Raw genomic sequence first — 144179 nt, 5'->3', positions numbered from 1 at the left:
TAAAATAAATAAAAAAGAAATGCAAAAAAAAAAAAGAACCAGCTAAATAGAAGTGAACTGTATGGAGACAAACACCAATGTTACAGTACTCAACTCTCCACTGCTCCAATGAACAAAGAAGACAAATAAGAGGGATATAGGCCTCCCCTTTTTTGTTATCCTTCCCTTGGTTCCAACTAGCATGGGCTTCCAGAAAATGTACAGGGAATCCATTCTCTTCTGTGGTCAATACATGATCTCAGAATTTCCCTTATTCATTTGCCTAACAGATTTTGATTATGTTACTCTAGGTAAAGGGAAGGCAACAGAACTGCCCTTTCCCCCCAATTTTAAAATCTGTTATTTATTTGAAAGGCAGAGTTACAGAGAAGGGGTAGGGACAGATCTTCCATCTGCTGGTTCACTTCCCAAATTGGCCTCAGCTGAGCCAAGCTAAAGCCAGGCGCTTCTTCCAGGCCTCCCATATGAATGTAGTGGTTCAAGCACTTGGGCCACCTTCTGACGCTTTCCCTGGCACATTAGCAGGGAGATAGATTGGAAGTGGAGCAGCTGGGACTTGAATCAGCACCCATATGGGATGCTGGCACAGCAGGCCATGGCTTTACCCACTGTGTTGGTACCGTGTGTGTGTGTGTGTGTGTGTATGTATGTATTTTTATTTCAAAGACTCATTTATTTATTTGAAAGGCAAGGTTAGATAGGGAGAGACATAAGAAGAGAGATCTTTCAACCTCTGGTTCACTCCCCAAATGTCCACAACAGCAGAGGCTGGGCCAAGCCAAATCCTGGAGCCTGAACAGTGGATAATCTTTAGTTAATTTAAAATGAATAGGCTGTAGCTGGTGCTGTGGCATATAAGGTAAAGCCACCACCTGCAGTGCTGGCATACCTTATGGGCACTGGTTCATGTCCCAGCTGCTCTGCTTCTAATCTAGTTACCTGCTAATGTGCCTGGGAAAGCAGCAGGAGATGGCCCAAATACTTGGGCCCCTGAATCCATGTGGGAGACCTGGAAGAAGCACCTGGCTTTGGATTAGCCCAGCTCCAGCTGCTTGCAGCCACTTGGGGAGTAAATCAGCAGACAGACATCTCTGTCTATTTATGTGTCTCTCTCTATAATTCTGTCTTTCAAATACATAAATAAATCTTTAAAAAAGGTTTATTAACGTATGCTATAATCCAATCCAGTAAAAGTAAGAGAAGCATTAAATATTGCTACCTATATTTTTATTTATTTTTTATTTTTTTAATTTTTAAAACTTTATTTAGTAAATATAATTTTCAAAAGTACAGTTTATGGATTACAAAGGCTTCCCCCCATAACTTTCCTCCCACCCACACCCCTCCCATCTCCCACTCCCTCTCCCATTCCATTCACATCAAGATTCATTTTCAATTATCTTTATACACAGAAGATCGATTTAGTATATATTAAGTAAAGATTTCATCAGTTTGCACCACACAGAACATAAAGTGTAAAATACTGTTTGAGTACTAGTTATAGCATTACTTCACATTGGACAACACATTAAGGACAGAGATCCCACAAAAGGAGCAAGCACACAGTGATTCCTGTTGTTGACTTAACAATTTGACACTCTTGTTTATGGCATCAGTAATCTCCTTAGGCTCTAGTCATGAGTTCCCAAGGCTATGGAAGCCTCTTGAGTTCACTGACTTCGATCTTATTTAGACAAGGTCATAGTCAAAGTAGAAGTTCGCTCCTCCCTTCAGAAAAAGGTACCTCCTTCTTTGATGGCCCATTCTTTCTACTGGGATCTCACTCACAGAGATCTTTTATTTAGGTCCTTTTTTTTCTTTTTTGCCAGAGTGGCTTTCCATGCCTAAAATACTCTCATGGGCTCTTCAGCCAGATCCAAGTGCCTTAAGGGCTGATTGTGAGGCCAGAGTGCTGTTTAGGACATCTGCCATTCTACGAGACTGCTGTGTATCCCACTTCCCATGCTACCTATATTTTATATAGTCTAAGTATTGTATAAACTAAAATATACAACACTAGGAGTATGCTATCAGTAATTACACTACCAATCTCAGTGACTATAAATAAGAATTTTAGTAACTATACTGATTCTGAACAATGATTCAATGATTCTGTTTTTAAATTTAAAAATGCCCATGAACTTAAATGTTTCTGTGTAGCTCCTAATAGAACTACAAGCCTTAGAAGTTCTATGCTGTTTAACATTTCATCTTCAATGTCAACTTGATTATTACACTGCCAGTTTATAAAACACTTCACAGTCATGTGAACCTTACCATAAGATAGGACTGTGTAGAATAAATCCTTTAACTATAAAGACAATCTTATCTCACAAGGGAGGAAGATCCAGAGGGGTCAAATGACTTGCTAATGTCACTTAGTTCTGTCGGCACAGAAACAAGGAAAGCTCTCAGCTTCCTGCCACCTCCCCTTACACCACCTGCCTCAACTCGATGAGCCTGTAATTTTAAGGACACTCAGGCCCCATGAGTTTAAAGGAATTTTTCAAGGTTACATGACAAGTACCAAAGCCAGAAGTAAAAATTATTGCTTCCATCTTTCTCTTCCTTATCCACTATGGAAGTCTGATTTACAGTCATGCATTATTCAAATATCATTTACAACCAAGAAGCATTATTTTTCCCCAAATTTAACAATGAAACTACTTTTTTCCAATGAGGAAGCTATTTTAATGGATGATACAAATATACTTGTTTTGTTTTTTTAATTTGAGATGCAAAGAAATGAACAAGTAGACAGAGAAGTGGTATTCACCTTCTAGTTCACTGCTGAAATGTCCACAGTGGCCAGGGCTTGCCCAGGAGCAGGGAACCCAATCATCTGAGCCATCACTTGCTAGCTCCCAGGGTCTGCATGATCAGGAAGTTGGAGGCAGGGGCTGGAACCGGGAATCAAGCCCAGAAACTCCAATGTGGCATCTGAACCACAAGGCTACACCCTGGCTTCCAGACTTGTTTTGTTCACCAGTCCTCTGAAAATGAAAGTTAATTACAACCTGAAATCCAAGACTCTGGAGTCCTCAGGTGTGTGTGTCTATGCAAGTTTATGCATGAGAGTTAGGTTGCCCAAGAGTCTGCAGTTTAGAGAGAACAGAAGAGTGAAACATGTGTCAGAGGATGTCAGCATTGGAGAGGTGGCTGTGCTCTAGTCAGAGGCTGAGGAGGACAAGTCCACAGAGAGCAGCAGCACCAAGGGAGAATGCTATACTAGCAAGTAAGGAGAAAAAATGTTGAAAAATAAATATTTTAAAAAGATCCAGGACCAGCGCTGTGGCACAGTGGGTTAAAGTTCCAGCTTGCAGTGCCAGCATCCCATATGGGCACTTGGCTCCTGGCTTTGGATCAGCCATTCTCACTGTCTAACTCTGCCTGTCAAAAAAACAAACAGGCAGAGCCAAGATGGCGGAATAGTGAGGGCACGCACTGATAGTCCAGGAAAAGACAGTTTAATAAAAGTGGAGTTACTGTAGCCACAGGAAAGGGCTCAGGGAAAAATTGCAGAGGAAACTCTCCCGGATCTAGTGGAGGTGACACGGAGGACCTACGAGGAGAGCAAGGTCACCCACCACATGGAAGCTGAGCCACGGGAGCTGTGCCGCCACAGAAGCAGAAGCTGAAACCGAGACCAAGAAGCTGCACCGCTGCAGAAGCCACACCGCAGAGTCTGCGCGCTAGCGCTGGAAGGGGAGGTGAGATAAAAACCTCAGTAACCCAAGACATTTCGGGGAAAGGCAGAAAAAGCCTACAGGGAACGAAAGCCCCACTGGGGAAAGCTCACCAGGCAGACTGGAGGAGAGAAAAAACAAGCAAATAAGGGGAACCGGCACGGACATTAACTTCTCTCTCCACTCACCTTACAAAGCCGAGCAAGACAAAGAGTTGGCACCATTTTACATATGGAAAGAGGCGCTGGCCATTAACCAAGCAGAAAAACCTGACTCTAGTGGGGAGAAATAACAGGAGGTTAAGACCTAGTTAGTGAAAGTGAGGAGCTAACGAACTGAGACTGAAAATCTGAGGGGAGGGCGAGAGAACTCACCAAGTACACAAACTCGGTAACTTGGGCAAACTGTGGAGAGACTATTGAGAAATTTGAGACCACACTGAGGGCTGCATAAACTCTTTGTGTGGTCCCAGGGGTAACCAGACAAATACCCACAGGTGCCAGATTTCATACATCAACTACCCCCAATTCCACTCAGCTGTGTGGAATTACTTCCCAACTGAGTCAGAAAAAAAAAGAGAGAGAGAGAATGAGAGAGAGTGAGCAAGTGAGAGAACAATCTGGGTGAGTCACCTTTGGCACACCCGTATCCCTAAAGAACCAAACAGAACTCTCTGGCCACACCCATCACAGCCTCTAAGGATCCATCAAAAGCAGACAGTCCACTTAATCTAGAGTCACAGGATAACGAGAAGAAACCAAATATCTCCAATATGCCAAACAACAAACGCAGAAACTGAGGTAATAAGAACAAGGAAGACACTATGACACCCCCAAATGAAATAGACACCCCAATTCAAGATTATGAAGATGATGAGATAGAAGAAATGCAAGAAGCGAATCTCAAAAAATTGATAACAACATTAAGAAGTTCTCAAAAACAAATTCTTGAACTACAGAAATCCTTAATGGACAAGATAGAAAATCTCTCTCGCCAAAATGAAATATTAAGGAGGAATCAAAATGAAATGAAACAACTAGTAGAACAGTAAACTGCAAAAGTGATGAGAAATCATAATGAAATGAAGAATTCAATTGATCAAATGACAAACACATTAGAGAGCCTTAAAAACCGAATGGGTGAAGCGAAGAGAGAATATTGGACTTAGAAGACAGAGCACAGGAAAATATACAGTCAGACCAAAGAAAAGAAGAGGAAATTAGAAATCTAAAAAAATATTGTTGGGAATCTTCAAGATACTATTAAAAAACCAAAAATTCGAGTTCTAGGAGTTCCTAAAGACATGGAGAGGGAGAAAGGATTAGAAGGCCTTTTTAGTGAGATACTAGCAGAAAATTTCCCAGGTTTGGAGAAGGACAGAGACATCCTAGTACAGGAAGCTAATAGAACTCACCACAGTGAAACATAAAGAAAAGATCCGAAAATGTGCAAGAGAGAAATGTCAGATTACTCTCCGAGGATCTCCAATCAGACTCACAGCTGATTCTCATCAGAAACCCTACAAGCTAGGAGGGAATGGCGAGATATAGCCCAGGTACTAAGAGAGAACAACTGCCAGCCCAGAATATTATATCCTGCTAAGCTATCATTTGTGAATGAAGGTGAAATAAAGACCTTTCATAGCAAACAGAAATTGAAAGAATTTGTTGCCACTCGTCCAGCCCTGCAAAAGATGCTTAAAGATGCGTTACACACAGAAACACACAAACACGGTCATCAATATGAAAGAAGGTAAAGGAAGGAAACCTCACAGCAAAAGATCACAGGAAGTTCAAAACATATATTAGAAAATATCTTTGGCAAATGGCAGGGCAAAGTTACTACTTAGCAATAGTCACATTGAACGTTAATGGCCTGAAGTGTCCAGTTAAAAGACACCGATTGGCTGACTGGGTAAAGGAACAAAACCCATCTATTTGCTGCTTACAAGAAACACATCTTTCCAGCAAAGATGCATACAGACTGAAAGTGAAAGGCTGGAAAAAGATATACCGTGCCAACAGAAATGAAAAAAGAGTGGATGTAGCCATCTTAATATCAGAGAACGTGAACTTTACCACCAAAACTGTTAAGAGAGACAAAGAGGGGCACTATATAATGATCAAGGGATCAATTCAACAGGAAGATACAATGATTATCAACATATATGCACCTAACTACTGGGCACAGGTTTATTTAAAAGATTTGTTAAGGGACTTAAAGGGAGATTTAGACCCCATTACAATAGTACTGGGGGACTTCAATACTCCACTCTCAGAAATAGACAGATCAACAGGACAGAAGATCAACAAGGAGACAGTAGGTTTAAACGACACTATAGCCCAAATGGATCTAACAGATATCTACAGAACTTTTCATCCTACACAGAAAGCATTTACATTCTCCTCAGCAGTACATGGAACCTTCTCTAGGATTGACCACATACTAGGCCATAAAGCAAGTCTTAGCAAATTCAAAAGAATTAGAATCATACCATGCAGTTTCTCAGACCATAAAGGAATGAAGTTTGGAAATTAGCAACTCAGGAATACCTAGAACGTATGCAAACACAGGGAGATTGAACAACATGCTCCTGAATGAACAATGGGTCATAGAAGAAATTAAAAGAGAAATCAAAAATTTTCTGAAAGTAAATGAGGATAACAGCACAACATACCAAAACTTATGGGATGCAGCAAAAGCAGGGTTAAGAGGAAAGTTTATATCAATAGGTGCCTACATCAAGAAATTGGAAAGTTACCAAATAGATGAGCATTCAGTGCATCTCATGGACCTAGAAAATCTGCAGCAAACCAGACCCAAATCTAGTAGGAGAAGAGAAATAATTAAATTCAGAGAAGAAATTAACAGTATTGAATCCCAAAAAAAATTACAAAAAATCAGCCAAACGAGGAGCTGGTTTTTTGAAAAAATAAACAAAATTTACACCCAATTGGCCCAACTAACTAAAAAAAAAGAAGAGAAAAGACCCAAATCAATGAAATCAGAGATGAAAAAGGAAATGTAACAACAGACATCACAGAAATAAAAGGAATCATCAGAAATTACTACAACGACCTGTATGCCAGCAACAGGGAAACCTATCAGAAATGGATAGATTCCTGGACTCATGCAACCTGCCTAAATTGAACCATGAAGACATAGAAAACCTAAACAGACCCATAACTGAGACAGAAATTGAAACAGTAATAAAGGCCCTCCCAACAAAGAAAAGCCCAGGACCAGACGGATTCACTGCTGAATTCTACCAGACATTTAAAGAAGAACTGACTCTAATTCTTCTCAAACATTCAGAACAATCAAAAAAGAGGGAGTCCTCCCAAATTCTTTCTATGAAGCCAGCATCACCTTAATTCCTAACCCGGAAAAAGATGCAGCATTGAAAGAGAATTACAGACCAATATCCCTGATGAACATAGATGCAAAAATCCTCAATAAAATTCTGGTCAATAGAATGCAACAACACATCAGAAAGATCATCCACCCAGACCATGTGGGATTTATCCCTGGCATGCAGGGATGGTTCAATGTGCGTAAAACAATCAATGTGATACACCACATTAACAGACTACAGAAGAAAAACAATGTGATTATTTCAATAGATGCCAAGAAGGCATATGATAAAATACAACACCCTTTCATGATGAAAACTGTAAGCAAACTGGGTATGGAAGGAACATTCCTCAATACAATCAAAGCAATTTATGAAAAACCCACGGCCAACATCCTATTGAATGGGGAAAAGTTGGAAGCATTTTCACTGAGATCTGGTACCAGACAGGGATGCCCACTCTCACCACTGCTATTCAATATAGTTCTGGAGGTTCTAGCCAGAGCTATTAGGCAAGAAAAAGAAATTAAAGGGATACAAATTGGGAAGGAAGAACTCAAACTATCCCTCTTTGCAGATGATATGATTCTTTACTTAGGGGACCCAAGGAACTCTACTAAGAGACTATTGGAACTCATAGAGGAGTTTGGCAAAGTAGCAGGATATAAAATCAATGCACAAAAATCAACAGCCTATATATACACAGGCAATGACACGGCTGAGAAAGAACTTCCAAGATCAATCCCGTTCACAATAGCTACAAAAACAATCAAATACCTTGGAATAAATTTAACCAAGGATGTTAAGGATCTCTACGATGAAAATTACAAAACCTTAAAGAAAGATACGGAAGAGGATACCAAAAAATGGAAAAATCTTCCATGCTCATGGATTAGAAGAATCAACATCATGAAAATGTCCATTCTCCCAAAAGCAATTTATACATTCAATGCAATACCAATCAAGATACCAAAGACATTCTTCTCAGATCTGGAAAAAATGATGCTGAAATGCATATGGAGACACAGGAGACCTCGAATAGCTAAAGCAATCTTGTACAACAAAAAAAAAAAGCTGGAGGCATCACAATACCAGATGTCAGGACATACCACAGGGCAGTTGTTATCAAAAGAGCATGGTACTGATACAGAAACAGATGGATAGACCAATGGAACAGAATTGAAACACCAGAAATCAATCAACATCCACAGCCAACTTATATTTGATCAAGGATCCAAAACCAATCCCTGGAGTAAGGACAGTCTATTCAATAAATGGTGCTGTGAAAATTGGATTTCCACAGGTAGAAGCATGAAGCAAGACCCCTACCTTTCACCTTACACAAAAATCCACTCAACATGGATTAAAGACTTAAATCTATGACCTGACACCATCAAATTATTAGAAAGCATTGGCGAAACCCTGCAAGATATAGGTACTGGCAAAGACTTCTTGGAAAATACCCCAGAAGCACAGGCAGTCAAAGCCAAAATTAACATTTGGGATTGCATCAAATTGAGAAGTTTTTGTACTTCAAAAAAATAGTCAGGAGAGTGAAGAGGCAACCGACAGAATGGGAAAAATATTTGCAAACTATGCAACACATAAAGGGTTGATAACCAGAATCAACAATGAGATCAAGAAACGCCACAACATCAAAACAAACAACCAACTTAAGAGATGGGCCCAGGACCTCAATAGACATTTTTCAAAGAGAAATCCAAATGGCCAACAGGCACATGAAAAAATGTTCAAGATCACTAGCAATCAGGGAAATGCAAATCAAAACCACAATGAGGTTTCACCTTACCCCGGTTAGCATGGTTCACATTCAGAAATCTACCAACAAAAGATTCTGGAGAGGATGTGAGTAAAAAGGGACACTAACCCACTGTTGGTGGCAATGCAAACTGGTGAAGCCACTATGGAAGTCAGTCTGGAGATTCCTCAGAAACCTGAAGATAACCCTACTGTTCAACCCAGCCATCCCACTCCTTGGAATTTACCCAAAGGAAATGAGATTGGCAAACAAACAAGCTGTCTGCACATTAATGTTTATTGCAGCTCAATCAATTCACAATAGCTAAGACCTGGAACCAACACAAATGCCCATCAAAAGTAGAATGGATAAAGAAATTATGGGGCATGTACTCTATAGAATACTATCCAGCAGTCAAAAACAATGAAACCCGGTCTTTTGCAACAAGATGGAGGAGTCTGGAAAACATTATGCTGAGTGAACTAAGCCAGGCCCAAAGGGACAAATATTATATGGTCTCCCTGATTGGTGACAACTAACTGAACACCAAAGGGGAAACCTGTTGAAGTAAAATGGACACGATGAGAAACAGTGACTTGATCAGCTGTTGTCCTGTCTTTTGATGTACAATGTAATACTTGTAATACTTTATCCATGTTAGTATTTTTCTGTTCTAGTACAATTGGTTGAACTCTGTAATTAACACACAATTATTCTTAGGTGTTTGAATTTCAACTGAATAGTGATCCCTGTTAGGAATTTCGAAAACATTATGCAGAGTAAAATAAGCCAGTCGCAAAGGGACAAATATCATATGTTCTCCCTGATCGGTGACAACTAACTGAGCACCAAAAAGGAAACCTGTTAAAGTGAAATGAACACTATGAGAAACGGTGACTTGATCAGCGCTTACCCTGACTGTTGATGAACAACGTACTACGTTATCCTTCTTAGTAATTTTTTGTTTCTTCTACTTAATACTTTTGGTTGAATACTGTAATCAATACACAGTTATTCTTTTTTTTTTTTGGTTTTTATTTTTTATTGCGTATTTGTCCACAACATCATGTCAGAAATGATCACAGCCACTCTGAATGAACGCAGGCTATGCACTGCTCCATTAATCATCCATGACACCGTCACACTGTACACCTCCTTACATTCACTGACTGACTGAAAACTGTTTCTTGAACACTGCCTCAGTGATCTACTTATGAAGGTGTCGACTGACTTTTCTTAAGATGCAGTAAGGGCATTAGTGAAAGCATATTCTTTAGAATATTATTCTAATCTAAATTAGAAGCAATGACAATTTTCTGAAAACAATACTCAGTAAAGACTTCTGGAGTGTTAAATCTAGTCTGAACTTATTTTAGTCGAGTAAAGTAAGTCCTCAGAGTGATAATTTGAGCAACTAATAAAATAGAAAACAATTTTCTTGATTGGACTAGACTGGGGCAGTAGATTCGATATAAAAGATCTTATCACACATACAAACATCATCTGTTTTCTTGAAAAAATATTAAAGATTATGAACTTGCCAAACTTACTAAGGTTTTTTTTTTTTTGTTTTGTTTTGTTTTTTTTTTTTTGCTTTCTACAAAATGCCTTCAAATTTGTGTCCCCTTCTCAGGATTACATTATTCGCATTTTGGGCAACAGAAAACCGTTTAAACTGCCTAAAACACTAACCTTTGTTGTATCTTAAAAGTGCATCTGTGAAATGTTATTTTGATGAAAACCTCATAATTTAAAACATTTAAATTATGTAGGTTAGCATTTTCAATACTACCTAAGTATATCAATCAAATATAGAAAGTTAAATCAATGTTAAGAAATGAAGATTCACAGTTTACTTTCCAAAGCTTGTGATTAGTGCTTCATATTTATGCTTTTAACTTTGATTTGACTGCTTCATAGATGAATTTATATCTAAACATAATTCCACTATAGCATAATACTAATTAGGCAGTTTCCCCAAGCATGAGAACATCATATTCATCTAGTTGTAAAGTTTTAAGGCTTGAAATTTAAACTCATGAAAACATCATGGAATCCATAGCTCAGGGCTGTAGGGTTCAGAGTTTTCATTGTTGTTGCTGTAATAATCCTCCTTAAATCAACAACAACAAAAAAAAACCCAACTTATCAGACATCTGTGAAATATTACTATTAAAAGTGAACTAACTGTTCAGGTTAAATTTCATAATCATAGATATGTTAAATGTTAATTTAATTTTGAATGGAAAAAGGTAAATCATTATTACTAGTTAAGAAATTTAAATGGCAAGAATATATATCCAGTGACCCCAAGTTTATCTTTTATGCATGTAACTACTTTCCCAGAATTCCAAATATTATAGTAACTACAGTGTTGAGATGCCCTTGCAGTTTCCAGACACCCAACATCAAGACTGATTGGCTGTATCTTCTTTTTCTTCAAATACACTATCAAAGTTCATACTGATTTTGCTTATAAGCTAACATTCTCAAATTAGTCCAAATATCCAAAAGTTTGGTCCTATTGTCCTACTCAGCTAGTGTATCTTTAAATGAGCCAGAGCTTAGGTCTTCAGAGAGCAAGATGATGTTCAATAAGAAAATATGATTTTAATGCTACTTTTAAAACTTGGGTTGTTGAGGACATACTTTTTTTATGCTGATTAATGAAATGACTAACATACATATCAGAGGTTAGATAATTCCTTACCCTTAGGGTTCTGTATATACTAAGTGTCTTCAAATATTAGCTGAACAAATCAGTGTAGAAACTTCCCCTTTGCTATTGCAACTCCATTTTGTTTACTTTGAAAAGAAATGATATTTTAATTCTTCCATTGTAAAAGAAAATTATAGCACTGATAATTTCTTTTATGGAGAATAACAATGATCCAAATTCATGAATTAAGGAACCATTTCAGGAATTGTTGGAAGGTGAGCTATTCTGTAGTAACTATGCTTCAATTGCCGTGCAGTACGCCCAGACACAATCCATTTCAACTTCTGAACATTCGGTTTTGAACACTTGTTTGATGAATACTCAGTTAAACACTTTGATACAAGCTCTTGCCAGAAGGTCAAATCTCTGCCATTTATCTTGGAATGTTTCTGAAGACATTCTATTCCTTCTGTTAACTCCACACTGCTGTGCTTGGATCTCCAAGGCAATGATAGAGAAAGCCAACACAGAAGGCTTTGCTTTAGAAAATATGATCCTGCAGTGACATGCCTTAAGTTGAGCTTCCAGTCTTTCAAAATTAAGGTTATTTCTCCTTTCAAATGGCAAGTTCTCTTGAATGAGTGAATAATAGAGTTGCAGAAACTGAAAGGCAGTAGTAGCTTTGACTTTCCAACACACCTTCTCCAATACAATCTTTTCCATTCTCATCAAGTCTGAAACCGTGAACATATACTGACTTATCCGGATCAAGTCAGTTGCCAGTGGCACATTCCTTTCCTCTTCTATTGATTTTACAGCCAAATAAAAACAGCTCAGACCAACAGATCCAAGGTGCTTGGGCTGTACCTTCATTTTAGACAGAAATCTGTCCAGTAAATTCACAGCTAGAGAAAATGTCTCCGTGTCAAAGCCAAAAAACTGAGTGAGACTAAGAAGATCTTTCACTTCAAAGTCCCTCAGCCGTGCAGTCATTCTGAGGCCATTATCGTGTGCAGACTCAATTAGTCTCAAGCTGCAGACCTTTGGCTGACATCTAGACTCCTGTTCCAACAAAGTGTTCAGCTGGTGTAGCAGTTTCTGAGAGTCAGTTGTTGTCAGTACTTCTATCATCTTGATAGCGGCTGCAGCTCCTCAGTGGTAACCTCCCTCCTCCCCGGGCCTGCTCTCACCTCACCCCCACGATATCAGATTCCAGCGGTCTACGAGATGAGGGGTCTCACGAGGAGAGGGGAGAGGCCCGGGGAGGGGGAGCCATCCTGGGTGGAGGTCTTCGCAGCGCCGCCCAGATGACACTGCCCTCCGGAGGGTCAGCTCAGAGCCGAAGGGCAATACACAGTTATTCTTAAGTGTTGAAAATTAACTGAAAAGTGATTGCTGTTAAATATAAGAGTGGGAATAAGAGAGGGAAGAGATGTGCAATTTGGGACATGCTCAAGCTGAATTGCCCCAAATGGTAGAGTTAGAAACATACCAGGTTATTCCAATTCAATCCCATCAAGGTGGCATGTACCAATGCCATCTCACTAGTCCAAGTGATCAACTTCAGTTCACAATTGATCATAATGATAGGACTAAGAGCCCAAGGGATCACAGAAACAAGACTAGTGTCTGCAAATACTAGCTGATAAAATAAAAAAGGGAGAGAACAATCAAACATGGGAGCGAGACACACAGTGTGTACAGTGATGCACAGTGTGGTTTAATGCTATAACTAGTATTCAAACAGTATTTTTCACTTTGTGTTTCTGTGTGGGTGCAAACTGTTGAAATCTTTACTTAATATATGCTAAACTGACCTTCTGTATATAAAGAGAATTGAAAATGAATCTTAATGTGAATGGAAGGGGAGAGGGAGCAGGAAAGGGGAGGATTGTGCGTGGGAGGGAAGTCATTGAGGGGGAAGTCATTGTACTCCATAAGCTGAACTTTGGATTTTATATATATTTAATAAAAGTTAAAAAAAGACTAATGTCTGCTAATACTAACTGATAGAATAAAAAAGGGAGAGAATGATGCAATATGGGAAGCGGGATACACAACAGACTCATAGAATGGCAGATGTCCTAAACAGCACTCTGGCCTCACAATCAGCCCATAAGGCATTTGGATCTGGCTGAAGAGCCCATGAGAGTATTTTAGGCATGGAAAGCCAAGACACTCTAGCAAAAAAAAAAAAAAGGACCAAAATGAAAGATCTCCTCTAGTGAGATCCCAGTAGAAAGAACAGGCCATCAAAGAAGAGGTACCTTTCTCTTAAGGTAGGAGTGAACTTCCACTTTGACTATGACCTTGTCTAAATAAGATCGGAGTTGAAGAACTCAAAACACTTCCATAGCCTTGGCAGCTCATGACAAGAGCCTAAGGAGATTACTGACGCCATAAACAAGAGTGTCAATTTGTTAAGTCAACAACAGGAATCACTGTGTACTTACTCCCCATGTAGGATCTCTGTCCTTAATGTGCTGTACATTGTGATTTAATGCTATAACTAGTACTCAAACAGTAGTTTTCACTTTGTGTTTCTATGTGGGTGCAAACTGTTGAAATCTTTACTTAATATATGCAAAATTGATCTCCTATATAAAGAGAATTGAAAATGAATCTTGATGTGAATGGAATGGAGGGAGCGGGAGATGGGAGAGTTGCATGTGGGAGGGAAGTTATGGGGGGAAGCCACTGTAATCCATAAGCTGTACTTTTTTACTAAATAAAAGTTTAAACAAACAAACAAACAAAAAAAACAAAAAGAAGTGGAACAGCCAGGTCTCAAACCAGCACCCATTTGAGATGCCAGCACTTCAGGCCAGGGCATTAACCCACTGTGCCACAGTGCTGGCCCCAACTTTTTACTAGTTCAGTGTATATAACTATGTTGGTACTAAACCACCTCTACTATATAATTGATAAGACCAATAAATACAAATTCAGACTTTATGTTTTACAAAAATTTAGGAGATTCTATGTTCCAATTTGAATAACATGATAAACATGTTACTGTTATAGCAGCACAGAGACTAGAAACAAATTTGATATCAGGCTTGATATTTCTAATGCTTTATAATCATAATTTTATGTTGTCAAATATTTATTTCACAATTTTAATAATATACACTCATAAATCTGCTATATCACAATATAATGCAAACAAAAATAAACAACTTACTGGTGGTGTGTTCATTTTCTTTGGCCTGGGAAGACCACCTATTCTTAGGTGTTTAAATTTTAACTGAAAAGTGATCCCTCTTAGGAATTTGGAAAACATTATGTTGAGTGAAATAAGCCAATCCCAAAGGGACAAATACCACTTGTTCTCCTTGATAGGTGACAACTAACTGAGCACCAAAAAGGAAACCTGTTAAAGTGAAATGAACACTATGAAAAATGGTGACTTGATCAGCCCTCACCCTGACTGTTGATGAGCAGCTTAATATGTTATCCCTCTTAGTATTTTTTTGTTTATTCTACTTAATACTTCTGGTTGAATACTGTAATCAATACACAATTGTTCTTAAGTGCTGAAACTTAACTGAAAAGTGATCGCTGTTAAATATAAGAGTGGGAATAAGAGAGGGAAGAGATGTGCAATTCGGGACATGCTCAAGCTGACTTACCTCAAATGGTAGAGTTAGAAACATACCAGGGGATTTGAATTCAATCCCATCGAGGTGGCATGTACCAATGCCATCTCACTAGTCCCAGTGATCAATTTCTGTTCACAATTTATCGTAATGATAGGACTAAGAACCAAAGGGATCACAGAAACAAGACTAGTGTCTGCAAATACTAGCTGATAGAATCAAAAAGGGAGAGAATGATCCAACATGGGAAGTGAGATACACAGCAGACCCATAGAATGGCAGATGTCCTAAACAGCACTCTGGCCTCACAATCAGCCCTTAAGGCATGCGGATCCGGCTGAAATGCCCATGAGAGTATTTCAGGCATGGAAAGCCAAGACACTCTGTGGGAAAAAAAAAAAACTAAATGAAAGATCTCCGTGAGTGAGATCCCAGTGGAAAGAATGGGTCATCAAAGAAGGAGGTACCTTTCTCAGAAGGGAGGAGAGAACTTCCACTTTGACCATGGCCTTGTCTAAATAGGATCAGAGTCAGTGAACTCAAAACGCTTCCATAGCCTTGGCAGCTCATGACAAGAGCCTAGGGTGATTACTGAGGCCATAAACAAGAGTGTCAATTTGTTAAGTCAACAACAGGAGTCACTGTGCACTTACTCCTCATGTAGGATCTTTGTCCTTAGTGTGCTGTACATTGAGATTTAATACTATAACTAGTACTCAAACAGTATTTTTCACTTTATGTTTCTGTGTGGGAGCAAACTGTTGAAATCTTTACTTAATGTATGCTAAGCTGATCTTCTGTATATAAAGAGAATTGAAAATGAATCTTGATGTGAATGGAAGGGGAGAGGGAGTGGGAAAGGGGAGGGTTGCAGGTGGGAGGGACGTTATGGGGGGGAAGCCATTGTAATCCATATTCTGTACTTTGTAAATTTATATTCATTAAATAAAAGTTAAAAAAAAGAAAAAGAAAAAAAAACAACATTGAGTTAATCATGTGTTTTTTTTGTTTAATAAATGTGAATTTACAAAGTGCAACTTTTGTATTGTTTTGGCTTCCCCCCCATCCTCCCTCCCTCCTGTGACCCTTCCCTCTCCCACTCGCTCTCCCATCCTGCTCTTCATCGAGTTTCATTTTCAATTACCTTCATATACAGAAATCAACTTAGTATATACTAAGCAAGGATTTCAACAGGCTGCCTTTACACAACCGCACAAGGTATAGGGTATTGTTCAACTAGTAATGTTGTCTTTAAGTTTCATAGTAAAGCACATTAAGGACAGAGATCCTACATGGGGAGTATGTACCCAGTGGCTCCCATTGTTGATTAAACAATTGGCACTCTTATTTATGATGTCAGCAATCACCTGAGGCTCTTGTCATGAGCTGTCTAGGCTATGGGAGCCCCTTGAGTTCACCAACTCTGAACTTGTTTAGTCAATGCCGTATCACAGTGGAGGGTTATAAAGTCAATTGAAAATAAATCTCATTAAGCATAATGTTTGGAATAACACAGGAAGGAGGAATTTTGTAACTGTGAAGCTCTATTGTCCTGCATACTTTCCTACAGATTACATCTAAAGGTACAGTTTAAAATCTTGGTATGGGACCTCAAATCCCATCAAACTGGATAGTAAAAATTTTTAAAGTGAACATATTAAGTGGTAAATTGATAATATAGGTAAGATTACATGTTAAATGGATCATATAAATAATATGAAATGTCTGGTCAAAATAAACAGAATTAAAAAGGAGAGAATATTCCAACATGGGAAGCAGTACACAGAGAAGAAACATAGAATGAGAATCACATTAAAAAACACTCTGTCCTCAGAATCAGCCCATAAGGCATTCTGGTCAGGTTAAAGTTGCATGAGAGCAATTCAAGCATCAAAAGCCAAGACAATGTGGTAAAAAAATGTTCTACATAAAGGATCTTTGTGAGAGAGACCCCAGTGGAAATAAGTGGCCATAAAAGAAGGATGTACTTTTGTCTGACAGGTGGAGAGTACTTCAACTTTGCTTGTGGACTTGTCTAGATACTGACACAGATTTTGGATACAAAGGCTACTATAACCTTTGTAGCTTCTATAACCTAGGCAGCTCATGACAAGAGTTTCGGGTGATCACTGATATCATACATAAGAGTGTTATTTGTTAAATTAACAACAGGAGTCACTGTGCACATACTCTTCATAAAAGACTTCTGTCCGCAATGAATTGTATTATGAGAATTAACTGTAAAACTGGTTCTCGGTTTGTGTGTGTGTTTGTCAGTGTGTGTTTGTTCGTGTGTGTAAATTGTTGAAATCTACTTTGTAAAAGTTGGTCTTCTATGTATAAAGTTAAATAAAATGTATCTTAAAGGATAATGGAACTTGGAATGAGCAAGGGAAGAGGAGTGGGGTGAGAGTGGAGGAGGGAGGGCAGCATAGTGAGAAGAATCACTATATTCCTAAAGTTGTACTGATGAGATTGGTGCTCATTAAATAAAATGTTTCTTTGAGATATAAAAAGAAACAAGAGGAATGATTTGTATGTTTCCCGAGTAATCGCTTGACTCACAAGACAAAATGCATGATGCAAAAGAATTCATCTTCAACCACACACTAACGAAGTGGAACTCTAGTGGTTAAATTTTAGGGTTTCAAACTCATATTTGAAAGGCATGTGTTAAAAATAGATGAATTCTTATTTCAGCTCAATTCACAATAGCTAGAACCTGGAATCAACCCAAATGCCCATCAACAGTAGACTGGATAAAGAAATTATGGGGCATGTACTCCATAGAATACTATACGGCAGTAAAAAACAACTAAATCTTGTCATTTGCAACAAAATGGAGGAATCTGGAAAACATCATGCTCAGTGAATTAAGCAAGTCCCAAAGGGACAAATATCACATGTTCTCCCTGATTGGTGACAACTAACCAAGCACCAAAAGGGAAACATGGTGAAGTGAAATGGATACTATAAGAAACAGTGACTTGATCAGCCCTTGTCTTACTGTTGATGTACAATGTAATACTTTATCCATTTTAGTATTTTTTCATTCTACTTAGAACTATTGGTTGAACTCTTTAATTAACACACAATTATTCTTAGGTATTTAAATTCAACTGAAAAGTGATCTCTGTTAAATGTAAGAGTGGGAATAAGAGAGGGAGGAGATGTACAATCTGGGACATGCTCAATCGGACTTGCCCCAAATGGTGGAATTAGAAACGTGCCACAGGATTCCAATTCAATTCCATCAAGGTGGCAAGTACCAATGCCATCTCACTAGTCCAAGTGATCAACTTCAGTTTACAATTGATCATGCTGATAGGCCTACGAGTCAAAGGGATCACAGAAACAAGACTAGTGTCTGCTAATACTAACTGATAGAATTAAAAAGGCAGAGAATGATCCAACGTGGGAAGCAGGATACACAGCAGACTCATAGAATGGCAGATGTCCTAAACAGCACCCTGGCCTCACAATCAGCCCTTAAGGCATTCGGGCCTGGCTGAACAGCCCATGCGAGGATTTAAGGCATGGAAAGCCAAGACACTCTGGCAAAAAAAAAAAAAAAAACCTAAAGGAAAGATCTCTGTGAGTGAGAACCCAGTGGAAAGAACGGGGCCATCAAAGAAGGAGGTACATTTCTCTGAAGGGAGGAGAGAACTTCCACTTTGACTATGTATTGTTGACATAAGATCGAAGTCAGTGAACTCACAATGCTTCCATAGCCTTGGCAACTCATGACTAGAGCCTAGGGTGATTACTGATGCCTTAAACAAGAGTGTCAATTTGTTAAGTTAACAACAGGAGTCACTGTGTACATACTCCTCATGTAGATCTCTGTCCTTTATGTGTTGTTCAATGTGAATTAATGCTATAATTAGTACTCAAACAGTATTTTACACTTAATTGGTTTGTGTGGGTGCAAACTGTTGAAATTTTTTTAACATAGACTAAATTGATCTGTACATAAAGATAATTGAAAATGAATCTTGATGTGAATGGAATGGGAGAGGCAGCAGGAGATGGGAGGGTTGTGGGTGGGAGGGAATTTATGGGGGGGGAAGCCATTGTAATCCATAAACTGTACTTTAGAAATTTATATTTAGTAAATAAAAGTTAAAAATGGATAAATTCAAATGTGGGAACAGGTTTTATGATGATTTTTATTTGCTTTCCCTTTGTTTTCAATTCTGATAATCATACTGTATTTCTAAACACACATCTGCTTGTCACAGATACATGTATAAAATATGGAAAACATCATGCTATTCTACTTTAAGATACTTAAACATGAAGCTACTATTCCTATGGCAACTTATATCTAATCCATGAAGTTATTTGCTGTGACCTAATCAAATAATTAGTGTGTTATTCATGGGTAATATTCAAGAATTCAGAAAACTACTACAGTACATTTACTAGAATAAAATAATGAGTCTTACTGTGGGTGCATTTAAATTCATTGCACAAAGCAAAAGTTCCAGTCTCTGGGAATTAATTCAAAACTCTTGAAATCCATTTCTCTATACATTCATCTGATGATCTATCAAATCTTTATTTATAGCCCTGAGAGTCAGATCTTAACTTTCTCTGTTCGCTAGTTTCTTCTATAACTCATGCAAGATATCAACACAAGAATTACATAGAGCCTCTACTGCCACTGTTGTTCTTGTCTAACAGGGAATGGCCATGGCTAATGTGAACTTCAGTGGGAGTAAGACAGTGTACTGGTTTTAGTCCCACAACATCTCCCTGGTTTCCTTTATTGCAGATATGATTTTCCCTGTTCAAATTCCTGTGTTTTCTCTATACTACCATTGTCCTAAGTGATATTCTACAAATGTGGGAACCTTAAACTTGAGCTTCCAAGCCTAGGTTCCCTCATCTCAGAGCTCAGAAACTAGTACATGATGAAAAAATAGGTCTCAATTTCATATTGCTTGAGATAAAAATGAAATTTCAGGGATTAATGAGCTAGCTCAGCACCATGGACTTTGTGAGTTTCTATGTCCTTTCCTGGAATTTGCTCTCTTTGTTCATCACACACCTCTGCCAACAGGAGTTGTTCCTTCTGGGAATGGAGATATAGCTTCCAAGGGAAACTCCAATATGAGAAAAATTGTGAACATCATACTCACCAAAAATTGGCTAATCATAAGCCACTCCTTTGACTCTTCTGAGTTAATAAGGAAGCTATAGTGATAAATTTGTCCTGAATACAGAAGATTATACAGTCCAAGTGGCATAAATGAAGGGAGTGATGAACAAAGAGTGAGTCTAGCTAATTAAAATAACCTCAAGGGTTATTTTTTTAAAATATTTAATTATTTGAAAGGCAGAGAAATGAAAGACAAAAACAGAGACACAGACACATGAAGCATCTTTTTCTTGGCTCACTTCCCAAGATGCTAAAATAAACAGGTTTTGGCGAGGACAGAGCCAGGAGCAAGTAATTTTATTTACATCTGCTATATGGGCACATTCCAAAGCATTTGGGTCATGTTCCATTGCCTTCCCAGGTTCATTAATAGAATATACACAAAGTAACACTACAATATAGGAGGCCAGCATTGTAAGCAGTGGCCAATCCCATTGCAAAATAATGTGTGCCACAAACACTAGTCATTTCAGATCCATCATTAAAAACATTTAGTCATATATCTCTGTTGCCTAATCATGTATTTTTCTATTAATTCAGTTCATAATTTTATTGTTTAAAAAGACAAACAATATACACCTTGAAGTTTTAGACATACCCATTTGATAAGAAGAGGAAATCAAAGGGATACAAATTAAAAAGTGGGAATTCAGATTATTCCTATTTGAAAATGACATGGTTCTCAATATAGGGAAGCCAAAAGAGTCCACTAGTAGATGATTAGAATTCATAAAAAACTTTGTTAAAGTAGCAGAATACAATAATAACACACGAAAGTTAATAGCCTTTCTATACACAGACATTGCCATGGCCAAACATCTAAACAGAAAGATTTCCAATCAACAACCTAAGTATCCATCTCAAGAGTCCTAGAAAACAAGAATAAACCAAATACAAGATGAAATTAATAGCATAGGTCATAAATGGAATGTTAACATTAAAGATAAGCAAAATAAAGATTTTATTTTTAATAGAAGAAACAATCCTTTCACTAGGTTATAAAAACTAGGTTCAAGTAAATAAAATCAAAGAAGGGGAAACTACAATGCATATCACAGGTATAATAGGCATCACTAATTTATATTAACAAGGATAAATAAAAAATGTAAAAAAATGTTTATTTGTGGATACATATAACCTACCAAAACTGAGCCAAGTAGATATAACATATCTGAGAATCCAGGTCTCCCACGGGGTTGCGGCTTTGGGTGATGATCATTGTGAATGTTGTTCTTTAGCTGCAGCCAACATGCTCTCCTGCTCTCCATGCAGGATGTTGGTTGGTCATAGAGGAAGCCACCTGCTAGCAGGAGGTAGGAAGTACACAGTGACCTTACTTTCTGCTTGCTGTCACTGCCAATCTACAAATGCCCTTTAGAAGAAGCCTATTGGCAAGCCAGTGGTGGTTACAAGATAGCAGAATAGGGAGGGAGCTTACTTCTCTAGCCCAGGGGAAAATAGTTTTAAATAAGTGGTAGTCTTGGGGAAGAGTTATGAAAAAAAGGCAAAGGAAACTCTACTACATGGAGGGCATGGGCACCCATGGCTCAGGACTCCAATATCCAAGAGCCTATGCACCATTGCTGCAAAGTGAGGTGAGAGAAGATGGCAGGAGCCTGAGACTCTGGTGAAAAAGCAGAAGGAAGACCCTACAGGAAGTGAGGTTTGAAGCCATTTGAGGGAAAGTGCACCAGCCTAACTAGAGGAGAGAAAAAAAGAGGGTATGAACACATTTCTCTCTGATCACCTTACAAAGCCATACAAGCCAATAGAGCAGGTGCCAATTTGGACATACATAACAGCTGTGCCAGCTCATTTCTGTGCCTGGCAATCAGCTGAATGGAGATTCCTGACTCCAGTGGGGAGAAATAACAGAAGGTTAGGAGCTTGTGAATGTGTGAAGCTTCAGAACCAGGACTGTGGGGAAAAAATGAGTGTGTGTGGAAGAACTCATGGTGTGGATGAGACTTTGAGCAGTCTCAGTGGGATACCACAAGCTCCAGAAGTCCTGGACACCTGGTGATAGACATTGCTGGAAAATCTTAACTTATACTGAGAATTGCACAGATCCTTTGTGCGGTCCTTGGGACAGAGCGGAGGAATATTATATCCACTTTGGCTAGTGCTCATGCACTGGACTCCATCAAGGAGAAGAGCTCAGCTGAGCAGAAATAATTCCTTTCTGATTAAAAAAAGAGAGTGAAGATTTACCATGTCAAACCAGAGAGTATCAACTTAGGCATGCCCTTAACTCTAGAGAACTGAACAGAGATCTCTGGCTACATCCACTACAAGCCTCTAGACATTCACTGAAAGCAGACATTCCACTCATCTATAGAGTCATAGTACAATGATAAAAGCTGCCAAAGTGGGGGAAAAAAAGAAGAAACCAACGAGTACCTCCACAAATGCTGAACAACAAATGCAACAACCCAAGAGACAAGAATAAGGAAGACAACATCATGCTCCCAGAAGAACAGAACACTTCAATACAAGATTATGAAGATGATGAGACAGAAGAAATGCAAGAAATAGAATTCCAAAAATTGATGATAAGATTATACAGAAGTAATCAAAAGCAAAAGCATGGACTGTGGGGAGCAACTCAGACTAGACTAAGTTACTGGAATTAAGACTTATTCTATGCATCTGCTCTCCCACAATATGGCGCTGGGAGAGGAGAAAACAGCTTCTACACAGCTGCCTCCAGTTCAGCCAATAAACTGTAGGACTTGCTCCTGATTGGAGGAGAGCAGCGTACTCGGCATGTGGGCAGCCGAGTTGGGATTGGCAGAGGAGGACTATAAAGGAGGAGAGAGACAGCATGCACCAGGAACATCTAAGGGGAACATCTATCTGAAGGAACACCTGTGCAGCCCCCGAGAGAGCCGGCCGGCGGTGTGCCGCTCCCCCGCGGAAGTGGGGAATGTGGCAGGGGGAACCGCCCTTCGACGGAGGTGGAAGGGTCGGTAGCCAACCCGGGAAGAACCAGCAGCAAACCCGGGGAGGGCCGAGCAGACAAAAGAACAGCGCAGGGTCCTGTGTCGTTCCTCCGTGAAGAGGGGGAGTGACATGGACTACTAAAATCCATGGAGAACATGAAAGAAAATCTCTCATGAAATTAAAATCCTTTTTTAATTTTTTTTATTTAGTAAATATAAATTACCAAAGTACAGATTATGGATTACATAGGCTCCCCCCATAACTTCCCTCCCACTCGCACTCCTCCCATCTCCTGCTCCCTCTCCTATTCCTTTTTTTTTTTTTTTTTAATTTTTGACAGGCAGAGTGGACAGTGAGAGAGAGACAGAGAGAGAGAAAGGTCTTCCTTTGCCGTTGGTTCACCCTCCAATGGCCGCCGCTGCAGCCGGCGCACCGCGCTGATCCGATGGCAGGAGCCAGGAGCCAGGTGCTTTTCCTGGTCTCCCATGGGGTGCAGGGCCCAAGCACCTGGGTCATCCTCCACTGCACTCCCTGGCCATAGCAGAGAGCTGGCCTGGAAGAGGGGCAACCGGGACAGAATCCGGCGCCCCGACCGGGACTAGAACCCGGTGTGCCGGCGCCGCAAGGTGGAGGATTAGCCTAGTGAGCCGCGGCGCCGGCCATCCCTCTCCTATTCCATTCACATGAAAATTCATTTTCAATTCTCTTTATATACAGAAGATCGATTCAGTATATATTAAGTAAAGATTTCATCAGTTTACACCCACACAGAAACACAAAGTGTAAAAATACAGTTTCAGTACTAGTTATAGCATTACTTCACATTGGACAACACACTAAGGACAGAGCCCACATGAGAAGTAAGTACACAGTGATTCCTGTTGTTGACTTAACAATTTGACACTCTTGTTTATGGCGTCAGTAATCTCCCTAGGCTCTAGTCATGAGTTGCCAAGGCTATAGAAGCATTTTGGGTTCCCTGACTTCGATCTTATTCTGACAGGGTCATAGTCAAAGTGGAAGTTCTCTCCTCCCTTCAGAGAAAGGTACCTCCTGCTTTGATGGCCCCAATCTTTCCACTGGGATCTCACTCGAGAAGATCTTTCATTTAGGTTTTCTTTTTTTCCCAAAGTGTCTTGGCTTTCCATGCCTAAAATACTCTCATGGGCTCTTCAGCCAGGTCCGAATGCCTTAAGGGCTGATTTTGAGGCCAGAGTGCTATTTAGGACATCTGCCATTCTATGAGTCTACTGTGTATCCTGCTTCCCGCGTTGGATCGTTCTCTCCCTTTTTGATTCTGTCAGCTAGTATTTGCAGACACTACTCTTGTTTTGTGATCCCTTTGACTCTTAGACCTATCAGTGTGATCAATTGTGAACTGAAGTTCATCACTGGGACTAGTGAGATGGCATTGGTACTTGCCACCTTGATGGAATTGAATTGGAATCCTGTGGCACGTTTCTAACTCCACCATTTGGGGCAAGTCCGATTGAGCATGTCCCAAATTGCACATCTCCTCCCTCTCTTATTCCCACTCTTATATTTAAGAGAGATCCCTTTTCAGTTAAAATTTAAACACCTAAGAATAGTTGTGTGTTAATTAAAGAGTTCATCTAGTAGTACTAGAACAAAAAAATACTAAAATGGATAAAGTATTACATTGTACATCAACAGTCAGGTCGAGAGCTGATCAAGTCACTGTTTCTCATAGTGTCCACTTCACTTCAACAGGTTTCCCCTTTGGTGCTCAGTTAGTTGTCGCCTATCAGGGAGAACATATGATATTTGTCCCTTTGGGCCTGGCTTAATTCACCCAGCATAATATTTTCCAGATTCCTCCATTTTTGTTGCAAATGACCGGATTTCATTGTTTTTGACTGCTGGATAGTATTCTATAGAGTACATGTCCCATAATTTCTTTATCCCGTCTACTGTTGATGGGCATTTGGGTTGGTTCCAGGTCTTAGCTATTGTGAATTGAGCTGCAATAAACATTAATGTGCAGACAGCTTTTTTGTTTGCCTATTTAATTTATAAGGAGGAATAAAAATGAAATGAAAAAACTCAATAGAACATGACATCGAGATATTGAAGAGAAAACAAAATGAAAATGAAGAATTCAACAGAACAAATAAAAAATGCATTTGAGAACCTTAAAATCCAAATCAGGCAGAAGAGAGAATATCAGACTTAGAAGACAGAGCACAGAAAAGTATACAGTCTAGCTAAAGTCTGCAAGAGAAAATTAGAAATCTAAGACATAGTGTTGAGAATCTATAGGATACAATATATAAAAAACAAGATTTTGGGTTCTTGTAGGTTCTGAAGTTATGGAGAAAGAGAAAGTGTTAGAATGCCTTTTTTAAGCAAAATACTAGCGAACTTCCAACAGACATGACCAGAAAAGATCATCAACACAACACATTGTAATCTAACTCACCACAGCAAAGCATAGGAAAAAGATTCTAAAATGTGCAAAAGATAAATGCCTGATTACTTTCAAGGATCTCCAATTAGATTCACATCAGACTTCTAATCAGAAACCCTGCAAGCTGGGAGAGAATGGTGAGATATAGCCCAAGACTTAGAGAAAATACAGTCATCCTATTATATTATACCCTGCAAAGGTCTCATTTGGGAATAAAGATGAAATAAAAGCCTTTCATAACAAACAGAATGAATTTGTCACCACTCATCCATCCCTGCAAAGGATGCTGAAGATGTTTTACAAACAGAAACACAGAAACACAGTCATCAACAGAAAGGTGGTAAAGGAAGAATTCCTTGCAGTAAGGGATCACAGGAAGTTCAAACTATATATTAGAAATATCTTTGGGAACACGGCAGGGCAAAGTCACTTCTTATCAGTAGCTGCACTGAAAGTAAATGGCCTCAACTCTCTAGAGATCCCAGTGGAAAGAACAGGTCATCAGGTACCTTTCTCTGAAGGGAGGAGAGAACTTCCACTTTGACCATGGCCTTGTCTAAATATGATCAGAGTCGGAAAACTGAAAAGGCCTCCATAGCCTTGCCAACTCATGACAAGAGCCTAGGGTGATTACTAATGCCATGAACAACAATTGCAATTTGTTAAGTCAACAACAGAAGTCACTGTGCACTTACTCGTCATGTAGGATCTCTGTCCTAAATGTGCTGTACATTTTGACTTAATGCTATAACTAGTGCTCAAACAGTATTTTACACATTGTATTTCTGTGTGGGTGTAAACTGTTGAAATCTTTACTTAATATACGCTAAATTGATCTGCATATAAAGATAATTGAAAATCATGATGTGAATGGAAGGGGAGAGGGAGTGGGAGAGAGGAGGGTTGCAGGTGGGAGGAAAGTTATGGCGGGGAACCATTGTAATCCATAGCTGTACTTCAGAAATTTATATTCATTAAATAAAAGTTTAAAATAAAAGACACAGCCTGGCTGAATGGATTAAAAAACAAAACCCATTTATTTGCTGCTTTCAAGAAACACATCTTTCCAACAAAGATGCATGCAGACTGAAAGTGAAAGGTTGGAAAAAGATATTCCATGCCAAAAGAAACCAAACAAAGAGCTGATGTAGCCACCTTAATATCAGAAAAAATTGACTTTAACACAAAAAAAATGTTAAGAGAGACAAAGAAAGGCACTATATAATGATTAAGGTATCAATTCAACAGGAAGATGTAACTATTATAAATATATATGCACCTAATTACAGGGCACCAGTTTATTTAAAAGATATGTTAAGGAACTTAAAGGGAGACTTAGACTCCAGTACAATAATATTGGGGGGCTTCAATGCTCCACTTTTAGCAATGGACAGATCAACCAGACAGAAATCAACAAGGAAACAGTAGATTTACTTGACACTAGAGAACAAACAGATCTAAGAGATATGTACAGAAATATTCATCCTAATGTTACAGAATACACATTCTTCTCACTAGTGCATGGGACTTTCTCTAGGATAGACCACATATTAGGCCATAAAGCAAGTCTCAGCAAATTTAAAACAAATCAAAATCATACCATACATCTCAGACCACAATGGAATGAAGCTGGAAATCAGCAACTCAGGATTCTCTAGAGCATAAGTAAACACATGGAGAATGTCAGCATGCTCCTGAATGAACACTGGGTCATAGAAGAAATCAAAAGAGAAATCAAAAACTCTCAGGAAACAAATGAAGATAACAACACACCATATCAAAACGTATGGGATACAGCAAAAGCAGTGTTAAGAGGAAAGTTTATAGCAATAGGTGCCTACATCAAGAAATTGGAAAGGCACCAAATAAATGAACTATCAATGCATCTCAAAGATCTAGAAAAGCTACAGCAAACCAGACCCAAATCTAGTAGGAGAAGAGAAATAATTATCAGAGAAGAAAATCAACAAAATTGAATCCAAAAAAAAAATACAAAAGAGAAGCAAAATTTTGAAAGGATTTTTTGAAAAAGAAAAATAAACAAAATTGACTCACCATTGGCACAACTAACCAAATAAAGAAGAGAGAAGACACAAATCAATAAAATTAGACATGAAAAGGAAATGTAACAACAGACACCACAGAAATAACAAGAGTCATTATGAATTACTACAAGAGTTGTATGCCAGCAATCAGGGAAATCTGTCAGGAATGGATAGATTCCTGGGCATAGGCGACCTACAAAAATTGAAGCAAGAAACATAGAAAACCAAAAAAAGACCCATAAGAAAGTCAGAAACTGAATCAGTAATAAAGGCCCTCCCAACAGAGAAAAGTCCAGGACAAGAGAGATTCGCTTCTGAATTCTATCAGACATTTACTGAAGAAATAACTCCGATTCCTCTCAAGCTATTCAAAACAATTGAAAGAGAGGGAATCCTCACAAATTCTTTCTACAAAGCCAGTATCACTTAATTCCTAAACCTGAAAAAGATGTAGCAGAGAAAGAGAATTACACACCAATTTCTCTAAAGAACATACAACAAATACACAACAAAATTCAAGCCAAAATAATCCAACAACAAATTAGAAGGATCATCCAACCTGACCAAGTGGGATTTATCCTTGTATGCAGGGATGGTTCAACATTCACAAATCAATCAATGTGATACACCACATTAACAAACTGCAGAAGAAAAATCATATATTATCTCAATAGATGCAGAGAAAGCATTTGATAAATTACAAAACCATTTCGTGATGAAAACTCTAACCAAATTGTGTATAGAAGGAACATTCCTCAACATAATTAAGGCAATTTATGAAAAAACCCGCAGCCAGCAACCTATTGAATGCGGAATAGTTGGAAGCGTTTCCACTGAGACCCAGTTCCAGACAGGGATGCCAAATCTCACCATTGCTATTCAATATAGCACTAGAAGTTCTAGCCAAGCCATTAGTCAAGAAAAAGAAATTACAAGGGGTACAAAAAGGGAAGGAAAATGTCAAACTATACATCTTTGCAGACAACGTGACTCTATTTAAGGTATCCAAAGAACTCCACTAAGAGACTATTGGAACTCATAGACGAATTTGGCAAAGTTGCAGGATATAAAATCAATACATAAAAATCAACAGCCTTTGTATACAGACACTGCCAGAACTGAAAAATAACTTCTAAGGTCAATTCCATTCACAACAGCTACCAGAAAAAAACCAAATAACTTGGAAAAAACTTAACCAAGGATGTCAAATATTTCTATAATGAGAATTACAAAATCTTAAAGAACTAGAAGAGGATACCAAAAAATGGAAAAATATTCCATGCTCACTGATTGGAAGAATTAATATCATCAAAATGTCCATTCCTCCAAAAGCAATTTACAGATTCAATGTGATACCAATGAAAATATCAAACATATTCTTATCAGATCTAGAAAAAATGATGCTGATATTCATATAGAAACATATATTGAGGCACAGGAGACCTCAAATAGATAAAAGAGTCTTATACAACAAAAACAGAGCTGGAGGCATCAGAATACCAGATTTCAAGACATACTACAGGGCCATTATAATCAAAACAGCATGGTACTGTACAGAAACAGATGGATAGGCAATAGAACAGAATAGGAACACCAGAAATCAATCCAAACATCTACAACCAATTTATATTTGATCAAGGAGCTAAAACCAATTTCTGGAGCAAGGAGAGTCTTTTAAACAAATATTGTTGGGAAAACAGGATTTCCACATGCTGAAGTATGAAGCAAGATACCTATGTTACACCTTACACAAAAATCCACTCAGCATGGATTAAAGATCTAAATCTATGACCCAACACCATAAAATTATTACAGAACATTGGAGAAAGTCTGCAAGATACAGGCACAGGGAAGACTTCTTGGAAAAATCTCCAGTGGCATAGGCAGTCAAAGCCAAAATTAACAACAGGGATTACATCAAATTGAAAAGTTTCTTGTCTGCAAAAAAAAAAAAGTCATCAAAGTGAAGAGGTAACTGAAAAAAAAATGGGAGAAAATCCTTGCAAATTATGCAACTGATAAAGGATTAATAACCAAAATCTGGCAGGCACCACAGCTCACTTGGCTAATCTTCAGCCTGTGGAGCTGGCACCCTGGGTTATAGTCCTGGTTGGGGTGCCAGGTACTGTCCCAGTTGCTCCTCTTCCAGTCCAGCTCCCTGCTGTGGCCTGGGAAGGCAGTGAAGGATGTCCCAAGTGGTTAGGCCCTGCACCCACATGGGGGACCAGAGGGAGCATCTGGCTGCTTGCTTCGGATCGGTGCAGTGCACCAGTGTAGCAGCCATTTGTGGGGTGAACCGACGGAAAATGAAGACTTTTCTCTCTGTCTCTCTCTCTCTCACTGTCTAACTCTGCCTGTAAAAAATAACCAGAATCTACAAAGAGATCAAGAAACTTCACAACAGCAAAACAAACAACCCACTTAAAAGATGGGCCAAGAGCCTAAATAGACATTTTTCAAGAGGAAATCCAAATGGCCAGCAGACACATGAAAAAATGTTCAGGATCACTAGCCATCAGGGAAATGCAAAGCAAAACCACAATGAGGTTTCACCTCACTCCAGTTAGTATGGCTTTCATACAGAAATCAACTAACAACAGATGATGGTGAGGTGGTGGGGGCAAAGGCACAATAACCCACTGTTGGTGGGAATGCAGACTGGTAAAGCCACTATGGATACAGTTTGGAGATACCTCATAAATCTGAATGTATCCCTACCACATGACCCAGCAATTCCATTCTTTGGAATTTACCCAAGGAGTATTAAATTGGCAAATAAAAGAGCTGTCTACACCTCAATGTTTATTGCAGTGCAATTCAGAATGGCTAAGACATGGAATCAACCTAAATGCCCATCAACAGAAGACTGGATAAAGAAGTTAAGTGATATGTTATGTATTCTACAGAATACTACACAGTGGTAAAAGAAATGAAATCTGGTCATTTGCAACAAAATGGAGGAATCTGGAAAACATCATACTGAGTGAAATAAGCCAGTGAAACTGACACTATGAGAAGCAGTGACTTGATCAGCCCTTGTGATGACTGTCAAGGAACAGCTTACTATTTTATTCATTTTAGTATTTTCTTTTTCTACTTAATACCATTGGTTGAGCTTTTTACTTAACACAGAATTATTCTTAGGTGTTTAAATCAAATTGAAATAAAAAATAAGAGTTGGAATAAGAGATGGAGGGGATATACAGTTTGGCACATGCTCCCAGGTATTTACCCCTAAGGGTAAAGCTTAAAACTTGCCATGGGACTCGAAATACTAAAAATTGGCATGTGCCAATGCCACCTTACTAATTAAAGTGATCAGTTTAAGTCCATGACTGATCATAAAGAGGATTAAGTGTCAAGGGAGCACACAAATAAGACCAGTGTCTGCTAATAATTGCAGAATTAAAAAGGAGATAACAACCCAGGATGGGAAGCAGGTCACAGAGCAGACTCTTAGAATGACAAATGCCGTAAACAGAACTCTGGCCTCAGAATCACACCTTAAGGCATTTGGATCTGGCTACAAAGCACATGAGAGTAGTTCAGGCATGGAAACACAGGACAAAATGTGGCAAAAATGACCTTAAAGAAAGACCTCTGTGAGTGAGATTCCAGCAGAAAGAAGCAGACATTAAGGAATGAGGTACCTTTCTCTGAAGGGAGGAGAGAACTTCCAGTTTGATTATGACCTTGTATAAATAATGTTGGACTTTGTGAACTCAAGAGGCTTCCATAGCCTTGGCAGCTCATGAAAAGAGCCTCAGAGGATTACTGACATCATAAATGAAAGTCTGAACTGTTAAATCATCAACAGGAGTCACTGTGCACTTGCTCCCTATATTGGGACCTCTGTACTTAATGTTTTTTACTATGAGAATTAACACTATAACTAGTTCTCAAAGCATGCATTATACTTTGTCTTTCTGTGTGGGTGCAACCTGTTGAAATCTTTACTTAGTATAGAGTTGATCTTCTGTATATAAAGATATTTAAAATGAACCTTAATGAAGAATGGGATTGAGAGGGAGTAGGAGATGGGATGGTTTGTGGGTGGAAGGGTGGTTATAGAGCAAAGAATCACTATAATCCAAAGGTTGTACTTTTGAAATTTATATTTATTAAATAAAAGTTTTCTATAATTATAACATATCTGAATAGAGCAATACTGAGTAAGAACATTAAATCAGGAAAAATGTGTTCAAATGAAAGATCAGCAACAAATATCTTCATTAATAAAATCTACAAAATTAAAAAAATAACACCAATCTTTTGAAAAGTTAGAGAGGTAACTTTTCCAAACTCATCATATGAGGCCAGCCGGTAAAGCCATTATGGAAGTCTGTCTGGAGATTCCTCAGAAACCTGAATATAACCCTACCATGCAACCCAGCCATCCCACTCCTTGGAATTTACCCAAAGGAAATTAAGTTGGCAAATAAAAGAGCTGTCTATATCTTAATGTGTATTGCAGCTCAATTCACAATAGCTAAGACCTGGAATCAACCTAAATGCCCATCAACAAAAGACTGGATAAAGAAATTATGGGATATGCACTCTATAGAATACAATACAGCAGTAAAGAAATGAAATCTGTTCATTTGCAACAAAATGGAGGAATCTGGAATACATCATGCTGAGTGAAATAAGCCAGTCCCAAAGGGACAAATATCATATGTTCTTGAGCAGTGACAACTGACTGAGCACCTAAGAGGAAACCTGTTGAAGTGAAGTGTACACTATGAGAAAAAATGACTTGATCAGCCCTTGTCCTGACTGTTGAAGAACAACTTACTATTTTGTTCCTTTTAGTATTTTTTGTTCTACTTAATGCCATTGGTTGAACTCGTTAATTAACATGCAATTACTCTTAGGTGTTTAAATTTAACTGAAAAGTGATCTCTGTTAAATATAAGAGTGGAAATAAGAGAGGGGGGAGATGTACAGTTTGGCCCATGCTCATCAAACATACCCCTAGTGGTAGAGTTAGAAACATGCCAGGGGATTCCAATTCAATCCCATTAAGGTGGCATGTACCAATGCCAGCTCACTAGTCAAAGTGATCACTTTCAATTCATAATTGATCATAACAACAGGATTGAGAGTCAAAGGGATCACCTAAACAAGACTAGTATCTGATAATACTGACTGATAGAATTAAAAAGGAGAGAACAACCTAAGATGGGAAGTGACTCATAGAATGGCAGCTGTCCTAAACAGCACTCTGGCCTCAGAATCAGCCCTTAAGGCACTTGGATCTGGCTGAAGAGCCCATGAGAGTATTTTAGGCATGGAAAGCCAAGACACTCTGTGGGGAAAAAAAAAACTAAATGAAAGATCTCTGTGAGTGAGATCCCAGTGGAAAGAATGGGGCCATCAAAGAAGGAGGTACCTTTCTCTGAAGGGAGGAGAGAACTTCCACTTTCACTATGGCCTTGTCTAAATAAGATCAGAGGTGGTGAACTCAAGAGGCTTCCACAGCCTTGACAGCTCATGACAAGAGCCTCTGGTGATTACTGATGTCATCAATTAGATTGTCAATTGTTAAGTCAACAACAGGAGTCACTGTGCACTTACTCCCCATGTAGACTCTCTGTCCTTAATGTGTTGTACTATGTGAATTAATGGTAAAACTACTACTAAAACAGTACTCTATACTTTGTGTTTCTGTGTATGTGCAAACTGTTGAAATCTTTCCTTAGCATATACTAAATTGATCTCCTGTATATAAAAATAATTGAAAAAATGAATCTTGGTGTGAATGGTATGGGAGAGGGAGTGGGAGATGGGATGGTTGCAGGTGGGAGGGAGGTTATGGGGGGGAAGCCAGTATAATCCAAAAGTTGTACTTTGGACATTTATATTTATGAAATAAAAGTTAAAAATAAATAAATAAACCTAAGTTTAATTAAGGGAATTATAAAAAGTTTTCTATAATAATAATAACATCTCTGAATAGAGCAATACTGAGAACATTAAATGAGGAATAATGTGTTCAAATGAAAGATCAACAACAAATGTCATCATTGCTAAAATCTACAAAATTAAACAAACACCAATTTTTTGAAAAGTATTATACAAATTGTTAGGGAGGTAACTTTTCCAAACTCATATAAGGCCAGTTTTTCCTAAAGTGACCTGATAGATGCAAGATCTCTGTTTATCTCTGATTCTCTTTTTTCAAATAAAAACTTACACAGCAGAGTCCCTGCTGAATATAATGCAACACTGTCATCCTAATAGAATTTATATTAGAATATAGGTGGAAAATTTGATAGTAATTGAATCCAGTTTGGAATCCAAAAAAATAAAATAAAATAAAATAAAATGGTCAGATATCATAATCAAGTCAGATGTAATATAGGAACAGGGAAAATATGAATGTAATTCATAATTCCAATAATTCACATCAATCAAAAATAAACATCAATATAATAAACTAGATGCAGAAAACATTTTGTATAAAATTATACATTCACTTATGAGAAGTAAATTGAGCAGAACACTTACAGATTGTATATAATTCAATTACAAAACCCTTGCATTTGAGGAACCTGAGCCAGATTCTATTGAATGCTAACAAAATGAAAGCATTTACCCTATAATTGGAACCATAAAATGATGCACATTTTTTACTTTTATATTCAATACTGCAATGTAAGGTCTAGGCGAAACAAAAAGAAAAGGGAAGGAAATAAAAGACATAGATATAGAAAAGAAGAAATTGAAATTATTTATTTTTCCAGATGATTTTATGGAAATGCAATGAGTTCAACAACAGGCCACCTGAACTGGTAAATGACTGGTAGATTTGTAGGATACAAAGTAAGCACAAAAAATCAGAATAAGTTTTATATACCTATACTATTGTGAACCCACTGAAAAAATAAATTAAAGAAGAAATTAAATTCACAATAAGAAATAAAATACCCTGGATAAATTTGACTTGTGATGTAAAATGCCTCTACAGCATCAATTCTAAAGCCATGATAAAGAATCTGAGATCAAAAAGACCGCTCATATTCACAGATTGAAATACTTTCTAATATTTCCATATTATCCAAGTTAATTTACAGATACAATATGCTTTCCATCAAAATCAATGGAATTCATCATGTATCTAGAAAAATAAACCTAAACCTCATATCTTCACATATATTAAACAAAGTTCCACATAGAAAAGTAACTCTTGAGAAACAGAACACGTCTGGGGTCACAACAAATGAGTTCAATACATACCATAGATGTATGGTAAACCCTGGCATAAAAACTGATGAATAGACCAGTGTAAGAGGATAGAGGCTCCCAAAAAGAAATACCGATACATACAGACAATGGATCTTTCACAAAGCAAACAAAAATACACTGGAAAAGGTATAGTCTATTCAGTAAATTGTCCAGAGGCAATGGGATATCCATATGGACATGGCTAAACCCAGATGACCACCCCTCTTTTCCTATACAAAGTCAACTGAAAGTGAGTCATGGATGTAAATGTAAGAACTGAAACTTACAAAATATAGAGAAAACTATAAGACATTGACATAAGGAATGGCTTCTTGATAAGATACCCTAAGAACAGGCAATAAAAAACTAATAGAGAAACCTTATATCAAACTAACAAGATAATTCGCAACAAAGAAGACAATCATCAGAGTGAAGATAAAACCCCCCTTAACTCCTATAAAACCAGCATCACTTTAATTCTAAAACCAGGTATATGTACAAAGCAAACTAAGACCAATATATTTGATAAATACAGATGCAAACAATCCTCAAAATACTTGCTAATCAAACATAACAACACATTAGAAATATAATTCACCCAGACCAAGTGGGAATGCACTAGATAAAATATGTCCTTGATAAAAACCTTGAACTGGGAATAGAAGGAATATTCATGAACACATTCAAGGTAGTTTATGACAAACACAGAGCCACCATCAAATTGTGTGGGTAAATTGGAAGCATTTCCACTAAGATCTACAAGGATGCTCACCCCCATAATTGCTATTCAATATAGTTCTAGAAGGCTTACTGAGAGCCACCAGCAAGCAAAATCCAAGCAAAGGGATACAAATTGGAAAGGTTGAAGTCAAATTATTACTGTTGATAGAAGATATGATTTTATATATAGGGAAGCCAAAAGACTCCACCAAGAGACTATTGGAACTCAAGAGAGGTTGGTAAATTTGCAAGATAAAATCAATACACAAAATTCAATAGCATTTGCATAAAAAGACAATGCTATGGCTGAGAAGGACATGCAAGATCAGTTCAATTCACAATAGCCAAACAAATTGGAATAAATTTAAATAAAGAGGTCAAATATCTCTACAATGATAATTACAAAACATTTTTAAAATAAATAGGAGAACATAAAAAGGGAAATATCTGTCATGTTCATGGATTAGAAGAATTAATAGAATCAAAATGTCCATACTACTGAAAGCAATTTACATGTTCAATATGATCCCAATCAAAATAGTAACGACATTCTTCTGAAAAAGAAAGATAGAAAAATTGATGCTAAAATTCATATGGAAGCCCAAGAGATCCTGAATAGCTAGAGCAAACTTAAAGAATAAAACAAAACCAGAGTCATCGCAATATCAGATTTCATGACAACTACAGGTCAGTTAGAATCAAAAAAGCCTAATACTGGCACAAAAATAGACATGTAGACCAATGGACTGGAGTAGAAATTCCAGAACTTAATACACTCGTGTACACCCAACCGATCTTTGACAAAGGAGCCAAAATCAATGCCTGAAAAAAAGGTACTCTTCAACAAATGTTACTGGAAAACTTGGATTCTGCATGTAGAAGTATGAAACAAGACCACCACCTTACAATTTATACAGAAATGAACTATAGATGGATCAATGATATAAAACAATAACCTGATAACATCAAATTACTAGATGAAAATATTGGGAAACTCAGCAAGACATTGGCATACACACGGAATTCTTGTTAAATACCCCAGAATGATAGGCAATCAAAGCAAAAATAAACAAATAGGATTGCATTAAGCTAAGATGCTTATGCACTGCAAAGGAATTGCTCAACATATTGTAGAGGCATCCAAGAGAACAGGAGAAAATATTTGCAAATCTTGCAATGGTTAAAGGTCTGATATCCAGAATCTACAAAGAGTTCAAGTAATCCAGAACAGCAAAAACAACAAAAATCCTGTCAAGCAATGGGCAAAGGACAAAACAGACATTTTTGAAGGATGACATTCAAATGGTCAACAGAAACATTTAAAAATGCTCAGGATCATTAGCCATCAGGAAATGCAAACCAAAAGGATGATGAGGGTGAAACCTCACCCCAATTAGAGTGGCTATCTTTCAAAAATTATAAAACAATACATGTTAGCAAATATATGGGTGATAAAATACTATAATCCACTGCTGGTTAAATTGTAAAAGAGTACAACCATTATGGAACACAGTCTGGTAATTTTTCAGTAATCTGAAAATTGTTCTACCGTATACACAGCCATCCCACTCCTAAATATTTACCCAAAGGGAATGAAATCAGCATAAGGAAGAGTTGTCTGCACCTTATGTTTATTGCAGATCAATAGCTAAGATCTGACATCAACCAAGAGATTCATCAACTGAATAATGGTTAAAGAAAATGTGGTATATATACACTATGCAAAACTACTCAGCTATATAAATTAATAAGATCTTGTCTTTTACAACAAAGTATATGCATATGGAAGCCATTATTCTCAGTCAAATAAACCAGCACAAAATAAACAAATAAACAAAGCACAAAGAAACAAAGCACAAAAATGCAATGTTGAGTTTTGGTTATTGCTTACAATCCTTGTCTGTACTCTTGATAAGCAGTGATTTTTCTACTTGTTCCATTCAATTCTTTATTTGGTGCAGAGTTCAGCTTGTGATTATAAAATAAATTGAAATTATGCAATTATAGATATAAAAATAAAAAATAAGAGAGGAAGGAGGACAGAGGGTCGGAGCATGGGCAAGAGGGAGGTTAGGGTGGGAAATATTATGCTCTTAAGTCTGTGTATATGAAATACATAAAATTTGTTCACCTTATATGAATAAAATTATTTTAATACCCCAGTAGACTGGGATAACGTATTTGCCAATTCTGCATTTCATGAAGAACTGAAATTCAGAATACATATGCAACTGCTGAAATTATGCACAAATATATCCAAGAATTGGGAAAGGATCTGAACAGGCATTTCTGTAAAGAAGAAATACCCATGGTCAACAAAAATGGGAAAAATGCAATATAATTATTATATAGGAAAATGCAAATCAAAACACACTAGGTGTCACCTCACTAACAAATGCTAGCGGGGTATGAAGAAAAGAAAACTTTAATATGTTATTGGAGACTGCACTGTTGTGTAGCAATTAAAGCCACCACCTGCAGTGCCAAAATCCCATATGGGGACTTGAGTCCCAGCTGCTCCACTTCTGATCCAGCTCTCTTCTGTGGCCTGGGAAATCAGTGGAAGGTGGCCCAAGTCTTTAGGCCTCTGCTCCCACATGGGAGACCCAGGAGGAAGCTTCTGGTTCCTGGCTTTGTTTTGGCCCAGCTCTAGCCATTGCAGCCATTTGGGGAGTGAACCAGTGGAGGGAAGATCTCTCGCTTTCTATCTGTAACTATGACTTTCAAATAAATAAATATTTTAAAATATAAGATATTGATGAGAATGCAAGTTAGCCTGAGCATTATGAAGACTTAGTATGGCCATCCCTCAAAAAATGAGAAGGGATAAACCTCTCCAACCATTGTGTATGTATCAGAAGGAAATTCAATCTGCATGCAAAAGAGATTTCCGCTTTCTGTTTTGACTACAGCAGTATTCATAGTAGTAAATATTCGGAACCAACCTAGGAATCTATCAATGTGTTACAGGTTTTCCAGTCCTAATTCAGTGATTAAAAAGGATTGAAATATTATTTGCTTGAAAATGCATGGAACTGGAGATCCTTAAGTGAAGTAAGACTGGCATAGGAAGAAGTAAATTTCACATGTTCTCTGATATATGGGTTTCTAAAAAATGGTGGATATAAATATAAATGTTTTTAATTAGGATGGGAAGATTCATTACTGAAGATACTGGGTGGTACGATAACAGATATAGAAACAGAGTTAGAAAGAACGAACCACTGGCAGTGTTCCATAATACAGTGTTGTGACTTTAGTTCATGATAAGATACACTGTATAAGAAATTGGAATGGAGGAGCTTGTGGGCCTTAAACACAAAATATGCAAGGAAAATCCTCATTTTCTAGATTGATTAAATTATGTTGTGTGCTTACTCAAATGTTGCACTGTATCCTGTGATAACATAAAAGTAGTGTTAATCAAAGACTGAGCAAAATTTTAAAAATCAGAAATGTCTCTATATTCTCTCAATGAACTGTCTGCAATATGTGATTAACCAAACTGCATCATTTACAAAGCATAAGAAAGTAATAAGGCAATAATCTCCAGTCCTGCTAAGGATTATTTAAATAATCTTAAAATCTAAACATCAAGGTTGCCTTTCCCATTGAACTTTCTGCTCATCCCTTGCATGCCTTTCTGATATTCTATGAATGCCATTGTTGCAAAGCTAAACTTGAACCTAAATGGAAGAATAGTTGTAAGGTTTTAATATGTATTTATTTACTTGAAAGGAGGAGGGACAGTAGTGGATAGATCTTCCATCCACTAGTTCACTTGTCAATGTTTGCAAAACCTGGGACTGGTTCCAGTTTAATCTAGGAGCCAGGAACACTTTTTGTATCTCCAATGTAGGCAGAAGGTACATGGGTACTTAAGACATCATCAAATGCCCCTCAGATACATTGTAGCAAGAATCTGGAATGGAAGTGGGGAATGGCCAGGACCTGAATGAGGAGGATAAATATGAGAAGAGGGCATCCCAAGTCGTGGCTTAACTCACTGCTCATGACCCCATCCCTTTATACTGTTTCATTCATTCTTAATACTGTTGTCAAATTACAGGCATGATGTTCAAACTTGGATCCATGTATCTCAGTTTAAAAAAAGGCTTAGGGTAACTGTTAAGTTTAATAAAACTGTATTCCACAATTGAGGACCCGGGTGCATTTCCTGATTCTGATCCTAACTCCAGCTTCCAATTAAAGCAGACCCTGGGAAGTCATGATGATGTCTCAAGACATGTGGTTTGTGCCACCCACATGGAAAACCTGAAGTGAGTTACCTGCTCTCAGGTTTAGATCTGATCCCTCCCTGGAAGATGTGAGCATTTGCAAAGTGAACTTGTGAATAGGAGCTCTTTCTCTCATTCATTGTCTCTTGTTTTCTATCAAGTAAATTAGAAAATAATTCATCAGACATAAAGAGCAACATAGTCTTGGAAGGCATCCAAGTAAAGAAAAGGCTGAAAGCAAATGGAGGTATAGCAAAATATTTGTATTCTTTATTCCAATGTAACCTAACAGATAATATTATCATTTTAATAAAAGCTTAACAATGAACAGTGTTGTTACAGTTTCTGATCATTAAAAATAATGACAGAAATTGTATAAACAATAGGAGTAAAGAGTTGAGAACATTCTTTTATAAGATATCTGAGCTTCCAAAGAAATAGTGTTCCAAACCAATTTTATGTGCTAAATACATTACATTTTTTGTGAACTTAAGATACATATGTACAGATTTCAAAAGTAAAATAGAATGAAGATATAAAAATGATTAAATAGAAAATATGCAGAAACATGGTCCATTATAACACCATTACATTGAAGCCTGGAAAAGCAATATGCACTTCAGGTTAATCAGGATTTGTGTCAGAAAATTTAAAAGGGTTACACAGTGAGATGAGCAGATCATTTTCTATGAGGATAGTACAGTGTTTCATATCAGTGTTCATAGACAGAGCATCAGAATATTTAAGAAAAATGCTTACAAAACTGCAAGGATTGCCCAGTGTTTATCAGAACAAATAAACACCATGGTATAAATACCCAACCAGGGGTAATTAATAGTTATCCATATGTCATTGTGCAGATACATCAGCTAACACTAGATGGAGAAAATAAATAGATAAATAAATAAGGTCACTTCAAGTGTTTAAAAAGCACAAAAATCAGTATATATGGAAGAAAAGATAGACAATCCATTTTAACTATCAATATTTCCTACAGAAGCACAGTCTATACACAATCTATAACATGACAGCATTTTGCCATGATGTAATAAAAAAGGCCAAGAATTAGCAGATGAGCAACAAAAATCAAGAAGGATATTGTCACAAATACCCAACAAAGCTAGCAAAACTCATGGTTTAGAGAAACAGAAAGTAAGCAAACAAAAACATCAAAGAACCAGGACTTTCCTCTTGGGGGCAGAAGTAGAAGAGATTGGGAAAATACCTGAACTGACCAAGGCCCCTATATTTTCCTGAATATTAGTTCTATGGATGTTAACATTCTTATTCAAATGTAGCAGAAAACAAAGATGTCAACAATTGTCTTCTTTTCAGGTTTTATTACTGTATATTAGGGATCTATGCAAGAGTATATATGCCTAACATGAAATCATGGCACATAATTTCTAAACTGGTGTACTAAGTGCAATTGAAAGGAAGCAACCTATTTATCCCACAGTATCAAGGGACACCAAACTCAGGTTCCCAGACTTTGGGGATCACTCTCAGGAGATGCAGACTAAGGGGATTCACTCTCAGGAACTAAGACAAACCTCGGCAGCCAGAACATTGAATTCTGAGAGTTCCACACTTTTTACTTTTCCCTCCCAACAGTTTGCATTGGCTCCCTCCTCCAAGGTCTTAATTCTCACCAGAAATCAAACACTTAAAATCAGTTTAAGTCTGTGACCTGTGCAGTCATTTTCATGATCACTAACACCAAATGTGTGTTGTTTGCTTAATATCAAACAACACATCTATAACACCTGTGACTCACCAACAGTTCAATTCTGCCATTATATAGAGTTAGTAGACATAATGGATTAAGATTTTAGCGTCAACACATCCCAGGCATATACCAATGAAAAGCATGTATTTGATTTTCTGGCTCCAGTCAAAATTATGAAGTTATCCAGAGATCCCCTCTAAAGCTATCTTATTTGCATGAGCTTAGCTATGGCCTGAAATTTGTGTATTAGACAGAATCATAGCCACTCATATTGCCCATGAAATATCTGAGTCTTAAAATCAAAGGTACAGGAATTCAGGAGAAAAGAATTTTTTTTTCTTTTACCAGTCACAAATGAACTCTCAAATTTATAAACCATTTTATAGCCAGCAGAATCTGATATTCTGAGATATTCTCAAATGCTACAAGCTATCATTTGACTAAACCAAATTTGCATGCATAATGAAACTACTGTGTGTTCAACAGTTTATTTGATTTTCAGTTCCCACACCAGTTAGCTTGGGGTTGGGGAGTGAAGAATGATTGGCCTTTACAAAGATTTTACTCTCCACACAAGGGTGTGAAGGCAGTTAATACCTATTAGGAGAGATTAATCATTGGGAACAGGTGGGACCCTAATGAAGCGATTAGGCTAAATCAATTCATGTGATTATTGAGTGACTGCTTATTCCCAGCTGTGTGCTATAGAAACTACTTCATATTTGAACCTCCTGCAATTTCATTATTTGGTCATATGGTCTCTGTGCCACCCAAACCTCTGCCAACAAGATGACCATCAACAGATACTGCCCTCCGACCTTGGACCCAAACCATGAGACAAATACCATTTCTTTCTAAATTACTGAGTCTGTACTATTCTGTTATTAGCATCAAACAAAACCCGACTCAGAACCTAGGAAGAGCTGTGCCGGCAGGACTGAATTGTAAACTAGTGACCTCGTTTCTCAACCAAAGGATATCAGATCACATGTGGAAGTTCATTTCTCCATGTGGATTCTGTAATCACCATCAATTTGGAAAGCTGTGCAGCCCCAGGGTTCACACAAACCCTTTTCCTTTAGACACAGGACAGGACACCAGGGTCCTGGCTACTGGCCCAGCTCACCTCCTGTGACCATAGAATACTGGTTTCTGACACTCACCACTTTCCAGCTTCCAATGAGTCCCAGAATCCTCCTGAGGGCTCCTGAGTGTGGTGAGGGAAGTTCACAGAGCAGCAATGGGTGAAACACCTGAGACCTCTCTCAGGAACAAACCCAGAAAGCCTAACATTGGAATGCCAGAAAAGAAGATGCTGTGCGGTTCAGCAGTGTTGCCTTTGAACACCTGATTGTAAAGTCTGCCCTAACAATGAGCATGCATAACATCAGAGAACACACAGCCAATCCAAACGCTCCTAGCATGAGGGCCGTAGCTTGGGGTTGTGTCAGGTGGGGGCAGAGAGGAACTCTGCTTGGTCTCAGGTCTGAAACTGCCTCATCTTTGCAGCTTGATCCTCCCAACAGCAGGGGCCGCTCTCACCTCCCTGATGATCATGACATCAGAGCACTGTCCCTCCCTCCTTTTTCCAGGACCCTATCAAAATCTTGTGACCCTTGGACTTTCAATAATGGTCTCATGTGTAACGGAATGCTGAATCTTTCCGGTATTCTGGGTCTTTATCAGGGTCTTTATATTATTTATATTCTTGGCTCTTTTTTAAGGTCATTTGACTTTAAAAAAAAAATTGACTCCAGGACTATTTTAAGATACTAAAAAATACATTACATAGATTGACCTCTCTTTCTCGTGTTTCTATTACAGATATTCACTTGTAGTTCTGTATTCTGTAATTTAATATTGTTGTCTGTTTCGTTCTTACTGGCATGTCCTAACACATTGGGTTTATGTATTGATCTTATACACAGTAATCCTGCATAATTCTCTGGTCAGTTTTTATTTGTTTTGAATTTTATGGGATTATCTCCGTATATAATAGTTTAATTAACCTTTATTGATGGTTTTGCTGCTTAAAAGCATATCCTTATACATAAAGTTTTCTGTTTTTTAAATTTCCTAACTGCACATCTAGGACATTGTTGAAGACAGAAAATGAAAGGATAGCGGCTTGTACAGCTGTGTTCTGAGGGAAATAGCTTTCAGTGTTCTATGACAATTATGCTCTATATTACAGGTGCATTGCAGCCCATCTTAGTTATAATAAATAATAACTATTTTTACTGCTTTACTCACAGTTTATTTTTGTGATTAGATGCTTAATTTTATTCAAAACTTTTCATCTTTTAATTGCAGTTACCATGTGATGTTTTTGTGTTTCTCTTCCACATGAATTATTTACATGATTTATTTTGAACTGTTAAACACCTTGGCATCTTTGACTCTATCTTGCTTTTCTATTGATCTCTTGTGATTTCATATTTTGCTCTATATTAACATTTTGCTTAAAATATTTGTACCTTTTTTTAATAAAGATATGTTCTTTAAGTTCCTTTTTAGTTCATGTCTTGATCTGACTGTGGCATCAATGTAATACGGTGTTCAGAAAAGAAATTAAATCATATTCCATATTTATTACCACTTTTTATGAATCTGGGAAATTGAGGAGTGTTTTACTGCCTTGAATATGAGGGAAATTCTACAAATCTAGGCCAGAAATTTTGCTTTTGAATTTGTTCATTGGTTATTTTGATTTTTCAAATACTGAGTCAATTATTTTGTTTCTATAGCAGATTCCTATGTTATTGAAGATTTTTGATAAATTTATTTCATAATGTGGTGGCTCTGGGTTTAAGTTTTTTAAAAATACTTATTTCTATGCATTTCAGAATATTCTTTAACTGTGTTGCTAAACTTTATTAATTTGGTCAAGAACAATGCTGTTTGGATTTCTGTCACTGGTTATCTGTGTTGCATATTTTTACTTTTTTTAAGATTATACTAGTCTTTATTAATTCTACTCATTTTATAAAAAATATTAATTTATTAGAAAGGAAGAGTTACAGAGAAGCAGAGGCAGAGAGAGAGATGTATTCCATCCAAGATTTACTCCCCAAATGGCTGAAATGACCAGAGCTGGGCAAACCTGAAACCAGGAGTCAGCAGACTCTTCTGGCACTCACATGTGGGTGCAGGGGCCCAAGGATGTGGGCCATCTTCTACTGCTTTTCCAGGCCATAGAAGAGAGCTGTATTGGAAGTGGAGCAGTTGGGACTTGAACTGGCACGTATATTGGATGCCAACGCTGCAGACGGCAGTTTTACCTGATACACCACAGTGCCAACCATCTGCTCATATGTTTTCAAAACACTTTTCCTTTATTATTTGTTTCTGTGGTACAGTCTTACTAAAGGCATTATATTGATGGTATTCTCCATTTTCACTATCCTATATTGCTGTATAGTTCATCTTAGATCTTAAGAAGGATGTCACGATGATTAGGTCTCTGTCTTCTCACATAATATCTTGAGCCTATAAATTTATCTGTGCACTGATTTATATGACATCTCCTCTATTTCTTTCTGTGTTTGCCAATCCTCCATCACTGCCAACTATTTGCCTCGTGATGTCTCAAGCCCTATGTGCCTTCCAGCTATGCCAGACTTTATGTATCTCTGATCTTGCTCCTGAAACCATATATTATCAGCAATTTTACCATTTTCTGTGGCTGGGTCTGATGTTCATCCTTGTAATCTTGCATTTAAAAAATCTTTGACATCCAAGCCTGCTCTTAGTAGCCTATCCTTGTGCCTGCAGCAAGGGCTGGCTTCAGGGTCTGCATCCCTTTTGTTTACACCACGTCTTTCCTCAAGTGGCTACTACTGTGCTTGTATCTTATGCCAATCCTCATGAGTCTCCAGCTCCTCTACATGTAGCCATTATCTTCCCCTCACATGCTGACCTCCCTGATTCATACAGCCCATGTCAGGACACCTGTGTCTCCATTCCTTTATACACATTGACTTCACTCCTAATTCCTGGTTATTGCTGCATTCCTCTAAAGAAGGCTAAAATTCCCAATTGGTTTGCAATATTTGTCTCACTGTTGCAAATATATTGAGAATTACTGCCTGGCCTGAAAGTCGGTTGGTGGACAATCAGTTGAGAAATCACACAGATATTCGCTATCAGTACAGCTGCAGTGTCCTTTCAGATTTTTCAAAACAAAATGCTAATGTTACACATAAATGGCATAACCACAAACAATGCCTGCCCTGCAACAAGGAAACAGAAACCACTTATTATTGAATGATACAACTGTGCAGAATAGATATTCAAAATATAACCTATTTAAATACTGGATTTTGAATATAAGTATATATTTGACCCTCAGGTCAAACCAAATCTCCTGGCTCTGATGTCTAACAGCCCCTGAAATTAGGCTCTCACTATCAAAGTGCCCTGGAAAATCCCCAAACACAAGCATCCAAGAAGCGTGCACAGCAGCAGCTTCCTGCCACACTACTGAGTGTACCACCATGTGATGTCCTCCCTGACTTCCCTTTATCCATTATCCACCGGCTGGTACCCAATCTGGCCATCCACAACAAAAGCAGAATACTCTCTACTTGATGCTGTCCTGAAGGGGCTCCTAAGTTGATGGATTTCAGAGAAATCTCATGGGTTCCTCTGGACCTTCCTTGACACTGATGAGGCTCATCCACCCATATAGTCACCAGATAGTCACCAGTGATAGGCCCACTGGCATACTGGGTCTGAAACCCCACAGGCACTCCTCTGGATGACAGTCACCTTTTACTGGCTCATGACATAGATAATTGTGGCCTGATTGGAGACTGAATTATAGGGCATGCTCTCTTCAATTCATATTGCAGTGCATCAGCCCTGCTGGGTCACTGACAGACTTAGGATAATTTCATGGTCAACATTATTAATGCAGGACCCATGTTTTCTCATGAAATCTGGCATTGTTCCTCCCCACCTCTCATTTTCCATTTCTGATCCTTGGCATGCATTGAATTTGTGATAGTCTAATATCAATCTCCAGTATCTGTCTGATTTTAACTATCTAAACTGTTGAATTAAATCTGGATATGTTGGAGTTCACAATCTCTGATTCTTGCCTCATTTATTTTTAAATTTAAAACATAAATCCAGTATCAGTATGCCAACTTTCAAAATTGATAATTTAGTATTATCGAATATTCATTATTTCTGAAATGTAACATAGATTCTGACTTAGGTATAGTTGGAAGGATGATTAGAGGGTTTCATTTGTATCTGCTCTTACATTGTAGGTCACGGAACCAATGTTGTGTCCTTCCCATTACCAAGTATTTTCCCTCCATTTTACAATTTGAGAGCAGAGAAGTTAACCATGTCGGGCTAGGGGAACCAATAGACTCTTTGAAAACTTACCTTGGACTAGAGCACTGTTTTCTACCATAGTCGCTATTATTTTGGAATCTTAATATTCAAGTTGCTATCTGAGTTCCCAGTGTTTATTACATTCCCTACCATGAGGAATGACCCACAGAAAAGATCCACCTCTGTGATTCTCAGCAGTAACAGTGCCCTTCACATCAACACCAATTTTATTGCTTTTGTAAATTGAATGTCTTTGGGCCTCTTGTAGAACATAGTCATTTTATAACTTTTTCAGCTGCATCAGTTTAGCAACTGTAGCATAATTCCTGTGAGATTTTGATTGTTTCTTTCTCTATCGCAGAAATTCAGCTATTTCTACCTCCCTTAGCATGGACTGTTTTTGGTTTAAGTTTTCAAACATCATCGTAGTATTACCATCATCCTTTGGGATCTTTGACAATGGGTTAAAACCTTTGTTGTTGATGAGTGTTCTCACATTGAGAAACCCTCCCTTTTCTAAATTTTTTCCTCCACCCTCAGGACTCAATCTCATGCACACCCTGCCACTCCTGATAATACATATTGGCTAGGCCTTACAACTGTTTCTTTTTAGACACAGCAATTTTTCTCACTTAAAAGATTATACTTCTGTAGCTAGGGTCATTAGCATGAAAAGGTTATTTAGCCTTGAAAGCTACTGTTAGGAAGAGTAGATGCAGTGAAATCCCAAAGTGAAATCTATTTCTGGGTGGCAAACTCCTTTCTTTCTCTAAGGCATATGTGATATGATAAGATTATATTGATGTAAGTTGATTAAGTCAGAGTGGCCACAATTTGAGTGATTTTAGAAAGTCCATTGTCTGGGGACTAGTTTGGCAAGAGAGTATAGTTAAATCTACTAGCCAAAGATCATTTTCCTCAAGAGAAAGGGACATAGCAGGTTATACTATCATCAAGATTATGTAAGTATATTATAAGGCTTCATTGGACTACTATTATAATTTAGACTTTTTTATAGCCTTTCTTGTTTTACCCCCATAACCAACTGTTCAGTTAATATTATCAGCATTAAAATGATAGTTATGTTAAAATGCTTTATAGCCACAGTTATTAATTTTAGATTAATCAGAGATGGAAACTTATTTTCATGGGTGTAAATTATCATAATTTTAGCTAGTTGAATCATTTGGAAGCTTTCTGCACTTTCAGAACAAATTTTTAAAACCAAAAATTAAAGTTTAATATACAGTTTTGTCTTTATTGCATATAGCAATATGTATCAAGTGTTTTATGTCCTAGAATCAGGATGATCATAAAAATGTGCTATATATAGATAGATAGATATAGATTATAGCTGAAAGTGCTTAATATATACCTTAAACTATAAGCCAGTATTCATTGGTGTAGATGTCTATCTGAATTTCAAGATTCTGGGTTATGCTATATAATTCTAGCAATTCATCTCATTCAGAAGAGAACAAGTCCTAGGCTGCTTACATACTCTGCTGGATTTGTGCTAACAGTGTTAAACTTCCTAAGAAACCTCCACTCTAAACTTATTACTTTTTCCCCAAAATACTCTATTTTTAATTGATAGCTGGTGGTAAGTGCTTCTGCTTAAAACAGAAATAATCTTAAGATGATAAAACAAGCTATAATTAACATGTTCCAATCATAAACATCACTAGAATGGAGAACTCAATGCTCTGATAAAGAGTAATGAAGCATCAAGCTATGGATGTATCTCAGTGGATCCCTGGTGGTGGAACATGTTGTGGACAATAAGAGCATTGACAGATTTGAAAGTCTTCAATTAATGACATAAAGTGTATAATAATTCAACTCAATAGACAAGATAGCCAGTTCAAAAACTTCTAATCAAAGTGGAGAAAAATTCCTCTTACATTAGTAAGCACCAAATCACAAGGGTACTTATATCATGCAGGATGCATTTATGAGTAGTAAGCCACTTTTATAATTTAAATCTTACTTTACTAGAAACTATGGACTTTGCATTTGGTTAAACTTAGTTTTTTTAAAAAAGATTTATTCATTTATATGGAAGTCAGAGTTACACAGAGAGAGAAGCAGAGGCAGAGGCGGGGGGTCTTCCATCTGCTGGTTCACTTCCCGATTGGCTGCAACAGCTGGAGCTGTGCTTATCCAAGGCCAGGAGCCAGGAGCTTCTTCCAGGTCTCTCGCATAGATACAGGGGCCCAAGAATTTGGGCTACCCTCTACTGATTTTCCAGGCTATATCCATGAACTGGATTGTAAGTGGAGCAGCTAGGACTCGAACTGGTGCCCATATGGGATGCCAGCACTGCAGGCAGCAGCTTTACCTGCTACACCACAGTGCCACCCCATGCTTAAACTTATAATGAGCAATTTAGAGATGAAATATAAAACATATAAAGAGTGGGGGCTGACATTTTGGTGTAGCGGGTAAAGACATCTCCTGTATTGCTGACATTTCATATGGGTGCCCCATTTGAGTCCCAGTTATTCCATTTCTGATCTGTCCCCCTGATAAGGTGCCTGGGAAAGTTGCAGAGCATTGTCCAAGTGCTTGGGTTGCTGCACCCACATGGGATACCTGGAAGCATCTCTTGGCTTTTGACCAGAAACAGCATCATTTTACCTAGCAGTAGTGCTCAAATAGAATGAAGTACAAGCTATGCATGGATTTCAAAATTTTTGCACCAAAATAAGTCCATCTATTTTTTTCTATGAACTTTTTGAAGCCTCAGTGTATTATAGGACCATATGGACCAAAAATGGCTTTTCCTTTGCTTACATTCATTATTTTAAAGTAAGTTCTAGGGATGGTGCTGTGGTGTAGTGGTTAATGCCAATGCCTGAAGTGCTGGTATACATTATGAGTGCCCATTTGAGACTCAGGTGCTCTACTTCTGACCCAGCTCTTCCTATGGCCTGGGAAAGCAGTAGAAGATGGCCGAAGTGCTTGCAAACATGTACCCATGTGGGAGATCAGCCCAGCTTGAGCTGTTGTGGCCATTTGGGGAGTGAACCAATGGATGGAAGTTCTTTTCCTCTGCCTCTGCCTCTTTGTAAGTCTGCCTTTCAAATAAACAAACCTTTTAAAAAAAAGAATGTTCTGTGGCTGAATAGTGTAGAAATTTCTAGCGCCCCCTCTCTGTCATTGCAATTGGCTCAAGGATAGACATTCCTTGCATGACACAAAGATCCTGGTTCAGGTTGCCAAATGTGACATTTGGAGTTCTAATCATCTCTAGTGCTGGGTGGCAATTCTGTCCTTATTCCCTTAGTTGAACTTCAGGAGGGCCAATGTATTCTGTAACTAAGATGGTTTTAAATTCTGTCTCTTGTCATAATGCCCCAGGCTTCCAGCAGAAGTTCTCCCTTCACAGCAAAGAGATTGTGGCTATATTCTTCCTGGTGCCAGGAAGAAATTGTAGAATTTCCCTCATAGTCAAGGCAGTAAAACACTCCTCAATTTCCCAGATTCATAAAAAGTGGTAATAAATATGGAATATGATTTAATGTCTTTTCTGAACACCGTATTACATTGATGCCCCAGTCAGATCAAGACATGAACTAAAAAGGAACTTAAAGAACATATCTTTATAAAAAAAAGGTACAAATATTTTAAGCAAAATGTTAATATAGAGCAAAATATGAAATCACAAGAGATCAATAAAAAAGCAAGATAGAGTCAAAGATGCCAAGGTGTTTAACAGTTCAAAATAAATCATGTAAATAATTCATGTGGAAGAGAAACACAAAAACATCACATGGTAACTGCAATTAAAAGATGAAAAGTTTTGAATAAAATTAAGCATCTAATCACAAAAATAAACTGTGAGTAAAGCAGTAAAAATAGTTATTACTTATTATAACTAAGATGGGCTGCAATGCACCTATAATATAGAGCATAATTGTCATAGAACACTGAAAGCTATTTCCCTCGGAACACAGCTGTACAAGCCGCTCTCCTTTTATTTTCTGTCTTCAACAATGTCCTAGATGTGCAGTTAGGAAATTTAAAAAACAGAAAACTTTATGTACAAGGATATGCTTTTAAGCAGCAAAACTATCAATAAAGGTTAATTAAACTATTATATACGGAGATAATCCCATAAAATTCAAAACAAATAAAAACTGACCAGAGAATTATGCAGGATTACTGTGTATAAGATCAATATATAAACCCAATGTGTTAGGACATGCCAGTAAGAACGAAACAGACAACAATATTAAATTACAGAATACAGAACTACAAGTGAATATCTGTAACAGAAACACGAGAAAGAGAGGTCAATCTATGTAATGTACTTTTTAGTATCTTAAAATAGTCCTGGAGTCAATTTTTTTAAAGTCAAATGACCTTAAAAAAGAGCCAAGAATATAAATAATATAAAGACCCTGATAAAGACCCAGAATACCGGAAAGATTCAGCATTCTGTTACACATGAGACCATTATTGAAAGTCCAAGGGTCACAAGATTTTGATAGGGTCCTGGAAAAAGGAGGGAGGGACAGTGCTCTGATGTCATGATCATCAGGGAGGTGAGAGCGGCCCCTGCTGTTGGGAGGATCAAGCTGCAAAGATGAGGCAGTTTCAGACCTGAGACCAAGCAGAGTTCCTCTCTGCCCCCACCTGCCACAACCCCAAGCTATGGCCCTCATGCTAGGAGCGTTTGGATTGGCTGTGTGTTCTCTGATGTTATGCATGCTCATTGTTAGGGCAGACTTTACAATCAGGTGTTCAAAGGCAACACTGCTGAACCACACAGCATCTTCTTTTCTGGCATTCCAATGTTAGGCTTTCTGGGTTTGTTCCTGAGAGAGGTCTCAGGTGTTTCACCCATTGCTGCTCTGTGAACTTCCCTCACCACACTCAGGAGCCCTCAGGAGGATTCTGGGACTCATTGGAAGCTGGAAAGTGGTGAGTGTCAGAAACCAGTATTCTATGGTCACAGGAGGTGAGCTGGGCCAGTAGCCAGGACCCTGGTGTCCTGTCCTGTGTCTAAAGGAAAAGGATTTGTGTGAACCCTGGGGCTGCACAGCTTTCCAAACTGATGGTGATTACAGAATCCACATGGAGAAATGAACTTCCACATGTGATCTGATATCCTTTGGTTGAGAAACGAGGTCACTAGTTTACAATTCAGTCCTGCCGGCACAGCTCTTCCTAGGTTCTGAGTCAGGTTTTGTTTGATGCTAATAACAGAATAGTACAGACTCAGTAATTTAGAAAGAAATGGTATTTGTCTCATGGTTTGGGTCCAAGGTCGGAGGGCAGTATCTGTTGATGGTCATCTTGTTGGCAGAGGTTTGGGTGGCACAGAGACCATATGACCAAATAATGAAACTGCAGGAGGTTCAAATATGAAGTAGTTTCTATAGCACACAGCTGGGAATAAGCGGTCACTCAATAATCACATGAATTGATTTAGCCTAATTGCTTCATTAGGGTCCCACCTGTTCCCAATGATTAATCTCTCCTAATAGGTATTAACTGCCTTCACACCCTTGTGTGGAGAGTAAAATCTTTGTAAAGGCCAATCATTCTTCACTCCCCAACCCCAAGCTAACTGGTGTGAGAACTGAAAATCAAATAAACTGTTGAGCACACAGTAGTTTCATTATGCATGCAAATTTGGTTTAGTCAAATGATAGCTTGTAGCATTTGAGAATATCTCAGAATATCAGATTCTGCTGGCTATAAAATGGTTTATAAATTTGAGAGTTCATTTGTGACTGGTAAAAGAAAAAAAAATTCTTTTCTCCTCAATTCCTGTACCTTTGATTTTAAGACTCAGATATTTCATGGGCAATATGAGTGGCTATGATTCTGTCTAATACACAAATTTCAGGCCATAGCTAAGCTCATGCAAATAAGATAGCTTTAGAGGGGATCTCTGGATAACTTCATAATTTTGACTGGAGCCAGAAAATCAAATACATGCTTTTCATTGGTATATGCCTGGGATGTGTTGACGCTAAAATCTTAATCCATTATGTCTACTAACTCTATATAATGGCAGAATTGAACTGTTGGTGAGTCACAGGTGTTATAGATGTGTTGTTTGATATTAAGCAAACAACACACATTTGGTGTTAGTGATCATGAAAATGACTGCACAGGTCACAGACTTAAACTGATTTTAAGTGTTTGATTTCTGGTGAGAATTAAGATCTTGGAGGAGGGAACCAATGCAAACTGTTGGGAGGGAAAAGTAAAAAGTGTGGAACTCTCAGAATTCAATGTTCTGGCTGCTGAGGTTTGTCTTAGTTCCTGAGAGTGAATCCCCTTAGTCTGCATCTCCTGAGAGTGATCCCCAAAGTCTGGGAACCTGAGTTTGGTGTCCCTTGATACTGTGGGATAAATAGGTTGCTTCCTTTCAATTGCACTTAGTACACCAGTTTAGAAATTATGTGCCATGATTTCATGTTAGGCATATATACTCTTGCATAGATCCCTAATATACAGTAATAAAACCTGAAAAGAAGACAATTGTTGACATCTTTGTTTTCTGCTACATTTGAATAAGAATGTTAACATCCATAGAACTAATATTCAGGAAAATATAGGGGCCTTGGTCAGTTCAGGTATTTTCCCAATCTCTTCTACTTCTGCCCCCAAGAGGAAAGTCCTGGTTCTTTGATGTTTTTGTTTGCTTACTTTCTGTTTCTCTAAACCATGAGTTTTGCTAGCTTTGTTGGGTATTTGTGACAATATCCTTCTTGATTTTTGTTGCTCATCTGCTAATTCTTGGCCTTTTTTATTACATCATGGCAAAATGCTGTCATGTTATAGATTGTGTATAGACTGTGCTTCTGTAGGAAATATTGATAGTTAAAATGGATTGTCTATCTTTTCTTCCATATATACTGATTTTTGTGCTTTTTAAACACTTGAAGTGACCTTATTTATTTATCTATTTATTTTCTCCATCTAGTGTTAGCTGATGTATCTGCACAATGACATATGGATAACTATTAATTACCCCTGGTTGGGTATTTATACCATGGTATTTATTTGTTCTGATAAACACTGGGCAATCCTTGCAGTTTTGTAAGCATTTTTCTTAAATATTCTGATGCTCTGTCTATGAACACTGATATGAAACACTGTACTATCCTCATAGAAAATGATCTGCTCATCTCACTGTGTAACCCTTTTAAATTTTCTGACACAAATCCTGATTAACCTGAAGTGCATATTGCTTTTCCAGGCTTCAATGTAATGGTGTTATAATGGACCATGTTTCTGCATATTTTCTATTTAATCATTTTTATATCTTCATTCTATTTTACTTTTGAAATCTGTACATATGTATCTTAAGTTCACAAAAAATGTAATGTATTTAGCACATAAAATTGGTTTGGAACACTATTTCTTTGGAAGCTCAGATATCTTATAAAAGAATGTTCTCAACTCTTTACTCCTATTGTTTATACAATTTCTGTCATTATTTTTAATGATCAGAAACTGTAACAACACTGTTCATTGTTAAGCTTTTATTAAAATGATAATATTATCTGTTAGGTTACATTGGAATAAAGAATACAAATATTTTGCTATACCTCCATTTGCTTTCAGCCTTTTCTTTACTTGGATGACTTCCAAGACTATGTTGCTCTTTATGTCTGATGAATTATTTTCTAATTTACTTGATAGAAAACAAGAGACAATGAATGAGAGAAAGAGCTCCTATTCACAAGTTCACTTTGCAAATGCTCACATCTTCCAGGGAGGGATCAGATCTAAACCTGAGAGCAGGTAACTCACTTCAGGTTTTCCATGTGGGTGGCACAAACCACATGTCTTGAGACATCATCATGACTTCCCAGGGTCTGCTTTAATTGGAAGCTGGAGTTAGGATCAGAATCAGGAAATGCACCCGGGTCCTCAATTGTGGAATACAGTTTTATTAAACTTAACAGTTACCCTAAGCCTTTTTTTAAACTGAGATACATGGATCCAAGTTTGAACATCATGCCTGTAATTTGACAACAGTATTAAGAATGAATGAAACAGTATAAAGGGATGGGGTCATGAGCAGTGAGTTAAGCCACGACTTGGGATGCCCTCTTCTCATATTTATCCTCCTCATTCAGGTCCTGGCCATTCCCCACTTCCATTCCAGATTCTTGCTACAATGTATCTGAGGGGCATTTGATGATGTCTTAAGTACCCATGTACCTTCTGCCTACATTGGAGATACAAAAAGTGTTCCTGGCTCCTAGATTAAACTGGAACCAGTCCCAGGTTTTGCAAACATTGACAAGTGAACTAGTGGATGGAAGATCTATCCACTACTGTCCCTCCTCCTTTCAAGTAAATAAATACATATTAAAACCTTACAACTATTCTTCCATTTAGGTTCAAGTTTAGCTTTGCAACAATGGCATTCATAGAATATCAGAAAGGCATGCAAGGGATGAGCAGAAAGTTCAATGGGAAAGGCAACCTTGATGTTTAGATTTTAAGATTATTTAAATAATCCTTAGCAGGACTGGAGATTATTGCCTTATTACTTTCTTATGCTTTGTAAATGATGCAGTTTGGTTAATCACATATTGCAGACAGTTCATTGAGAGAATATAGAGACATTTCTGATTTTTAAAATTTTGCTCAGTCTTTGATTAACACTACTTTTATGTTATCACAGGATACAGTGCAACATTTGAGTAAGCACACAACATAATTTAATCAATCTAGAAAATGAGGATTTTCCTTGCATATTTTGTGTTTAAGGCCCACAAGCTCCTCCATTCCAATTTCTTATACAGTGTATCTTATCATGAACTAAAGTCACAACACTGTATTATGGAACACTGCCAGTGGTTCGTTCTTTCTAACTCTGTTTCTATATCTGTTATCGTACCACCCAGTATCTTCAGTAATGAATCTTCCCATCCTAATTAAAAACATTTATATTTATATCCACCATTTTTTAGAAACCCATATATCAGAGAACATGTGAAATTTACTTCTTCCTATGCCAGTCTTACTTCACTTAAGGATCTCCAGTTCCATGCATTTTCAAGCAAATAATATTTCAATCCTTTTTAATCACTGAATTAGGACTGGAAAACCTGTAACACATTGATAGATTCCTAGGTTGGTTCCGAATATTTACTACTATGAATACTGCTGTAGTCAAAACAGAAAGCGGAAATCTCTTTTGCATGCAGATTGAATTTCCTTCTGATACATACACAATGGTTGGAGAGGTTTATCCCTTCTCATTTTTTGAGGGATGGCCATACTAAGTCTTCATAATGCTCAGGCTAACTTGCATTCTCATCAATATCTTATATTTTAAAATATTTATTTATTTGAAAGTCATAGTTACAGATAGAAAGCGAGAGATCTTCCCTCCACTGGTTCACTCCCCAAATGGCTGCAATGGCTAGAGCTGGGCCAAAACAAAGCCAGGAACCAGAAGCTTCCTCCTGGGTCTCCCATGTGGGAGCAGAGGCCTAAAGACTTGGGCCACCTTCCACTGATTTCCCAGGCCACAGAAGAGAGCTGGATCAGAAGTGGAGCAGCTGGGACTCAAGTCCCCATATGGGATTTTGGCACTGCAGGTGGTGGCTTTAATTGCTACACAACAGTGCAGTCTCCAATAACATATTAAAGTTTTCTTTTCTTCATACCCCGCTAGCATTTGTTAGTGAGGTGACACCTAGTGTGTTTTGATTTGCATTTTCCTATATAATAATTATATTGCATTTTTCCCATTTTTGTTGACCATGGGTATTTCTTCTTTACAGAAATGCCTGTTCAGATCCTTTCCCAATTCTTGGATATATTTGTGCATAATTTCAGCAGTTGCATATGTATTCTGAATTTCAGTTCTTCATGAAATGCAGAATTGGCAAATACGTTATCCCAGTCTACTGGGGTATTAAAATAATTTTATTCATATAAGGTGAACAAATTTTATGTATTTCATATACACAGACTTAAGAGCATAATATTTCCCACCCTAACCTCCCTCTTGCCCATGCTCCGACCCTCTGTCCTCCTTCCTCTCTTATTTTTTATTTTTATATCTATAATTGCATAATTTCAATTTATTTTATAATCACAAGCTGAACTCTGCACCAAATAAAGAATTGAATGGAACAAGTAGAAAAATCACTGCTTATCAAGAGTACAGACAAGGATTGTAAGCAATAACCAAAACTCAACATTGCATTTTTGTGCTTTGTTTCTTTGTGCTTTGTTTATTTGTTTATTTTGTGCTGGTTTATTTGACTGAGAATAATGGCTTCCATATGCATATACTTTGTTGTAAAAGACAAGATCTTATTAATTTATATAGCTGAGTAGTTTTGCATAGTGTATATATACCACATTTTCTTTAACCATTATTCAGTTGATGAATCTCTTGGTTGATGTCAGATCTTAGCTATTGATCTGCAATAAACATAAGGTGCAGACAACTCTTCCTTATGCTGATTTCATTCCCTTTGGGTAAATATTTAGGAGTGGGATGGCTGTGTATACGGTAGAACAATTTTCAGATTACTGAAAAATTACCAGACTGTGTTCCATAATGGTTGTACTCTTTTACAATTTAACCAGCAGTGGATTATAGTATTTTATCACCCATATATTTGCTAACATGTATTGTTTTATAATTTTTGAAAGATAGCCACTCTAATTGGGGTGAGGTTTCACCCTCATCATCCTTTTGGTTTGCATTTCCTGATGGCTAATGATCCTGAGCATTTTTAAATGTTTCTGTTGACCATTTGAATGTCATCCTTCAAAAATGTCTGTTTTGTCCTTTGCCCATTGCTTGACAGGATTTTTGTTGTTTTTGCTGTTCTGGATTACTTGAACTCTTTGTAGATTCTGGATATCAGACCTTTAACCATTGCAAGATTTGCAAATATTTTCTCCTGTTCTCTTGGATGCCTCTACAATATGTTGAGCAATTCCTTTGCAGTGCATAAGCATCTTAGCTTAATGCAATCCTATTTGTTTATTTTTGCTTTGATTGCCTATCATTCTGGGGTATTTAACAAGAATTCCGTGTGTATGCCAATGTCTTGCTGAGTTTCCCAATATTTTCATCTAGTAATTTGATGTTATCAGGTTATTGTTTTATATCATTGATCCATCTATAGTTCATTTCTGTATAAATTGTAAGGTGGTGGTCTTGTTTCATACTTCTACATGCAGAATCCAAGTTTTCCAGTAACATTTGTTGAAGAGTACCTTTTTTTCAGGCATTGATTTTGGCTCCTTTGTCAAAGATCGGTTGGGTGTACACGAGTGTATTAAGTTCTGGAATTTCTACTCCAGTCCATTGGTCTACATGTCTATTTTTGTGCCAGTATTAGGCTTTTTTGATTCTAACTGACCTGTAGTTGTCATGAAATCTGATATTGCGATGACTCTGGTTTTGTTTTATTCTTTAAGTTTGCTCTAGCTATTCAGGATCTCTTGGGCTTCCATATGAATTTTAGCATCAATTTTTCTATCTTTCTTTTTCAGAAGAATGTCGTTACTATTTTGATTGGGATCATATTGAACATGTAAATTGCTTTCAGTAGTATGGACATTTTGATTCTATTAATTCTTCTAATCCATGAACATGACAGATATTTCCCTTTTTATGTTCTCCTATTTATTTTAAAAATGTTTTGTAATTATCATTGTAGAGATATTTGACCTCTTTATTTAAATTTATTCCAATTTGTTTGGCTATTGTGAATTGAACTGATCTTGCATGTCCTTCTCAGCCATAGCATTGTCTTTTTATGCAAATGCTATTGAATTTTGTGTATTGATTTTATCTTGCAAATTTACCAACCTCTCTTGAGTTCCAATAGTCTCTTGGTGGAGTCTTTTGGCTTCCCTATATATAAAATCATATCTTCTATCAACAGTAATAATTTGACTTCAACCTTTCCAATTTGTATCCCTTTGCTTGGATTTTGCTTGCTGGTGGCTCTCAGTAAGCCTTCTAGAACTATATTGAATAGCAATTATGGGGGTGAGCATCCTTGTAGATCTTAGTGGAAATGCTTCCAATTTACCCACACAATTTGATGGTGGCTCTGTGTTTGTCATAAACTACCTTGAATGTGTTCATGAATATTCCTTCTATTCCCAGTTCAAGGTTTTTATCAAGGACATATTTTATCTAGTGCATTCCCACTTGGTCTGGGTGAATTATATTTCTAATGTGTTGTTATGTTTGATTAGCAAGTATTTTGAGGATTGTTTGCATCTGTATTTATCAAATATATTGGTCTTAGTTTGCTTTGTACATATACCTGGTTTTAGAATTAAAGTGATGCTGGTTTTATAGGAGTTAAGGGGGGTTTTATCTTCACTCTGATGATTGTCTTCTTTGTTGCGAATTATCTTGTTAGTTTGATATAAGGTTTCTCTATTAGTTTTTTATTGCCTGTTCTTAGGGTATCTTATCAAGAAGCCATTCCTTATGTCAATGTCTTATAGTTTTCTCTATATTTTGTAAGTTTCAGTTCTTACATTTACATCCATGACTCACTTTCAGTTGACTTTGTATAGGAAAAGAGGGGTGGTCATCTGGGTTTAGCCATGTCCATATGGATATCCCATTGCCTCTGGACAATTTACTGAATAGACTATACCTTTTCCAGTGTATTTTTGTTTGCTTTGTGAAAGATCCATTGTCTGTATGTATCGGTATTTCTTTTTGGGAGCCTCTATCCTCTTACACTGGTCTATTCATCAGTTTTTATGCCAGGGTTTACCATACATCTATGGTATGTATTGAACTCATTTGTTGTGACCCCAGACGTGTTCTGTTTCTCAAGAGTTACTTTTCTATGTGGAACTTTGTTTAATATATGTGAAGATATGAGGTTTAGGTTTATTTTTCTAGATACATGATGAATTCCATTGATTTTGATGGAAAGCATATTGTATCTGTAAATTAACTTGGATAATATGGAAATATTAGAAAGTATTTCAATCTGTGAATATGAGCGGTCTTTTTGATCTCAGATTCTTTATCATGGCTTTAGAATTGATGCTGTAGAGGCATTTTACATCACAAGTCAAATTTATCCAGGGTATTTTATTTCTTATTGTGAATTTAATTTCTTCTTTAATTTATTTTTTCAGTGGGTTCACAATAGTATAGGTATATAAAACTTATTCTGATTTTTTGTGCTTACTTTGTATCCTACAAATCTACCAGTCATTTACCAGTTCAGGTGGCCTGTTGTTGAACTCATTGCATTTCCATAAAATCATCTGGAAAAATAAATAATTTCAATTTCTTCTTTTCTATATCTATGTCTTTTATTTCCTTCCCTTTTCTTTTTGTTTCGCCTAGACCTTACATTGCAGTATTGAATATAAAAGTAAAAAATGTGCATCATTTTATGGTTCCAATTATAGGGTAAATGCTTTCATTTTGTTAGCATTCAATAGAATCTGGCTCAGGTTCCTCAAATGCAAGGGTTTTGTAATTGAATTATATACAATCTGTAAGTGTTCTGCTCAATTTACTTCTCATAAGTGAATGTATAATTTTATACAAAATGTTTTCTGCATCTAGTTTATTATATTGATGTTTATTTTTGATTGATGTGAATTATTGGAATTATGAATTACATTCATATTTTCCCTGTTCCTATATTACATCTGACTTGATTATGATATCTGACCATTTTATTTTATTTTATTTTATTTTTTTGGATTCCAAACTGGATTCAATTACTATCAAATTTTCCACCTATATTCTAATATAAATTCTATTAGGATGACAGTGTTGCATTATATTCAGCAGGGACTCTGCTGTGTAAGTTTTTATTTGAAAAAAGAGAATCAGAGATAAACAGAGATCTTGCATCTATCAGGTCACTTTAGGAAAAACTGGCCTTATATGAGTTTGGAAAAGTTACCTCCCTAACAATTTGTATAATACTTTTCAAAAAATTGGTGTTTGTTTAATTTTGTAGATTTTAGCAATGATGACATTTGTTGTTGATCTTTCATTTGAACACATTATTCCTCATTTAATGTTCTCAGTATTGCTCTATTCAGAGATGTTATTATTATTATAGAAAACTTTTTATAATTCCCTTAATTAAACTTAGGTTTATTTATTTATTTTTAACTTTTATTTCATAAATATAAATGTCCAAAGTACAACTTTTGGATTATACTGGCTTCCCCCCCATAACCTCCCTCCCACCTGCAACCATCCCATCTCCCACTCCCTCTCCCATACCATTCACACCAAGATTCATTTTTTCAATTATTTTTATATACAGGAGATCAATTTAGTATATGCTAAGGAAAGATTTCAACAGTTTGCACATACACAGAAACACAAAGTATAGAGTACTGTTTTAGTAGTAGTTTTACCATTAATTCACATAGTACAACACATTAAGGACAGAGAGTCTACATGGGGAGTAAGTGCACAGTGACTCCTGTTGTTGACTTAACAATTGACAATCTAATTGATGACATCAGTAATCACCAGAGGCTCTTGTCATGAGCTGTCAAGGCTGTGGAAGCCTCTTGAGTTCACCACCTCTGATCTTATTTAGACAAGGCCATAGTGAAAGTGGAAGTTCTCTCCTCCCTTCAGAGAAAGGTACCTCCTTCTTTGATGGCCCCATTCTTTCCACTGGGATCTCACTCACAGAGATCTTTCATTTAGTTTTTTTTTTCCCCACAGAGTGTCTTGGCTTTCCATGCCTAAAATACTCTCATGGGCTCTTCAGCCAGATCCAAGTGCCTTAAGGGCTGATTCTGAGGCCAGAGTGCTGTTTAGGACAGCTGCCATTCTATGAGTCACTTCCCATCTTAGGTTGTTCTCTCCTTTTTAATTCTATCAGTCAGTATTATCAGATACTAGTCTTGTTTAGGTGATCCCTTTGACTCTCAATCCTGTTGTTATGATCAATTATGAATTGAAAGTGATCACTTTGACTAGTGAGCTGGCATTGGTACATGCCACCTTAATGGGATTGAATTGGAATCCCCTGGCATGTTTCTAACTCTACCACTAGGGGTATGTTTGATGAGCATGGGCCAAACTGTACATCTCCCCCCTCTCTTATTTCCACTCTTATATTTAACAGAGATCACTTTTCAGTTAAATTTAAACACCTAAGAGTAATTGCATGTTAATTAACGAGTTCAACCAATGGCATTAAGTAGAACAAAAAATACTAAAAGGAACAAAATAGTAAGTTGTTCTTCAACAGTCAGGACAAGGGCTGATCAAGTCATTTTTTCTCATAGTGTACACTTCACTTCAACAGGTTTCCTCTTAGGTGCTCAGTCAGTTGTCACTGCTCAAGAACATATGATATTTGTCCCTTTGGGACTGGCTTATTTCACTCAGCATGATGTATTCCAGATTCCTCCATTTTGTTGCAAATGAACAGATTTCATTTCTTTACTGCTGTATTGTATTCTATAGAGTGCATATCCCATAATTTCTTTATCCAGTCTTTTGTTGATGGGCATTTAGGTTGATTCCAGGTCTTAGCTATTGTGAATTGAGCTGCAATACACATTAAGATATAGACAGCTCTTTTATTTGCCAACTTAATTTCCTTTGGGTAAATTCCAAGGAGTGGGATGGCTGGGTTGCATGGTAGGGTTATATTCAGGTTTCTGAGGAATCTCCAGACAGACTTCCATAATGGCTTTACCGGCTGGCCTCATATGATGAGTTTGGAAAAGTTACCTCTCTAACTTTTCAAAAGATTGGTGTTATTTTTTTAATTTTGTAGATTTTATTAATGAAGATATTTGTTGCTGATCTTTCATTTGAACACATTTTTCCTGATTTAATGTTCTTACTCAGTATTGCTCTATTCAGATATGTTATAATTATAGAAAACTTTTATTTAATAAATATAAATTTCAAAAGTACAACCTTTGGATTATAGTGATTCTTTGCTCTATAACCACCCTTCCACCCACAAACCATCCCATCTCCTACTCCCTCTCAATCCCATTCTTCATTAAGGTTCATTTTAAATATCTTTATATACAGAAGATCAACTCTATACTAAGTAAAGATTTCAACAGGTTGCACCCACACAGAAAGACAAAGTATAATGCATGCTTTGAGAACTAGTTATAGTGTTAATTCTCATAGTAAAAAACATTAAGTACAGAGGTCCCAATATAGGGAGCAAGTGCACAGTGACTCCTGTTGATGATTTAACAGTTCAGACTTTCATTTATGATGTCAGTAATCCTCTGAGGCTCTTTTCATGAGCTGCCAAGGCTATGGAAGCCTCTTGAGTTCACAAAGTCCAACATTATTTATACAAGGTCATAATCAAACTGGAAGTTCTCTCCTCCCTTCAGAGAAAGGTACCTCATTCCTTAATGTCTGCTTCTTTCTGCTGGAATCTCACTCACAGAGGTCTTTCTTTAAGGTCATTTTTGCCACATTTTGTCCTGTGTTTCCATGCCTGAACTACTCTCATGTGCTTTGTAGCCAGATCCAAATGCCTTAAGGTGTGATTCTGAGGCCAGAGTTCTGTTTACGGCATTTGTCATTCTAAGAGTCTGCTCTGTGACCTGCTTCCCATCCTGGGTTGTTATCTCCTTTTTAATTCTGCAATTATTAGCAGACACTGGTCTTATTTGTGTGCTCCCTTGACACTTAATCCTCTTTATGATCAGTCATGGACTTAAACTGATCACTTTAATTAGTAAGGTGGCATTGGCACATGCCAATTTTTAGTATTTCGAGTCCCATGGCAAGTTTTAAGCTTTACCCTTAGGGGTAAATACCTGGGAGCATGTGCCAAACTGTATATCCCCTCCATCTCTTATTCCAACTCTTATTTTTTATTTCAATTTGATTTAAACACCTAAGAATAATTCTGTGTTAAGTAAAAAGCTCAACCAATGGTATTAAGTAGAAAAAGAAAATACTAAAATGAATAAAATAGTAAGCTGTTCCTTGACAGTCATCACAAGGGCTGATCAAGTCACTGCTTCTCATAGTGTCAGTTTCACTGGCTTATTTCACTCAGTATGATGTTTTCCAGATTCCTCCATTTTGTTGCAAATGACCAGATTTCATTTCTTTTACCACTGTGTAGTATTCTGTAGAATACATAACATATCACTTAACTTCTTTATCCAGTCTTCTGTTGATGGGCATTTAGGTTGATTCCATGTCTTAGCCATTCTGAATTGCACTGCAATAAACATTGAGGTGTAGACAGCTCTTTTATTTGCCAATTTAATACTCCTTGGGTAAATTCCAAAGAATGGAATTGCTGGGTCATGTGGTAGGGATACATTCAGATTTATGAGGTATCTCCAAACTGTATCCATAGTGGCTTTACCAGTCTGCATTCCCACCAACAGTGGGTTATTGTGCCTTTGCCCCCACCACCTCACCATCATCTGTTGTTAGTTGATTTCTGTATGAAAGCCATACTAACTGGAGTGAGGTGAAACCTCATTGTGGTTTTGCTTTGCATTTCCCTGATGGCTAGTGATCCTGAACATTTTTTCATGTGTCTGCTGGCCATTTGGATTTCCTCTTGAAAAATGTCTATTTAGGCTCTTGGCCCATCTTTTAAGTGGGTTGTTTGTTTTGCTGTTGTGAAGTTTCTTGATCTCTTTGTAGATTCTGGTTATTTTTTACAGGCAGAGTTAGACAGTGAGAGAGAGAGAGACAGAGAGAAAAGTCTTCATTTTCCGTCGGTTCACCCCACAAATGGCTGCTACACTGGTGCACTGCACCGATCCGAAGCAAGCAGCCAGATGCTCCCTCTGGTCCCCCATGTGGGTGCAGGGCCTAACCACTTGGGACATCCTTCACTGCCTTCCCAGGCCACAGCAGGGAGCTGGACTGGAAGAGGAGCAACTGGGACAGTACCTGGCACCCCAACCAGGACTATAACCCAGGGTGCCAGCTCCACAGGCTGAAGATTAGCCAAGTGAGCTGTGGTGCCTGCCAGATTTTGGTTATTAATCCTTTATCAGTTGCATAATTTGCAAGGATTTTCTCCCATTTTTTTTTCAGTTACCTCTTCACTTTGATGACTTTTTTTTTTTTGCAGACAAGAAACTTTTCAATTTGATGTAATCCCTGTTGTTAATTTTGGCTTTGACTGCCTATGCCACTGGAGATTTTTCCAAGAAGTCTTCCCTGTGCCTGTATCTTGCAGACTTTCTCCAATGTTCTGTAATAATTTTATGGTGTTGGGTCATAGATTTAGATCTTTAATCCATGCTGAGTGGATTTTTGTGTAAGGTGTAACATAGGTATCTTGCTTCATACTTCAGCATGTGGAAATCCTGTTTTCCCAACAATATTTGTTTAAAAGACTCTCCTTGCTCCAGAAATTGGTTTTAGCTCCTTGATCAAATATAAATTGGTTGTAGATGTTTGGATTGATTTCTGGTGTTCCTATTCTGTTCTATTGCCTATCCATCTGTTTCTGTACAGTACCATGCTGTTTTGATTATAATGGCCCTGTAGTATGTCTTGAAATCTGGTATTCTGATGCCTCCAGCTCTGTTTTTGTTGTATAAGACTCTTTTATCTATTTGAGGTCTCCTGTGCCTCAATATATGTTTCTATATGAATATCAGCATCATTTTTTCTAGATCTGATAAGAATATGTTTGATATTTTCATTGGTATCACATTGAATCTGTAAATTGCTTTTGGAGGAATGGACATTTTGATGATATTAATTCTTCCAATCAGTGAGCATGGAATATTTTTCCATTTTTTGGTATCCTCTTCTAGTTCTTTAAGATTTTGTAATTCTCATTATAGAAATATTTGACATCCTTGGTTAAGTTTTTTCCAAGTTATTTGGTTTTTTTCTGGTAGCTGTTGTGAATGGAATTGACCTTAGAAGTTATTTTTCAGTTCTGGCAGTGTCTGTATACAAAGGCTGTTGATTTTTATGTATTGATTTTATATCCTGCAACTTTGCCAAATTCGTCTATGAGTTCCAATAGTCTCTTAGTGGAGTTCTTTGGATACCTTAAATAGAGTCACGTTGTCTGCAAAGATGTATAGTTTGACATTTTCCTTCCCTTTTTGTACCCCTTGTAATTTCTTTTTCTTGACTAATGGCTTGGCTAGAACTTCTAGTGCTATATTGAATAGCAATGGTGAGATTTGGCATCCCTGTCTGGAACTGGGTCTCAGTGGAAACGCTTCCAACTATTCCGCATTCAATAGGTTGCTGGCTGCGGGTTTTTTCATAAATTGCCTTAATTATGTTGAGGAATGTTCCTTCTATACACAATTTGGTTAGAGTTTTCATCACGAAATGGTTTTGTAATTTATCAAATGCTTTCTCTGCATCTATTGAGATAATATATGATTTTTCTTCTGCAGTTTGTTAATGTGGTGTATCACATTGATTGATTTGTGAATGTTGAACCATCCCTGCATACAAGGATAAATCCCACTTGGTCAGGTTGGATGATCCTTCTAATTTGTTGTTGGATTATTTTGGCTTGAATTTTGTTGTGTATTTGTTGTATGTTCTTTAGAGAAATTGGTGTGTAATTCTCTTTCTCTGCTACATCTTTTTCAGGTTTAGGAATTAAGTGATACTGGCTTTGTAGAAAGAATTTGTGAGGATTCCCTCTCTTTCAATTGTTTTGAATAGCTTGAGAGGAATCGGAGTTATTTCTTCAGTAAATGTCTGATAGAATTCAGAAGCGAATCTCTCTTGTCCTGGACTTTTCTCTGTTGGGAGGGCCTTTATTACTGATTCAGTTTCTGACTTTCTTATGGGTCTTTTTTTGGTTTTCTATGTTTCTTGCTTCAATTTTTGTAGGTCGCCTATGCCCAGGAATCTATCCATTCCTGACAGATTTCCCTGATTGCTGGCATACAACTCTTGTAGTAATTCATAATGACTCTTGTTATTTCTGTGGTGTCTGTTGTTACATTTCCTTTTCATGTCTAATTTTATTGATTTGTGTCTTCTCTCTTCTTTATTTGGTTAGTTGTGCCAATGGTGAGTCAATTTTGTTTATTTTTCTTTTTCAAAAAATCCTTTCAAAATTTTGCTTCTCTTTTGTATTTTTTTTTTGGATTCAATTTTGTTGATTTTCTTCTCTGATAATTATTTCTCTTCTCCTACTAGATTTGGGTCTGGTTTGCTGTAGCTTTTCTAGATCTTTGAGATGCATTGATAGTTCATTTATTTGGTGCCTTTCCAATTTCTTGATGTAGGCACCTATTGCTATAAACTTTCCTCTTAACACTGCTTTTGCTGTATCCCATACGTTTTGATATGGTGTGTTGTTATCTTCATTTGTTTCCTGAGAGTTTTTGATTTCTCTTTTGATTTCTTCTATGACCCAGTGTTCATTCAGGAGCATGCTGACATTCTCCATGTGTTTACTTATGCTCTAGAGAATCCTGAGTTGCTGATTTCCAGCTTCATTCCATTGTGGTCTGAGATGTATGGTATGATTTTGATTTGTTTTAAATTTGCTGAGACTTGCTTTATGGCCTAATATGTGGTCTATCCTAGAGAAAGTCCCATGCACTAGTGAGAAGAATGTGTATTCTGTAACATTAGGATGAATATTTCTGTACATATCTCTTAGATCTGTTTGTTCTCTAGTGTCAAGTAAATCTACTGTTTCCTTGTTGATTTCTGTCTGGTTGATCTGTCCATTGCTAAAAGTGGAGCATTGAAGCCCCCCAATATTATTGTACTGGAGTCTAAGTCTCCCTTTAAGTTCCTTAACATATCTTTTAAATAAACTGGTGCCCTGTAATTAGGTGCATATATATTTATAATAGTTACATCTTCCTGTTGAATTGATACCTTAATCATTATATAGTGCCTTTCTTTGTCTCTCTTAACATTTTTTTTGTGTTAAAGTCAATTTTTTCTGATATTAAGGTGGCTACATCAGCTCTTTGTTTGGTTTCTTTTGGCATGGAATATCTTTTTCCAACCTTTCACTTTCAGTCTGCATGCATCTTTGTTGGAAAGATGTGTTTCTTGAAAGCAGCAAATAAATGGGTTTTGTTTTTTAATCCATTCAGCCAGGCTGTGTCTTTTATTTTAAACTTTTATTTAATGAATATAAATTTCTGAAGTACAGCTATGGATTACAATGGTTCCCCGCCATAACTTTCCTCCCACCTGCAACCCTCCTCTCTCCCACTCCCTCTCCCCTTCCATTCACATCATGATTTTCAATTATCTTTATATGCAGATCAATTTAGCGTATATTAAGTAAAGATTTCAACAGTTTACACCCACACAGAAATACAATGTGTAAAATACTGTTTGAGCACTAGTTATAGCATTAAGTCAAAATGTACAGCACATTTAGGACAGAGATCCTACATGACGAGTAAGTGCACAGTGACTTCTGTTGTTGACTTAACAAATTGCAATTGTTGTTCATGGCATTAGTAATCACCCTAGGCTCTTGTCATGAGTTGGCAAGGCTATGGAGGCCTTTTCAGTTTTCCGACTCTGATCATATTTAGACAAGGCCATGGTCAAAGTGGAAGTTCTCTCCTCCCTTCAGAGAAAGGTACCTGATGACCTGTTCTTTCCACTGGGATCTCTAGAGAGTTGAGGCCATTTACTTTCAGTGCAGCTACTGATAAGAAGTGACTTTGCCCTGCCGTGTTCCCAAAGATATTTCTAATATATAGTTTGAACTTCCTGTGATCCCTTACTGCAAGGAATTCTTCCTTTACCACCTTTCTGTTGATGACTGTGTTTCTGTGTTTCTGTTTGTAAAACATCTTCAGCATCCTTTGCAGGGATGGATGAGTGGTGACAAATTCATTCTGTTTGTTATGAAAGGCTTTTATTTCATCTTTATTCCCAAATGAGACCTTTGCAGGGTATAATATAATAGGATGACTGTATTTTCTCTAAGTCTTGGGCTATATCTCACCATTCTCTCCCAGCTTGCAGGGTTTCTGATTAGAAGTCTGATGTGAATCTAATTGGAGATCCTTGAAAGTAATCAGGCATTTATCTTTTGCACATTTTAGAATCTTTTTCCTATGCTTTGCTGTGGTGAGTTAGATTACAATGTGTTGTGTTGATGATCTTTTCTGGTCATGTCTGTTGGAAGTTCGCTAGTATTTTGCTTAAAAAAGGCATTCTAACACTTTCTCTTTCTCCATAACTTCAGAACCTACAAGAACCCAAAATCTTGTTTTTTATATATTGTATCCTATAGATTCTCAACACTATGTCTTAGATTTCTAATTTTCTCTTGCAGACTTTAGCTAGACTGTATACTTTTCTGTGCTCTGTCTTCTAAGTCTGATATTCTCTCTTCTGCCTGATTTGGATTTTAAGGTTCTCAAATGCATTTTTTATTTGTTCTGTTGAATTCTTCATTTTCATTTTGTTTTCTCTTCAATATCTCGATGTCATGTTCTATTGAGTTTTTTCATTTCATTTTTATTCCTCCTTATAAATTAAATAGGCAAACAAAAAAGCTGTCTGCACATTAATGTTTATTGCAGCTCAATTCACAATAGCTAAGACCTGGAACCAACCCAAATGCCCATCAACAGTAGACGGGATAAAGAAATTATGGGACATGTACTCTATAGAATACTATCCAGCAGTCAAAAACAATGAAATCCGGTCATTTGCAACAAAAATGGAGGAATCTGGAAAATATTATGCTGGGTGAATTAAGCCAGGCCCAAAGGGACAAATATCATATGTTCTCCCTGATAGGCGACAACTAACTGAGCACCAAAGGGGAAACCTGTTGAAGTGAAGTGGACACTATGAGAAACAGTGACTTGATCAGCTCTCGACCTGACTGTTGATGTACAATGTAATACTTTATCCATTTTAGTATTTTTTTGTTCTAGTACTACTAGATGAACTCTTTAATTAACACACAACTATTCTTAGGTGTTTAAATTTTAACTGAAAAGGGATCTCTCTTAAATATAAGAGTGGGAATAAGAGAGGGAGGAGATGTGCAATTTGGGACATGCTCAATCGGACTTGCCCCAAATGGTGGAGTTAGAAACGTGCCACAGGATTCCAATTCAATTCCATCAAGGTGGCAAGTACCAATGCCATCTCACTAGTCCCAGTGATGAACTTCAGTTCACAATTGATCACACTGATAGGTCTAAGAGTCAAAGGGATCACAAAACAAGAGTAGTGTCTGCAAATACTAGCTGACAGAATCAAAAAGGGAGAGAACGATCCAACGCGGGAAGCAGGATACACAGTAGACTCATAGAATGGCAGATGTCCTAAATAGCACTCTGGCCTCAAAATCAGCCCTTAAGGCATTCGGACCTGGCTGAAGAGCCCATGAGAGTATTTTAGGCATGGAAAGCCAAGACACTTTGGGAAAAAAAGAAAACCTAAATGAAAGATCTTCTCGAGTGAGATCCCAGTGGAAAGATTGGGGCCATCAAAGCAGGAGGTACCTTTCTCTGAAGGGAGGAGAGAACTTCCACTTTGACTATGACCCTGTCAGAATAAGATCGAAGTCAGGGAACCCAAAATGCTTCTATAGCCTTGGCAACTCATGACTAGAGCCTAGGGAGATTACTGACGCCATAAACAAGAGTGTCAAATTGTTAAGTCAACAACAGGAATCACTGTGTACTTACTTCTCATGTGGGCTCTGTCCTTAGTGTGTTGTCCAATGTGAAGTAATGCTATAACTAGTACTGAAACTGTATTTTTACACTTTGTGTTTCTGTGTGGGTGTAAACTGATGAAATCTTTACTTAATATATACTGAATCGATCTTCTGTATATAAAGAGAATTGAAAATGAATTTTCATGTGAATGGAATAGGAGAGGGATGGCCGGCGCCGCGGCTCACTAGGCTAATCCTCCACCTTGCGGCGCCGGCACACCGGGTTCTAGTCCCGGTCGGGGCGCCGGATTCTGTCCCGGTTGCCCCTCTTCCAGGCCAGCTCTCTGCTATGGCCAGGGAGTGCAGTGGAGGATGACCCAGGTGCTTGGGCCCTGCACCCCATGGGAGACCAGGAAAAGCACCTGGCTCCTGGCTCCTGCCATCGGATCAGCGCGGTGCGCCGGCTGCAGCGGCGGCCATTGGAGGGTGAACCAACGGCAAAGGAAGACCTTTCTCTCTCTCTGTCTCTCTCTCACTGTCCACTCTGCCTGTCAAAAATTAAAAAAAAAAAAAAAAAGGAATAGGAGAGGGAGCAGGAGATGGGAGGAGTGCGAGTGGGAGGGAAGTTATGGGGGGAGCCTATGTAATCCATAATCTGTACTTTGGTAATTTATATTTACTAAATAAAAAAAATTAAAAAAGGATTTTAATTTCATGAGAGATTTTCTTTCATGTTCTCCATGGATTTTAGTAGTCCATGTCACTCCCCCTCTTCACGGAGGAACGACACAGGACCCTGCGCTGTTCTTTTGTCTGCTCGGCCCTCCCCGGGTTTGCTGCTGGTTCTTCCCGGGTTGGCTACCGACCCTTCCACCTCCGTCGAAGGGCGGTTCCCCCTGCCACATTCCCCACTTCCGCGGGGGAGCGGCACACCGCCGGCCGGCTCTCTCGGGGGCTGCACAGGTGTTCCTTCAGATAGATGTTCCCCTTAGATGTTCCTGGTGCATGCTGTCTCTCTCCTCCTTTATAGTCCTCCTCTGCCAATCCCAACTCGGCTGCCCACATGCCGAGTACGCTGCTCTCCTCCAATCAGGAGCAAGTCCTACAGTTTATTGGCTGAACTGGAGGCAGCTGTGTAGAAGCTGTTTTCTCCTCTCCCAGCGCCATATTGTGGGAGAGCAGATGCATAGAATAAGTCTTAATTCCAGTAACTTAGTCTAGTCTGAGTTGCTCCCCACAGTCCATGCTTTTGCTTTTGATTACTTCTGTATAATCTTATCATCAATTTTTGGAATTCTATTTCTTGCATTTCTTCTGTCTCATCATCTTCATAATCTTGTATTGAAGTGTTCTGTTCTTCTGGGAGCATGATGTTGTCTTCCTTATTCTTGTCTCTTGGGTTGTTGCATTTGTTGTTCAGCATTTGTGGAGGTACTCGTTGGTTTCTTCTTTTTTTCCCCCACTTTGGCAGCTTTTATCATTGTACTATGACTCTATAGATGAGTGGAATGTCTGCTTTCAGTGAATGTCTAGAGGCTTGTAGTGGATGTAGCCAGAGATCTCTGTTCAGTTCTCTAGAGTTAAGGGCATGCCTAAGTTGATACTCTCTGGTTTGACATGGTAAATCTTCACTCTCTTTTTTTAATCAGAAAGGAATTATTTCTGCTCAGCTGAGCTCTTCTCCTTGATGGAGTCCAGTGCATGAGCACTAGCCAAAGTGGATATAATATTCCTCCGCTCTGTCCCAAGGACCGCACAAAGGATCTGTGCAATTCTCAGTATAAGTTAAGATTTTCCAGCAATGTCTATCACCAGGTGTCCAGGACTTCTGGAGCTTGTGGTATCCCACTGAGACTGCTCAAAGTCTCATCCACACCATGAGTTCTTCCACACACACTCATTTTTTCCCCACAGTCCTGGTTCTGAAGCTTCACACATTCACAAGCTCCTAACCTTCTGTTATTTCTCCCCACTGGAGTCAGGAATCTCCATTCAGCTGATTGCCAGGCACAGAAATGAGCTGGCACAGCTGTTATGTATGTCCAAATTGGCACCTGCTCTATTGGCTTGTATGGCTTTGTAAGGTGATCAGAGAGAAATGTGTTCATACCCTCTTTTTTTCTCTCCTCTAGTTAGGCTGGTGCACTTTCCCTCAAATGGCTTCAAACCTCACTTCCTGTAGGGTCTTCCTTCTGCTTTTTCACCAGAGTCTCAGGCTCCTGCCATCTTCTCTCACCTCACTTTGCAGCAATGGTGCATAGGCTCTTGGATATTGGAGTCCTGAGCCATGGGTGCCCATGCCCTCCATGTAGTAGAGTTTCCTTTGCCTTTTTTTCATAACTCTTCCCCAAGACTACCACTTATTTAAAACTATTTTCCCCTGGGCTAGAGAAGTAAGCTCCCTCCCTATTCTGCTATCTTGTAACCACCACTGGCTTGCCAATAGGCTTCTTCTAAAGGGCATTTGTAGATTGGCAGTGACAGCAAGCAGAAAGTAAGGTCACTGTGTACTTCCTACCTCCTGCTAGCAGGTGGCTTCCTCTATGACCAACCAACATCCTGCATGGAGAGCAGGAGAGCATGTTGGCTGCAGCTAAAGAACAACATTCACAATGATCATCACCCAAAGCCGCAACCCCGTGGGAGACCTGGATTCTCAGATATGTTATATCTACTTGGCTCAGTTTTGGTAGGTTATATGTATCCACAAATAAACATTTTTTTACATTTTTTATTTATCCTTGTTAATATAAATTAGTGATGCCTATTATACCTGTGATATGCATTGTAGTTTCCCCTTCTTTGATTTTATTTACTTGAACCTAGTTTTTATAACCTAGTGAAAGGATTGTTTCTTCTATTAAAAATAAAATCTTTATTTTGCTTATCTTTAATGTTAACATTCCATTTATGACCTATGCTATTAATTTCATCTTGTATTTGGTTTATTCTTGTTTTCTAGGACTCTTGAGATGGATACTTAGGTTGTTGATTGGAAATCTTTCTGTTTAGATGTTTGGCCATGGCAATGTCTGTGTATAGAAAGGCTATTAACTTTCGTGTGTTATTATTGTATTCTGCTACTTTAACAAAGTTTTTTATGAATTCTAATCATCTACTAGTGGACTCTTTTGGCTTCCCTATATTGAGAACCATGTCATTTTCAAATAGGAATAATCTGAATTCCCACTTTTTAATTTGTATCCCTTTGATTTCCTCTTCTTATCAAATGGGTATGTCTAAAACTTCAAGGTGTATATTGTTTGTCTTTTTAAACAATAAAATTATGAACTGAATTAATAGAAAAATACATGATTAGGCAACAGAGATATATGACTAAATGTTTTTAATGATGGATCTGAAATGACTAGTGTTTGTGGCACACATTATTTTGCAATGGGATTGGCCACTGCTTACAATGCTGGCCTCCTATATTGTAGTGTTACTTTGTGTATATTCTATTAATGAACCTGGGAAGGCAATGGAACATGACCCAAATGCTTTGGAATGTGCCCATATAGCAGATGTAAATAAAATTACTTGCTCCTGGCTCTGTCCTCGCCAAAACCTGTTTATTTTAGCATCTTGGGAAGTGAGCCAAGAAAAAGATGCTTCATGTGTCTGTGTCTCTGTTTTTGTCTTTCATTTCTCTGCCTTTCAAATAATTAAATATTTTAAAAAAATAACCCTTGAGGTTATTTTAATTAGCTAGACTCACTCTTTGTTCATCACTCCCTTCATTTATGCCACTTGGACTGTATAATCTTCTGTATTCAGGACAAATTTATCACTATAGCTTCCTTATTAACTCAGAAGAGTCAAAGGAGTGGCTTATGATTAGCCAATTTTTGGTGAGTATGATGTTCACAATTTTTCTCATATTGGAGTTTCCCTTGGAAGCTATATCTCCATTCCCAGAAGGAACAACTCCTGTTGGCAGAGGTGTGTGATGAACAAAGAGAGCAAATTCCAGGAAAGGACATAGAAACTCACAAAGTCCATGGTGCTGAGCTAGCTCATTAATCCCTGAAATTTCATTTTTATCTCAAGCAATATGAAATTGAGACCTATTTTTTCATCATGTACTAGTTTCTGAGCTCTGAGATGAGGGAACCTAGGCTTGGAAGCTCAAGTTTAAGGTTCCCACATTTGTAGAATATCACTTAGGACAATGGTAGTATAGAGAAAACACAGGAATTTGAACAGGGAAAATCATATCTGCAATAAAGGAAACCAGGGAGATGTTGTGGGACTAAAACCAGTACACTGTCTTACTCCCACTGAAGTTCACATTAGCCATGGCCATTCCCTGTTAGACAAGAACAACAGTGGCAGTAGAGGCTCTATGTAATTCTTGTGTTGATATCTTGCATGAGTTATAGAAGAAACTAGCGAACAGAGAAAGTTAAGATCTGACTCTCAGGGCTATAAATAAAGATTTGATAGATCATCAGATGAATGTATAGAGAAATGGATTTCAAGAGTTTTGAATTAATTCCCAGAGACTGGAACTTTTGCTTTGTGCAATGAATTTAAATGCACCCACAGTAAGACTCATTATTTTATTCTAGTAAATGTACTGTAGTAGTTTTCTGAATTCTTGAATATTACCCATGAATAACACACTAATTATTTGATTAGGTCACAGCAAATAACTTCATGGATTAGATATAAGTTGCCATAGGAATAGTAGCTTCATGTTTAAGTATCTTAAAGTAGAATAGCATGATGTTTTCCATATTTTATACATGTATCTGTGACAAGCAGATGTGTGTTTAGAAATACAGTATGATTATCAGAATTGAAAACAAAGGGAAAGCAAATAAAAATCATCATAAAACCTGTTCCCACATTTGAATTTATCCATTTTTAACTTTTATTTACTAAATATAAATTTCTAAAGTACAGTTTATGGATTACAATGGCTTCCCCCCCCATAAATTCCCTCCCACCCACAACCCTCCCATCTCCTGCTGCCTCTCCCATTCCATTCACATCAAGATTCATTTTCAATTATCTTTATGTACAGATCAATTTAGTCTATGTTAAAAAAATTTCAACAGTTTGCACCCACACAAACCAATTAAGTGTAAAATACTGTTTGAGTACTAATTATAGCATTAATTCACATTGAACAACACATAAAGGACAGAGATCTACATGAGGAGTATGTACACAGTGACTCCTGTTGTTAACTTAACAAATTGACACTCTTGTTTAAGGCATCAGTAATCACCCTAGGCTCTAGTCATGAGTTGCCAAGGCTATGGAAGCATTGTGAGTTCACTGACTTCGATCTTATGTCAACAATACATAGTCAAAGTGGAAGTTCTCTCCTCCCTTCAGAGAAATGTACCTCCTTCTTTGATGGCCCCGTTCTTTCCACTGGGTTCTCACTCACAGAGATCTTTCCTTTAGGTTTTTTTTTTTTTTTTGCCAGAGTGTCTTGGCTTTCCATGCCTTAAATCCTCGCATGGGCTGTTCAGCCAGGCCCGAATGCCTTAAGGGCTGATTGTGAGGCCAGGGTGCTGTTTAGGACATCTGCCATTCTATGAGTCTGCTGTGTATCCTGCTTCCCACGTTGGATCATTCTCTGCCTTTTTAATTCTATCAGTTAGTATTAGCAGACACTAGTCTTGTTTCTGTGATCCCTTTGACTCGTAGGCCTATCAGCATGATCAATTGTAAACTGAAGTTGATCACTTGGACTAGTGAGATGGCATTGGTACTTGCCACCTTGATGGAATTGAATTGGAATCCTGTGGCACGTTTCTAATTCCACCATTTGGGGCAAGTCCGATTGAGCATGTCCCAGATTGTACATCTCCTCCCTCTCTTATTCCCACTCTTACATTTAACAGAGATCACTTTTCAGTTGAATTTAAATACCTAAGAATAATTGTGTGTTAATTAAAGAGTTCAACCAATAGTTCTAAGTAGAATGAAAAAATACTAAAATGGATAAAGTATTACATTGTACATCAACAGTAAGACAAGGGCTGATCAAGTCACTGTTTCTTATAGTATCCATTTCACTTCACCATGTTTCCCTTTTGGTGCTTGGTTAGTTGTCACCAATCAGGGAGAACATGTGATATTTGTCCCTTTGGGACTTGCTTAATTCACTGAGCATGATGTTTTCCAGATTCCTCCATTTTGTTGCAAATGACAAGATTTAGTTGTTTTTTACTGCCGTATAGTATTCTATGGAGTACATGCCCCATAATTTCTTTATCCAGTCTACTGTTGATGGGCATTTGGGTTGATTCCAGGTTCTAGCTATTGTGAATTGAGCTGAAATAAGAATTCATCTATTTTTAACACATGCCTTTCAAATATGAGTTTGAAACCCTAAAATTTAACCACTAGAGTTCCACTTCGTTAGTGTGTGGTTGAAGATGAATTCTTTTGCATCATGCATTTTGTCTTGTGAGTCAAGCGATTACTCGGGAAACATACAAATCATTCCTCTTGTTTCTTTTTATATCTCAAAGAAACATTTTATTTAATGAGCACCAATCTCATCAGTACAACTTTAGGAATATAGTGATTCTTCTCACTATGCTGCCCTCCCTCCTCCACTCTCACCCCACTCCTCTTCCCTTGCTCATTCCAAGTTCCATTATCCTTTAAGATACATTTTATTTAACTTTATACATAGAAGACCAACTTTTACAAAGTAGATTTCAACAATTTACACACACGAACAAACACACACTGACAAACACACACACAAACCGAGAACCAGTTTTACAGTTAATTCTCATAATACAATTCATTGCGGACAGAAGTCTTTTATGAAGAGTATGTGCACAGTGACTCCTGTTGTTAATTTAACAAATAACACTCTTATGTATGATATCAGTGATCACCCGAAACTCTTGTCATGAGCTGCCTAGGTTATAGAAGCTACAAAGGTTATAGTAGCCTTTGTATCCAAAATCTGTGTCAGTATCTAGACAAGTCCACAAGCAAAGTTGAAGTACTCTCCACCTGTCAGACAAAAGTACATCCTTCTTTTATGGCCACTTATTTCCACTGGGGTCTCTCTCACAAAGATCCTTTATGTAGAACATTTTTTTACCACATTGTCTTGGCTTTTGATGCTTGAATTGCTCTCATGCAACTTTAACCTGACCAGAATGCCTTATGGGCTGATTCTGAGGACAGAGTGTTTTTTAATGTGATTCTCATTCTATGTTTCTTCTCTGTGTACTGCTTCCCATGTTGGAATATTCTCTCCTTTTTAATTCTGTTTATTTTGACCAGACATTTCATATTATTTATATGATCCATTTAACATGTAATCTTACCTATATTATCAATTTACCACTTAATATGTTGACTTTAAAAATTTTTACTATCCAGTTTGATGGGATTTGAGGTCCCATACCAAGATTTTAAACTGTACCTTTAGATGTAATCTGTAGGAAAGTATGCAGGACAATAGAGCTTCACAGTTACAAAATTCCTCCTTCCTGTGTTATTCCAAACATTATGCTTAATGAGATTTATTTTCAATTGACTTTATAACCCTCCACTGTGATACGGCATTGACTAAACAAGTTCAGAGTTGGTGAACTCAAGGGGCTCCCATAGCCTAGACAGCTCATGACAAGAGCCTCAGGTGATTGCTGACATCATAAATAAGAGTGCCAATTGTTTAATCAACAATGGGAGCCACTGGGTACATACTCCCCATGTAGGATCTCTGTCCTTAATGTGCTTTACTATGAAACTTAAAGACAACATTACTAGTTGAACAATACCCTATACCTTGTGCGGTTGTGTAAAGGCAGCCTGTTGAAATCCTTGCTTAGTATATACTAAGTTGATTTCTGTATATGAAGGTAATTGAAAATGAAACTCGATGAAGAGCAGGATGGGAGAGCGAGTGGGAGAGGGAAGGGTCACAGGAGGGAGGGAGGATGGGGGGGGAAGCCAAAACAATACAAAAGTTGCACTTTGTAAATTCACATTTATTAAACAAAAAAAACACATGATTAACTCAATGTTTTTTTTTCTTTTTCTTTTTTTTAACTTTTATTTAATGAATATAAATTTACAAAGTACAGAATATGGATTACAATGGCTTCCCCCCCATAACGTCCCTCCCACCTGCAACCCTCCCCTTTCCCACTCCCTCTCCCCTTCCATTCACATCAAGATTCATTTTCAATTCTCTTTATATACAGAAGATCAGTTTAGCATACATTAAGTAAAGATTTCAACAGTTTGCTCCCACACAGAAACATAAAGTGAAAAATACTGTTTGAGTACTAGTTATAGTATTAAATCTCAATGTACAGCACACTAAGGACAAAGATCCTACATGAGGAGTAAGTGCACAATGACTCCTGTTGTTGACTTAACAAATTGACACTCTTGTTTATGGCCTCAGTAATCACCCTAGGCTCTTGTCATGAGCTGCCAAGGCTATGGAAGCGTTTTGAGTTCACTGACTCTGATCCTATTTAGACAAGGCCATGGTCAAAGTGGAAGTTCTCTCCTCCCTTCTGAGAAAGGTACCTCCTTCTTTGATGACCCATTCTTTCCACTGGGATCTCACTCACGGAGATCTTTCATTTAGTTTTTTTTTTTTTCCCACAGAGTGTCTTGGCTTTCCATGCCTGAAATACTCTCATGGGCATTTCAGCCGGATCCGCATGCCTTAAGGGCTGATTGTGAGGCCAGAGTGCTGTTTAGACCATCTGCCATTCTATGGGTCTGCTGTGTATCTCACTTCCCATGTTGGATCATTCTCTCCCTTTTTGATTCTATCAGCTAGTATTTGCAGACACTAGTCTTGTTTCTGTGATCCCTTTGGTTCTTAGTCCTATCATTACGATAAATTGTGAACAGAAATTGATCACTGGGACTAGTGAGATGGCATTGGTACATGCCACCTCGATGGGATTGAATTCAAATCCCCTGGTATGTTTCTAACTCTACCGTTTGAGGTAAGTCAGCTTGAGCATGTCCCGAATTGCACATCTCTTCCCTCTCTTATTCCCACTCTTATATTTAACAGCGATCACTTTTCAGTTAAGTTTCAGCACTTAAGAACAATTGTGTATTGATTACAGTATTCAACCAGAAGTATTAAGTAGAATAAACAAAAAAATACTAAGAGGGATAACATATTAAGCTGCTCATCAACAGTCAGGGTGAGGGCTGATCAAGTCACCATTTTTCATAGTGTTCATTTCACTTTAACAGGTTTCCTTTTTGGTGCTCAGTTAGTTGTCACCTATCAAGGAGAACAAGTGGTATTTGTCCCTTTGGGATTGGCTTATTTCACTCAACATAATGTTTTCCAAATTCCTAAGAGGGATCACTTTTCAGTTAAAATTTAAACACCTAAGAATAGGTGGTCTTCCCAGGCCAAAGAAAATGAACACACCACCAGTAAGTTGTTTATTTTTGTTTGCATTATATTGTGATATAGCAGATTTATGAGTGTATATTATTAAAATTGTGAAATAAATATTTGACAACATAAAATTATGATTATAAAGCATTAGAAATATCAAGCCTGATATCAAATTTGTTTCTAGTCTCTGTGCTGCTATAACAGTAACATGTTTATCATGTTATTCAAATTGGAACATAGAATCTCCTAAATTTTTGTAAAACATAAAGTCTGAATTTGTATTTATTGGTCTTATCAATTATATAGTAGAGGTGGTTTAGTACCAACATAGTTATATACACTGAACTAGTAAAAAGTTGGGGCCAGCACTGTGGCACAGTGGGTTAATGCCCTGGCCTGAAGTGCTGGCATCTCAAATGGGTGCTGGTTTGAGACCTGGCTGTTCCACTTCTTTTTGTTTTTTTTGTTTGTTTGTTTGTTTAAACTTTTATTTAGTAAAAAAGTACAGCTTATGGATTACAGTGGCTTCCCCCCATAACTTCCCTCCCACATGCAACTCTCCCATCTCCCGCTCCCTCCATTCCATTCACATCAAGATTCATTTTCAATTCTCTTTATATAGGAGATCAATTTTGCATATATTAAGTAAAGATTTCAACAGTTTGCACCCACATAGAAACACAAAGTGAAAACTACTGTTTGAGTACTAGTTATAGCATTAAATCACAATGTACAGCACATTAAGGACAGAGATCCTACATGGGGAGTAAGTACACAGTGATTCCTGTTGTTGACTTAACAAATTGACACTCTTGTTTATGGCATCAGTAATCTCCTTAGGCTCTTGTCATGAGCTGCCAAGGCTATGGAAGTGTTTTGAGTTCTTCAACTCCGATCTTATTTAGACAAGGTCATAGTCAAAGTGGAAGTTCACTCCTACCTTAAGAGAAAGGTACCTCTTCTTTGATGGCCTGTTCTTTCTACTGGGATCTCACTAGAGGAGATCTTTCATTTTGGTCCTTTTTTTTTTTTTTTGCTAGAGTGTCTTGGCTTTCCATGCCTAAAATACTCTCATGGGCTCTTCAGCCAGATCCAAATGCCTTATGGGCTGATTGTGAGGCCAGAGTGCTGTTTAGGACATCTGCCATTCTATGAGTCTGTTGTGTATCCCGCTTCCCATATTGCATCATTCTCTCCCTTTTTTATTCTATCAGTTAGTATTAGCAGACATTAGTCTTTTTTTAACTTTTATTAAATATATATAAAATCCAAAGTTCAGCTTATGGAGTACAATGACTTCCCCCTCAATGACTTCCCTCCCACGCACAATCCTCCCCTTTCCTGCTCCCTCTCCCCTTCCATTCACATTAAGATTCATTTTCAATTCTCTTTATATACAGAAGGTCAGTTTAGCATATATTAAGTAAAGATTTCAACAGTTTGCACCCACACAGAAACACAAAGTGAAAAATACTGTTTGAATACTAGTTATAGCATTAAACCACACTGTGCATCACTGTACACACTGTGTGTCTCGCTCCCATGTTTGATTGTTCTCTCCCTTTTTTATTTTATCAGCTAGTATTTGCAGACACTAGTCTTGTTTCTGTGATCCCTTGGGCTCTTAGTCCTATCATTATGATCAATTGTGAACTGAAGTTGATCACTTGGACTAGTGAGATGGCATTGGTACATGCCACCTTGATGGGATTGAATTGGAATAACCTGGTATGTTTCTAACTCTACCATTTGGGGCAATTCAGCTTGAGCATGTCCCAAATTGCACATCTCTTCCCTCTCTTATTCCCACTCTTATATTTAACAGCAATCACTTTTCAGTTAATTTTCAACACTTAAGAATAACTGTGTATTGCCCTTCGGCTCTGAGCTGACCCTCCGGAGGGCAGTGTCATCTGGGCGGCGCTGCGAAGACCTCCACCCAGGATGGCTCCCCCTCCCCGGGCCTCTCCCCTCTCCTCGCGAGACCCCTCATCTCGTAGACCGCTGGAATCTGATATCGTGGGGGTGAGGTGAGAGCAGGCCCGGGGAGGAGGGAGGTTACCACTGAGGAGCTGCAGCCGCTATCAAGATGATAGAAGTACTGACAACAACTGACTCTCAGAAACTGCTACACCAGCTGAACACTTTGTTGGAACAGGAGTCTAGATGTCAGCCAAAGGTCTGCAGCTTGAGACTAATTGAGTCTGCACACGATAATGGCCTCAGAATGACTGCACGGCTGAGGGACTTCGAAGTGAAAGATCTTCTTAGTCTCACTCAGTTTTTTGGCTTTGACACGGAGACATTTTCTCTAGCTGTGAATTTACTGGACAGATTTCTGTCTAAAATGAAGGTACAGCCCAAGCACCTTGGATCTGTTGGTCTGAGCTGTTTTTATTTGGCTGTAAAATCAATAGAAGAGGAAAGGAATGTGCCACTGGCAACTGACTTGATCCGGATAAGTCAGTATATGTTCACGGTTTCAGACTTGATGAGAATGGAAAAGATTGTATTGGAGAAGGTGTGTTGGAAAGTCAAAGCTACTACTGCCTTTCAGTTTCTGCAACTCTATTATTCACTCATTCAAGAGAACTTGCCATTTGAAAGGAGAAATAACCTTAATTTTGAAAGACTGGAAGCTCAACTTAAGGCATGTCACTGCAGGATCATATTTTCTAAAGCAAAGCCTTCTGTGTTGGCTTTCTCTATCATTGCCTTGGAGATCCAAGCACAGCAGTGTGGAGTTAACAGAAGGAATAGAATGTCTTCAGAAACATTCCAAGATAAATGGCAGAGATTTGACCTTCTGGCAAGAGCTTGTATCAAAGTGTTTAACTGAGTATTCATCAAACAAGTGTTCAAAACCGAATGTTCAGAAGTTGAAATGGATTGTGTCTGGGCGTACTGCACGGCAATTGAAGCATAGTTACTACAGAATAGCTCACCTTCCAACAATTCCTGAAATGGTTCCTTAATTCATGAATTTGGATCATTGTTATTCTCCATAAAAGAAATTATCAGTGCTATAATTTTCTTTTACAATGGAAGAATTAAAATATCATTTCTTTTCAAAGTAAACAAAATGGAGTTGCAATAGCAAAGGGGAAGTTTCTACACTGATTTGTTCAGCTAATATTTGAAGACACTTAGTATATACAGAACCCTAAGGGTAAGGAATTATCTAACCTCTGATATGTATGTTAGTCATTTCATTAATCAGCATAAAAAAAGTATGTCCTCAACAACCCAAGTTTTAAAAGTAGCATTAAAATCATATTTTCTTATTGAACATCATCTTGCTCTCTGAAGACCTAAGCTCTGGCTCATTTAAAGATACACTAGCTGAGTAGGACAATAGGACCAAACTTTTGGATATTTGGACTAATTTGAGAATGTTAGCTTATAAGCAAAATCAGTATGAACTTTGATAGTGTATTTGAAGAAAAAGAAGATACAGCCAATCAGTCTTGATGTTGGGTGTCTGGAAACTGCAAGGGCATCTCAACACTGTAGTTACTATAATATTTGGAATTCTGGGAAAGTAGTTACATGCATAAAAGATAAACTTGGGGTCACTGGATATATATTCTTGCCATTTAAATTTCTTAACTAGTAATAATGATTTACCTTTTTCCATTCAAAATTAAATTAACATTTAACATATCTATGATTATGAAATTTAACCTGAACAGTTAGTTCACTTTTAATAGTAATATTTCACAGATGTCTGATAAGTTGGGTTTTTTTTTGTTGTTGTTGATTTAAGGAGGATTATTACAGCAACAACAATGAAAACTCTGAACCCTACAGCCCTGAGCTATGGATTCCATGATGTTTTCATGAGTTTAAATTTCAAGCCTTAAAACTTTACAACTAGATGAATATGATGTTCTCATGCTTGGGGAAACTGCCTAATTAGTATTATGCTATAGTGGAATTATGTTTAGATATAAATTCATCTATGAAGCAGTCAAATCAAAGTTAAAAGCATAAATATGAAGCACTAATCACAAGCTTTGGAAAGTAAACTGTGAATCTTCATTTCTTAACATTGATTTAACTTTCTATATTTGATTGATATACTTAGGTAGTATTGAAAATGCTAACCTACATAATTTAAATGTTTTAAATTATGAGGTTTTCATCAAAATAACATTTCACAGATGCACTTTTAAGATACAACAAAGGTTAGTGTTTTAGGCAGTTTAAACGGTTTTCTGTTGCCCAAAATGCGAATAATGTAATCCTGAGAAGGGGACACAAATTTGAAGGCATTTTGTAGAAAGCAAAAAAAAAAAAACAAAACAAAACAAAAAAAAAAACCTTAGTAAGTTTGGCAAGTTCATAATCTTTAATATTTTTTCAAGAAAACAGATGATGTTTGTATGTGTGATAAGATCTTTTATATCGAATCTACTGCCCCAGTCTAGTCCAATCAAGAAAATTGTTTTCTATTTTATTAGTTGCTCAAATTATCACTCTGAGGACTTACTTTACTCGACTAAAATAAGTTCAGACTAGATTTAACACTCCAGAAGTCTTTACTGAGTATTGTTTTCAGAAAATTGTCATTGCTTCTAATTTAGATTAGAATAATATTCTAAAGAATATGCTTTCACTAATGCCCTTACTGCATCTTAAGAAAAGTCAGTCGACACCTTCATAAGTAGATCACTGAGGCAGTGTTCAAGAAACAGTTTTCAGTCAGTCAGTGAATGTAAGGAGGTGTACAGTGTGACGGTGTCATGGATGATTAATGGAGCAGTGCATAGCCTGCGTTCATTCAGAGTGGCTGTGATCATTTCTGACATGATGTTGTGGACAAATACGCAATAAAAAATAAAAACCAAAAAAAAAAAGAATAACTGTGTATTGATTACAGTATTCAACCAAAAGTATTAAGTAGAAGAAACAAAAAATTACTAAGAAGGATAACGTAGTACGTTGTTCATCAACAGTCAGGGTAAGCGCTGATCAAGTCACCGTTTCTCATAGTGTTCATTTCACTTTAACAGGTTTCCTTTTTGGTGCTCAGTTAGTTGTCACCGATCAGGGAGAACATATGATATTTGTCCCTTTGCGACTGGCTTATTTTACTCTGCATAATGTTTTCGAAATTCCTAACAGGGATCACTATTCAGTTGAAATTCAAACACCTAAGAATAATTGTGTGTTAATTACAGAGTTCAACCAATTGTACTAGAACAGAAAAATACTAACATGGATAAAGTATTACAAGTATTACATTGTACATCAAAAGACAGGACAACAGCTGATCAAGTCACTGTTTCTCATCGTGTCCATTTTACTTCAACAGGTTTCCCCTTTGGTGTTCAGTTAGTTGTCACCAATCAGGGAGACCATATAATATTTGTCCCTTTGGGCCTGGCTTAGTTCACTCAGCATAATGTTTTCCAGACTCCTCCATCTTGTTGCAAAAGACCGGGTTTCATTGTTTTTGACTGCTGGATAGTATTCTATAGAGTACATGCCCCATAATTTCTTTATCCATTCTACTTTTGATGGGCATTTGTGTTGGTTCCAGGTCTTAGCTATTGTGAATTGATTGAGCTGCAATAAACATTAATGTGCAGACAGCTTGTTTGTTTGCCAATCTCATTTCCTTTGGGTAAATTCCAAGGAGTGGGATGGCTGGGTTGAACAGTAGGGTTATCTTCAGGTTTCTGAGGAATCTCCAGACTGACTTCCATAGTGGCTTCACCAGTTTGCATTGCCACCAACAGTGGGTTAGTGTCCCTTTTTACTCACATCCTCTCCAGAATCTTTTGTTGGTAGATTTCTGAATGTGAACCATGCTAACCGGGGTAAGGTGAAACCTCATTGTGGTTTTGATTTGCATTTCCCTGATTGCTAGTGATCTTGAACATTTTTTCATGTGCCTGTTGGCCATTTGGATTTCTCTTTGAAAAATGTCTATTGAGGTCCTGGGCCCATCTCTTAAGTTGGTTGTTTGTTTTGATGTTGTGGCGTTTCTTGATCTCATTGTTGATTCTGGTTATCAACCCTTTATGTGTTGCATAGTTTGCAAATATTTTTCCCATTCTGTCGGTTGCCTCTTCACTCTCCTGACTATTTTTTTGAAGTACAAAAACTTCTCAATTTGATGCAATCCCAAATGTTAATTTTGGCTTTGACTGCCTGTGCTTCTGGGGTATTTTCCAAGAAGTCTTTGCCAGTACCTATATCTTGCAGGGTTTCTCCAATGCTTTCTAATAATTTGATGGTGTCAGGTCATAGATTTAAGTCTTTAATCCATGTTGAGTGGATTTTTGTGTAAGGTGAAAGGTAGGGGTCTTGCTTCATGCTTCTACCTGTGGAAATCCAATTTTCACAGCACCATTTATTGAATAGACTGTCCTTACTCCAGGGATTGGTTTTGGATCCTTGATCAAATATAAGTTGGCTGTGGATGTTGATTGATTTCTGGTGTTTCAATTCTGTTCCATTGGTCTATCCATCTGTTTCTGTATCAGTACCATGCTCTTTTGATAACAACTGCCCTGTGGTATGTCCTGACATCTGGTATTGTGATGCCTCCAACTTTTTTTTTGTTGTACAAGATTGCTTTAGCTATTCGAGGTCTCCTGTGTCTCCATATGCATTTCAGCATCATTTTTTCCAGATCTGAGAAGAATGTCTTTGGTATCTTGATTGGTATTGCATTGAATGTATAAATTGCTTTTGGGAGAATGGACATTTTCATGATGTTGATTCTTCTAATCCATGAGCATGGAAGATTTTTCCATTTTTTGGTATCCTCTTCCGTATCTTTCTTTAAGGTTTTGTAATTTTCATTGTAGAGATCCTTAACATCCTTGGTTAAATTTATTCCAAGGTATTTGATTGTTTTTGTAGCTATTGTGAATGGGATTGATCTTGGAAGTTCTTTCTCAGCCGTGTCATTGCCTGTGTATATATAGGCTGTTGATTTTTGTGCATTGATTTTATATCCTGCTACTTTGCCAAACTCCTCTATGAGTTCCAATAGTCTCTTAGTAGAGTTCCTTGGGTCCCCTAAGTAAAGAATCATATCATCTGCAAAGAGGGATAGTTTGAGTTCTTCCTTCCCAATTTGTATCCCTTTAATTTCTTTTTCTTGCCTAATAGCTCTGGCTAGAACCTCCAGAACTATATTGAATAGCAGTGGTGAGAGTGGGCATCCCTGTCTGGTACCAGATCTCAGTGAAAATGCTTCCAACTTTTCCCCATTCAATAGGATGTTGGCCGTGGGTTTTTCATAAATTGCTTTGATTGTATTGAGGAATGTTCCTTCCATACCCAGTTTGCTTACAGTTTTCATCATGAAAGGGTGTTGTATTTTATCATATGCCTTCTTGGCATCTATTGAAATAATCACATTGTTTTTCTTCTGTAGTCTGTTAATGTGGTGTATCACATTGATTGTTTTACGCACATTGAACCATCCCTGCATGCCAGGGATAAATCCCACTTGGTCTGGGTGGATGATCTTTCTGATGTGTTGTTGCATTCTATTGACCAGAATTTTATTGAGGATTTTTGCATCTATGTTCATCAGGGATATTGGTCTGTAATTCTCTTTCAATGCTGCATCTTTTCCCAGCTTAGGAATTAAGGTGATGCTGGCTTCATAGAAAGAATTTGGGAGGACTCCCTCTTTTTTGATTGTTCTGAATGTTTGAGAAGAATTAGAGTCAGTTCTTCTTTAAATGTCTGGTAGAATTCAGCAGTGAATCCGTCTGGTCCTGGGCTTTTCTTTGTTGGGAGGGCCTTTATTACTGTTTCAATTTCTGTCTCAGTTATGGGTCTGTTTAGGTTTTCTATGTCTTCATGGTTCAATTTAGGTAGGTTGCATGTGTCCAGGAATCTATCCATTTCTGATAGGTTTCCCTGTTGCTGGCATACAGGTCGTTGTAGTAATTTCTGATGATTCCTTTTATTTCTGTGATGTCTGTTGTTACATTTCCTTTTTCATCTCTGATTTCATTGATTTGGGTCTTTTCTCTTCTTTTTTTTTAGTTAGTTGGGCCAATTGGGTGTAAATTTTGTTTATTTTTTCAAAAAACCAGCTCCTCATTTGGCTGATTTTTTGTAATTTTTTTGGGATTCAATACTGTTAATTTCTTCTCTGAATTTAATTATTTCTCTTCTCCTACTAGATTTGGGTCTGGTTTGCTGCAGATTTTCTAGATCCATGAGATGCACTGAATGCTCATCTATTTGGTAACTTTCCAATTTCTTGATGTAGGCACCTATTGATATAAACTTTCCTCTTAACCCTGCTTTTGCTGCATCCCATAAGTTTTGGTATGTTGTGCTGTTATCCTCATTTACTTCCAGAAAATTTTTGATTTCTCTTTTAATTTCTTCTATGACCCATTGTTCATTCAGGAGCATGTTGTTCAATCTCCCTGTGTTTGCATACGTTCTAGGTATTCCTGAGTTGCTAATTTCCAAACTTCATTCCTTTATGGTCTGAGAAACTGCATGGTATGATTGTAATTCTTTTGAATTTGCTGAGACTTGCTTTATGGCCTAGTATGTGGTCAATCCTAGAGAAGGTTCCATGTACTGCTGAGGAGAATGTAAATGCTTTCTGTGTAGGATGAAAAGTTCTGTAGATATCTGTTAGATCCATTTGGGCTATAGTGTCATTTAAACCTACTGTCTCCTTGTTGATCTTCTGTCCTGTTGATCTGTCTATTTCTGAGAGTGGAGTATTGAAGTCCCCCAGTACTATTGTAATGGGGTCTAAATCTCCCTTTAAGTCCCTTAACAAATCTTTTAAATAAACCTGTGCCCAGTAGTTAGGTGCATATATGTTGATAATCATTGTATCTTCCTGTTGAATTGATCCCTTGATCATTATATAGTGCCCCTCTTTGTCTCTCTTAACAGTTTTGGTGGTAAAGTTCACGTTCTCTGATATTAAGATGGCTACATCCACTCTTTTTTCATTTCTGTTGGCACGGTATATCTTTTTCCAGCCTTTCACTTTCAGTCTGTATGCATCTTTGCTGGAAAGATGTGTTTCTTGTAAGCAGCAAATAGATGGGTTTTGTTCCTTTACCCAGTCAGCCAATCGGTGTCTTTTAACTGGACACTTCAGGCCATTAACGTTCAATGTGACTATTGCTAAGTAGTAACTTTGCCCTGCCATTTGCCAAAGATATTTTCTAATATATGTTTTGAACTTCCTGTGATCTTTTGCTGTGAGGTTTCCTTCCTTTACCTTCTTTCATATTGATGACCGTGTTTGTGTGTTTCTGTGTGTAACGCATCTTTAAGCATCTTTTGCAGGGCTGGACGAGTGGCAACAAATTCTTTCAATTTCTGTTTGCTATGAAAGGTCTTTATTTCACCTTCATTCACAAATGATAGCTTAGCAGGATATAATATTCTGGGCTGGCAGTTGTTCTCTCTTAGTACCTGGGCTATATCTCGCCATTCCCTCCTAGCTTGTAGGGTTTCTGATGAGAATCAGCTGTGAGTCTGATTGGAGATCCTCGGAGAGTAATCTGACATTTCTCTCTTGCACATTTTCGGATCTTTTCTTTATGTTTCACTGTGGTGAGTTCTATTAGCTTCCTGTACTAGGATGTCTCTGTCCTTCTCCAAACCTGGGAAATTTTCTGCTAGTATCTCACTAAAAAGGCCTTCTAATCCTTTCTCCCTCTCCATGTCTTTAGGAACTCCTAGAACTCGAATTTTTGGTTTTTTAATAGTATCTTGAAGATTCCCAACAATATTTTTTTAGATTTCTAATTTCCTCTTCTTTTCTTTGGTCTGACTGTATATTTTCCTGTGCTCTGTCTTCTAAGTCCAATATTCTCTCTTCGCTTCACCCATTCGGTTTTTAAGGCTCTCTAATGTGTTTGTCATTTGATCAATTGAATTCTTCATTTCATTATGATTTCTCATCACTTTTGCAGTTTACTGTTCTACTAGTTGTTTCATTTCATTTTGATTCCTCCTTAATATTTCATTTTGGCGAGAGAGATTTTCTATCTTGTCCATTAAGGATTTCTGTAGTTCAAGAATTTGTTTTTGAGAACTTCTTAATGTTGTTATCAATTTTTTGAGATTCGCTTCTTGCATTTCTTCTATCTCATCATCTTCATAATCTTGAATTGGGGTGTCTATTTCATTTGGGGGTGTCATAGTGTCTTCCTTGTTCTTATTACCTCAGTTTCTGCGTTTGTTGTTTGGCATATTGGAGATATTTGGTTTCTTCTCGTTATCCTGTGACTCTAGATTAAGTGGACTGTCTGCTTTTGATGGATCCTTAGAGGCTGTGATGGGTGTGGCCAGAGAGTTCTGTTTGGTTCTTTAGGGATACGGGTGTGCCAAAGGTGACTCACCCAGATTGTTCTCTCACTTGCTCACTCTCTCTCATTCTCTCTCTCTCTTTTTTTTTCTGACTCAGTTGGGAAGTAATTCCACACAGCTGAGTGGAATTGGGGGTAGTTGATGTATGAAATCTGGCACCTGTGGGTATTTGTCTGGTTACCCCTGGGACCACACAAAGAGTTTATGCAGCCCTCAGTGTGGTCTCAAATTTCTCAATAGTCTCTCCACAGTTTGCCCAAGTTACCGAGTTTGTGTACTTGGTGAGTTCTCTCGCCCTCCCCTCAGATTTTCAGTCTCAGTTCGTTAGCTCCTCACTTTCACTAACTAGGTCTTAACCTCCTGTTATTTCTCCCCACTAGAGTCAGGTTTTTCTGCTTGGTTAATGGCCAGCGCCTCTTTCCATATGTAAAATGGTGCCAACTCTTTGTCTTGCTCGGCTTTGTAAGGTGAGTGGAGAGAGAAGTTAATGTCCGTGCCGGTTCCCCTTATTTGCTTGTTTTTTCTCTCCTCCAGTCTGCCTGGTGAGCTTTCCCCAGTGGGGCTTTCGTTCCCTGTAGGCTTTTTCTGCCTTTCCCCGAAATGTCTTGGGTTACTGAGGTTTTTATCTCACCTCCCCTTCCAGCGCTAGCGCGCAGACTCTGCGGTGTGGCTTCTGCAGCGGTGCAGCTTCTTGGTCTCGGTTTCAGCTTCTGCTTCTGTGGCGGCACAGCTCCCGTGGCTCAGCTTCCATGTGGTGGGTGACCTTGCTCTCCTCGTAGGTCCTCCGTGTCACCTCCACTAGATCCGGGAGAGTTTCCTCTGCAATTTTTCCCTGAGCCCTTTCCTGTGGCTACAGTAACTCCACTTTTATTAAACTGTCTTTTCCTGGACTATCAGTGCGTGCCCTCACTATTCCGCCATCTTGGCTCTGCCTGTTTGTTTTTTTGACAGGCAGAGTTAGACAGTGAGAATGGCTGATCCAAAGCCAGGAGCCAAGTGCCCATATGGGATGCTGGCACTGCAAGCTGGAACTTTAACCCACTGTGCCACAGCGCTGGTCCTGGATCTTTTTAAAATATTTATTTTTCAACATTTTTTCTCCTTACTTGCTAGTATAGCATTCTCCCTTGGTGCTGCTGCTCTCTGTGGACTTGTCCTCCTCAGCCTCTGACTAGAGCACAGCCACCTCTCCAATGCTGACATCCTCTGACACATGTTTCACTCTTCTGTTCTCTCTAAACTGCAGACTCTTGGGCAACCTAACTCTCATGCATAAACTTGCATAGACACACACACCTGAGGACTCCAGAGTCTTGGATTTCAGGTTGTAATTAACTTTCATTTTCAGAGGACTGGTGAACAAAACAAGTCTGGAAGCCAGGGTGTAGCCTTGTGGTTCAGATGCCACATTGGAGTTTCTGGGCTTGATTCCCGGTTCCAGCCCCTGCCTCCAACTTCCTGATCATGCAGACCCTGGGAGCTAGCAAGTGATGGCTCAGATGATTGGGTTCCCTGCTCCTGGGCAAGCCCTGGCCACTGTGGACATTTCAGCAGTGAACTAGAAGGTGAATACCACTTCTCTGTCTACTTGTTCATTTCTTTGCATCTCAAATTAAAAAAACAAAACAAGTATATTTGTATCATCCATTAAAATAGCTTCCTCATTGGAAAAAAGTAGTTTCATTGTTAAATTTGGGGAAAAATAATGCTTCTTGGTTGTAAATGATATTTGAATAATGCATGACTGTAAATCAGACTTCCATAGTGGATAAGGAAGAGAAAGATGGAAGCAATAATTTTTACTTCTGGCTTTGGTACTTGTCATGTAACCTTGAAAAATTCCTTTAAACTCATGGGGCCTGAGTGTCCTTAAAATTACAGGCTCATCGAGTTGAGGCAGGTGGTGTAAGGGGAGGTGGCAGGAAGCTGAGAGCTTTCCTTGTTTCTGTGCCGACAGAACTAAGTGACATTAGCAAGTCATTTGACCCCTCTGGATCTTCCTCCCTTGTGAGATAAGATTGTCTTTATAGTTAAAGGATTTATTCTACACAGTCCTATCTTATGGTAAGGTTCACATGACTGTGAAGTGTTTTATAAACTGGCAGTGTAATAATCAAGTTGACATTGAAGATGAAATGTTAAACAGCATAGAACTTCTAAGGCTTGTAGTTCTATTAGGAGCTACACAGAAACATTTAAGTTCATGGGCATTTTTAAATTTAAAAACAGAATCATTGAATCATTGTTCAGAATCAGTATAGTTACTAAAATTCTTATTTATAGTCACTGAGATTGGTAGTGTAATTACTGATAGCATACTCCTAGTGTTGTATATTTTAGTTTATACAATACTTAGACTATATAAAATATAGGTAGCATGGGAAGTGGGATACACAGCAGTCTCGTAGAATGGCAGATGTCCTAAACAGCACTCTGGCCTCACAATCAGCCCTTAAGGCACTTGGATCTGGCTGAAGAGCCCATGAGAGTATTTTAGGCATGGAAAGCCACTCTGGCAAAAAAGAAAAAAAAGGACCTAAATAAAAGATCTCTGTGAGTGAGATCCCAGTAGAAAGAATGGGCCATCAAAGAAGGAGGTACCTTTTTCTGAAGGGAGGAGCGAACTTCTACTTTGACTATGACCTTGTCTAAATAAGATCGAAGTCAGTGAACTCAAGAGGCTTCCATAGCCTTGGGAACTCATGACTAGAGCCTAAGGAGATTACTGATGCCATAAACAAGAGTGTCAAATTGTTAAGTCAACAACAGGAATCACTGTGTGCTTGCTCCTTTTGTGGGATCTCTGTCCTTAATGTGTTGTCCAATGTGAAGTAATGCTATAACTAGTACTCAAACAGTATTTTACACTTTATGTTCTGTGTGGTGCAAACTGATGAAATCTTTACTTAATATATACTAAATCGATCTTCTGTGTATAAAGATAATTGAAAATGAATCTTGATGTGAATGGAATGGGAGAGGGAGTGGGAGATGGGAGGGGTGTGGGTGGGAGGAAAGTTATGGGGGGAAGCCTTTGTAATCCATAAACTGTACTTTTGAAAATTATATTTACTAAATAAAGTTTTAAAAATTAAAAAAATAAAAAATAAATAAAAATATAGGTAGCAATATTTAATGCTTCTCTTACTTTTACTGGATTGGATTATAGCATACGTTAATAAACCTTTTTTAAAGATTTATTTATGTATTTGAAAGACAGAATTATAGAGAGAGACACATAAATAGACAGAGATGTCTGTCTGCTGATTTACTCCCCAAGTGGCTGCAAGCAGCTGGAGCTGGGCTAATCCAAAGCCAGGTGCTTCTTCCAGGTCTCCCACATGGATTCAGGGGCCCAAGTATTTGGGCCATCTCCTGCTGCTTTCCCAGGCACATTAGCAGGTAACTAGATTAGAAGCAGAGCAGCTGGGACATGAACCAGTGCCCATAAGGTATGCCAGCACTGCAGGTGGTGGCTTTACCTTATATGCCACAGCACCAGCTACAGCCTATTCATTTTAAATTAACTAAAGATTATCCACTGTTCAGGCTCCAGGATTTGGCTTGGCCCAGCCTCTGCTGTTGTGGACATTTGGGGAGTGAACCAGAGGTTGAAAGATCTCTCTTCTTATGTCTCTCCCTATCTAACCTTGCCTTTCAAATAAATAAATGAGTCTTTGAAATAAAAATACATACATACACACACACACACACACACACGGTACCAACACAGTGGGTAAAGCCATGGCCTGCTGTGCCAGCATCCCATATGGGTGCTGATTCAAGTCCCAGCTGCTCCACTTCCAATCTATCTCCCTGCTAATGTGCCAGGGAAAGCGTCAGAAGGTGGCCCAAGTGCTTGAACCACTACATTCATATGGGAGGCCTGGAAGAAGCGCCTGGCTTTAGCTTGGCTCAGCTGAGGCCAATTTGGGAAGTGAACCAGCAGATGGAAGATCTGTCCCTACCCCTTCTCTGTAACTCTGCCTTTCAAATAAATAACAGATTTTAAAATTGGGGGGAAAGGGCAGTTCTGTTGCCTTCCCTTTACCTAGAGTAACATAATCAAAATCTGTTAGGCAAATGAATAAGGGAAATTCTGAGATCATGTATTGACCACAGAAGAGAATGGATTCCCTGTACATTTTCTGGAAGCCCATGCTAGTTGGAACCAAGGGAAGGATAACAAAAAAGGGGAGGCCTATATCCCTCTTATTTGTCTTCTTTGTTCATTGGAGCAGTGGAGAGTTGAGTACTGTAACATTGGTGTTTGTCTCCATACAGTTCACTTCTATTTAGCTGGTTCTTTTTTTTTTTGCATTTCTTTTTTATTTATTTTAAGAGATTTATTTGAAAGGCATAGAGACAGGGGTCTTCCATCTGCTGGTTTGATCCCCCAATGGGCGAGGCTGAAGACCCATGCGCCCCGCCCAGGTCTCCTGCGTGGTGTGGGGTCCAAGCACCTGTCCATCACCGCTGCACTCATTGGCTGGAGTGGGACAGGAAGTGGGGTGGCAGGGACTCGAACTGGCGCCCATGATGTGGGCCCTGCAGGCTGTGGTTGCACCCCCATGCCATGGCACCGACCTTGATAAACCTTTCTTTAAAGTGGAATTAGGGGTAAAAATGGTCTGAGGTACACATGCGGTTCCATTGTGAGAGGGGCTGAGGCCCCGTGGGTGCCCGGGGGCCAACAGGAACACCTGCAGCCTTGGCCCGCAGGTCCTGTGCATCTCCCCTCTGCTTCTGCCCCACCCATGGGCCAGGCCCAGGACCCAGTGGTGCCTCAGGGATTTCTGCCCTGAACTGGTCACTTTAGGTCACTTTGTGATCCCTGACCTCTGCCCAAGGAAGGAAGCAGGAAGTGGCCCAGCAGGCTTCCCCTGACCTCTGGAGCCCCGTGCCGCAGTGCTGGCCCATGACCCGGGGAGCCCACGACCATTCTGGGCCAGCCATTGGGACCTGCGACCCCTGACCCTGGGCCCCAACCCCTTCGACGTCACCACCGCAGCCTGCTATTTAGCTGGTTCTTAATCCTCAAGAAGGGATTTAGGTCAATGTTCTATTCTCATCAAAGACCTTGATGTTTAATAAAAGATTCTGTTAGAATTTTAACCCTGGGTCATTCTAAAGATGTGCTGTGACTTAGGTTTAGAAAAGAGCATCTTCCTTGCCACGCTCATCTCAGCTCTGGGGGCTGTCAGTTCTCCCTGCACAGATTCAGTAATGCATGCTTCTTCTCTACTACAAAGATCTTATGTTGGTCATATTTCCAGTTACCAAAATGAAATCAACTCACACCTGGACTCTGAGTATTCAATGACATTATTTATCAAAATAAATGTATTCAAATATTCAAAGACCACTTCAAAGCTTAGCTGCCTTCAAGAGTTTTTGGCACTTGGAACAGCCACTGTGGTTTTCTACACACGAGCACTCACTATTTTAAATACCATTTAACAATTCAAACATCACTTCCGGTTCAGCAATACACAACAATAGAATGGATGATTCTACATAATAAACAAGTTACATTAGTTTGGACTTAAAACCTAGAACTAAAACCATGTGGTGACATGGATGGATTTAAGGAAAGATGTAGAGCTAGGTAGCTAAGGCCACAGAATCCCAGACCTATTGATTTTAAGTGAGTCTAGATCAACAGCATTCCATTGCATTATCTTCCATCTCAGAGTCCTGCTTTTCCAGCGAGACCCACCCCACTCAGACCACGTATTTCCTGCCTGTGTCTTCCTGGTGGTGGAAGCTGTTCTGATACAGGTATCTCCTGGACAGTCACCAGCTTCCTGATTTACTACCTGAACTGGAATCAACAGTTGTGAGGGATGTTTTTCAAACACCCAGGCTGAATTGAATGTCAGTCTCTGGCAGTCAAAATCTTCTGCCTTAGGAAACAGAACATGTACTCTACTCTGGGGCTCCTTTTTCTTCTCATGGGGTTCTGTGGTGATCGGTGGTTTTCAACACAAGTCCTGCTAGCATTCTGACTCAAAAGAAAGACCAGGGATAAGAGTTCTTTCTGGGGGCTGGTGCTGTGGCATAGCAAGTTACACTGCTGCCTGCAGCACTAACATCCCACATGGATGCCAGTTTGACTCCCAGCTGCTCTACTTCTTCCGCAGCTCTTTGCTGGGTAAAGCAGCAGAGAATGGCCCAATCGCTTGGTCCTCTGCCCCCACATGGGAGACCTGGAGGAAGGGAGTGAACCTCTGTCTTTCCCTCTTTTTTTCTCTCTGTAACTCTGCCTTGCAAATAAATACAACTTCAAAAAGTTATTCTCCATCAAGCAATACACCCTTTTCCAGGCAGCTGTAAAGCTGGGAGTTGTAGCTTCTTGTATATTTTGGATAATAAGAGTTTTGGTTTGAAAGCATGTTCATCTGAAACAAAGATCACTCATTATCCTTTGTTAGAGAAGGGAGCTCTGCTCTTTGAAAGTGAAAATCAGAAGCTGTAATGTGTGATGAGCTTCACCTGCCAGGTAGGGGGATACTTATTTGAAAGCCAGAACACCAGGAGAGGAAGCTTTTCAGATGCCTGGCCCTTGCTTTAGTCTTATGTCTTTGCTTCTTCTGTTGCTTCTTGATGTCAAGAGTGTACACTTTATGCTGAAATGAGGAATTGTGTCTTACCTCTTTGGGGCCTTTTTCTAAGAAGAGTGCATATATTTATCTTGGATATAAGGATAGCTTCTGGGGTGGGTGGATTTTTTTGGAAGTTTTCACAAGCCAGCCAGTAGCCTATATTTTCTTCACAGAATTCAGTTTTTAGAAAAGCCTCCAATACAGCCAGACCATCTGTAGGTAGGGAGGAGAAGGTAGAAAAAGAAAAAGAAACATGAGGAATATGAGGAAACTAATGATCAAATAATCCCTGTGCTTTTCTAGTACTAGGATTAGCTATTCTCTAGTTTTTACTCAATCCTGTAATCCTGCGGATTTAGCTCTTTAAAGACAAAGGTGCCAGTAGGCAAAATACTTAAGTTGGTTCCATACTACTAAAACATAAATACTTCAGTTTGTTTTAATGCCAACAATGTATTTACAGGAGAGGCATAAATCCTCAGGGAACTAAGTCTCTTGCAAACACTGCATGCAATGAAAAGCATCCTCAGCCTCAACCAAGAGCACTGCCATTGTAGAGCTGAAGGGTGATTTATCTTCCCCACCTGGTGTGAATATGCTGAGAAATAAATGGAGATAAACAGAACTTCTAGGTTAAGTCGAATTCTCCTTGGTGAGCTGCTCATTTGAGGACACAGCGTTTCTGCACTCTTGTGATACTTGCAATGGATTAAATTCAAGTCTAATTCACATTTGCTGGCCAGCAGCTCCTGGAATGCTTCTGACCACAACAGTGCTTCCTTCAGGGAAGGTCTGCAAGAGCAGTTCTCTAATGAGTTGTGCTCAGAGCAGTTGCCCTCCCAGCTCAGCAGTGAGCTGTTCAGATTGCAAACACAGGAATCTCAACTTACTTGATGAAAGCTTGCTACCTGCTTTTCTTGCCAATTGTGGCCTTCCCAGGAATGGTGGAGTTTTGCCATAGGTAGCTAAACCCAGTCTTCAATACTCTTAATCTTAAAAAAAAAGACAATTCACTAAGTGGTCATCCTTGAATACACTACTGAGCCTGAATGCATTTTTACCAAATAAAGTCACCTAATAGCTATAAACCAAAAGCCAACAACAGGCTTACCCACCTAATATTACACTCAGTCCCGAAGTACTGAGCAGTTTCATCAGTTCCTCAGAATGTAACTACGCTGTGAGGACTAAAGATAGGACTGCCCAAATTTTAATTATCAATACACTGCACAGCTAATAAAGCAGATGCTGTCTCTGGCCCACAAAAGGAGACAGTTTCCCTGCAAGGTTTACCACAATCGGGAGACATTTTGCTCCTGATGGAACCCGCAGCGGGACTGCCTTGAGCCAGCTCCTCTGCTTCCCTTTCCACCTTCGGTCCTGGATGGGCCAGAGACCACGCACAGGAGGTGCCATCAATCACCCGTGTCCCCCTGTCCACCTGCAACGCTCCTGGGAGGCAGATGCCACAGAACAGTGATTTGTTCCATGATTGCCACTGTGTGAGATCAGCCCATCATGAGAAAATATCCATGGACTCGAATGAGATATCAACGGCAGAAGCACTGCCCCCAGCAGCAGTGCAGGAGGGTGGATGATGCAAGCACAGCACAGCCAGAATCTCTAGGGACCCTGCAGGACTCTGCTGCCCTGGATGCCTACAGCAGGCAGCTGCACAAGGGCCCAGTGCGCCTCCAGAGCCCTCCTACCAAGCCCTTCCCCCTGTTTGCCCATGCAGACCACACAGATGCTGTGTCAGTGAGCAAATCAGCACCACACACTTGGTTTTCCTGCTAAGACTCGGCCATCATTGCTTCCCCAAGTGCAGCACGTTCTGCAAGCCTCAGCCAGCAGGGCTGGCGGGAGAGGTGGGTGGTCACACTCACCAGGTCTGTCTCTTCTTCTCCTGCCCCTCCTGACTCTCGGGTCACCACCTGCATTCTAGCCCCAAGGTACAAAATGGACAAGAACCTAACACCACCCACGTCACCCGCACACACTGCAACTACCAGCTGCCCACCAATGACCACCACCTTTATAGCCAGCCCAGCATGGGGCGCGTCTGGCAGCCCTGGTCCTGCCCCAGGGCAGTGAAGATTGGCCCAAGGCCCCCTGCCAGGTCGAGCCTGAGCTGCCCTGCAGCAGATTCTGGAAGCAAGGGAGCTGCTGATGGCTGAGGCCCTGACTCAGAGCACACTTAGGGAGACCCCATGCCCGGCAAGGGCACTGGGGCCCTGGATTTTCCCAGGCTGCAGTCCTAGGGTGGAGGCTGGCTCGGCCCTTCTTCCCCCAGCCCTGCCCACAGGTGGAGTGGGGTTCCCATGGGGGCATCTTCCTTTGTGGGAGAGCGGGTGAACCCCAAATGCCACGACTCCCGGTGCCGGGTGCTGGCCTGCAGCCTTCCGGGAGGGAGTAGGAGACAGTGACTTTGTGGGGAGGTGACACTTGAGCTGGGCCTGTATTTTGGGTTAGCTCTGGATGCACATCCCAGTGCGCCTGGACCTGCAGGGCTGCTGCAGACCTCCTGGAGGCTCTGGGAGCCGGCCGTCCTGGTGGCAAGGGCAGGAGGGCAGGAGGGCAGGAGGTCGAGGTGCTGAGCTCCTGTTGGGTGCACCAGGCAGTTTGGAGCTTTTCAGAGTAAGGAGTCGAGGTCACCTCCTGAACCACTCCTGGTCCCAAACTCCTGGTTTGGGGTTTGCCAGAACCCTGAATTAGGGGTGTGGTGGGGGTGGTAGTGGTTGGCTTCAATGCACTTTATTTGTGAATTCTTCAAACACAGCTTCTCCCTACTCCTGCAGGCTTTCAGGTGATTGACAGGACAGAGTCCCGCAGCTGCAAAGAGACTGAATTTTGGAAACTACATCCAGAACTTCACAGTGTGTATTCAGTTGGTCATCCTTCAGGCCTGCAGGTGGACAGCAAGAGCAACAGTAAGATATTAATCACTGTAGACACTCTCCTTTCTTTCCGGTAGACCCACCAAAAGAGAATGGGAGATGAGTACTTGAACATTGGAACCAGTCACCATGCTAAGGTGAGCTGCCAGTACTTGGAGCTTAGGAGTGGACATGGAGAGCAAAACATGCATTGCTACTAAAGAGGACAGTTAGGTATTTTACTGTGAAAAGGGAAATCATTTAGATGTGAGCAAGACACCTTAAGAAAAGGTCTGTATATTTATTTTTGTTTATTTGCAAGCAGAGAGAGCCCTTGCATTTACTGCTCATTCCTCAAATGTCTGCACCAACCAGAGCTGGGTCAGGCTGAAGCCAGGAACTCAGTGTGGGTCTCCCACATAGGTGGCAGGGACTCAAGTACTTGAGCCATCAGCTGCTGCCTCCCAGGGTTCTGTTAGCAGGAAGCCAGAAGCAGAAGCAGGGCTAGGGCTTGAGCCCCGGGCATTCTGACTGGGATGTGGAAGGCTTTCCCACTATGCCAAACACATGCTCCAGTAAGGTGTTTCAACACGTTTGCAAAATGTAAGAATGTGGTTTTAAATATATGCTCTTCATCTTAAAAATTTGCATAATCTTATATTCAGTTTCATGATTCAATACTTATTATGAAATACAAGTAACATTTAGACACATGCTTTACTCACCAATACAAACCTCAGTAATTTTTTCACTTAGAACCTTGAATATTAGCATTCATTCAGACTGAAGTTCACTCATAGGCTGGGAATTCTGACAAAGAGACAGTAGGGAAAAAAATCTAGATGTGTATCTGATACCTAATAAGATTCTGAACCTGACTGATAGAATCTGAGTAACTGTTCAGAGAGTCACTTCATACCTCTCCCCTCAGTAATGAGAAGACTGTGTCCTTTGGCCACTTTCACATGATGTTATGTAAATCTTACCTGAAAAGCCTTTTATAAATTCTGAAGTACCATACAGAAGCATATTATGCATTTCCATATGTGTGAAAAAAGGCAATGTCAAAGGCATAGCTATTTCAGAGAGAAGTTAGGAGGATTAGCTCAGTTTGGAAGTGTGTAAGTACCATTAAATACCAACATATTTGAAACAGATTTATAGAGTGTGAAGTTCATGATAGATATTTAATGAATGCACTCTGGATAATAAGCAAATATCAGAAATAATTCCACACCCATCAGTGTTTAAACTCTTCAGACAGCTCCATGCCAGGGAAGTGCAGTGATCCTTGTAAATTAACAAAAATCAATCTGTGTATACCCATGGAAGCAACTGGTTTATATGCAGCCTATACTAGAGGTTTTTGTGTTTAGTAAAATTACTTGTTTTTTTAATGAATGCTTTCAGACTGATACCTGATACTGAATGGCAGACAATTTTTTCTGAAAAGTATGTGGTTGCAAAATATAAATATAAATCAGTTTATAATTTTTGTGTCTGAATATTTTTATGCATTGAGACAATACCTGCAATAATCAGAAGACTTTTCCTCAAAAAGTTGCTATATGGATGCATTTTCATTTATTTATGTAATGTATGTTTAGGTAAAAGGAAGAGAGAGAGAGAGAGACCTCTGTCTTTCATCTGCTGGCTCACTTCCAGATGGCCACAATAGCTGGGGCTGAGCCAGGCCGAAACCAGGACCCTGGAACTCTGTCCCAGTCCCCCATGTGGGTGCAGGAACCCAAACTCTTGGGCAATCTTTGCTGCTTTCCCAAGCAAAGAGCTGGATGAGAAGTGAAGGAGGTGAGTCTCAAAGCAGTGCCATAAGGCATGCTGCTGTTGCAGTTGGCAACTTACCCCTTTGTGCCACAATGCTGGCCCTGGATTGATGACATATTTAAGTGCTGCCACTGGTTTTTGGCTAAATAGGATGACTTAACATGTTTTCTACTCTGTGGAAGAGGAACAAATAAGGCAGTTGTTTGTAAAAGTTGCCCATGGAAACCACAGCCTGAGAAGGATGAATCAACTCACCTTGCATTTTCCACGTTGCATCTACACCACCCTTTTCTGGACAAACATCTGATTGTATGCCCTTGTGATGGAGGTTCTCAGGGTGCTGGAACTTGTTGTAAGTTTTTACAAATATAGATTAAGAAGCCGGCGCCGTGGCTCAATAGGCTAATCCTCCACCTTGCGGTGCCGGCACACCGGGTTCTAGTCCCGGTCGGGGCGCCGGATTCTGTCCCGGTTGCCCCTCTTCCAGGCCAGCTCTCTGCTATGGCCAGGGAGTGCAGTGGAGGATGGCCCAGGTGCTTGGGCCCTGCACCCCATGGGAGACCAGGAAAAGCACCTGGCTCCTGGCTCCTGCCATCGGATCAGCGCGGTGCGCCGGCTGCAGCGGCGGCCATTGGAGGGTGAACCAGCGGCAAAGGAAGACCTTTCTCTCTCTGTCTCTCTCTCTCACTGTCCACTCTGCCTGTCAAAAAAAAAAAAAAAAAAAAAAAAAAAAAAAAACCAACAAATATAGATTAAGAAGAACGCAAATAAACAAAAAAATTATAAACTGCTGCCAATACCAAGAAGAGATTATTGAGAGTAAAAGGTCACCTGTTGGAGCCAGCACTGTGGCACATCAGGTTAAAGCCCTGGCCTGAAATACAGGCATCCCATATGTGTGCTGGTAGAGTCCCAGATGCTCCACTTCCAGTCCAGCCTCGTGCTAATGCACCTGGGAAAGCAGTAGAGGATGGCCCAAGTCCTTGGGCCTTTTCGCCCAAGCTCCTGGCTCCTGGATTCAGCTCAGCTCAGCTCTGTCCATTGTAGCCATTTGGGGAGTGAACCAGCAGACAGAAGATTCTCTCTCTCTCTCTCTCTCTCTCTCTCTCTCTGTCTCTCTCTCTCTCTCTTTCTCTCTCTCTCTTTCTCTCTACCTCACTCTCTACCTCTCTATATAACTTTTTCAAATACATAAAATAATTTTTTTAAAAAGGTATCCTGCCATACTTCTTTCTTCCCTGTTAATTACTAGGAATTAAACATTGTTACAGGGCCAGCACTGTGGCAAAATGGGTTATACCAGCACCTGCAGCACTAGCATCCTCTATGGGCACCAATTGCATGTTCTACTACTGATCCAGCTCCCTGCTAACATACCTGGGAAAGCAGCAGAATATGGTACAAATCTTTGGGTCCTGCACCCAAGTGAGAGACCTGGATGAAATTTCCCTGACTCCTGGATTTTTTTTAAAGATTTGTTTATTTGAGTTACACACACACACACACACACACACACAGAGAGAGAGAGAGAGAGAGAGAGAGAGGTCTTCCATCTGATGGTTTACTCCCCAAATGGTTGCAATGGCTGGAGCTGCACTGATCTGAAGCCAGGAACCAGGAGCTTCTTCCATGTCTCCCACTTAGTTGCAGGGGCCCAAGGACTTGGGCCATCTCCTACTGCTTTCCCAGGCCATAAGCTGAAAGCTCAATCAGAAGTGGAGCAGCTGGGTCTTGAACCAGTACCCTTATGGGATGCCAGTGCTACAGGCCAGGGTGTTAATCTGCTGTGCCATAGCACTGGCCCCTACTCCTGGCTTTGCCCTGGCCCAGCCCCAGGTTTTCAGTAATTTGGGGAATGAACCAGCAGATGGAATACCTTTCTCAAGTAAATAAAACAAATCTTAAAAATATATAAATATATTTATGTAATAATCATGTTCATGGTTTAGAAATTTAGGGACCAAAATATATGCTTTTCTGTATATTTCTCTTTGCTTTGCTTTTTTCAATCATTAAGATGTTTTCGGTCCTGAATTTATCAGTGCTGTAAGCTTCTTTCTTGTATACCTTTGAAAGCTTAAGTGGTTTTTATTTTTATTTTTTAAAGGAAGATTCATGCATGTATTTGAAAATGTAGCAGAGTGGAAGAGAGATTATCTATCTGCTGGTTTACTCCTCAGGTGGCTGCAGTGGCGTGGGCTGGGCCAGACTGAAGACAGGAACTTCATCTGGGTGTCCCATGTGGGTGGCAGGGCCCCAGTTATCTTCTGTTGCTTTTCTGGGACCATTAGCAGGAAGCCAGATTGGAAGGGGAGCTGCAGGGACTCAGCTAGCACCCATATGGAATACCGGGATTGCAGGCAGTGTCTTACCTCATGCTACAGCATTGGCACCAAGTGGTCACATTTTACCTAGGGAAAAGAAAATTTAAAACCTAGGAAATTAAATGTCATGGGAAAAGGATGTGGTGAGTGGAAAAAATGAAAACTTTTAGTACCTAGTGGTTAGTCATATGAAAGAAGTGGGACACTTACCTATATTATTACCTTTAGTCCAGTTTGAGTTTCTTTAATTTTTTTTTTCTTAATTGGGAGGCAGAGGGAGAGAGAATGAAAATGCACTCTGATTCTCTGCTTTACTCCCCAAAATGCCTGCAACAGCCAGAACTGGGTCAGGCTGAAGCCAGGAGTGTGAACTCAATTTTTTTTATTTATTTGACAGGTAGAGATAAAGATAGTGAGAGAAACAGAAAGAAAGGTCTCCGTCTGCTGGCTCATTCCCCAAATGGCCACTACAGCTGGCACTATGCCAATTCAAAGCCAGGAGCCAGGTGCTTCTTCCTGGTCTCCCATGAAGGTGCAGGAGCCCAAGCACTTGGGCCATCCTCCACTGCCCTCCCGAGCCACAGCACAGAGCTGGACTGGAAGAAGAATAACCAGGACTAGAACCCGGCACCCAAATGGGATGCCAGTGCTACAGGCAGAGGATTAACCAAGTGAGCCATGGCGCCAGCCCATGAACTCAATCTTAATCTCCCATGTGTGGGCAGAAACCTGAATACTTGAGCCATCAGTGCTGCCTTATAGGATCGGTATTTGCAGGAAGCTGGAGTTAGGAACCAGAGCTAGGCACTGAACCCCAGTACTCTGATGTAAGACTTGGACATCTTTTTTTTTTTTTCAAAGATTTATTTATTTATTTGAAAGGCAGAGTTACATAGAGAGAGAGAAGTCTTCCATCTGCTGGTTCACTTTCCAGTTGGCTGCAATGGCTGGAGCTGGGCTCATCCAAAGCTAGGAGCCAGGAGCTTCAAGGTCTCCCATGCATGTGCATGGGCCCAAGCGCTTGGGCCATTTTCTACTGCTTTCCCAGACCATAGCAAGGAGCTGGATCAGAAGTGGAGCAACAAGGACTCAAACCAGTGCCCATATGGGATGCCCATAATGTTTTCTTTAATTAGAGAAATGTTCCTTTGATAGAATGAGCGTATGACCCCACAATATTCTCTACTTACTCATAATAGGGTCTGAGATGTAAAAGTCATGATTAATTTCTTAGAATAAAATTTACATACCCAGAAGCAAAGAGAGAAAATTAACCTTTTATTTTTCTCATGAATGAATCAAAGTTTAAAAACTAACACTTAACTTGTATTTTAGAGGAGTTAATGACTTAACCAACTCTTCTATTAGAAATACTACATTGTGGCCAGTGCTGTGGCACAGCAGGTTAAAGCACTGGCCTGAAGTGCCAGCATCCCATATGGGCTCCGGTCCTAGTCCCGGCTGCTCCTCTTCTGATCCAGCTCTCTGCTATGGCCTGGGAAAGCAGTAGAAAATGGCCCAAGTCTTTGGGCTGTTCTGAGGCTCTTAGCGTAGTGAAGATATCTTAGATTCTCATTAGTGAAATCTTTAGAAATGTCAAAAAGCATGTAACTTTCTTTAACGATCTGAAACAGAGATGAGATCCATAAGGGCAGAACTGCTCAGCAGCCACACTTCAGGAATATGTATCTTTCTGATGATATCTTCATCTGCTTCTTGCAGTTGCAGCCAGTCTATGAGCTCTTGGTCTGTTTCCTGCCCTTGGGAGGGCCTAGGGTGCTCTATATTATCTGTAAGGATTCAAAATTGTTGTATATTAGTGTCTAATCATAAAATTTCCAAAGTGACAAGCTGGATGTAATAAACTATGCCAGAATGCAAAAAAAAAAAAAAGAAAAGAAAATACAAACATGGTGTACTGTCTATAAAGTACAGCGGTAAATCTGTATTATAGAGATACACATCTCTACACAATTCTCTGTTTCTTTCACTCTGAAAGTCTACATTCAGCTCTCGATGTTATGATTACTTAGGAATAGATTTCATATACTTTCATAATCAGTGAACTCGGAATTATTATTGTAGTATTGAGGATTGTACTGACTAAAACACTATGTTTATTCCACATTAAATAACATCATCGTATCTTTGGATTCCATTTGTCCTGCTACTGATGTATTCACAGGAGAGGGGAGGTGGGAGGAAAACCCAAAATCCATCAGGGTGGAGGAGGAATGTCAGAGGCTGTGGTTCTATTGTACTGCAGCTTTGGTTCTGGAAGAACACATTAATGGACCCAGATGGCTTGAAGCTAACTGAGGGCCTATGTACTGTACGCTTGTCTGTGGTACTGCATTTTCATTTATGTAAAATTTATTTTCTTCAAGTAATCTATTAATTTGGATGGAAATGAAGATGTTAAGGAATTTTCAGAATGGGTCTGTTTAACCTTCATTGGCTTTGTTTTTAGTCACTTAACTCAGAAAAGATAGAAAAATACATTTTGGGTTCTCTTCATCTCTACCATGGCACTCTTTGGTTAAGATTTGTCATTTTGTCATATTTGATTCTCCAGACTCCCTGAAAAATCCCCTACTTCATTAGATGGAGTACGTGTCTCACCATGGCAGTGAAAAGTTTAAAATGTTCCAGCTTTGCATTTAGCTAGGTCATGGACACATGCCATGGCACTTGCCAGCCAATTGTGTCAGGGACATCATCTGAATCAGAATTACTTGCATGAAAAAAAGGAGTTGCAGATTCTTCCAGTGAAAGTGGAGAGGAGCAGGAGCTGCAGAACACTGCCAGGGGTGAGTGTGCCATGGGATGCCATGTGGTGGCTGGTGTCTGGGGTGCTGGTTCTACAGAAGATAGGGCTTATGGGGGCTGGTGCTCTGGCGTAGCAGGTAAGGCTGCCACCTGCAGTGCCAGCATCCCATATGGTCACCGGTTCGAGTCCCGGCTGTTCCACTTCCGATCCAGCTGTGCTATGGCCTGAGAAAGCAGTAGAAGATGGCCCACATCCTTGGACCCCTGAACCCACATGGGAGACCTGGAAGAAGCTCCTAGCTCCTGGCTTTGGAACAGCTCAGCTCTGGCCATTGCATCCAATTGGGAGTAAACCAGCAGATGGAAGATTCTCTCCTCTCTCTCTCTCTCTCTCTCTCTCTCTGCCTCTCCTCTCTCTGTGTAACTCTGACTTTCAAATAAATAAATCTTTTCTTTAAAAGAGCTTATGCTTACAGGTAGTGGTCATGGAAAATGTATGGGACATTTTGCAGCAAGATTTTGGATGAATTTTCCAACTCCTGAACCTCCTAGAGATTAGAATAGACTTCTAATGCATAACTTCCTCTTATGCTTAATTAGGTTTTTGTTTTGAATTGTTTTCATGAAAGAGCAAGGAATTCTGAGTTATAGACTTCCTATTTCAGAGACAGGAAAACACTGATGCCTGCATTATAATTAAATAATGCCTATCACCCTTTCTTAAGCAACAAATGATCACAGATTCTCTCTTTGTTGCTAATTAATGAGCATGGTGATTCTTCCCACCGTAACCACCTTCCCACCTACACTCCCTCCCCTCTTCCTCCTCCCTCTCCTATTGACATGGAATGCCTTACATAGCTAGGGTGAACATTTAACCCGCTTGGCCCTAGGTGTTCATACACTTCAACTCTGTGTAATTATTAATATGCCCTTTTCATGACCAAGCTTATGTCAGAACAACAAATTATATATTCACCTAATACTGAGAGTCATCAAATTGATTTCTATTTCCTTCTCTATTAGGCAGTTATTGAGAGGCAGAAATATTTATTTTGTATATCATTTATTTATTCAACTAAATGACTGTCAAGATGCTGAGTTTTAGTGTCAAAGCAAATATGTTTCTAGACCCCATGAAGTTTACAGTCTGGCAAGAAAGAGCAATCTACCCAAAGAATATTGTTTAACATAGTGAATGCTGGTGTGAAGTCAGTGGATAAAGATTTAAGCATTCTTAATCTAGCACCAACTCTAATCCCATGATCTCTAATTGAGAGAAGTAATCAGAAACACAGAACTCCATGTTACCCAGTTATCTCTTTGAATTTCTGCTTAAAAAATAAAACATATCAAACAACAAAATACCTAGGAGTGCGTAATATTTATATACTACCTTGATATTAAAAATAAGAAAAAATAACCATGAAATAAGAGCAACTTTGAATCTCCTTTGTTTTCTAGACAAGTTATAATCCTATGTGGTTCTTTATGGTAAATTATTACAGTAAATTATAGTAAATCATTACAGTAAATTATTACAGTAAATAATTACAGTAAATTATTTTTTAGGTACTCTTCATCTCTCTCACATTTTTCCCTTTGAGAAATCAGATTTTAAAAACAGACCCAAGACAAAAGAAAGATTTTTAAGCTAGTATTATATGTTGATTAGCTCTATAAAAAAAGATTTATTTATTTATTTGAAAGTCAGAGTTACACAGAGTAGAAGGGGAGAGAGAGAGAGAGATCTTCCATCTTTTGGTTCACTCACCAATTGGTCACAATGGCTGGAGCTGTACTGATCCAATGCCAGCAGCCAGGAGCTTCTTCTGGGTCTCCCACACCGGTACAGCTGCCCAAGGACTTGGGCCATCTTCCACCACTTTCCCTGGCCATAACAGAGAGTTGGATTGAAAGCAGAGTAGCCGGGACTCAACCTCCACCCATATGGAATGTCAATGCTGGTGGTAGCTTTACCTGCTATGCCACAGTGCTGGCCCCTTGATTGGCCTTTAACTTAGACTTTTTAATGATATTAAAAAACACCATGTTTTTCTAAGCTCTTTCCATTCAGTTTCTACTTTGTAAACTCCAGATAATACTGTCCCCAGAATTAATCTAAGGTATAAATGATATGATATAAGGCATTTAACCTGTCTCCTTGAATACTCAGCTATGTAAGCTCTGTGTCCATTCTTCTGTCTCTGTACTAGATGAATAAAAAGACAGTGTAAAATGATGTGAAAAGAACTATAAGGGGTCGGCGCTGTGGCGCTGCTGCCAATTGGGGAGTGAACCAGTGGATGGAAAACACCTCTCTCTCTCTCTCTCTCTCTCTCTCTGCATCTCCTTCTCTGTAACTCTGACTTCCAAATAAATAAATAAATCTTAAAAGAACTATAAACATCAATAAAGCACAAATGAAAATTGTATTCTCAAAACTGGATATTAAACCGTGCCTTCTACACCTCTGTTAAAAGTTACATTCTATCATAGCCATTTATGATTTCTAGGGCCAAAGTAGTAAATAAGATTTTTCTGGAAGAGACAGAGGTTATGAGGGAGCCAGGATTTGGGGTCAGTTAGCAGCAGTGAGTGTCACTCTTTAAGATTTGATTCAGGAAAGGAAGAATAGCAACTGATCCTTGAGATTTTGGGGTGGGAAGGAAAGGAAGGAGGGACTTAACAAAGCAAATGCCCTCTGGTTGTGGGCACCCACCCCAGACTGCAGCCCTTGGGGAGGGCCAGCTGGTGTCTCTAGGGATGCTGCGGCCTGGACTCCATTTCCCAGAGTTCCCAGGAGCTCCAATGTATTCTGCCTTCCAAATGCCTGTGTGCATGCGCATGCTAGTGCCAGTCCGTGGGGCTCTGAGTTGCACCAGAGGGAGTTCATTCCCTGCTCAGGGTCAGCCCTGGGGGCTGTGCTGCTCCTTCTCTGGCATTTACTGCATCTCCTGCTCTGCACAAGCGATCCCAGGCAGTTTCCGAGTGCTCACCCCAAGCCTGCCTCCTGCTGCTTCTTCCCTCTTCATCCTCAGCCTATGGGTCCCACGTGCCAGGTACTCTCTTCCCCGCACTCCCCGCTTCGCTCCCCGTGTGTCCGGAAGAAAGGGTACCTGCTCCCAGGACTTTCTGCTGCAGTTTTGGCATGCAGGAAGGGGCAGAGATGTGTGTGGGAGAAGGGTGGGTGCCTGGGCACCAGAGATCATGGCAGTTTCCCCCGAGGTCAGGGCTGGGACCCGGGCTGTTCTGTCTCCCGCCTCTGCTTCCCAGGCTCCCAGCGCCCAGACTCTCCCCTGCAGAACCTCACCCAAACTGTCCCTAATGTACTTTATTTAGTGGTTACAGGAGAGAGAGGGCACCGTTCTGGGAAAGACTCCCGCTCTCCACAGTTAAATAAGCCGGGTTCCCACTGTGGGTGGTCTCAGAATGCAGTCTGGCCAGGTCTCTTGATGTTTCCTGGGCTGGTTCCTGCAGGGTGGGGCTGGATGGCCTTCAGCAGGGAGCCTGGGGCAGCAGAGGGGTGGGAAGGAGGATCTGACTAGGATCTGCACCTCATCCTCCTGGTGGGGTCCCCGTGGACACACCTGCTGGGTGTGGCCCTGAGTGTTCAGATTTTTCCCAGAGGGAGCAGTGTGAAGCGTGAATAGCTGCTTTGTGCATTGATCCCTCTCAAGTATTAATTATCAGATTTTTCCAATCTGGAATTTGAAGCTGTTACAGAAACCTGGGGTGGGAAAACTCCCTTCTTTCAAACAGGCACAGAGACAGTGGAGAATCCAAGGAGTTTATATTAATGGCCCTAGGCTCAACTGGAATGATTTCTTGAGAATTGAGCATCAAATTCAAGTTTCTTAGCTGTTACAGCATTGGTGAGTTTAAATGGCAGCCTACATGACTTAGGACCACATTTCCAATGGTCAGTGGGTCCAGTATGCTTGTAAAAGAGATGCCAGGGACAGATTTATTGGGACAGATTTATGACTGGAGTTTACAGAAGCAGAACTTAGGACATCTTCCCTCCCTAGAAAAGATTTCAGTGGGCAGCTGTTTCACTCGTTAATTGTGAGCATCCACTTTTAAAGGTTTGTGTTGGATGGGGTCCACTTCTCTTTCTTTGATGATTTATTTGGCTGCTTTTCATTTTCTGTCTTCAACTATTTATTCTCCTGTTAGCAAGGCTGTCAACTGTTTTTACCTGCCACTGATCCCTTTGCAAAGTGAGAAGGGAACTAAAATCAATGCAAGTCTACTGTGTTGTCAATAACTGGAGCTACTTTTTTAAAGATTTATTTATTCATTTGAAAGAGTTACACAGGGAGGAGAGAGAGAGAGAGAGAGAGAGAGAGAGAGAGAGAGAGAGGTCTTCCATCCGATGATTCACTCCCCAGTTGGCAGCAACAGCTGGAGCTGTGGCAGTCTGAAGCCAGTAGCCAGGAGCTTCTTCTGGGATGAAGCTGTTTTTTAAAATAATTATTTATTTATTTGAAAGGCAGAGTTACAGAGTGGCAGAAGCAGAGATAGATGGCTGGAGCTGTTTGGATCCAAAACCAGGAGCCAGGAGCTTTTTCCAGGTCTCATAGGTGGGTGCAGGAGATAGGGGATTTGGGCCATCTTTGACTGTTTTCCCAGGCCACAGCAGAGAGCTGGATGGGAAGTGCAGCAGCCAGGATCCCAACCGGCACCCATATGGGATGCTGACACTGCAGGCAGTAGGTTTACCCACTATGCAACAGTGCTGCCCACTAACTGGAGCTCTTTTAATCTGAGTTTGCATAAAGTGGAGAATTACAGCATCATAAATACAGATAAGTAACAGTTTTCCTCTGCCCAGTACTTTACAGTTACCCACTGATCCACTGAGAATCTTACATTCCACACTGTGTAATTAAGAAGGCCAGTTACTTGTCTTATTTGGGTTCTGTGTTTAAACCCATGACATTTTTGACATGGGAGGATATTAGTTCTACAATTTCATAGAGACTGGTCTGTGGAAGCATCTATAGAAGTTATAACTGTGAGAGTGGTAAGAAAGAAGAGGGGAAGAAATAAGTGCCCCTTTCCCCCGACAGAGATGTCCGCAAGTGGAGTAGAAGATGTGCCCTTTAAAACTATGGCTGACTTTCTGGGACAAACTGTGTTTGAATGCTTCACATGTTCTGATAGAAAGGTATTGCCACCAGGTTATTACTATATTTATTTAGTTAGTTTTTAAAGATTTATTTATTTATTTGAAAATCAGAGTTACACAGAGAGAGAAGGAGAGGCAGAGAGAGAGAGAGAGAGAGAGAGAGGTCTTCCATCAGGTTCATTTCCCCAATGGCTTCGTCATTGTGAACTTTGCTCAGTTCCTGACCTATACCTTTCCTTTAACCTAGTACTTTGCCATGTAGTATCCCATGAAAACTGCAGACTGCATAAATGAATGAATACTTTGAGGGTTGTGATTTCTTAGAGGAACATCATGAGATAGAAGGAATAAAACAAAACAAAAGTATCCTCAGTATATAGAAGGTATACTGGTTTTGCAAGCCACAGAGAAGAGGAAGAAGAAGGAAAGTGGTGAGACTGGAAAGTATGTGGCAAAGGTAATAGGCACTGGTCAAGAATTTAACAAGCCTATTAGGAAAACATTAAGGTTTCCTTACTTCCATGTAGACTCTGCCCTCTAAGGGTGAACAGGGTCCTCTAAACCCACTTGTTGCACAAATGAAAACCCAAGCATTGTCTTCTCCCACAGATGGAGTCTACTATTGGTTTTGGTTTACATTTCCCTAATGGCTAGTGATATTGGGCATGTTCATATATGTCTTGACCATTTAGATTTCTTCTTCTGAGAAACATCTATTCTGATCATTGCCCATTTCTTAACTGTACATTTTGCTTCTTGTTTGGAGTTTTTCCAGTTCTATATATGTATGTTCTGGCTATCAATTGTTTGTCATATTCAGAGTTTTCAATGTTTTCTGCCATTCTGCCCATTGTGTCTTCACTCTGTTGATTACTTTGTTGTGAAGATGTATCTTAATTTGATATGCTCAAATTTGTATATTTTATTTTTGTTACTTGTGCTTTTGGAATCTTACCCAAAACTGTTGTCTATGCTAATGTTTTACAGTTTCTCATATGTTTACTTAGTTTTTGGTTTTATATTTAGACTTTTAATTCACCTTGAGTTGCTTTTACATAGTGTATGAGGTGTTGGGGCATATTTTCAGGCTTCTACATATGGATAATCACTTTCCTTTAAACCATTTGCTAAAGGGATTCTTCTTTCTCCTGTTTGTTTTATTTCCTTTGTTAAATAGGAGTTGTCTGTAGAAAAGTCAGTTTATTTCAGCTGCCTATTCTTTTCCATTGAACTATGTGTCTGTTTTTCCAACAGTGCTAACACTGCTTCTATTTTTTTAAGATTTATTTATTTATTTGAAAGGCCAGATGCTTCTTCCAAGTCTCTCATGTGGGTGCCAGCACCCAAGAACATGGGCCATCTTCCACCGATTTCCCAGGTGCATTAGTAGGGAGCTGGATTGGAAGTGGAGCACCTGGTCTCCTAGCAGCAATATATGGGATGCATGCACAGCAGGTCAAGGCTTTAACCCACTACGCCACAGCACCAAACCCTTCCTTATTTATTTCTGCTGTGATCTTTCATTATTCACTTTTTTCTACTGCCCTGCAACTTGACTCATTCCTGTTTTTTTCTGGGTCCTGGAGGATGGTAGTAGGTTGCTTCTGGGATATCTTTTTTGTGTTAGTAGATACTTGGTAATCTAAAATCATAGTTTTTAGTTTCTATATGTGTCCGCTAATCACAAGGACCTTCTAGATGACAGCAGAAAATGCTGGCAGAAATGAGGATATATTAATTTGCTAAGAAAATACCACAGAGAATATGATTTAAATCATGGAATTTTACTTCTCAGAGTTGTGAGGTTGAAAATATCAGATCAAGGTCCTAATAGGCTAATTTTTCCAGAAGACTTTCTCCAATGAGGCAGACACATCTATCATTTGATCTGCTTAAAAGCACTTTCTTCAGGTAGAGTCATGTTGGTGGTTAGCACTTCAGTGTTTGAGTTTTAGGGAGGCACATTTCAGTCCATAACAGCAAAAGGGGGCCCTGTGGTCTACTTCAATGACAGCCATCTCTGCGGAGGACAGAACGTATGAAATCAGCGTTAGGATTTCTCACAGTATTACTGTCAGTGCTATCTCCATCAAATGTGCATTCATGTACACACAAACAAAACTGCCTGTACACATAAACACATTCAACAGTGGAAATGCCTGACGGTTGTGTACAGGTAACATCAATATAATAATCCATAAGATGGCCTATTAGCAGACATTAAAAAGAGAATTAGAAAGAATGATAACAAAATCTGCAGTTACCTATATTTATGTATATATGTATGATATTCAGTATTTATAGTTGCTAAAAGATGAATACTGATGTGTGGGAATAAAAGCTAAACCTTACCTTGCAATATTGCAGCCTAGTCTACATGAAAGATGTCTTCCTAAAACCTTTCACTGGGCCCACTCTGTGGCATAGTAGAGTAAGCATCCACCTGCAGCACCAGCATCCCACATGGGCACCAATTTGAGTCCCTGCTTCTGCACTTCCAATCCAGCTCTTTGCTAATGGCCTAGGAAAGCAGTGCAATATGCCCTGAGTGCTTGGGCCCCGGCACCCATGTGAGAAACCTGGAGGAAGCTGCTGACTCCTGGCTTCTGGCACCTGGCTTCAGATCGGCCCAGCTCCAGCCATTCTGGCCATTTAGGGGTGAACCAGTGGATAGAAGACCTCTCTTTCTCTTCCTCTCTATATCTGTAACTCTGCCTCACAATAAATAAATACATTTTTTAAAAACCTTTCACATTTTAAATTTCTTATTTTTTTAAAGATTTATTTATTTATTTATTTATTTACAAGTTGAGTTACAAACAGAGAGGAGAGCCAGAGAGAAAGAGAGAGGTCTTCCATCTAATGTTCACTCCCTAATTGATTACAACTGCCAGAGCTGTGCTGATCCAAAGCCAGGAGCCAGGAGCTAGTTCCAGGTCTCCCAGATGGGTACAGGGGCCCAAGGACTTGGGCCATTTTCTACTACTTTCCCAGGCCATAGCAGAGAGCAGGATCAGAAGTGGAGCATCTGAGTATTGAACCGGCCCCCATATGGGATGCTGGCGCTTCAGGCCAGGGTGTTAACCTGCTCCACCACAGCAACAGTCCAACATTTTAAATTTCTGATACTCTAAAGTAGCACAGGACTGCATTACATATAGGAAAGATGCATTTAAAATTATAAATCTAGTGCATTTTAGCAGAAGTTTTAACAAATACTTCTGATTTTCTCAGTATTATGTACTAAATAAATGACATAATGAGTCACTGTCAGATTTTTAGCTCTTTGACAGCCACTTATAATATTTAACAGCATTTTGAAATTTATTGCTAGTGTGTTTTTCTCAACACATGCACTGGATTTTACCAGTTTAGTGAACATGGAGTTGCCTATTATAGGATTTGCATTTTAATGGGTTTTCATGGCACATGTAATCAACATCTGCAAAGCCTCTAAAACACATAAATAATAACATGAATCAGGTTTTTTTTTCTTAAAGATTTATTTATTTATTTGAAAGAGTTGCACAAATAGAGGAGAGGTAGAGAGAGAGAGACACAGACAGACAGACAGAGACAGTGAGGTCTTCCATCTGCTGGTTTACTCCCAGTTGGCCGCAATGGCTGGTCTGTGTCGATCTGAAGCCAGGAGCTTCTTCTGAGTCTCTCACATGTGTGCAAGGCCCCAAGGACTTGTGCCACCTTCTACTGCTTTCCCAGGCCATAGCAGAGAGCTGGTTCAGAAGTGGAGCAGCCACGACTTGAACTGGCACCCATATGCCTTGCCAGCACTGCAGGCAGCAACTTTATCTGCTATGCCACAGCGCCAGCCCCACATTGCATCTTTTTAAGATGATATGGATTTAAGTTCATGAAAAATTATTAGCAGAGTGGGAACTGATAGATATGGATGAAGCAGGATGGACTTGTTAGGAATGGTGATGTTAATTTTCTTATAAAATAAATAAATAAGAAATTAAATATGTTCAGACATAAATGAAGACTAAATTTTATTAGTGGTGATCCAGAAAACATTGATCTCAGGTCTTTTTCTTCTAGTGTTAAGTTTATATTTTTAAATGCATATTAAGTGAACAAATTTCATGTAATTTATATATACAGATTGAAGAGCAAACTGATAACATCCTACCCTATCTTCCCTTGGTCTCGTATTTCCAACTCCCTCCTTCTTGTTTTATTTTCTTTTAATTTTTACAGCTGCATGCTTTGATTTTATTTTAGAATCACAAGTTTAACCCTCTACAAAATAAAGAATTCAGCAAGTAGTAGCAGAAATATCAATGAGTATATGTTGTATACTCTATCAAAGAGTGCAGAAAAGTGCTATGAACAATACTCAAATCTCAAAATGTCAATTTAACTCCTATGCTACTTTTTGTTGTCTATATATAAATTACCACCAGCCAGAGAAAACATATGGTATTTGTCTTTTGGGGACTGGCTTCTTTCATGAAGCATAATTGTTTCCAGTTCATCCGTTTAGTTACAAAGGATAGGATTTCATTCTCAATTGTGGCTGAATAGTATTTTACACTGTATATATAGCTCATATTCTTTTTCCATTCACCAGCTGATGGACATCTGGGTTGATTCCATGTTAGCTATTGTGAATTGAGCTGTAATAAACAAGAGGGTACAGATAACTCATGCCTATGCATATTCTATTTCATTTCATGTGGATAAATTCCCAGGAGTCAGATGGCAGGATCATATGGTATGTTTGTTTTCAGATTTCTGAGGAACTTTTATACTACCTTCCATAATGGCTATACTAGCTTCATTCCCACCAACAGCAGGTTAGGGTACCTTTTTCTCTACCTCTCCACCAGCCTTTATTGTTTGTTGACTTTTTCAAAAGAATTATTTATTTGAATGGTGGAGCTACATAGAGGGAGAGGCAGAGGCAGAGGCAGAGAGACATAAGTATTTTATCTCCTTGTTTATTCTCCATATAGCCCAACAGGTGGTGCTGGTCCAATCAGAAGCCAGAGTTAGGAGCATCTCCCTGGTCTCCCAAGTGGGTGCAGGGACCCAGGCACTTGGGCCATCCTCCACTGCCCTCCCAGTCCAGAGCAGAAAGCTGGACTGGAAGAGAAGCAACCGGGACCAGAATTGGCACCCATATGGGATGCCAGCTCCACAGGTGGAGGATCAACCCAGTGTGCCACAGCACTGGCCCCCATCAGGGATATTTTTCTATAGTTCTCTTTCTCCACTGTATCTTTTTCTAGTTTAAGAATTAAGGTGATGCAGGGTTAATAGAAGGAGTTTGAGAGGATTGTCTCTCTTTCAATTGTTTTGAATAGTTTGAGAAGAACTGGAATTAGTTCTTTAAAAGTCCTGTAGAATTCAATTGTGAGGCTGTCTGATCCTTGTTGGGAGGGTCTTTATTACTCATCCAATCTCTGTCTTGGTTTTTGATTTGTTTAGCTTTTCTATGTGTCTTCATGACTCAATTTTGGTATATTGTGTATGTCCAGGAATCTGTTGATTTTTCCTCTAGGTTTTCCAATTTGTTAGCCGTCACAACAGATGCCCACATCCTATATTGCAGTGCTAATCTGAGTTTTGGGTACTCCACTTCCAAATCAGTTTCATGTTAATATCCCTGGGAAGCAATGGATGATAGCTCAAATTCTTTCATTCCTGTCATCTAATTTGGAGAACTGTGACCTAAATGGGGACTTGAGAACCTGGTCTTGCACAGTTGTAGCCATATAGAAAGTGAACCAGCAGATGGGAGATCTCTCTGCTTCTCTTTCCTTCTTGCTTTGTCTCTGTGTCTCTCTGCCTTTTTTATCATATTAAAATATTTAATTACTTATTTGAAAGAGTTACAGAGAGAGGGAGAGGCAGAAATCTTCTACCACCTAATTCATTTTTGAGATGACTTCAACAGCCAGAGTGTGGCCAGGTTGAAGCCAGGAGCTTTCCTCCGATGTGCGTGGCAGCATCCCAGGCACTTGGACCATCTTTCACTGCTTTTTCAGTCCATTGGTAAGGAGCTGGATCAGAAATGAAATAGTTGGTACTTGAACTGGTGCACATACAGAATGCCAATGTAATAGATAGCAGCTTTGTCCACTTCACCACAACCACCAGCTCCTCTTTCTGCCTTTCCAATAAATAAATCTTTTGAAAAAGAACTTAAGGTAGTAAAAGTCATCATGACTGAGCAATGGCAAATTTATTGAAGTGATCTACTTTCTAAAAGATCTATTTATTTTTTTTTAATCTTTTATTTAATGAATATAAATTTCCAAAGTACGTCTCATGGGTTACAATAGCTTTCCCCCCCATACCGTCCCTCCCACCCACAACCCTCCCCTTTCCCACTCCCTCTCCCCTTCCATTCACATCAAGATTCATTTTCGATTATCTTAGTATACAGAAGATCAGCTTATTATACCTTAAGTAAGGATTTCAACAGTTTGTTCCCACACAGAAACATAAAGTGAAAAATAATAGATGATTTTTTTTAAATGATGATGAAATCAGATCAGACCTATTGTCATGTTTAATCCCAGTGAGAGTCAAGTTGGGAATTGATAGTTTCTTTTTTTTTTTTTTTTTTTTTTAACATAAGATCAGTTTAGTGTACATTAAGTAAAGATTTCAACAGTTTGCACCCCCATAGAAACACAAAGTGAAATATACTGTTTGAGTACTCGTTATAGCATTAAGCCTCAGTGTACAGCACATTAAGGACAGAGATCCTACATGAGGAGTAAGTGCACAGTGACTCCTGTTGTTGACTTTACAAATTGACACTCCTGTTTATGGCATCAGTAATCTCCCTATGCACCAGTCATGAGTTTCCAAGGCTATGGAAGCCCCTTGAGTTCTCCGACTCTTATCTTGTTTAGACAAGGTCATAGTCAAAGTGGAGGTTCTCTCCTCCCTTCAGAGAAAGGCACCTCCCTCTTTGAAGACCTGTTCTTTCCACTGGGATCTCACTCACAGAGATCTTTTTGCCAGAGTGTCTTGGCTTTCCATGCCTGAAATACTCTCATGGGCTTTTCAGCCAGATCCGAGTGCCTTTAGGGCTGATTCTGAGGCCAGAGTGCTATTTAGGACATCCGCCATTCTATGAGTCTGCTGAGTATCTCACTTCCCATGTTGGATCACTCTCCCCTTTATTTATTCTATCGGTTAGTGTTAGCAGATACTAGACATGAAAAAATGTTCAAGGTCACTAGCAATCAGGGAAATGCAAATCAAAAGCACAATGAGGTTTCACCTCACCCCGGTTAGAATGGCTCACATACAGAAATCTACCAACAACAGATGCTGGCGAGGATGTGAGGAAAAAGGGACACTAACCCACTGTTGGTGGGAATGCAAACTGGTCAAGCTACTATGGAAATCAGTCTGGAGATTCCTCAGAAACCTGAATATAACCCTACCGTTCGACCCAGCCATCCCACTCCTTGGAATTTACCCAAAGGAGTTTAAATTGATAAAGAAAAAAGCGGTCTGCACCCTAATGTTTATTGCAGCACAATTCACAATAGCCAAGACCTGGAACCAACCTAAATGCCCATCAATGGTAGACTGGATAAAGAAATTATGGGATATGTATTCTTTAGAATACTATACCGCAGTAAGAAACAACGAAATCCAGTCATTTGCAACAAAATGGAGGAATCTGGAACACATCATGCTGAGTGAAGTAAGCCAGTCCCAAAGGGACAAATACCATATGTTCTCCCTGATCGGTGACAACTGACTGAACACCAAAAAGGAAACCTCCTGAAGTGAAATGGACACTATGAGAAATGGTGACTTGATCAGCATAGCCCTGACTGCTAATGGGAACTTAATACATTATCCCTCATAGTATTTTTTTTTGTCTGTTCTACTTAATATGACTGGTTTAATTCTGTAATTATCACACAGTTATTCTTAAGTGTTGAAAATTAACTGAAATGTGATCCCTGTTAAACATAAAAGTGGGAATAAGAGAGGGAAGAGATGTATAATTTGGGGCATGCTCGGGCTGACTTGCCCCAATTGGTAGAGTTGGAAACATACTAGGGGATTCCAATTCAATCCCATCAAGGTGGCATATGCCAATGCCATCTCACTATTCCAAGTGATCAATTTCAGTTCACAATTGATCATAATGAAAGGACTAAGAGTCAAAGGGAGCACATAAACAAGTCTAGTATCTGCTAACACTAAAAGATCTATTTAAGAACTTGAAAGGCAGCACTAGAAAGAGAGAGTGGGAGAGATTGATCTTCCTCCTGGTTTGTTCACTCCTCAAATGGCTGCAATGACTGTGGCTAGGCCAGACTGATATCAGGAGCCAGGGGCTTCTTCCAGGTCTCTCACATGGGTGCAGGAGCCCCAATATTTGAGTCATCCTGTGCCGCTTTTCCAGACACGTTAGCAGGGAACTGGATCCGTTTGGAGCATTAATGTCTATGATACTCTCCTTGCAGTTAAAGGATTTAGAATCCATTTCGTTTATGGGTGGGCCAAGTACAACAGCTTCCAATTGTCCAAGGTTTGGATTAGATGGGTTCTGAGAATTTTTTTTAAATAGTTATTAATCATAACTCTCAGTTTAAGCTTTTCTTACCAAATTTTCATGTTTGATGATGTTTATATCTATGGGAAAATTGGGTCCTGAATTGCAACCAATGAAAGCATCCAGACTAACAGTAATAAGGTCAACAGTCAGCAGAATGATGTCCAGCTGAACTGAAATAGCTTTTCTTATTTTGTAGAGGGGTTGCCTCCTGCATTATACTGACATACAGACATAGACAGTAGATATTGGAGCCTGTCCCTTCTGCCAAATGCAGAATGCCACATTTTGGTCCATCATATATATATTTATATATATATATATGTATATTATAATATATTATATTATATAGTTCTTTATATAATATATTATATTATGTATTATAATATATATTATAATATATCATATTATATTATATATTTCTATATAATATAGAATTACATATAATTATTATAAATATATGAGATATAATTATTATATATAAATTTATTATTTATATACAAATATATAATTATTTCTGATCCAGCTCCTTACCAATGATTTGAAAAAGCAGTGAAAGATGGTCCAGGTGCCTGGGTTGCTGCCACACACATTGGAGGAGAAGCTCCTGGCTTCAACCTGGCCACACTCTGGCTATTGAAGTAATCTCCATAATATATATATATATATAATATATATAGTACATATAATAAATTATATAATATTATCTGTTTTTTTTTCATTTTTGATTCTCTTTATATACAGAAGATCAGTTTAGCATACATTAAGTAAAGATTTCAACAGTTTGCTCCCACACAGAAACATAAAGTGAAAAATAATGATTTTTTAAATGATGATGAAATCAGATCAGACCTATTGTCATGTTTAATCCCAGTGAGGGTCAAGTTGGGAATTGATAATTTCTTCTTTTTTTTTTACAGAAGATCAGTTTAGTATACATTAAGTAAAGCTTTCAACAGTTTGACCCCCATAGAAACACAAAGTGAAATATACTGTTTGAGTACTCGTTATAGCATTAAATCTCAATGTACAGCACATTAAGGACAGAGATCCTACATGAGGAGTAAGTGCACAGTGAGTCCTGTTGTTGACTTTACAAGTTGACACTCCTGTTTATGGCATCAGTAATCTCCCTATGCTCCAGTCATGAGTTTCCAAGGCTATGGAAGCCCCTTGAGTTCTCTGACTCTTATCTTGTTTAGACAAGGTCATAGTCAAAGTGGAGGTTCTCTCCTCCCTTCAGAGAAAGGTACCTCCTTCTTTGAAGACCTGTTCTTTCCACTGGGATCTCACTCACAGAGATCTTTCATTTAGGTTTTTTTTAATTTTGCCAGAGTGTCTTGGCTTTCCATGCTTGAAATACTCTCTTGGGCTTTTCAGCCAGATCGGAATGCCTTTAGGGCTGATTGTGAGGCCAGAGTGCTGTTCAGGAAATCTGCTATTCTATGAGTCTGCTGAGTATCTTGCTTCCCATGTTGGATCACTCTCCCCTTTATTTATTCTATCGGTTAGTATTAGCAGGTATTACACTTGTTTATGAGCTCCCTTTGACTCTTAGTCCTTTCATTATGATCAATTGTGAACTGAAATTGATCACTTGGACTAGTAAGATGGCATTTGTACATGCCACCTTGATGGGATTAAATTGGAGTCCCCTGGTATGTTTCTAACGCTACCATTTGGGGCAAGTCAGCTTGAGCATGTCCCAAATTGTACATCTCTTCCCTCTCTTCTTCCTACTCTATGTTTAACAGGAATCACATTTCAGTTAATTTTCAACACTTAAGAATAACTGTGTGATAATTACAGAATTAAACCAGTCATATTAAGTAGAACAGACAAAAAAATGCTAAGAGGGATAATGTATTAAGTTGTTCATTAAGCGTCAGGGCTATGCTGATCAAGTCGCCATTTCTCATAGTGTCCATTTCACTTCAGGAGGTTTCCTTTTTGGTGTTCAGTCAGTTGTCACCGATCAGGGAGAACATATGGCATTTGTTCCTTTGGGACTGGCTTACTTCACTCAGCATGATGTGTTCCAGATTCCTCCATTTTGTTGCAAATGACTGGATTTCGTTGTTTCTTACTGCGGTATAGTATTCTAAAGAGTACACATCCCATAATTTCTTGATCCAGTCTACCGTTGATGGGCATTTAGGTTGGTTCCAGGTCTTGGCTATTGTGAATTGTGCTGCAATAAACATTAGGGTGCAGACTGCTTTTTCTTTGTCAATTTAAACTCCTTTGGGTAAATTCCAAGGAGTGGGATGGCTGGGTTGAACAGTAGGGTTATATTCAGGTTTCTGAGGAATCTCCAGACTGACTTCCATAGTGGCTTCACCAGTTTGCATTGCCACCAACAGTGGGTTAGTGTCCCTTTTTCCTCACATCCTCTCCAGCATCTGTTGTTGGTAGCTTTCTGAATGTGAGCCATTCTAACCGGGGTGAGGTGAAACCTCATTGTGGTTTTGATTTGCATTTCCCTGATTGCTAATGACCTTGAACATTTTTTCATGTGCCTGTTGGCCATTTGGATTTCCTCTTTTGAAAAATGTCTATTGAGGTCCTTGGCCCATCTCTTAAGTGGGTTGTTGGTTTTGTTTTTGTGGAGTTTCTTGATCTCTTTGTAGATTCTGGTTATTAACCCTTTATCTGTTGCATAGTTTGCAAATACTTTTTCCCATTCTGTTGGTTGCCTGTTCACTCTCCTGACTGTTTCTTTTGCAGTACAGAAACTTCTCAATTTGATGCAATCCCAAATGTTAATTTTGGCTTTGACTGCCTGTGCCTCCCGGGTCTTTTCCAGAATCTCTTTGCCTGTGCCAATATCTTGAAGGGTTTCTCCAATGTTCTCTAATAACTTGATGGTGTCAGGTCATAGATTTAGGTCTTTAATCCATGTTGAGTGGATTTTGTTTAAGGTGTAAGGTAGGGGTCTTGCTTCATGCTTCTGCACGTGGAAATCCAGTTTTCCCAGCACCATTTATTGAATAGACTGTCCTTGCTCCAGGAATTGGTTTTAGATCCTTCATCAAACATAAGTTGGCTGTAGAGGTTTGGATTTATTTCTGGTGTTTCAATTCTGTTCCATTGGTCTATCCATCTGTTTCTGTACCAGTACCATGCTGTTTTGATTACAACTGCCCTGTAGTATGTCCTGAAATCTGGTATTGTGATGCCTCTGGCTTTGTTTTTGTTGTACAAGATTGCTTTAGTTATTCGCGGTCTCTTTTGCCTCCATATGAATTTCAGCATAATTTTTTCTAGATCTGAGAAGAATGTCTTTGGTATCTTGATTGGTATTGCATTGAATCTATAAATTGCTTTTGGGAGAATGGACATTTTGATGATATTGATTCTTCCAATCCATGAGCATGGAAGATTTTTCCATTTTTTGGTATCCTCTTCTATTTCTTTCTTTAAGGTTTTGTAATTCTCATCGTAGAGATCTTTAACGTCCTTGGTTAAGTTTATTCCATGGTATTTGATTGTTTTTGTAGCTATTGTGAATGGGATTGATCTTAGCAGTTCTTTCTCAGCCATGGCATTGCTTGTGTATACAAAGGCTGTTGATGTTTGTGCATTGATTTTACATCCTGCCACTTTGCCAAACTCCTCTATGAGTTCTAATAGTCTCTTAGTAGAGTTCTTTGGATACTCTAAGTAAAGAATCATATCATCTGCAAAGAGGGATAGTTTGACTTCTTCCTTCTCAATTTGTATTCCTTTAATTTCTTTTTCTTTCTGATGGCTCTGGCTAGAACTTCCAGGACTATATTGAATAGCAGTGGTGAGAGTGGGCATCCCTGTCTGGTACCAGATCTCAGTGGAAATGCTTCCAACTTTTCCCCATTCAATAGGATGCTGGCCGTGGGTTTTTTCATAAATTGCTTGGATTATATTGAGGAATGTTCCTTCTATACCCAATTTGCTTAGAGTTTTCACCATGAAAGGGTGTTGAATTTTATCGAATGCTTTCTCTGCATCTATTAAGATAATCACATTGTTTTTCTTCTGCAATCTGTTAATGTGGTGAATCACATTGATTCATTTGCGAGTGTTGAACCATCCCTGCATACCAGGGATAAATCCCACTTGGTCTGGGTGGATGATTTTCCTGATGTGTTGTTGTATTCTATTGGTGAGAATTTTATTGAGGATTTTTGCGTCTATGTTCATCAGGGATATTGGTCTATAATTTTCTTGCAGCGCTGCATCTTTCTCTGGCTTAGGGATTAAGGTGATGCTGGTTTCATAGAAAGAATTTGGGAGGATTCCCTCTTTTTTGATTGTTCTGAATAGTTTGAGAAGAAATGGGATTAGTTCTTTAAATGTCTGGTAGAATTCTGTGTTTCTGAGTGTAGCACATCTTTAAGTATCTTTTCCAGGGCCGGATGAGTGGCGGCAAAGTCTTTCAATTTTTGTTTGCTATGGAAGGTCTTAATTTCACCTGCATTCACAAATGATAGCTTAGCAGGATATAATATTCTGGGCTGGCAGTTTTTCTCTCTTAGCACCTGTGCTATGTCTCGCCATTCCCTCCTAGCTTTTAGGGTTTCTGATGAGAAGTCTGCTGTGAGTCTGATTGGAGATCCTCTGAAAGTAATCTGATGTTTCTCTCCTGCACATTTTAGGATCTTTTCTTTATGTTTCACTGTGGTGAGTTTAATTACAACGTGTCGTGGTGAAGATCTCTTTTGGTCATGTTTATTGGGGATTCTATGAGCTTCCTGTACTAGGATGTCTCTGTCCTTCTCCATGCCCGGAAAGTTCTCTGCTAGTATCTCACTAAAAAGGCCTTCTAATCCTTTCACTCTCTCCATGCCTTCAGGAACTCCTAGAACTCCAATGTTGGTGTTTTTAATAGTATCCTGTAGATTCCCAACAATATTTTTTTAGATTTCTAATTTCCTCTTCTTTCCTTTGGTTTGACTGTATCCTTTCCTGTTCTCTGTCTTCTAAGTCTGATATTCTCTCTTCTGCTTCCCCCATTCTGTTTTTAAGCTCTCTAATGTGTTTGTCATTTGATCTATTGAGCTCTTCATTTCATTTTTATTTCTCTTCACTATCACACTTTCCTGTTCTACTCGTTTCTGCATTTCATTTTGATTCTTCCTTAAAATTTCATTTTCACGAGAGAGATTTTCAATCCTGTCCAATAAGGATTTCTGTAGTTCAAGGATTTGCTTTTGAAAACTTCTAAATGTTCTTATCATAAATTTTTTGAAATCCGTATCTTGCATTTCTTCTATCTCATCATCTTCATAATCTTGGCTTGGGGTGTTTTGTTTATTTGGAGGCATCATAGTGTCATCGTTGATCTTGTTCCCTCGATTTCTGTGTTTATTGCTTGGCATGGTTAATTCTTTTTCCCTCACTGTGAGGTGTTTTTTTTTAATACTATGTCTGTGTTAAGTGGACTGCCTGCTGTTGGAGGAGCCTTGGAGGCTTGAGATGGGTGTGGCCTGAGAGCTCTGCTTGGTTCTTCAGGGTTACAGGTGTGCAAAGGTGACACCCTCAGGTTATGCATGGTAAATCTCTCTTTATTTATTTATTTATTCATTTATTTATTTTATTTTATTTTATTTTTTATTCAGGACGTAAGTAATACTGCAAGGCTGAGTAGAATGGATGCTATTTAGCTTCTGATCTCTGGCTTCTACCCAAAGAGTCTGTGCAGGCTCCGTTTCTCCTGCAGCTCCCACTGGGTTGCCTATGCTACTGAATTGTAGCCTTAACGCTCCTCTTTTATTATGTATATCCCAGCTCTTGTCTCTTGCTTGCCTTTGCAAGGTTGGGGGAGAGAGGAACTTGTCTGTACCAGTACACCCCCACCTTTTTTTTTCCTTCTCTCCTGTATTCAGTCTGTTGAACTTTCCCGCTTCAAAGCCCGCTTCCCTCTAAAATTCTGTCTGCCGTTTCCCCGCCAATGTCTCCGGTTACTGACCTCACCTCCACTTCCAGCGCTGATGTGTGGACTCGGAGCCCTGGTCATCCCTCCTCTCCCCGCTGGTGTCTGTGTCACATTGACCCCCCTTCCCTCACTGGCGCTCAGATTCTGCAGCTCCCACGGTTCGGCTTCCGCATGGTGGGTGACCCTGCTGTCCCAGTAGGTCCTCTGAGTCACAGCCACTAGCTCCGGAAGAGTTTCCTCTGCAATTTTTTTCCTGATCCTTTTTCTGAGGCTACTGTAACTCTGCTTTTATTAAACTAAATTTTCCCGGACTATCGGTGCACACCCTCACTATTCCTCCATCTTGGATATTATCTGTTTATAATTATTATATATTAAAAGGAAACCTGTTAAAGTGAAATGAACACTATGAGAAATGGTGACTTGATCAGCCCTTGCCCTGACTGTTGATGAACAACTTAACACGTTATCCCTCTCAGTATTTTTGTTGTTTATTTGTTCTACTTAATATTTTTGGTTGAATACTGTAATCAATACACAGTTATTCTCAAGTGTTGAAACTTAACTGAAAAGTGATCTCTGTTAAATATAAGAGTGGGAGTAAGAGAGGGAAGAGATGTGCAATTCGGGACATGCTCAAGCTGACTTACCTCAAACGATAGAATATATATATGAATATATTTATATACATGCAAATATAAATAAATGTACACACATATATATATAAAGAATTTATTTATTTATTTGACAGGTGTACTTACAGACAGTGAGAGGAAGAGACAGAGAGAAATGTCTTCCATATGCTCATTTACTCCCCTAATGACTGCAATGTCTGGAGCTGGGCCAATCTGAGCTAGGAGCTTCCAGGTCTCCCACATTTTGGCAGGGAGCAAAGCACTTGGAACAGCTTCTATGGCTTTCCCAGGCTATTGCAGAGAGCTGGATGGGAAAAGGAGAAATGGGGACTAGAACTGGTACACATATGGGGTACCAGCACTGCAGGTAAAGGATTACACCACTGCACCACAGTGCTGGCCCCAATCTATCCTTTATTAAGGAGATCTCAGTAATCATGTTCAGGTATTGCTGTCCTATATTCATGGCCAAAGTCCTAGCAGACAACATGATTTGGAGAATCAAAAGCACAAGGTGTGTAGGAGACTTCATTTCTCATACAGCACAGTTAATAACAAGGTTCCAAGAGGGGAAATTACTTGCATCTTTGAGAACAAATGGACATCACAGGTGATCTAAAGAATTCAGAAGGTTTGTGAGACCCTAGAGTGAAAAAGTCACTGGGAGCACAAGGACAGTGCCTAGAGTTTATTTTGATGGATTTTAGCCCCTTTCATTGGAGGGAGGCCCACCTGTGGCTCAGGCACACCGAGTTCTAGTCCTGGTGGGAGCACCAGATTCTGTCCCAGTTGCTCCTCTTCTAGTCCAGCTCTCTGCTATGGCCCAGGAGAGCAGTGGAGGATGGCCCAAGTGCTTGGGCCCTGCACCTGCATGGGAGACCAGGAGGAAGCACCTGGCTCCTGGCTTTGGATCAGCACAGTGTGCCGGCCGTAGCACACTGGCCGCAGCGGCCACTGGGGGGTAACCCAACAGAAAAAGGAAGACCTTTTTCTCTGTCTCTCTCTCTCACTGTCCACTCTGCCTGTCAAAATAAAAAAATAATTTTTATAAAAAGACTTATTGGAGCCACTCTAGTGATTATACCCATGAAACTTTGTTAATAAATGCAAATAGAACCTGGGAAAATTGATGTTTATCTTATGCTGTAGAGACTTAAGATTGAACATCTTTTTTATCTTTTTTAATTATATAATTTAAAAACAAATTTTAGATTTTTTTTTGACTTTACTAAGCCACAGCCCTGGCCCCATTAATATGTCTTAACAATGTTTTTTCCTCTCAGACTTATCTCTATTGTTTCAGTTAACTGCATGCCTTTTCTTTACATTCAGATTCTCTCCACTATCAAAGCTTATTCATCTTAATTCTGTTGTTCCTATTTCCCTCCCTTTTATTCTGTCCCTAGGCTAATTGAGGTCATGATTCTCCATTCCTTCTGTGTGGTGTCACAGTAGCCTTGAAGTGTTGTTTTTCTCTTCTGATTTCTAAAGAAAGAAATTATATATTCCCCCAGTTTAGATATTTTAATAATTCATTCTAAAACAAAGGTTAAATGTTCTTAATTTGACAAGAATTTTCAGGGCCAGCAGTGTGGTGTAGTGGGTAGAACCACCACTTGCAGTGCTGGCATCTCATATAGATCCAGATCTCTGCTATAGCCTGGGAAAGCAGTAGAAGGTGGCCCAAGTCCTGGGCCCCTGCACCCATGTGAGAAACCTGGAAGAAGCTCCTTGCTCCTGGCTTTGGATCGGCACAACTCTGGCCATTGCAGCCAACTAGGGAGTGAACCAGTGGATGGAAGACCCCTCTCTCTTCTCTGCCTCTCTCTGTGTAACTCTGACTTTCAAATAAATAAATAAATCTTTAAAAAAGAATTTTTTCTAATTTTAGATTTGTTCTACTTCATTGCCACTTCAGGATGTGTGTAAGGAGTGCATATCCAGTTATTCTATTTTGGATTTTTGGGATTTTGTATTAGCTCTGCTGTCTATTCATTTTTCTCAAGCATTGGTGATATCTTCTCCTTAGTTGTATTAAGAGAGAGAGCAATAGCCCTCATGTCTTTTTAGGTAAGTAAGACATATTAAAAACAGAGCATTCAGTATACATTCATAGTATTTTGACTTGTTCAATTGGTTTTCCTGACCTCCCTTGGATATTCTTGGTCTCTGCTGTACAACTTTCTATACTCATTAATTCTTTGATATTCCCAAATCCAGAAAATGAATGATTCAACAGCTGTGTTCCTGTATTTGCTGGGACTCAGGGTAAGAAGCAAAGTGGAGGTGTTCAGGAATCTAAAGTTACATGCTACATAGCAAAGCAAATCATTTCCTATACAAAGTGACTGGGAAATCAAGAATCTTTTGCACACTATATTGGATCCTGAACGATTACTGAACTATTCAGTAAGATTTTAATGTATTTATTTTCTGTGTGTGTGTTTGTATTTCTAAATAAACTCTGCTGGGCTACTTAACATTAACGTGTATTGCAGAATTCTTTCATCAGTTTTTACTTTTAAAAAGTTTCTCTTTCAGTTTTATGGGAGAGGGTAGAAGTTTTCTGCTATGTAACTGAAAATTCATTCATTCATTAAAGTTAAAAATGTTTGTTGGAAATTGGTGGAATACTATTAATTCTCATGTGATTTGCATGAAACTAAATACATTCTCTATTTTGTTTTGCTTAACATTTCTGCATGTGTGGACTTCTTTTTTCCTTATTGCCCAAATCCCTTTGTGTATTGGGATGGCAAATGGGTTTTACACTGGACAAAACATGTTATTTTGGCAAAGAAGTACTTAGCCTTCTTGCTTCAAGTATTCAAATATTACATTAGAAATCAGTATATTTGTATACTGTACAAATGTCCTTCATACAATTTTGTAATATTCTGGAATGGGAGAGGGAGCAGGAAATAGGAGGGTTATGGGTGGGAGGGAAGTTATGGGGGAGGGGAAGCCACTGTAATCCAAAAGCTGTACTTTGGAAATTTATATTTCTTAAATGAAAGTTAAACAATTTTGTAATCTTCACCTTCCTTTTTATTTAGTCCTTTTTTAAAAAAGATTTATTTATTTTACTTGAAAGTCAGAGTTACACACACAGAGAAGGAGAGAGAGAGAGAGAGAGAGAGAGAGAGCAGTCTTCCAACCACTGGTTCACTCCTGATTTGGCCACAATGGCTGGAGCTGTGCTGATCCAAAGCCAGGAGCCAGTAGCTTCTTTTGGGTCTTCTATGCAGGTTCAGGAGCCCAAGGGTCTGGGTCATCCTCTACTGCTGGATAGTAAGTCTTACTTGCCTAAAAAGCTGGATAGTAATTTGAGTCGCCAGGACTTGAACTGGCACCCATGTGGGATGTCGGCACTGCAAGCCACAGCTTTACTTGCTATGCCACAGCATCAGTCCCTTTATTCTTATGACTATTGCTACACTATTGGAATTTATAATTGATAATGCTGAACAATTGAAACTGTCTTATTTACAATTGTAGTACTGGATATGGCAGTTTTACTTGAAGTAAAGTATGTAGCCTGCTTATTGTATGATTTTTGGTAAAGTATGCATTTATATGTAAAGCAGATCTGTTAATCATTTAAAAGTGAATTATCATGATTACCCAGATATAAAGAATGCAATATGTGCTAATGAGTTAGCAGTCACAGACATTTAGAATTAGAGGGATTTTAGAACCTTTTCAATACTGCAGTTTTTATGAAAAACTAGTAATTTTTTTATTTGACAGGTAGAGTTATAGACAGTGAGAAAGACAGAAAGGTCTTCCTTCCGTTGGTTCACTCCCCAAATGGCCACCACAGTTGGAGCTGTGCCTATCCAAAGCCAGGAGTCAGGTGCTTTCTCCTGGTCTCCCATGCGGGTGCAGGGCCCAAGCACTTGGGCCATCCTCCACTGCCTTCCCGGGCCATAGCAGAGAGCTGGACTGAAAGAGGAGCAACCAGGACTAGAACCCTTTGCCCAGATGGGATACCAGCACCACACGCAGAGAATTAACCAAGTGAGCCACGGCTCTGGCCCCTGATAAATTTACTCTTAACAAAATATCAAAATATCTTATTCAGTATAAAGTTAGTAGTGAAAAAGAGACTACCTTGTTGAACACAGAAATTTGAGATTATATTTCTTGGTATTAATTTGCATCTTAAGGCTTATTGCCTAGTTTACTTCAATATTTCAATCTAATATTACTAATAATATCTTGTACTTAGTGGTTCACTGTGTGCAAGCCAATATTCTTTTGATTTTTTTTAAAGATTTATTTATTTATTTGGAAGTCAGAGTTACACAGATAGTGAACAAGAGGAAGAGAGAGAGAGAGAGGTCCTCCATCTGCTGGTTCACTCCCCAGATGGCCTAAAAGGTCAGAGATATGCCAATCTGAAGCCAGGAGCCAGGACCTCTTCAGGGTCTCCCATGCAGATTCAGGGGCCCAAGGACTTGGGCCAACTTCCTACTGCTCTCCCAGGCTTAGCAGAGAGCTGGATGGAAAGTGGAGCAGCCGGGACTTGAACCGACCTCCATATGGGATGCCCACACTGCATGCAGTGGCTTTACTGGCTACACCACAGCCTCAAGACAATGCTCTAAAATGATGCATTAATTATTCCCAAATATTGAAAAGTGGCATGGTTACACATTTGAATGTGTTGTTTTGTACTAGTTGTAGAAACAGTTTAAAATATATTTATATTTAAAAATGTAAGCTTTGATCTAAAGTATTACTTTCCCTTAAGGTGCCTGTTTGGAAACTGAGAGATCGTTGAAGTCTATCTTGAGTACACCTGATATTATCCAAGCCTCCTTTATCACATGAGGATGCTAAATGCCAAGGCCCAGAGAAGTAAAGTGAATTGTTCAAGGTCACATAGGTAAGTTGTAGCAGGGATAATTCTGTATTAGAATTAGGTATCCTGATACATAGGCCACTGTTCTGTCAATTTAGTACTCCTTCTGGAGTTAAAGATTCTAAGTTGTGGAAAATTAAGTTTGGAAATTTAGTGGTTGCTATGTTGTTATGGTGAGAAATTTCTGTGTATAGCTATGAGTTGCTTAAATTTTATTCAATATATTTTTCTAGTATGTTTGCTATTTATTTGAATTGTATAACAAATAGCTTCATCTATTTGCCAAAAGAAGTTTTTAAAGATTTATTTATATTATTTGAAAGTCAGAATTACACAGAGAGAGAAGGAGAGGCAGAGAGAGTGGTCTTCCATTCACTGGTTCACTCCACAGTTGGCCTCCATGGCTGGAGCTGTGCCGACTAGCAGGCAGGAGCCAGGAGCCTCTTCCTGGTCTTCTATGCAGGTTCAGGGGCCCAAGGACTTGGACCATTTTATAGTGCTTTCCCAGGCCATAGCAGAGAGCTGGATAGGGAGTGGAGCAACCAGGTCTTGAACTGATGCCCCTATGGAATACCAGCACTGCAGCACCTCACCCACTATGCCACAGTGCCAGCCCTTGCCAAAAGAATTTATAGAAGCTATTACATACATACACTTAACAATTATTTAGTTACTTGACACGAACTATCCCTGCATATTTGAAAATTTTGAATGGTATCACTTGGGTTTTAAGAATGTTATATTTTAGGTCTCTTAATATTTTTAGTGATGATGTTTTAAAGGCCCTTTCTGTTTTATGAAAAATGATAAGGATTTTGTTTTACAATGGCCATAGTATTACCACTTAAAGCAATAGATTAAATAACACTTTTAAACAAAGTCATTTAATACTGAATTCTAATACACTGGTATATTTTAAAGTGAGAAACCGGATTTCTTTCAGATAGTCTAAATAAGAATGATAATCAAAATTGAAGGCATCTACAGTTTTTAATCACTTGTTTTAAATATTGGTCATAATGGTCCAATTTAGAGTTTTAATTTTAATTACCTTTTAAAAGATTCAATATGGTTTATAGAAAGAATTCAGAGAACATAATTATATACTCAACCTCCCTCCCTTCTTTTTCCTTCTTTGTCATTTTTTTAGCTTATGAAATGACATTTTCAGTTTACATTACATTAAAAAGGGTTGTTGAATCAAGGGCAAGTTTAACAGGCAAAAAGCAAAAAGATCCTAATTTAGAGGGAATACAGACAATGGCTCTAAACAATATTTGAATATCACATCTAAACAATATTTGAAGAAATTGATAAAATAAATATTTTAGTTTCTCCTACTAAAATGCTCAGAGAAAGTCTTTCATTATTTATCAAATATTAGTGCAAAATATGGATTTAAATGATCCCAAAAAGTGACCAAGTTTTGTGTAATAAAGTCCAATTTTTGTCAAGGCTTTTTGACAGTCTCACAGAAAACTTGTGTTTGTGAATGGGAAGAATAATATCAAAATGTCCATACTACCAAAAGCAATTTGCAAATTCAATGCCATCCCAATCAACATACCAACGATGTTCTTCTCAGAGCTAGAAAAAATGATGCTAAAATTCATATAGAAACATGAGAGATGCTTAACATCTAAAGCAATATTATAAAGCAAAAAAAAGCTGGAGACATCACACCATATTTTAAGACATATTACAAGGGTCAGCACTATGACAAAGCGGGTAAAGTCACCGTCTGCAGTGCCGGCATCTCATATGGGTGCCAGTATGTTTCCCAGCTGCTCCACTTCTTATACCCCTCTCTGTTATAGCCTGAGAAAAAAGTAGAAAATGGCCAACGTCTTTGGGCCCCTGCACCTGCATAGAGACCTGTTAGAGGCTCCTGACACTTGGATTCAGATCAACACAGCTCCGGCCATTGTGGCCATTTGGGGAGTAAACCAGTGGATGGAAGACCTCTCTCTCTGCCTCTACCTCTCTGTAACTCTGCCTTTCAAATAAATAAATAAACTGCAAAAAAAAAAAAAAAAGAAGAAGAGGTGTTAGCACTGACATAATAACAGACACATAGTTCAATGGACAAGAATAGGTAGCATAGAAATAAACCCAAATTTCTACCAGCAACTCATATTTAACAAAGGAACTAAAATGACCTGGAGAAAGAAGAATCTCTTTCACAAGTGGTGCAGAGGAACTTGATTATCCATATGTAGAAGCCTGAAAATAGACTCCAACATCTCTTACACTATGTGAAAGTGAACTCACAGTGAATTAAAAATCTAATCATAAGACCAAAACCCAAGTAAACATAGGGAAACTCTAAATATTGTCAACAGACAATAGCTTTTGGGTAAGATTCCAATAGCAATAGTAACAAAAATAAAAACAGAGACATTTGAGTATATCAAACTAAGATACTTCTTCACAATAAAGTAAACATCAGAGTGTAGATACAGCAAACAGAATGGCAGGAAAAATTAAAACTGAATGTTTACAGATTTCCAGAACATTTACATAAATTGGAAAAACTCCAAAAAATACAGTGAAGAAACAGGCAAGGATCTGAATAGACATTTCTCAGAAGAAATGTAAATGGTCAAAACATGTGAATATGCCCGATGTCACTAGCCATTATGTAAATATAAATCAGAACACAATATCAGTCTCCAACACCTGTGGGAGAATACAATGCTCAGGTTTTTGTGTGTGCAGCAAGTGGGTTTAGAGGACCCTGTTCACCTCAGGAGAGCAGAGTCTACAGGGGGGTAAAGAAACCTTACTGCTTTCCTAATGGGCTTATTAAGTTCTTGACCAGTGCCTGTTAGTCTTGCCACAAACTTTCTAGTCTCACTACTTTCCTTCTTCTTCCTCTTCTCTGTGACTTGTAAAATAGTATACATTCTATATACTGTGGATACTTTTGATTTATTTTATTCCTTCTGTCTCTTATGAAGTTCCTCCACGAAAGCACAGACCTCAAAATATTCATTCATTTATGCAGTCTGCAGATTTCATGAGCTACTAAATTCCAAGTAGTATGTTAAAGGCAAGATCTAGGCCTAAGAGGAGAGTGGTCTGAATTCTGTGCCTAGAAGAGGATTTGGGACATAGTAGAACTTCAGTGAAGTGCTATGTGAATGACATGCACTCAGTAAATGAGTAATCTAAAGCACACACTGCATTTAAGCAACACAGCAGCCCTACTCACCTCAGGTAGAGCAATTGAGAGGAATAATGTGAACAAAAATAACACATCAATAAGTTGAATAATAACAGAAAAAATGAGATGGATGCCAACATTACTGACCTATTTTTGGGGAATTAAATTGATAAAGGGGCTGGCATTGTGGCTAAGTGGGGTAAGCTGCAATCTGTGAGGCCAGCATATCATGTGAGTTCCACTTTGAGTTTAGGAATCTCCACTTCCAATTTAGCTCACTGCTAAATACCTGGGAAACCAGCAGAAGATGGACGAAGGACTTGGGTCCTTGCCACTCACGTGGGAGACTTGGATGAAGCTCCTGACTTCAGCATGCCCCAGGCTCAGCTGTTGAAACTCTGGGGTGTGAGCCAGCAGATGAAAGCTATCTCTGTCTTTCCCTCTCTCTCTAAATCCACCTTTCAAATAAACAAATATTTAATAAACAAATTATCTGATTCAAAAATACACAAAACCATGAACAATACTGTATCATCTTTATGCCAAACTGATAAAAAATAACAAATGCTAGAGAGCATATGGGAAAAGAAAACCTTCATATATGGTGGGTGAAAACACAAATTAGTACAGATGTTATGGAGAACAGTGTGGTCATTCCTTAAAAAGGATAAAAATTGGGGCCGGTGCTGTTGTGCAGTGGGTTAAAGCCCTGGCCTTAAGGGCCATGGACAGTGCATCTGAAGTGGCAAATCACCTTTCACAACCTCTCCACTTACAGCTAAAAGGGTTTTTTCCTGTATGTGTTGTCCTGGGGACTATCGCATGAGAGTTTTTTAAAGATTTATTTATTTATTTGTTTGTTTGAAAGTCAGAATTACAGAAAGCAAGAGTGAGATAGAGATCTTCCATCCACTGGTTCATTCCCTAAATGGCCACAATGGTCAGGGCTGGGCCAGGCTGAAACCAGGAGCCAGGATCTTCATCTGGGTCTCCAATGTGAGTACAGGGGCCCAAGTACTGGGGCTATCTTCTACTGCTTTTCCAGGTATATTAGCAGGGAGCTGGATCCAAAACAGAGCAGCCAGGACTTGAACTGGCACCCATAGGTGATGCAGGCTATTGCAGACAACACAGCTGTGGTCCCACATGAGAAATTTTAAAGTAGGTCTTGTCACATCCTGGATAACTACAGATGGGACTTCTTATTCTGGAAGAGTCAATCTGAGAAAAGACTTTAGCTGCTAAATGGGAAAACCCAGGAATGGAGGCAATGGGAGGGCCTGGTATCATCTGAGCTCACCATTGGCATCTATGGGCTTTGTAAAAAGCACTGAGGTACAAGAGATATGACAGCTGCTTTGGGCACCTGAGAACCCATCATCAGCTTTTGTCCTGAGGACATGGGCCAGCTGATATCTATACATGACTGTCTCTGAGGTAGGCACAGAAAAGTCAAAGTGAGCACCCTCTTTTTCATCAACTTCTGCCACTGTTTCACTCACATCTCTGTTTGGTGACCCAGCTGCACAAGGTATGTTTTTCCCTTGCAGTGTTACATTTAGGTGGATTCTTTGAAAGGGGTTGTCCTTAACACTTGGAGATGCTGGCTGCATTTACTGGCAGGATCGGTGGCTACAAAGGTGGGCATCAGCTGCAGGATGCAACACACTGACTGCATGAGCCTTGGGCAACTTGGAGGAGAGACATTGGGATGTTTTCTTCCTCTGAATGGTGCAGCAATGTGCAGCTTCACTGGATTGGAAAATGACTTGAGGTATTTTACTTGAAGTAGATGGTGCAATCAGATTGACAATAGGGTTCAAATTCTGAGTGGCTGTAAGGTAGAGTCAACAAAATGTGGAAATGAAAATAGGATGTCCTCAGAGTCAGATTATCTCCCTCTGATGTGTCAGATACTTATGCAATGGGTCTGTTTTCAAGGAATTTTGTAAAATCAGACACCCAGTTGCAAGTCACTGACTTTGAGTGTCTTAAAAGTACTTTGCAGTTTTGCTCCAGAAATTCATTCTTCTGACCTTTGAGAAATTGTTTCCTCCATTACTTATGGCTATGCTGCGTGCCATCTGCCCTCTCCTCATTCAGGCAGTTGCTCCACCTGCTCTATGCTGTGGGCACAGGCAGAGCCTGCAGCCAGCCAACCAGTGGAATGTGTGTGTGAGGCACTGGCCACTGAGCTGCTGCTTCCCAACCATGAGAATCTGCATCAGTGGTATGTGCTCCCAATCACCAGCAGCAGTGTGATCCACCAGCCTTGCCCAGAGTAATTCCACAGTCACCTGATTTAGTGCTGCCCTGGTCCTCACCACCCCTCTCCACTCATGCCCCACCATGGGCTAGGGGACTGTGCTGCATGAGGGGGTCTACCCAAGAGGCCTGGGGTCAGTGGTGACCCAGAGTGTTCTAGACAACCAGCCCAGCCTGAGGGAGGGAGACAACTAGTTCCTATAGTTCGACTCACAGTCAAACTTACAAAAAGGATGCAGGTATACCTTTCTTTCTAATGAAGATAACATTGGGAAGGCATTGTGCTTAGCAGTTAAGATGCCATTTTGGGGGGATGGTGCTGCAGTTTAGTAGGTTAAGCCTTCACCTGCAGCCCTGACAACCCATATGGGTGTCAGTTTATGTCCTGATTGCTCCTCTTCTGATCCAGCCATCTGCTTAAGGCCTGGGAAAGTAGTTGAAGATGGCACAAGGATTTGGGCCAATGCATCTACATGGGAGACCTGAAGGAAGCTCCTGGCTCCTGGCATTTGATTGGCCCAGTTCTGGCCATTGCAGCTATTTGGAGAAAAACCCTGAGGATGGAAGACCTCTCTTTCTCTCTCTCTCTCCCTCTCTCTCTCTCTCTCTCTCTGCCTCCTAAATTAAGGAATAAATCTTTTTTAAAAAGATGCCCTTTGGGAACAGTGTCCCACGTTGGAGAACTTGGCTTCACATCTTGGCTCCGGATGCTTACTCCACTCTCCTGCCAGCACAGACCCTGAGAGGCAGTGCTGACTGGTCAGGTGGTAGGGTTCCCCACTCATGTGGGAGCCTTGCATTCAGTTCCAGCTCCTAGCTTTAGGCTGACTCAGATCTACATTGTTGGTGTTTGAGAAGTGAACCAACAGATGAGAGCTCTGCTACAGTCTCTCCCTGTCAAGTAATTTTTTAAATGTTTTTCTCATTGTAAAACAAGGCAGCATGGAAAACAAGAATATTGAAAGTTTCAAGAAAATCTATAATTCTATCATACAATTAACATTATGGGCATTGATTTCTACACATTAAATGATTGTCAGTATAAATTATTGCCCTACACTTTTTATAGACACTATTCAAAGCATATCCTCAACTAATTCAATTAATTTAAAGGATTTATTAAATGATAGACTACATTAAATTTATGGATGAATTTTATCAAGCATCATCCAATGTAAATGATTACCATATGTTTGCACTTTTGGGAATCATTCTATTGTGAATATTTTGGCATCAATATAATTCTGTTTAAAATTTCTTTATGAAAAAAATATCTGGACTAGAAATCAATTGAATAGTATTTCATGGTTTTGTTACCTAATGACAAATTGCCTTCATTGAGGTTTATAAGTATTTATTCTTTCAACACTAATGTTATGTGTTTATCAAATACAGTTATATTAAGATACATTTGGGGTTGGCACTGTGGCATAGCGGGTAAAGCTGCAGCCTGGCACTGCTAGCATCCCAAATGGATGCTGGTTCGAGTCCCAGCTGCTCCACTTCTGAGCCAGCTCTCTGCTAAGGCCTGGGAAAGCACTGGAAGATGGTCCAAGTCCATGTGCCCCAGAACTCACATGGAGGACCCAGAAGAAGCTCCTGGCTCCTGGCTTTGGGTCAGTGCAGCTCTAGTCATTGCAGCCAATTGGGGAGGGAACCAGCAGATGGAAGACCTCTCTCTCTCCTTTCTGCCTCTTCTTCTTTCTGTGTGTAAATCTGGCTTTCAAATAAATAAATAAATAATTTTTAAAAAGATACGTTTGCAAACAATATGTGACATCAATACAACTACTTAAATTTTCTCATACAAGTAGTTTAATTTGGGGGCCTGAATTATGGCTGATTGGTTCTATAGTCTAATGATATCTTGGAACCCAACTATTTTCCCCTTCTGTATGAATTTCAGTGTTGTATATTACTAGAATTCTGAAAAAAATTCACAGGAACTTTTTAGGCATCATCTAAACATCATAATCTCCAAAGAGCAAGAATTATTGCAAACCATGATTTTCTAGAATTATTTCTTTGTATAATGCTACAATTTTATTGTAGCTTTAAATTGAGCACACACACACACACACACACCCATGTACCCTACATACATTCACAAATACACATACACAATTAGCAAGTCTCCAATGCATTTACCAAAGTGTATCAATATGCTAGTTTAAGATTACTGCCAAAGAATAGTCCCTTTCTTTAAATACCAATTTACTCTATTGATTTATTTTTGACCTAAAATGATGCAGTTTAGTTACTGTTTTGAAAAAGAGGCAGGTATCATCACAAAGCACAAATGAGTGAATAAGTTATATTATCTAGGGAATTAGATAAGAAATGGCTCACTCATCAAATTAAAATGAATGGAATCCAGTTTGAGTTACCATGTCAAGCAAAATATGAAGTTTTACAAAAATTGAATGTATATAATTTCAAATAAATTTTGAGTTGTATCTAAATGTGTACACTACAACATTAAGAATAAAGGCACAGATATTTAAATACCTTTATTTAGGAAAATGTGAATAGATAATAATAATAATTGCTAACATTTATTTTATACCAGGTGATGTTTCCGGAATTTTATGTTTCCAGAAAAATGGAGGTAGCTCCTGTTATCTTAACTTTAAAGAAAATGCAACTGAGGCATGAAGAGGTAAGTAACTGGTTTGCCCAAGGATATATAATCATGAAGTGGCAAAGCCTTAGACTTGGCATGATCTGAATGGCAGCATTTTTTTTTCACAAATTCAATGTTTGATCTATTTCATATATTCACTAAAAGGATTTACTATCAAATACTTTCTGATAAAACCTATGAAAACTGAAGATGAGTATTGCTCCAAACCAAATACTTAAGCCTAGCATTAGGTGTAGCAGGTAAAGCCATTGTCTTTAAATTTAGCAAAGATATGCCTTGTTAGATGAGTGTACTTTGTGTAATTCTTCTTCTTGTCAGTGTATACACTTTAGAAATTGAATTCAGGGGCCAGTGCTGTGGTACAGCATGTTAAAAACCTGGCCTATGGTCCCAGCATCCCATATGGGTGCTGGTTTGAGTCCCAGTTGCTCCATTTCTGACCTGGCTCCTTGCTAATGCACCTGGGAAAGCATCAGAGGATGGCTCAAGTCCTTGGGCCCCTGCACCCATGTGGGAGACCTGAGAAAAGCACCCAGCTCTGGGCTTCAGATCAGCTCAGCTCTGGCTTTTGCAGCCAATTGGGAAGTGAACCAGCAGATTGAAGACTTTTCTCTCTGTCTCTACCTGTCTATGTAACTCTGTCTTTCAAATAAATAAAAATAAATCTAGAAAAAAATTGATTACATCTGGCAACACATATGAACTTTTTATAGAAAGATTGACCTTTAGAAAAATTTTAGACCTACAGAAAAAAATTGGTACAAATGTGAACTTTTGAATAAAAATCTATTTTTCATGAATGCATGGTGTTATAAAACACAGCAATACATCACTGAGAACCAAAAATAAATTGGACTATCTCATTCTGTGATTTGAAATCTATTGACAAATATCCTTTATTTTTCTTACAGAGAATGTAAATAGTGTTGTGATATCAAACTCATTCTAAGTTTAGGTACCCCATGGAAAGTTTGATCTAATGAAAACAAATCTGTTGGATCATTTACCTCATACATTCTACTACCATTAAAATAATATATCTGTCATAATACATCAAGAATAAAACATATTTATGCCTAAAAATACAAATTCAACTATTACAAACTGTTCAGCAAAATTTAAAATTGTATGTTTTTAATATTCTAAAATGAAACATTTTTCTTTGCTTCTCAATAAAAATGTGATACACTTTAACATCTTCAGAATAAGAACTGAGAGTGTACAAAGCATTATTTATTTATTTATTTATTTATTTGCCAGGCAGAGTTAGACAGTGAGAGAGAGAGACAGAGAGAAAGGTCTTCCTTCCATTGGTTCACCCTCCAAATGGCCACCATGGCCTCCCGATATCCCATGTGGGTGCAGGGCCCAAGCACTTGGGCCATCCTCCACTGCTCTCCTGGGCCACAGCAGAGAGATGGACTGGAAGAGGAACAACCAGGACAGAACCAGCACCCCAACTGGGACTAGAACCTGGGGTGCCAGCACTGCAGGCAGAGGATTAGCCTTGTGAGCCACGTCACTGGTGAAATATATTTTAAGGAGAGAATTTGTAATGTTCATTTTTAAAGTAACAAAAACATTTTTCACTTCTTGGTTTGCATTTTAAATTTGTATTTTAGTCATCCTTACTGGTTACTGCAAATTACCACATACTAGAATTAATTGCTTCTCAACATTTACAATTTGTTTCTTCACTTTAAAGGAAAATATTTGTGTCTCTTGAGTAAACAAGTAAATATTATGATTTGGCATCATTTTATAAAACTCAAATCTGTAAGAAATCAAAAACCACTGCAGAAATATTCTATAAGAATGTACTCATGCATATTGTTCTTACAATAGATTCACCCGTGTCATAGGAGAGCAACTCCTTGCTCAACATTCAAAATTTTCACGTTCTTCTAAATATTCCTTTTAACATAGTGACCACAGTTGGACACAAGAGAGTCTTTAAAATTAAAAGAAATAATTTGGGTATGCTGACTTTCCTAGTCTTCTTGTTTTCCTGGGACAGAGTATCTTTTTTGAATGTAGGCTGACAAGGATACAACCCCCTCCACAAAGTAAAATTCCTTATCATTAGAGCACTGCTCCTGACCCCTGCTCACTTGTTCCTCTATGTGGGATTTATGAATGACTTTCATGAATGGAGATATTGGAAAGAGGCAATGAGCTACCACCCCCCCTTTTCTTTATTTAGCACTTTTCTAGGATGCCTATGAGAGAACATGAGTTTTGTCTGCCCTGTTTTATACTGTAAATTTAGCAAAAAACCTGTACTCTGTGATTAGGTAAGTATGCAATGTAATGTACTAGGGCAATGGAAGGGAATCTTTGTTGCTAAGCACCAAGACCAACAACTCTGTGGGCTAGAAAGCTTACATTTTGACTTCTTTCCATGTCCAGCTTGAATCATTCAGAATTCAGAGAAAGTAGGAATGTAAGTTATGAACACACTTCACTGCCACAAATGTTATGATACTCATCAGTTTGCAATCAGGAATGATTTAAAATTTAACCAAAAATACCACAGTAAACTCTGGCAGATTCATCAACTCCTACACTTATAATTTTTTTTAACTTTTATTTAATGAATATAAATTTCCAAAGTACGACTTATGGATTACAATGGCTTCCCCCCCATACCGTCCCTCCCACCCACAAGCCTCCCCTTTCCCACTCCCTCTCCCCTTCCATTCACATCAACATTCATTTTCGATTATCTTAATATACAAAAGATCAGCTTAGTATACATTAAGTAAGGATTTCAACAGTTTGCTCCCACACAGAAACATAAAGTGAAAAATAATAGATGATTTTTTTAAATGATGATGAAATCAGATCAGACCTATTGCCATGCTTAATCCCAGTGAGAGTCAAGTTGGGAATTGATAATTTCTTTTTTTTTTTACAGAAGATCAGTTTAGTGTACATTAAGTAAAGATTTCAACAGTTTGCACCCCCATAGAAACACAAAGTGAAATATACTGTTTGAGTACTCGTTATAGCATTAAGCCTCAATGTACAGCACATTAAGGACAGAGATCCTACATAAGGAGTAAGTGCACCGTGACTCCTGTTGTTGACTTTACAAATTGACACTCCTGTTTATGGCATCAGTAATCTCCCTATGCACCAGTCATGAGTTTCCAAGGCTATGGAAGCCCCTTGAGTTCTCCGACTCTTATCTTGTTTAGACAAGGTCATATTCAAAGTGGAGGTTCTCTCCTCCCTTCAGAGAAAGGTACCTCCTTCTTTGAAGACCTGTTCTTTCCACTGGGATCTCACTCACAGAGATCTTTTTGCCAGAGTGTCTTGGCTTTCCATGCCTGAAATACTCTCATGGGCTTTTCAGCCAGATCCGAATGCCTTTAGGGCTGATTCTGAGGCCAGAGTGCTGTTTAGGACATCTGCCATTCTATGCATCTGCTGAGTATCTCACTTCCCATGTTGGATCACTCTCCCCTTTATTTATTCTATCGGTTAGTGTTAGCAGGTACTAGACTTGTTTATGTGCTTCCTTTGACTCTTAGTCCTTTCATTATGATCAATTGTGAACTGAAATTGAGCACTTGGAATAGTGAGATGGCATTGGTACATGCCACCTTGATGGGATTGAATTGGAATCCCCTGGTATGTTTCTAACTCTACCATTTGGGGCAAGTCAGCTTGAGCATGTCCCAATTTATACATCTCTTCCCTCTCTTCTTCCTACTCTTATGTTTAACAGGGATCACATATCAGTTAATTTTCAACACTTAAGAATAACTGTGTGTTAATTACAGAATTAAACCAGTCATATTAAGTAGAACAGACAAAAAAATACTATGAGGGATAATGTATTAAGTTGTTCATTAACAGTCAGGGCTATGCTGATCAAGTCGCCATTTCTCATAGTGTCCATTTCACTTCAACAGGTTTCCTTTTTGGTGTTCATTCAGTTGTCACCGATCAGGGAGAACATATGGTATTTGTCCCTTTGGGACTGGCTTACTTCACTCAGCATGATGTGTTCCAGATTCCTCCATTTTGTTGCAAATGACTGGATTTCGTTGTTTCTTACTGCGGTATAGTATTCTAAAGAATACATATCCCATAATTTCTTTATCCAGTCTACCTTTGATGGGCATTTAGGTTGGTTCCAGGTCTTGGCTATTGTGAATTGTGCTGCAATAAACATTAGGGTGCAGACTGCTTTTTTGTTTGCCAATTTAATTTCCTTTGGGTAAATTCCAAGGAGTGGGATGGCTGGGTTGAATGGTAGGGTTATATTCAGGTTTCTGAGGAATCTCCAGACTGACTTCCATAGTGGCTTGACCAGTTTGCATTCCCACCAATGGTGGGTTAGCACCTACACTTATAATTAACATCCACATTTATAATTGTATCTTTCTATGAATGATCTGACAGGAATTATTATCTGGGATGGATAATTAACAATACCTTT

General features: G+C 38.9%; 3 long non-coding RNA genes and 2 pseudogenes across 5 annotated transcripts; 3 read left to right on the top strand and 2 right to left on the bottom strand.

Annotated features, from left to right (window-relative positions):
* Nucleotides 1-2376: 2376 nt before the first annotated feature.
* LOC149128635 (uncharacterized) lies at nucleotides 2377-4601 on the bottom strand. Its single transcript, XR_016213445.1, has 3 exons — nucleotides 4061-4601; nucleotides 3875-3961; nucleotides 2377-2993 (listed from the first exon to the last, which is right to left on the bottom strand). It is a non-coding gene; the product is annotated as an uncharacterized LOC149128635 (long non-coding RNA).
* Nucleotides 4602-9814: 5213 nt separating this feature from the next.
* On the bottom strand, nucleotides 9815-12663 carry LOC138843770 (cyclin-G1 pseudogene; annotated as a pseudogene). Its single transcript, XR_016222263.1, has one exon. The product of XR_016222263.1 is annotated as a cyclin-G1 pseudogene (transcript).
* Nucleotides 12664-51403: 38740 nt separating this feature from the next.
* Nucleotides 51404-143905, top strand: LOC149128633 (uncharacterized). Of its 2 annotated transcripts, none has more exons than XR_016222261.1 (5): nucleotides 51404-51824; nucleotides 99592-99723; nucleotides 131544-131678; nucleotides 139655-139744; nucleotides 143650-143905. It is a non-coding gene; the product is annotated as an uncharacterized LOC149128633 (long non-coding RNA). The 2 variants fall into 2 exon arrangements; XR_016222262.1 differs by having other exon boundaries at nucleotides 99592-99827.
* On the top strand, nucleotides 81743-84089 carry LOC138843767 (cyclin-G1 pseudogene; annotated as a pseudogene).
* Nucleotides 89929-92153, top strand: LOC149128634 (uncharacterized). The gene is made up of 3 exons (XR_016213444.1): nucleotides 89929-90469; nucleotides 90569-90655; nucleotides 91537-92153. It is a non-coding gene; the product is annotated as an uncharacterized LOC149128634 (long non-coding RNA).
* Nucleotides 143906-144179: the final 274 nt, after the last annotated feature.

Source organism: Oryctolagus cuniculus, chromosome 1 (genome assembly GCF_051225735.1).
Source record: "Oryctolagus cuniculus isolate XC-2025 breed Fujian yellow rabbit chromosome 1, ASM5122573v1, whole genome shotgun sequence".
Taxonomy (NCBI): Eukaryota; Metazoa; Chordata; class Mammalia; order Lagomorpha; family Leporidae; genus Oryctolagus; species Oryctolagus cuniculus.
This window is presented reverse-complemented; position numbering and strand designations above follow the sequence as displayed.